The sequence below is a fragment of the Podarcis gaigeae genome, assembly GCF_964106915.1.
Source record: "Podarcis gaigeae genome assembly, chromosome: 5".
NCBI lineage: Eukaryota > Metazoa > Chordata > Lepidosauria > Squamata > Lacertidae > Podarcis > Podarcis gaigeae.
This window is the reverse complement of record NC_139681.1, coordinates 97225770-97365580: the sequence shown is the minus strand read 5'-3', so window position 1 is coordinate 97365580 and position 139811 is coordinate 97225770. Positions and strand designations below refer to the sequence as shown.

At 45.4% G+C, this 139811-nt stretch overlaps 1 protein-coding gene across 10 annotated transcripts; it reads left to right on the top strand.

Moving 5' to 3' along the window:
• The first annotated feature begins 22116 nt into the window (after positions 1-22116).
• ARMC9 (armadillo repeat containing 9) lies at positions 22117-120447 on the top strand. 10 transcript variants are annotated; one of them, XM_083739384.1, is made up of 26 exons: positions 22117-22250; positions 23467-23551; positions 24543-24668; positions 25408-25563; positions 27724-27879; positions 28623-28715; positions 32253-32277; positions 41656-41813; positions 45037-45135; positions 52932-52967; positions 60992-61026; positions 62654-62765; positions 66102-66194; positions 66900-66990; positions 70216-70339; positions 73141-73280; positions 74988-75064; positions 77662-77736; positions 83138-83228; positions 85748-85806; positions 92621-92725; positions 93211-93326; positions 103272-103396; positions 103740-103872; positions 114627-114799; positions 117846-120447. In XM_083739384.1, the coding sequence occupies exons 2-26, from the start codon at positions 23498-23500 to the stop codon at positions 117866-117868; spliced, it is 2475 nt and encodes an 824-aa protein (XP_083595510.1). In that variant the 5' UTR covers positions 22117-22250; positions 23467-23497; the 3' UTR covers positions 117869-120447. The 10 variants fall into 10 exon arrangements, with proteins under 10 accessions (XP_083595510.1, XP_083595506.1, XP_083595511.1 ...); XM_083739380.1 differs by having other exon boundaries at positions 25408-25575; XM_083739385.1 differs by having other exon boundaries at positions 25408-25575; positions 103302-103396; positions 117846-118411.
• The last annotated feature ends 19364 nt before the right edge of the window (positions 120448-139811 follow it).

Below are 139811 nucleotides of genomic sequence, written 5' to 3'. Positions count from 1 at the left end.
AGCCTACGTACCAGATGGAGCTGGTAAACAGCTGCCCTGGACACAGATTTGACCTGTGCCTCCATGGACAGCTGTGAGTCCAAAATGACTCCCAGGCTGCGCACCTGGTCCTTCAGGGGCACAGTTACCCCATTCAGGACCAGGGAATCCTCCACACCTGCCCGCCTCCTGTCCCCCAGAAACAGTACTTCTGTCTTGTCAGGATTCAACCTCAATCTGTTAGCCGCCATCCATCCTCCAACTGCCTCCAGACACTCACACAGGACCTTCACTGCCCTCACTGGTTCTGATTTAAAAGAGAGGTAGAGCTGGGTATCATCTGCATACTGATGAACACCCAGCCCAAACCTCCTGATGATCTCTCCCAGCGGCTGCATGTAGATGTTGAAAAGCATGGGGGAGAGGACAGAACCCTGAGGCACCCCACAAGTGAGAGCCCAGGGGTCTGAACACTCATCCCCCACCACCACTTTCTGAACACGGCCTAGGAGGAAGGAGCGGAACCACTGTAGGACAGTGCCCCCAGCTCCCAGCCCCTCAAGACGGTCCAGAAGGATGTTATGGTCGATGGTATCAAACGCCGCTGAGAGATCCAGCAGAACTAGGAAACAGCTCTCACCTTTGTCCCTAGCCCGCCGGAGATCATCAACCAGTGCGACCAAGGCAGTTTCAGTCCCATGATGAGGCCTGAATCCCGACTGGAAGGGATCCAAATGGTCCGCTTCTTCCAGGCGTGCCTGGAGTTGTTCGGCAACCGCTCGCTCTATCACCTTGCCCAAGAATGGAAGATTTGAGACTGGGCGATAGTTGGCCATCGTGGCCGCATCTAAAGATGGTTTTTTAAGAAGCGGTTTAATAACCGCCTCTTTCAGCGGGTCTGGGAAGGCTCCCTCACGGAGGGAAGCATTCACCACCCCACGAAGCCCATCGCCCAGTCCTTCCCGGCTAGCTTTTATAAGCCAGGATGGGCAAGGATCCAGGAGACAGGTGGTTGGTTTCACTCGTCCAAGCAGCCTGTCCACATCCTCGGAGGTAACAGATTGGAATTGCTTTCCTCCCAAGAAGCAGGCATCTCTTAATTTTGTGGCTGCTGTCACCATCTGCAGTGATCATGGAGCCCAAGAAAGTAAAATTTCTCACTGCCTCCATTTCTTCTCCTTCTATTTGCCAGGAGGTGATGGGACCAGTGGCCATGATCTTTGTTTTTTTGATGTTGAGCTTCAGACCATATTTTGCGCTCTCCTCTTTCACCCTCAATAAAAGGTTCTTTAATTCCTCCTCGCTTTCTGCCATCAAGGTTGTGTCATCTGCATATCTGAGGTTGTTGATATTTCTTCCGGCAATCTTAATTCTGGCTTCGGATTCATCCAGCCCAGCCTTTCGCATGATGAAATCTGCATATAAGTTAAATAAGCAGGGAAACAATATACAGCCTTGTCGTACTCCTTTCCCAATTTTGAACCAATCAGTTGTTCCATATCCAGTTCTAACTGTAGCTTCTTGTCCCACATAGAGATTTCTCAGGAGACAGATGAGGTGATCAGGCACTCCCATTTCTTTAAGAACTTGCCATAGTTTGCCGTGGTCGACACAGTCAAAGGCTTTTGCATAGTCAATGAAGCAGAAGTAGATGTCTTTCTGGAACTCTCTAGCTTTCTCCATAATCCAGTGCATGTTTGCAATTTGGTCTCTGGTTCCTCTGCCTCTTCTAAATCCAGCTTGCACTTCTGGGAGTTCTCGGTCCACATACTGCTTGAGCCTTCCTTGTAGAATTTTAAGCATAACCTTGCTAGCGTGTGAAATGAGTGAAATTGTGCGGTAGTTGGAGCATTCTTTGGCACTGCCCTTCTTTGGGATTGGGATGTAGACTGATCTTCTCCAATCCTCTGGCCACTGCTGAGTTTTCCAAACTTGCTGGCATATTGAGTGTAGCACCTTAACAGCATCATCTTTTAAAATTTTAAATAGTTCAGCTGGAATACCATCACTTCCACTGGCCTTGTTATTAGCAGTGCTTTCTAAGGCCCATTTGACTTCACTCTCCAAAATGTCTGGCTCAAGGTCAGCAACCCCACTACCTGGGGTTTGCGAGACATCCATATCTTTCTGGTATAATTCCTCTGTGTATTCCTGCCACCTCTTCTTGATGTCTTCTGCTTCTGTTAGGTCCTTACCACTTTTGTCCTTTATTATGTCTTTTATTATGGTAATCTTTATTATGGTAATCTATATAGATTATATAGATATATAATGTTCCTAACTGCATATATAATCCAAATGTCTGAAACCCCACAGAAAAAGCAGGAAACACCATCAGAGCACTCCTGACATATGGAGCTCTGCTTAAAGACCTCCAAAGAAGGAGACTCCACCACACTCCTTGGCAGCAAATTCCACTGTCAAACAGCTCTTACTGTCAGGAAGTTCTTCCTAATGTTTAGGTGGAATCTTCTTTCTTGTAGTTTGGATCCATTGCTCCGTGTCCGCTTCTCTGGAGCAGCAGAAAACAACCTTTCTCCCTCCTCTATGTGACATCCTTTTATATATTGGAACATGGCTATCATATCACCCCTTAACCTCCTCTTCTCCAGGCTAAACATGCCCAGCTCCCTTAGCCGTTCCTCATAGGGCATCGTTTCCAGGCCTTTGACCATTTTGGTTGCCCTCCTCTGGACACGTTCCAGTTTGTCAGTGTCCTTCTTGAACTGTGGTGCCCAGAACTGGACACAGTACTCCAGGTGAGGTCTGACCAGAGCAGAATACAGTGGCACTATTACTTCCCTTGATCTAGATGCTATACTCCTATTGATGCAGCCCAGAATTGCATTGGCTTTTTTAGCTGCCGCGTCACACTGTTGGCTCGTGTAAAGTTTGTGGTCAACCAAGACTCCTAGATCCTTTTCACATGTACTGCTCTCAAGCCAGGTGTCAGCCATCTTATATTTGTGCCTCTCCTTTTTTTTGCCCAAGTGCAATACTTTACATTTCTCCCTGTTAAAATTCATCTTGTTTGTTTTGGCTCAGTTCTCTAATCTGTCAAGTTCGTTTTGAAGTGTGATCCTGTCCTCTGGGGTGTTAGTGTCGGAGATAAGCAGTGTCCAGTGCACAGCGGAATGATGAAAAGTACGTGCCAACGTGCTCTATATTACTTTATTTACACTTCAAAGCTGGTAATTTACAGAAAAACATCTTCCCTCTGCCGGAGCAGAGAAAAGCATCCTCTCTCCTCTAAAGCATGGAGAGAACAACACACTGAACTGCAAAGAACAGTGAAAAACAGGAAACCAGTGTACGTCACATCCAGTCTCCTTTCCCGTGAGAAAACCCAACAGCACTTGACTGTGGAATGTAAACATTGTCTTGTGACAAGCACTTCGCTGCTCAGTGAAGGAAGCAGAAACCAACATCCTCCCCCTTTCTGTGAACATCACTGGGCAGCGTGTTCGTACAATATCAGTACAAACCCAACTTCTGCACATAGGTACAGTGTTGATCCCTTGATACAATCTTGGACAATACATCAGCAGGAATTTCATTACCTGGCATATAGGACACCGTTACGAGTCCCTTTTGAATACGTTCCCTAGCATGTTGCAACTTTAATTGCAAGTGCTTCGTGCTTTGCTTACAACCTTCAGAATTCAGCAAAGCCAAACATGCTTTGTTGTCCTGGTAAACCTGGATTGGACATTTGACAGGAATTTTTATGTCTTTGCACAATTGTAACAACCATTCACAATCCTTAAGTGAATAAGACAGTGCATTCAGTTCAGCTTCACAAGTACTTAAGCTAACTGTTGTTTGCTTCTTGCATGACCAATCAAATAGACCCTGATTGTACTTATAGCAAACTCCAGACGTACTTTTCCTGTCTGTAGTGTCACTTCCAAAACTTGCATCTGCAAATATCTCAAGACCACCAGACTTCTGATTGTTAAATCTCAGTCTGTAATGCATAGTGCCTTTCAAATACCGCGCTATGCGTTTCAGAGCTTTCCAATCCTTAACAGTAGGATTGTTGACTTGTCTGCTTAGCAAATTACAGCTAACAGCAATGTCTGGTCTTGAACATCTGGCAATGAAGTTTAGCTTGCCTAGCACACTTCTGTACAGTGTAGTGTCAGAAAATGCTTCTCCAGTGTCATCTACCTGATAACCTGTTGTCATCGGTGTGTCTACAGGGTTAGCATCCATCAGGTTTAGTTTGCTTAACACATCAGCAATTTTACGTGACTGGTGTACTAGAATGTTACCATCTTGATCTCTCTCTATTTCCAGAGATAGGTAGTTGTTTACCTCACCAAGATCTTTCATGTCAAAGTGCTCTTTCAATTGAGCTAGGGCATTATTGTACATTGTGACATCCTTCCAAAAGAATAAAAGATCATCAACATAAAACAAACAATACAGTTTCTTTTGCCCCTCCTCTTTGACAAATACACATGGATCAGCTTTCCCTTGCTTAAAACCTAGAGAAAACAATACTTCAGTGAGTTTTGTGTGCCAACACCGTGCACTTTGTTTGAGACCATAAAGGGACTTCTTCAGAGCACAAACAAATCCCTGTTTTACCTGTACGCCATCAGGTGGAAGCATATAAAGTGATTCATCTAGAGATCCGTATAGAAAAGCTGTATTCACATCATGGTGACTAATGTGTAGATTCTCTTCTGCAGCTAGCTTGAGCATAAGCCTAATGCTCTCATACCTCACGGTGGGTGAGTAGGTCTCGTGATAGTCTTCACCTGGTACCTGTGCAAAACCTCTGGCTACCAATCTGGCTTTGTGTCTGACTATCTTGCCATTTTGATCAGTCTTCGCTTTGAAGACCCATTTGCTTCCAAGCAGTTTCATTCCTGGAACTACTGGAACAAGGTCCCATGTTTTGTTCCTTTCCAAGGAATCAAGCTCAGCCTTCATGGCATTTAACCATGGCTCAGCTTCCTTTGAATCCAAATCCTGGATTTCTTGGAAACTTGAAGGTTCAAACACCTTCTTGGTGCTTTTAACAGCTGTTACTGCTATCTTAGCAAACTCATCAGCAAATCTCTTTGGAGGTCTGCCTTTTGTTGCTCTCTGTGACCTGCGAATTAGCCTTAAGTCTTCAACACTCTCCTCTTCCTTCTTAGGAGAAAAGTGACCTATTGTGAACAATGGTTCCTCCAATTCTTGATCAGAGCTTTCAGAGGGTCGCATAGAGGCTTTCGCACTCTTGAAATCCTCTGAATCACCCGATTCAGTTTCAGACTCAGAATCAGAACCTTCATCAGTGGGTGTGGGTTGTTGCGGTTGCTTTTGACTATCCTCAGTTTCATCACTGTCATCAGGATAACATTGGAAAATTCCCACATTCCCCCCCCACTTGGCATTGTACTCAACACTTCTTGTGAGCTTAATTGTCTTAGAGTCAGTCATCATTATTCTGTAAGACCCTTTCTGATAACCTAGAAAGATACCATGCAATCCACGCTTGTCTAACTTGGAGTTTTGTGGTGAGTGAACCCACATGTCAGAACCAAAAATTTTCATGTGTTTGATGTATGGCTTCTTGCCAAACATCTTCTCATAGGGGGTACAACCAATCGCTGAAGATAACCTGCGATTATAACTGTAAGTGAAACATGAGAGAGCTTCGGCCCAATAACTCTCTGGAAGATTGGCATCATGCAGCAAGGTTTTTAACCCTTGAAGCAATGTCTGATTTGCTCGTTCCGCAAGCCCATTCTGCCATGGCGAGCGAGGACTAGACAAATCGTGTTGAATTCCTTTCTCAGTCAGAAAAGCTTCAAACTGCTGAGAAGTGAATTCTCCCCCGCGATCACTGAAAAGAGTCTTTACCTTCTTACCATGCACATTTTCCAACCAAGCACAGAATTCCTTGAACCTTGGAAAAGCCTCTGATTTCTGCTTGAGATTGTACACATAAATATACCTGGAAAATGCATCAATGAGAACCATGAAGTACCTGTTTCCACCCAAAGAGGGCGCTAGTGGTCCAACCAAATCAGCATGAACAACCTGGTATGGTTCTGTAGCTTGCCTACTAGACACCTTACCTTTCGCAGCCATTTTTACCTTGTTTGCTGCGCATGCCTTGCACTTCATGTGGTACCTGCAGGGTTTAATAGTCATACCTTCAACCAAGGCAGGCATTTTAGATACTGCCTCAAAATGCAAATGACCAAATTTTCGATGAAAATCGTGAATACATTCTGCATGCAAACTTTTGTTAGAACCTGCAATGCAACAAGTGTCATCCTGCACAACATCATCAAAATACAAAACATACAAACGATCAACATATTCAGCATGCAATACATAATCATTTTTCTTTGTGATGATGCACCTTTTGTTCTTAAAGGAAACGTCAATTTTCCGCTCATTCAGCTGTCCAACGCTGAGCAGATTATGCTTGGCATCTGGCACATAAAGCACATCCTGTATCGATAAGTCCAAACTGTGAAGAACAACAGTTCCGTAGCCTTTACTGGGAATTGTGTGGTCATCCGCCTGGTGAATCGCACCTTCCTGCGGTGTAAAAGACACGAACAGTCGCTTATCATTGCACATGTGATGCGTTGCAGCCGAATCAACAACGAAGAAAGATCTAGATGTCTTCTGGACCTCTGCAACCTTTGGAGTGAAGCGTGAGACCATTGCCTTGTGCTGCGTTGTCCTGGACACCGGACCTTTGCCTTTGCCTCGGCCTTTTCCACGCGATGAGCTTTCGCTGCGCTGCTCTGTCTTGGCCCTGGGATATCTGCATTCCCTCTTCATATGGCCTAGACATCCACACGTGTAGCATTTCACTGCCTTCAAAGCTTTGGCGCCATCTGGTGGTTCCACTGCACTATGGGATGACGTCTGTGAAGTCTCCCCCTTGTTGATGCAGCTAGCACCCCGGCGATCCGCTTCATTCAATATCACGGCAGTAACATAGTCCACTGTTAGCTGAGCAGTTGGCTGTACAGCAATCTGAGTCGCAACAGACTCCCAACCTGAACCCAAAGATTGTAGTATCATAAAGGAATACACTTCCTCTGGAAAGTTGAGTCCTCTCTGTTGCAGCTCATGTCTCAGATTCTGCATCTCCATCAGATGTATACGCACATCTCCACCTTCAGCAAGAGCCATATTATGCAGCTTGTTAAAATAAAACATTGTGGACCCAGCTTCTGTCCTCAAGTGAGCCTCTCTCAAAGCGTCCCAAATTTCTCTGGCTGAGGTCTTATCACGCAACAGACAGAGCTCTTCTGGGGATACTATCAACGTAAGAGTTCCCCTTGCCTTGGAATCCATAGCTTTCCATTCATCTGTAACTGGAGCTGGGGGGGTCTCTGTAATAACTTTAAACAGACCCTCTTTCCGCAGAATAGCCTCTGCATAGAGAACCCAGTCCGCATAGTTCTTCCTATTGAGCTTAGGAATCCCACAAGCATCCTGAAGGGCCATCATGACTTTGGCATTAGCCTATAGCGTCATCTTTGCTGCTTTAAATCAGATCCTTCTAGCCTTTTGCCTGTGCCACGGCAAAACCGGCTATAAAAGTTCAAAGTCCAGCCATAAAGCCATTAATTAGAAGCTGGCAGGCTGCCCGGAGCAGTAGCACATACCTCATCAAATCATCTTGACGCGCAGAGATATCGTCCGATCCGGCCCTCTGCATTCCGATCCTTTGCCGGCACTCCAATTCTTTGCTCCTTTGTTCCTTTGCCAGGAGCCCGACTTCTGGAGTCCATTCTCAAAACACTGCGTTTATCTGGGCCCATAACCAAATGTCGGAGATAAGCAGTGTCCAGTGCACAGCGGAATGATGAAAAGTACGTGCCAACGTGCTCTATATTACTTTATTTACACTTCAAAGCTGGTAATTTACAGAAAAACATCTTCCCTCTGCCGGAGCAGAGAAAAGCATCCTCTCTCCTCTAAAGCATGGAGAGAACAACACACTGAACTGCAAAGAACAGTGAAAAACAGGAAACCAGTGTACGTCACATCCAGTCTCCTTTCCCGTGAGAAAACCCAACAGCACTTGACTGTGGAATGTAAACATTGTCTTGTGACAAGCACTTCGCTGCTCAGTGAAGGAAGCAGAAACCAACAGTTAGCCACCCCTCCCAGTTTGGTGTCATCTGCAAATTTGATCAGGATGCCCTTGAGTCCATCATCCAAGTCGTTGATAAAGATGTTGAATAAGACCGGGCCCAAGACAGAACCCTGTGGCACCCCACTAGTCCCTCTTCTCCAGGATGAAGAGGAACCATTGATGAGCACCCTTTGGGTTCGGTCAGTCAGCCAGTTACAAATCCACTGAGTGGTAGCATAGTCAAGACCGCATTTTACCAGCTTCTTTACAAGAATATCATGGAGCACCTTGTCAAATGCCTTGCTGAAATCAAGGTAGGCTACATCCACTGCATTCCCTTTGTTGTGACGTGGGGTTTGTGATTTCAGCTCTCTTGACATAATATGCTGGAGACAGTTCTCTAGTAACACTTCTTTATTAAAGCAAACAAGACTGAGACTTGAGGAGGGGAGAGCTACATTTATAGGGACAGGGAACTAGCTAGAAAGGATACATTTTGGAGGGAACAATATCAGGCAATCGCAGTCCTGCCTTTTGGAGGAAACCAATAAGACAGAGGATCCAAATACAGCAGCTTAAATGAACCAATAGTAGCTGTACCCTCTGGAACCAAAAGGCAGTTACTTTACCCTAATGCAATACAGACAATAATAATACAGATATAAAATCCTTTGACTCAATACACAACACCCTTCATCTACCAGGCTTGTAATTCTGTCAAAAAATGAGATCAGGTTAGTCTGACATGACTTATTTTTCAGAAATCCATGCTGACTATTGGTGATCACAGCATTCCTTTCTAGGTACTCACAGACTGTTTGCTTAATGATCTGCTCCAGAATCTTCCCTGGTATTGATGTCAGACTGAAACCATTTTGTCCCTCCCAAATAGACCTCAAATATTTCTCTGCAAGGTCGAAGGAAAATGGAAAAGCTTCCCCATTGACTTTTCAGTCATAAATCCTGTCTTAAGGGTATATCTGTGTATGAATAGGGTCAGCCTGTGACCTGGCTCAGGAACTAAGTATTTCTCACTACAAAAGACTGGCCAGGCTCCCCAGGGTATCCAATCAAGTGACCGTTAACAGGTAACCTGCCAGACAGGAGATAAACAACGCACTCAGATTTCTGTTGTAGACCGCCCTTTCTGTGATGTAGGTTTGATGTATCTGGGGGGTGGTCTTGAGCTACATCCCTTCTGTGATGTATGTATGATGTTTCTGGGGGTGGTTTTGGACTCCAGGGCAGGCAATTTAAAATGTCTATATAAGGGCAGACACACCTTTGTTCTGGGTCCTCCTCCTTTCCTGCGTGTGAGGGGAGCACCCTGTTGCAACAGAATCAATAAAGATCAGGCTTATGAGCTGCTTTGCTTCTCAATATTCTCTGGTTGTCCTCTGTTATTTTCTCTGACCGATGGAGAATCTACAAATGATTCTATAAGGGCTCTTGGGTTCCCCAAAAGGGAATAATTTTTGTTTATTACACCTGGGACTCTTGTGAGCTTGGAGGGTCTTCTCTTTCCTTTATAGACCCGCCAGCCTCCAATACAAGCCAAGCTGCATCCCAAGACTTTCAGTATAGTGCTCGCCTGAAGTCTGTCTCTTACTCGACATTGATTTAATCCTGGCGTTTTTTGAATTGAACGCAGATAACAGCAGCTTCTGCCGCTGACTAACCCTGTCTCTCTTTTCCTGCCCGCTGCCTCGTTGGATGAGTTTGCAACGACCTCCTAGAACCACAAAGCCAGAGATAAGCTTTGCCAGCAGCAAAAACGAGTAGACAGAGCCCATCCTGTCTACGGGTAGCTCCTCATCATCTTGCAAGTTAAATAAACTCTACAAAGAGAAAACACAGGTCGTTATGGCAAAATCTCGTGACGATACCAGCAGCTCTTCGTGTCTAAAAACCTTTGAGCCTCTAGCTAAAAAGAGGCATTTGTTTCATATTGGCTTTCAGAGCGGTTTTTATTTTTTGAGCTCCTAATAAATTGGGGAGGAAAGATAAATACAAATAAGAGAGCTTGCAGATTTGTAGTTTTTTTTTCTCTTTTAAAAAAGGTACCCAAAACCAGTCGTTTGACATATAGGGCTACTTCTTGTCTCACGAGAGTCTGGTGGAGCCACTGAGATTATTAAAAACTGCAGTGCTGAGATGTTTATGAGATGGCGGGGCCTGAGTTAAATGCTTTTTTTATTCTCCTCGCTGGCAGGAGAGCTGGAACCTGTGGCCTGAGACACAGAAAGCCACCTTTAGCCTCACAGCCCACAAATTGGGGTGCCCATCTGAGGTTCACCTTTGCCTTAGCCTAGTTTCTTTTTTGTGGAAGCTTAAACTCTGTAATTAATAGTTCCTGGGCTGATCCTAAACTGGCACGGAAAAAGTTGTGCTTTTTTGGAACGCCTTCTTCCTTATTCTAGAGGTTTAGGAGCTGATCTATTTACTCGTTTTATTGCATTTATATCCCAACATTTCCTCCAAGGAGCTCAAAGTGGTGGACATAGCTCTCAGTCTCCTTATTAAATCCCTGTGAGGTACGTTAGGCTGAAAGAAAGTGACCGGCACCCAAAGTCACCCCTTGAGCTTCTTGTCCAAGTGGGGATTCGAACCCTGGTCTCCCAGTTCCTAGTCCGACCATAGTTGTGGTGCGGTGAAGGAAAGGGCACTCTGTTCATGTTCAGGGGCACTTCATTCTTCTCCTCATGCTACACTTCTGAAATAAAAAAAATTAAGGTCTTCTCTATATATAATAAATGTTCATAAATGTACCAAGGAAACACGTACATAAATATATAAACCAAATGTCTGAAGCAGCACAGGAAAACAGCCGTGAAGCCATTTTGATTCCCAAACTGGCCAAATGATTTCTCTGCAAGGTGAAGGAAAATGGAAAAGCCTCCCCATTGTCTTTTCCTTCACAAATCCTGTCTTAAGGGTATGTCTGTGTATGAATAGGGTGAGCCTGTGACCTGGCTCAGGAACTAAGTATTTGTCATTACAAAAGACTGGCCAGGCTCCCCAGGGTATCCAATCAAGTGAGCATTAACAGGTAAACTGCCATACAGGAGATAAACAACGCACTCAGATTTCTGCTGTAGACCGCCTATTCTGTGATGTAGGTATGATGTTTCTGGGGGGTGGTCTTGGGTTGCACCCCTTCTGTGATGTATGTATGATGTATGGAGGGGTGGTCTGGAGCTCCAGGGCAGGGAATTTAAAATGTCTATATAAGGGCGGACACACCTTGGTTCTGGATCCTCCTCCATTCCTGCGTGTGAGGGGAGCACCTTGTTGCAACAGTTCAATAAAGATCAGGCTTACTAGCTGCTTTGTTTCTCAATATTCTCTGGTTGGCCTCTGATATTTTCTCCTACCAATGGAGAACCTACAAAGGACTCTATAAGAGCTCTTGTGTCCCCCAGAAGGGAATAAGGGCAGATTTTCATTTATTACACTTCCTAGACAAGAAAACAGGTCCTAGGAATGCAGGGAGGTCTTTATCAGGAGCATTCTCCCAGCCCCAACTTCGGATGCCACCGGGACTGGAACCCGAGACCTCCTTGTGTAAAATAGATGCTCCACCAGCGAGCTGAATCCCTTTCCTGAGAGAGACAAAGCACAGAGTCTGGGTTGGTGGTGGAGTTGGACAGGATACCCGCCATGCAAACATCTTTCCCTCATGTGGTCGATTCTAAAAACATCTCCCTCGGCCTCCTCACTTCAGCTAGCTTTGCATTTCACAGCTTGACAATTTGCTTCACAGTTGGCCGCAGTTTCTCTGGCGTGTGGCTGCCCTTGGGCCGGGCTGCCAAATGCCGCTGATAATTTATATTGCAACTCCAAAGCCTTTTCGGGAGCCTCCTGCAATAAGGAACCTGCATGGATATATGCATTTTCCTTTAAATAATAATAATATTTTTTGTTAATAATTTCAATATAACAAATTACCATAACATATCATCTTCATCACTCCACCCACCCAATTTCCCCCCTCAGTTCCTCTCTCTGATTTTTCAGCACATGTTGTTCTCTGCATATTGTAAAATTGTAAAGATCCTTAAATTGTCTATTATATTAACAATCAATAAATTTGTGTATGTTTATTTAAAACCTGCCAAGGAGTCCAGTTCAATTTGTCGTTTTTTTAAGTAGTTGGTAAAAAGTTCCCATTCTTCTTTAAAGTCACAGTTGTCCTTGTCTCGCAGTTTGTATGTCAATTCCGCCAGTTCTGCATAATCCATCAATTTCTCTTGCTACTGTTCTTTTGTCGGGGTTTCCTCATTCTTCCATCCTTGTGCTATTAAGACTCTTGCCGCTGTTGTCGCATACATAAATAAATTCTTTCTTTTCCTTGGCAGGTCTTTTCCTACAATCCCTAACAAAAATGTCTCTCTTTTTTTTACAAATGTTAATTTAAACATTTTATTCGACTCATTATATATCATTTCACAGAATTTTTTAATTTCTCCACATTCCCACCACATATGGCAAGATGTCCCTTCTTTTTCTTTACACTTCCAACATAGATTTGACCCAGTTTTATACATTATTGCAATCTGTACTGGAGTTACATACCATCTGTACATCACTTTCATATAGTTTTCTTTCAAAAGGGAACAGTCTGTAATTTTAAATCCGTTCTCCAGTTTTTCCCAATCTTCAAATTGTATAATTACCATATTTTTCGCTTTATAAGACGCACCAGACCACAAGACGCACTTCATTTTTGGAGGAGGAAAACAAGAAAAGAAAAAATTCTGAATCTCAGAAGCCAGAACAGCAAGAGGGATCGCTGCGCAGTGAAAGCAGCAATCCCTCCTGCTGTTCTGGCTTCTGGGATAGCGGTGCAGCCTGCATTCGCTCCATAAGACGCACACACATTCCCCCTTACTTTTTAGGAGGGAAAAAGTGAGTCTTATAGAGCAAAAAATACAGTATGTCCTATATCTTGTGCCCATTTGATCATGACCAATTTCACCTCCTTGTCTTTTGTTTCCCATTCCAGTAAAATACTGCATGCACCTTTCAGCAGCTTCACTTTCCCTTTTAGGATATATGCATTTTCCAATTCATCCCCAAGGCTAGGGCCAGGTGACTTGCTGACTGGGCCACTTTTCCACTGTAGTGGAAAGTCTCTAGCCAAGGCCAGCCCAATACATTTTGACACCTGAGACGAACCACAAAATGGAGCTGCCCCTCCCCGCCCGGGAAGAAGGGGGGAGTGAAGATCTCCATCAGGAACAAGGGGGGAAATAAAGATCCACAAGGGTGGGAGGAGACCAGGAACACTGGGGTGGGGAGTGGGGAGGTTGCCAAAGAGGTGGCAGAGGAGCGCACCACTGCCATTGCTGCCATGTGCCAACAATTACATGCAGCTGTGTTTGTGGACTTTAATTTGTGAGCCCTACCCATGTTTCCTAAGGAGGTTTGGGATAAGTACTCTTTGGTGACGAAACCCAAGCAGATTGAAAATTTTGGGGAAATAGGCAGTAAAGCATGGAAATACAGTGGACGCTCAGGTTGCAAGCGTGATCCGTGCAGGATACATGTTTGCAACCCGCAGTGGCGCGTCTACGCACGCGAGGGTTGTGATTTGGCGCTTCTGCGCATGCACGACTGCCGAAACCCAGAAGTAACCCATTCTGGTACGTCCGGGTTTCAGCGGTCTGTAACCTGAAAAAACGCAACCTGAAGCGTCTGTAATCCGAGGTATGACTGTATAGGCTATTAGACCTTTAAAATATAATCTTCTAAGTTCATTCGAAAGTTTCCCACTTGCGCTAGCATAGAAATGACCCTAAATTTATGAAAGTTAAAAATGGTTTACTTATAAACACTTCAAAGGTCAGGTTCATGTGCTTTACCATACAGCATTCAGAAAACACAGGCAGCAAAACTTAGGTTAGTTCCAAAGTGGTGAAAGGTCCTAAATTATTTCATATAGGAACACAAGAATGGCTTTGTAGAAAAGCCATGCAGTTTAAGCTTGGAGTAACCAGCTCAGACCTCTTTGCACATGGACAGACGGAGGGAAACAATAGACTTTCTTTCCTTCCTCCCAAGGTGAGGAAGAGTGACCTAGCCAAGCCTGGCAGGACAGCTTACTCTATGGCATTAACCCCTTCATGCATTAGTTGGACTTAAGCATTTTGGTTATATGAGGCTGGTTATCCTACCACCAGAATATTTATTGTTGGGGACTAACGATGGGGAAGATAATTTCCTATTCATTTTCCTGCTTTTAAGTCATTTGGCTGCCATATGAAAGAAAAGCTGTACCAGATGCGAAGATTTGTCCAAGTCTGCTTCTTCATCTTACTTTAAAGATAACCTTGTGCTGTAATTCTTCTCTGCGCTGCAGCTTGAGGACACAAATGGATCACTGCCATCCAGGACAGCGGCTTCTTTTTCTAAAAATAATTTTCCCAGAAGTCTTTACAATTTATCACACGCTTCTGTGAGAAAATGTCTTCGTACCACTGCTTCTCTTTAAAGTCTCCGCCAATGTCGGCTACATAAAACAAAGCCTCTGGCTTTGTGACTCTCCAAGAAACCAAAAGGTTAGGCAGATTTCTGTGTCTTCAAGAAAAAAGAACCCTGATTTCGAATAAACAGAAGAGGACAAAGGCTAACGCCCTGTTTGAACAGTCACGCTGTGGCAGAGGTCACAAAGCCCCAAAGCACCATTCAGTCTTTTGTGGCATAGCCAAGGGGAGCCATGACGCTATGTGAAATCAGTATTTTAAAAAATCCTGTATATACGTACGCAGGATGTTGCTGATTCCCCTAAAATGAGGACGTATGAGAAGAGAGCACAGTGCAATGATAAGAACATAAGAAGAGCCTGCCGAATCAGGTCAGAGGCCCATCTATTCCAGCATCCTGTTTTCACAGTGTCCAAACGCCTGTGGAAATCCCCAAAACACTCTCCCCTCTTGTGATTCCCAGGAACTGGAGGCCCAGAGATTTCCCTGGCTACTGTAATAAACATAAATCTGCCCTTATTCCCTTATGGGGGACACAAGAGCCCTTATAGAGTCCTTCGTAGGTTCTCCATCGGTCGGAGAAAATAACAGAGGCCAACCAGAGAATATTGAGAAGCAAAGCAGCTAGTAAGCCTGATCTTTATTGATCTGTTGCAACAGGGTGTTCCCCTCACATGCAGGAAAGGAAGAGGACCCCAAACAAAGGTGTGCCCGCCCTTATATAGACATTTTATATTGCCCGCCTTGGAGTCCAAAACCACCCCCAGAAACATAATACATACATCACAGAAGGGGTGTGGCTCAAGACCACCCCCCCGATACATCATACCTACATCACAGAAAAGGTGGTCTACAACAGAAATCTGAGTGCGTTGTTTATCTCCTGTCGTTGTTTACCTCCTGTCTGGCAGGTTACCTGTTAATGCTTACTTGATTGGATACCCTGGGGAGCCTGGCCAGTCTTTTGTAATGACAAGTACTTAGTTCCTGAGCCAGGTCACAGGCTCACCCTATTCAAACACAGGTATACCCTTAAGACAGGATTTGTGAACAAAAAGACAATGGGGAGGCTCCCCCACCTCCAGTTTGGGAGTCAAAATGGTTTCAGAGCGGTCCTCCTGTACTGCTCCAGACAAACCTGGTGGGATAAGTCCCACGACTGGAATGTAATAATGGAGGGATACAATCTATTTCAGAGAAACTGACCAGACAAGAAAGGAGGAGGAGTGGCGTTATATGTCAGGGATGTGTACACCTGTGAAGAGATCCAAGATTTAGAACCTCAAAGCCAAAGTGAGAGCATTTGGGTCAAAATTAAGGGAGAGAAGAATAACAGTGACCTCATTGTGGGAGTTTACTGTAGATTCCCAAGCCAAACGGAGGACATAGATGATGCCTTCCTGGAACAGATGGCCAAGCATGCAAAAGGAAGGGAGATAGTAGTAATGGGGGACTTCAATTACCCGGATATTTGCTGGATGTCAAACTCAGCCAAGAGCATAAGGTCAAACAGATTCCTCACTGGCCTTGCAGAAAACTTCATTGTCCAGAAAGTGGGAGAAGCAACAAGAGGAACAGCCATTTTAGATCTGGTCCTAACCAATGTTGATGACCTGGTTAGTGGGGTAGAAGTGGAAGGATCATTAGGCGCGAGTGATCATGCTCTTCTGAAGTTTACTATACAGCGGAAAGGAGCAGCCAAGCATACTAGGACTCAATTTCTTGACTTTAAGAAAGCCGACTTCATAAAACTTAGGGAAGTGCTGGGTGAGATCCCATGGACAGTAATACTAAAAGGAAAGGGAGTTCATGATGGCTGGGAGTTTGTTAAGAGGGAGATAGTAAAAGCACAACTTCAGGCAATACCAATGAGACGGAAACATGGAAGGTGCCTAAAGAAGCCAGGGTGGCTATCTAAAGAACTTTTAACTGAGTTAAGATTAAAAAGGATGTGTACAAAAAATGGAAAAGGGGGGAAAGCACCAAAGAAGAATTCAAACAAATAGCCAGCACGTGTAGACACAAAGTCAGAAAAGCTAAAGCACAGAATGAACTCAGGCTTGCTAGAGAGGTTAAAAGCAACAAAAAAGGCTTTTATGGGTATGTTCGTAGCAAAAGGAAGAACAAAGAAACAATGGGGTCACTCAGAGGAGAAGATGGTAAAATGCAAACAGGGGACACAGAAAGGGCTGAACTCCTCAATGCCTTCTTTGCCTCAGTCTTCTCCGATAAAGAAAACAATGCCCGACCTGAAGAATTTGGAGCAAATGATTCAGCAGAGGAAACACAGCCCAGAATAACTAAGGAGATAGTACAAGAATACTTGGCTAGTTTAGATGTATTCAAGTCTCCAGGGCCAGATGCACTGCATCCAAGAGTATTAAAAGAACTGGCAGATGTGATCTCAGAACCACTGGCAGTCATCTTTGAGAATTCCTGGAGAACAGGCGAAGTCATGGCAGACTGGAGGAGGGCAAATGTTGTCCCTATTTTCAAAAAGGGGAAAAGAGAGGACCCAAATAATTACCGCCCAGTCAGTCTGACATCAATACCAGGGAAGATTCTGGAGCAGATCATTAAGCAAACAGTCTGTGAGCACCTAGAAAGGAATGCTGTGATCACCAATAGTCAGCATGGATTTCTGAAAAAGAAGTCATGTCAGACTAACCTGATCTCGTTTTTTGACAGAATTACAAGCCTGGTAGATGAAGGGAACGCAGTGGATGTAGCCTACCTTGATTTCAGCAAGGCATTTGACAAGGTGCCCCATGATATTATTGTAAAGAAGCTGGTAAAATGCGGTCTTGACTATGCTACCACTCAGTGGATTTGTAACTGGCTGACTGACCGAACCCAAAGGGTGCTCATCAATGGTTCCTCTTCATCCTGGAGAAGAGGGACTAGTGGGGTGCCACAGGGTTCTGTCTTGGGCCCGGTCTTATTCAACATCTTTATCAACCACTTGGATGATGGACTCAAGGGCATCCTGATCAAATTTGCAGATGACACCAAACTGGGAGGGGTGGCTAACACCCCAGAGGACAGGATCACACTTCAAAACGACCTTGACAGATTAGAGAACTGGGCCAAAACAAACAAGATGAATTTTAACAGGGAGAAATGTAAAGTATTGCACTTGGGCAAAACAAATGAGAGGCACAAATACAAGATGGGTGACACCTGGCTTGAGAGCAGAACATGTGAAAAGGATCTAGGAGTCTTGGTTGACCACAAACTTGACATGAGCCAACAGTGTGACGCGGCAGCTAAAAAAGCCAATGCAATTCTGGGCTGCATCAATAGGAGTATAGCATCTAGATCAAGGGAAGTAATAGTGCCACTGTATTCTGCTCTGGTCAGACCTCTCCTGGAGTACTGTGTCCAGTTCTGGGCACCACAGTTCAAGAAGGACACTGACAAACTGGAACGTGTCCAGAGGAGGGCAACCAAAATGGTCAAAGGCCTGGAAACGAGGAACGGCTTATGAGGAACGGCTAAGGGAGCTGGGCATGTTTAGCCTGGAGAAGAGGAGGTTAAGGGGTGATATGATAGCCATGTTCAATTATATAAAAGGATGTCACGTATAGGAGGGAGAAAGGTTGTTTTCTGCTGCTCCAGAGAAGCGGACACGGAGCAATGGTTCCAAACTACAAGAAAGAAGATTCCACCTAAACATTAGGAAGAACATCCTGACAGTAAGAGCTGTTCGACAGTGGAATTTGCTGCCAAGGAGTGTGGTGGAGTCTCCTTCTTTGGAGGTCTTTAAGCAGAGGCTTGACAACCATATGTCAGGAGTGCTCTGATGGTGTTTCCTGCTTGGCAGGGGGTTGGACTCGATGGCCCTTGTGGTCTCTTCCAACTCTATAATTCTATGATTCTATGTGGTCCACACATCTATGTATGCGCTTGGTTGGTAGATTTATGAACATTTAATATATTTTTTATTTCACTACTTTCCTTTAATCACCCAATAAAATAGTTTAAATTGGTCCCAGCCAAGCACGGCTTTAAACAGCTTAATCCTTGGAACTGGTGAGATACTCATATTTTAAGGCTGTCAAGCCAGGTTTGTTGAAATGCTCTTTTCCTGCAGATACTGCATTCAAACGCACTTCATAATGGGCATAAATTAACAATGGCATCACACCTAGCAATACTGCATGGCAATCAAGTTTATTACAAAAAAATGCAACTAACTAAAAGCTATAAAATAATGGAACAAAGGGAGGAATAATAGAATCATGGAATTGTAGGGTTGGAAATTGTTATTAGAATTTTAAGGTCATATATATATATATATATATATATGCAGGTTTTGGTGTCCTCGGGTGTCTTCCCGTGTAAAAGTTGGGGTGTCTAGGCGACGTTTCGACGAGGTCTCACTCGTCATCTTCAGGCTGGTGCTTTCGGCTTCTTGTTACTGGAACAGAGCGGGATCTCAATGTTTGAGTTCCTATAAATACTGTAGAGGGGGTGTGGTGTCTAGCCTCCAATGTTCTGGGCAGAGAGGAAGTTCCCAGGCTAGTGTGCCTTTTCTTCTTTTGTTCCTTAATTACTTGAGAGATACCTTGAGTGATTTCTTGAGTGATATCCTGAGTACCACTTAGGTGGGTCATTAGGTGTGGATTAGTTGCTAAAGTCTTTGTGTCTTGACCTCTTGAACTTTGTGAAGAGTTTTCCTGAGAAGATGGCTGTATTGCACTTAGTTGTGCTTTGGCTTGGCTTCGTGTATAGGGGCGAGCTGTGGTTTTGTGGCTTGTGTCAGCCAGATCTGTGTAGGGATTGCAGGGGGGTGCAGCATCCGGAGGTGCCACCATGGATTGGCTACTGGATGGTGTCAGTAAGTCGAAACGTCGCCTAGACACCCCAACTTTTACACGGGAAGACACCCGAGGACACCAAAACCTGCATTCCTGTACCCGTGAAAATCTACGAAAGCAAATATATATATATATATATATATATATATATATATGCAGGTTTTGGTGTCCTCGGGTGTCTTCCCGTGTAAAAGTTGGGGTGTCTAGGCGACGTTTCGACGAGGTCTCACTCGTCATCTTCAGGCTGGTGCTTTCGGCTTCTTGTTACTGGAACAGAGCGGGATCTCAATGTTTGAGTTCCTATAAATACTGTAGAGGGGGTGTGGTGTCTAGCCTCCAATGTTCTGGGCCGAGAGGAACATTGGAGGCTAGACACCACACCCCCTCTACAGTATTTATAGGAACTCAAACATTGAGATCCCGCTCTGTTCCAGTAACAAGAAGCCGAAAGCACCAGCCTGAAGATGACGAGTGAGACCTCGTCGAAACGTCGCCTAGACACCCCAACTTTTACACGGGAAGACACCCGAGGACACCAAAACCTGCATTCCTGTACCCGTGAAAATCTACGAAAGCAAATATATATATATATATATATATATATATATTGTTCATAACTGTATATATAAACCACATGTCTGAAACCCCACGGGAATTAAGTAGTTATAATAACAAAAGAGTGGCCAAAACCCAGATAATGCAATCAGGTACCGGTAACTTGCCAGACAGGAGACACTCAGATTTCTGTTGTAGACCACCTTTTCTGTGATGTATTTATGATGTTTCTGGGGGTGGTCTTGGACTCCAGGGTGGGCAATTTAAAATATCTATACAGTCATACCTCATGTTATGTTGTTGTTAGCCGCCCTGAGCCCGGCTTCGGCTGGGGAGGGCGGGATATAAAAAATTATTATTATTATTATTATTATTATTATTATTATTATTATTATTATGTTACGTTTGCTTCAGGTTGTGCGTTTTCAGGTTGCGTCCCGCGGCAACCCGGAAGTACCGGAAAGGGTTACTTCCGGGTTTTGCCCAGATGCGTAGATGCGCAAAATGACGTCACGTGCATGTGCAGAAGTGGTGAATCGTGACCCACGTGAGTGCAGACGTAGCTTGCATTCTTTTCAGGTTGCGATGGGCCTCCGGAACAGATCTCGTTTGCAGCCAAAGGTATCACTGTATAAGGGCTTGCACGCATGGCTCTGGGTCCTTCTCCTCTCCTGCGGGTGAGGGGAGCACCCTGTTGCAACAGATCAATAAAGATCAGGCTTACTAGCTGCTTTGCTTCTCAATATTCTCTGGTTGGCCTCTGTTCTTTTCCCCTACCGATAGAGAACCTACAAAAGGACTCTATATGGGCTCTTGGGTTCCCCATAAGGGAAAAGGAGCAGTTTTTTTTACTTATATCAGAAAGGATCCCTAGTCCAGCCCCCAACAATGTCACACTATGATAGTTCCATCACAGCAAGCATTTCTCTTCCCTTGCATGCTCTTCTGGGGTTTTTATAGACCCCCTCAGGGCTTCTTGGTGGGGAGGAACATTGACACATGGGGCAGGAGAGCGGGGAATTGTGTTAGTGAAACCTGGGCTGGCTCCATCTAGTGCAACTGTTTATATATTATTATTATTATTTATTACTGTTTATTAACTGCATTTATATCCCACCTTTTCCTCCAAGGAGCTCAAGGTGATGTACATGCGTCCGCTCCCCTCATTTAATCCCCAGGAGAACCTAGGGGAGGAGGCTGTGTGCCTTTCCAATGGTGTGGGGACCAAATACAGCGGGTGCCCTGTGAGTGCCCATTGAGAAGCAAGCGCCACCGAGTTCAGCAAGGCATTTGCTCTCAAGTATTTATTCATTTTATTAATTATTTCATAAAACGTGTATTTTTAAAAAATGTATACAATTTTTTAAACTGTTAGAATACACAGAGTTAGCAGGGATGACCACTAGAAGAAGAAATCAAAATGATGAAAAATATAAGGACTGGATATTTTTTTAATGAATATATGAAAATGCATTATAAACAAACAATTAACCTAGCAGGATGGTAAGATTTTCAGCAGGGTAAGAAAAAAACTAATGTGTATTATAAGCAGTTGCAATAGATGGTGTGAAGCAAGAAACGTGAGGAAAAGAGGAGGCAAAAGGAACCCTGGAAGGAGAGGAAGAGAAATCAGAGGAGGAAAGCTTTCTGGTTTTCAGTTTATTTTTCAATATCTTAAAATTGTTTTTTTTCCCCTATTTCAGAGTTTTCTTCTTTGTGGTCTTTGTATTTTTTCGTTCGTTTCCTAGATATGGAATTGTATTAGAAACGCAAATAAAATAATAATAGTAGTAGTAATAATAATAATAATAATAATATTTATATAGCGGTTTACAAAAAGATAAAACATTAAAATCAAGGAAAGCCAACAGCCACACTCTTAAAACACTCTAAAGTTAAAAGTATCTGTGCCCAAGTGAGAAAATGGCCGCCCCTTCACTGCCCCATCTTCCCCAGAACCTTTTGAGAGGGAATTTCCCATCATGCCCTTCTTCCCCAGCATCCTTGGGAAGAGGCAATTTCCCAGCATCCCTCTGGGGCTTCTGCCTTCGCAGCCTTCTCTTCCCTCCTCCCCCTGAGCCAGCCCGTTGCTAGGACGCTTCTTCCTCCACCTTCTTCCCGAGCTCTGTTTGGCTGACAGGCCCACGTGACGGCAGCGCTCCCTTGCCATTGGTTCCGAGAAGCCGCGTGGCTTTCAACCCGCTGGAAGCCCGAAGGGCGGGGCCGGAGCTGGACTGCCGTTGCTAGGCGACGGGGAGAGGGAGCGCGGCCTACTCCTCTCCGAAGCCTCGGGAAGCGGAGCGGGTAAGCCGGGTTGGTGGGTTCCCCTTACCCCGAAGCCCGAGGGAATTGGGAGCAAGAGCAGGAGAGGGTTTCCCGAAAGAAAGCTGCGTCTTGCGGGCTGCAGACCCCGGTGGCTGTGATGTGGGGGGGGGGGGGAAGGGAAAGGCACTCTGCACATGCTCAGAGGGGGGTGGGTTTTCCTCCAGGCACCTTTCCCAACCCCCTTCCTCTCGCCTCAAGACTGACTGCTCCACGACGGGCAAGAAATTCAACCGGTGAGGTATAGCCTCTCTTTTTGCGGAGCAGAGCTTCACCTGTTGGGTTTCTGCCTGTGCAGAAATGGTGCTGCAGCAGCCAAGCTTGGAAAGTCGCAGAGAACCTCCTCGGGAAGCTGCAGCCTGGGAGCAGCTTGCACCCCCTGCAACAGGCAAGGGTGGTGGGTTTTTGAGCTCCACTGAAGATCCCTGCATTGCAGGGGGTTGGACTAGATGACCCTCGGGGTCCCTTCCAACTCTGCAGCTGGTTCTACGAAACCCGGCCACGGAGGAGTGTGCTGACAGGTGGAGGGAAGAGCTTGTGAACCCGAAGCACATTCTGATACTCCAAACAGTAGCTGGGAGGGTCAGAATGGGTCAGAATGTAATGGCCAGCTCAAGCCGCAATATCAGTCCCCTGGCTATGGTTATGGGACTAGGCTTTAGTCAGGGAGAACATGCTCACCCATTGGCACGCATGGTTGGAGGAGGGTCAGCCTGACAGCATGAATTGTCAGCCTGACAACATGAATTGTCAGGAGGATTTTCATAAGGAATGGGGGAATTTATAATCTATCTTAAAAACCATTGTAAAAAGCTAAAATCGTTAGTGGGATCGGAATAATACTTGTAGTTTAATGGTGAATTATGGACAGAATGGAGATGCAAAAGATTTGGATTGTTATAAAAGATGCAGGAGGAAAGGACTAACAATAGGAGCCACAAAGGGGAGGAGGGAAGTCCAGGAGCTTCTGTGGAATCTTGTTTCTAACATGTGGATAGGTTATTGTAAAATTTTAATTTGAAAAACCCAAATAAATAGATTTACAAAAATAAAAATAAAGAATTGTCAGGAGCTGCCAGCAGGATGCTGGATTCTGAACCGAGATCATTTTTTATGATTTGGAAAACTAATTTTGATTGAAAGCAATGCTTTATTTCTTACGTGCTGTTTTTTATAGCCCTTCACATTGTAATTGCAGGTTGCGCTACGACAAGAGTCGTCCGACATTTATGATGGGAGACGTCCTCGCTTATGAAGCGGAGCTACTTGGAATGGTGAAGGAGGTGTGTTTTTCTCATCGAAGGGACTGCTTGTTTAACATTTGCTGAACTTGTGCAGGGTGGTCCAGAATTGCTGAGATGATGATGATGATGATAATTTTATCATTTGTACACTGCTCACCTGGCTGGGTTGCCAGTCAAAAGCATATTAAAACATCAAACTTTAAAAAGTAAACAGCACAATTTTTGTTTTGTTTTTTTTTAAAGAAAAAAAAAGTGATTTTAATTTAAATCATCTACAATATTGTCTTATTTATTTTGTAGTACAGTACATTGGTTATTGCTTTCATTTTATGAATCAATGGTCTCATTAGATAGTAAAATTCACATTAAATCAGCACAATTTTTGTTGATGTGAAATCGTCCAACAACGTCTCTTGAAAAGATAATCAAGATACAAATAACAGAAAATACAGAACTGAACCTCAAAAAGTAGATTTAAGGCAGAAAATTGGGTATGTGGGGGGGGGGGGATGCAGACCACTACTGCAATATATATAAATATGGAATTTTAATCATTCCCAAAATAGGGACATATATGAGGCCTATAACATATAAATGAAGTCTGAAATGCAGTCATCAAATTCAAAGAACCACAGTAATCCTGAAAACCAAAGCTCTTATAACCAGCAATAATACTGAGAACCAGACGCATTTCAACCCGCTAGAGGTCTTCCTCAGTGGTCAATATACAAACCTCAATGCAGTCACTGGAAGTGAATCATTAGACTGGTTTGTATAGACATCATGCTCTGAACTTAACTTATCCATATAATTTTTGTGCACATACAGAAGTCTGAAAATGTATAGGTTGAAATGGAGGTCATGTTTTCCCAGTGCCCAGGCATGTGTATTGCTAGGGCTTTCTCCAGTTTTCTAATTATCAAAGGTCAGGCATCCAAACAGGTTTCTGTTCTGTTGCCTTAATCTGTTGTTGCTTATGTGTTTTAATGGGAATTGTTGCAGATTTTCTTATAACTTCTTGTGTTTGCAGTATTTGGAGTTTGCAGAATTTGAAGATACAGTGAAAACATTTACAAAGGAATGCAAAATAAAAGGGAAACCATTACCTAAAACTGGGGGTAGTTCAATGAAGGACTCCAAGGCTCTGATAATTCAGGTAACCTTTCTCTTTTTTGTGAAATTAATGCTTCATCTATATGGGAGCCCTATTGCCGTTGAAATCCAAGTTTTTTCCTGCTCAGGTTTGTCTGTGGTAGTCCACACTTCACCACATTGGTGATCCCTTGGTTCAAAATTGCTTTCCCCTGTCCATGCTGGAAGGGATTCCCATTTGGGATGTCCTCGCTCATCACTTAAAGCCCACTCCTTAGTTCTGCCAAGTAGTGAACTGCCCTTCAGGTGGTTTACAGATTTAATTAATTAATTAATAATAGTAGTAATAGTAATGGTGAGCATGTACTGTAGGGGTGAGGAACATTTTTGTTAGGTGGTTGACAGGTGGGAGGATCCTGCCCACCTGTCAAGGTTGGCCTTTCTGGGTTGGGTGGGGGAGATACCCAGCAAGATGAGCTCAGGGAAGGGGTTGGCACACCTGAACCAAGCAGAATTGAACTCTGTGCCCATCAGGTGGAGAGCAGTGAGGTCAGCTCTGCTTTGCCCAGGGGTTTCTTAAGTGCCTGTACCACATTGTGCTACCTGTACTATTTGGATTTGGCACAGAAAAGGTGCCCTGACTTAGGTGCTCTTGATCAGCCTTTACGCTGTTGAGCAGATTGGTCCATGAAGAATCTCGGAAGGGGATTTTCTGGAATTGAACAGTTTCAGTATAAGTGATTTCATCTTTAACATTGCGTAGGAAGTGAGATATTAAATACGTCTTTTCTTCTCTTTGGAAGGATCTACTAACGTCCTTCACTGATGGAGACCAGGATGTTTTCTTTGAACTGTGGGAAGAAAATATTCCCTCCTCAATCCGAGACAATGAAGCTGTCGCTCAGAAGCTAGAGTTCTATCTTCACATCCATTTTGCCATCTATCTGTTAAATCACAGTGTAGGAAAACCTGTATGTTTCTTTTTTTAATAAATTTGTCCTTATAGATTTTTACTCTTATCTTTTCTTAAGTGAGTGGAGAAGGCTGTGATTCAGTCAACAGCTGAGATAAATAACCCAACAGCTGAGATAAATAACCCAACAGCTGAGATAAATAACCCATTGGTTTCACCCCTTTTCCAGTTTCAGCTAGGCTTGTGGCTTTCGCCTAGTTCTCACTAAGATGGTTAGAGTGTCCAAGCTAGGTCTTCTGACTATGTGCTCCTCTATACAAACAATCAAATTAAAAACCCCTCTGTAGAGAAAATTAGATGTCAAGGAGAAGGGTTCTAGCTAACCCTGACAGCTTGGCTTTCTTTGTTGAGGGATTTTTAATTTTTTTTAGGATCATTCTGTTGGGAGCTCTCACCTGCACTTCATAATGGTTCAGTCCAGATTTAGACTGCATTCAGGAATGAACAACTCCTAGCCACAGGCTTATGGGCTTACTCCTCCCCTTCTTGTGAGGAGATTAGAAGCTTCTGCTTCTGGCTACCAACAAATCGTAGATAGCCATTAATGTCTAGATGCAACAGATTTCCCAGACTATGGTTTGGTCCTGGTGGGGCATCTTGGTTTGTGGATAAGGAGAGAAGCGAGTTCATAGACCTTCGTCTGCATGGTGCCCATTCCTGATCCTCAAAACTATGGGTTTACCATGTGAGTAACAAACAAATCCTGCCAACCTAGCAGTTCGAAAGCACGTTAAAGTGCAAGTAGATAAATAGGTACCACTCCGGCGGGAAGGTAAACGACGTTTCGGTGCGCTGCTCTGGTTCGCCAGAAGCGGCTTAGTCATGCTGGCCACATGACCTGGAAGCTGTACGCCGGCTCCCTCGGCCAGTAAAGTGAGATAAGCGCTGCAACCCCAGAGTCAGCCACGACTGGACCTAATGGTCAGGGGTCCCTTTACCTTTACCTAACAAACCTTACGATGCACTCTTAAGCACACTAGGGAATAAGCCACACTGAACACAGTTAGCATGCAAAGGATTTCACCGAGTCCTGTCGCCCGTTATGCAAGTGTAAAGGACTTTTGGGTGAGTTGCATTCCCAAATTCTTGCTCCTTCATGCCCTCCCAGATGGCGAGATGGTTAGGTAACTGTGTCTCCACACGAGTCACTGTTTGCTCAGCAGTGACCAATGGACAGATAAAGTTTTTACCTACTGTTTATGATTAGTTTGAAAGGAAGCAATATAAGCTTAATAGTACTTGTGTAGCACACAGTAAAAAAAATTAGGGCAGTCTGTTTTGGCAATAAAGCACCAAAATATCCCAGTGGCTCTGAAGAGTCAGTTTGGATGGCTCAATAAGATCACCTGCAGGCTGCCTGCAGTATTTAATAGGTGAGAATTGATGTCTTCTAGAAATAGAGAGTCTTGCTGTGTGATCTTTTGCTTTCTCTTTGTTTGGGTCCCTGCTCAATTTAAACTGCTGGACAGGTGTTATAGTGCTACTGGCTACTCAAAATTGCAGGTATTTAAAGATACTTTGTCAAAAAGCTGGAGAACAAAATACTCACTGCATCTCTACTGCTCCCAGTAGATCTGAAATAATACTAAAAAAATCCCATTGTTGGTTTCTCTGGAAGACTGCTGTGTCATTTCTGAAACCAGAAAAACGTCAGAGAGTAGAAACTTGATAATAGGCGAAATGCAAGTTGCAGAAGAAAACACAGTAGTTGCGTTTAATAATACTTAGGATTTACATAGTCCTTTAGATTTGTTGAAAAGTACTTAAGCATTAAACAACCCAGAATTTTTGATTAACACTGCATTTGTAGTTGAGGGGACTGAGGCTAAGAGAGGGAGGCTTACTTAAGTCCACCTAGTGAATTTGTGGTAGATGAGAGAGATTGGCATGGGGGACTTACTGAATGGTGGCTATGCAGCCACTGTGCTTTAGTAGTGCAATCTGCTTCCTCCATTTCTGCCATCCTGGTTCCATGCACATTGCTTATGGGAAAGGGTGACTGACATAGAACTCAAGCATCTGGTGTTGTGTTTGAGGATAAAATAAGTTTGGAGGCACCAATTGATCTATAAAAACCAAGATTCCCACTGCAAGTTCTGTCATGCTGCTTTCCAGGTTGCTGACTTGTGTTTCCTCGTTTTTTTAGAACAAAGCAGCTTTGGATGAAAGGGTTACACGTTTTAAAACCTATTTGGAGACCAAAGGGGCAGCACTGAGCCAAACTACAGAATTCCTTCCATTCTATGCCCTACCTTTTGTTCCCAACCCTATGATCCACCCATCTTTCAAAGAACTTTTCCAGGTATGTACTAAGAGGCTTCTAGTCAAGGTGAAAACTTCTCTGACCCGTGTTTTCTAGGCTTAGGAACATGGACAAGAACTTAAAATTACTGATCTGATTAGCTGGCTAGGTACATATGAGTCCATCTCCTGATTCCAGACTGATAGGGTTTGACAGGTTAAAATTGGCACTTTTTGGACTTGCGAACAAATTGGTAACCAGATAAGATTTTTTAATATTGGAGGAATATGTTCAGTATGCTTTTTCCCAATTCAAACTCTGACGGGTCTGTTTTGAACCAGTTTCCAAGTATTTTTCAAGGGCAGCCTCACAGAGACCACAGTACCCTATCCAAGTTAGCTGTTACTAAGACCTTTAAAGACTGTGACTCATTAGGACACAATCTGCTTAGATTTCGATATACACTATTGTCAACAAGGTTTTCCTGTGCAAGGGCTTCTGTGCAGCTCTTATCATTTCAACAAAGTTTGCAAAAGAGAACTTCATGGTGGTTTCTGCTCCTACAAAATTGCCCTACTGTAGCTTAAGTGGCCCATCCACATTTGCAATCCTCTTAATAAAACTACCATGGCTTCTTCTACATAAAACTACCCCAAATTCTCTGCTATTCTTTGCATTTCACCAGGAGCCATGTTTTAAGTGATATATTCCTCGCTTTTTGGCTTGCAAAATGCTGGTATGTGTTGTAGGAAATTGCTGTACATATTTGATAAACAGTTCTGATTTGTGTGTTGCTTTTCTAGGATTCTTGGGAGTCTGATCTAAAAATGAGGTTGGAAGAATTCCTGTCTGCCTCTCTAAAAGCCAGCAATACCCCAAGACTTCTGACTCTCTATGTATCCTTTGCAAAATGCTCTAAAGATAATTCACTGCAATTTAATCCCTTTCAGGGGAGCAGTGAAATTAGTGGAGCTGTCAGCCAGTGAATGATACTCTGCAGCCTGTGTATATTTACTTGGGGAAAAGTTCTGCTGGGATCAGCATTATACTACAGTGGTGCCTCGCAAGACGAAATTAATCCGTTCTGCGAGTCTCTTCGTCTTGCGGTTTTTTCATCTTACGAAGCACGGCTATTAGCGGCTTAGCGGCTATTAACGGCTTAGCGGCTCTTAGCGGCTATTAACGGCTTAGCGGCTTTAAGAAAAAGGAAACAAACTCGCAAGAACTTGCAAGACGTTTCGTCTTGCGAAGCAAGCCCATAGGGAAATTCGTCTTGCGGAACGACTCAAAAAACTGAAAACTCTTTCGTCTTGCGTGTTTTTCGTCTTACGAGGCATTCATCTTGCGAGGTACCACTGTACTTTCAAGTAGGCTGCAATCTGGCGTATTTTTAGATGATTAATTAGATATATTTGTATTGATTAATCATTGCATAAGCTGTTCAGAATCTGGGCCTCATCCATACCTTGACTGCTTTATGAAACACCTGAGGGCAACTTACAGAAGGGGTGGGGAAACTTTTTGGCCCAGTGGGTCAGATATTTTATCTCCTCCTGTGGACCAGTGTTGGCAGGTGTGCAGGACCACTTACTGGTCAACCATCTGATGCCATAATGATGTAAGAAAGCTGAGATTTGTAAAAGCTTTGCACAGCGCTTCCCAAACACCTAAGCACCAGCTGGTTTCAGGCTTTTGGGAAGCACTGAGCACAGCATTTGCAAAACGCCCTGCACGGAGCACCCGACATACCTGACAATCAGCTGGCTGCCAAGTGCTTGGGAGGCATTGTGCAAGGTGCTTTGCAGGTACTCGCAGTCAGCAGTGCCTGCAAAACCCCTTTTGGCCAAGCTGAAATATGATGTCTGGTGTAGGGCAGGTGAGCGTGGCTTGACTGAAATGGCCACGCAGTCCAAATCTGGCTCACAGACTGGAGGTTCTCCATCCCTGGTTTAGAGTCAAGCATAGTTCATTTGGAAGGGATTCCATAACCATGGGGCCACCACTGAGAAGGCCTCCTTTTTGTAAAGAAAACGTTGACCATTCTCTGTCCACCGAAAACCTCTCTGCTATAAATTGTGCCTACTTATCCCTGATCTGCACAAGAGGACTGGCAGGTGGCCTTTCAAAGATACGGTGCTGAGGTGGCTTACGTAGTTCCATCCTCAACGACTGCTTAAACTGGCAGAGCTGAATTAAAAGCCTCTGGCACTGCACTGGTGTATGTCTTCCCTCTCTTTCACCCTCCAAAGAGAAACATGCAGTTAAGGTATATACTTCTGAATGTTTGGCACGTACTTATATGCTTGTTTATAGTGGGTTGCCATGATTTAGAATCAAGTGGCTTTTGCCTGAGACAAGTGTCCCTGCATGAACCTTCTGTTGGCTGCTCAGATCCCAGCCATTGTCTGGTGGAATTTTATGAGACAGTTCCCAAGCCTTCAGGCTTGTTTACATACCTAGGAAGAACCAAGGATCCCAATGCATTCCTCATTTTATTATGCAAAATTTGCTGCGTCCTTAGGGAGAGGTTGTCACTCAGCAGTGAACCGTATGGAAGGTCCCAATTTGTTCTTTGTTTTAATTTTTTTATTAGGTACTTCAACCAAGCATATTAAAACATATAATCCTTAATTTCCCCCCTTATTTCCCCCCTCCCCCTCCCTCCCATAAACAACCCCCCCCCGACTTCCCTCAATTCCAATCTCTGGTTTCTCTATAAATACTATTCTCTGCACGTTACAGAATTGTATAAGTCCTTAATTTATCTAACTAATTATTATCAATAAAAAAAATTGTGAGTGTTTATTCAAAGCCTGCCAAGGAGTCCAGTTCACTTTGTTGCATCTTTAGGTACTTTGTAAAAGGTTCCCATTCCTCTTTAAAGTCACAGTTATCCTTGTCCCGTAGTTTGTGTGTCAATTTTGCCAGTTCTGCATAGTCCATCAGTTTCTCTTGCCAGAATTCTTGAGTCAGGATTTCCTCAGTCTTCTATTCCATCCTTGTGCTATTAAGACTCTGGCCGCTATTGTCGCATACATGAAGATGTTTTTCAGCTTCTTTGGCAGGTCTTTCCCTACAATTCCTAACAAAAATGCTTCAGGCTTTTTAACAAATGTTAGATGGAACATTTTCTTCAATTCATTGTATATAATTTCCCAAAAATTCTTAATTTCATTACAATCCCACCACATATGGTAAAATGTCCCCTCCTTTTTCTTACACTTCCAACATAAATTTGAACTGGTTTTCATTTTTCCTAACTGCACTGGTGTCATATACCATCTATATATCATTTTCATATTTTAATTCAATTTTCCATAACCTTTCCCAATCTTCCATCATAATGTTATGACCTATATCTTGTCCCCATTTGATCATGACTGATTTTACTTCTTCATCTTTCGTCTCCCATTCTAGCAGTATGCAGTATGCGGCCTTCAGTAGTTTCACTTTCCCTTCGATCACTTCTGTTTGAAACCTAGATCTTGTATAGCTGAACCCGGAAGGTCCCAATTTGAATCCCCATTGGAAGAAGGTCTCTAGTGGCAGGGCTGACTGAGATCAGGGAGAACAGCTGCCAGTCAGAGCAGAGTCTGCCAGGCTAGGTGAACCAGTCAGTGGCCTGGCACAGTGTAAGGCTCCTTGCATTTGTCTGAGTTGTTATTTCTCACACTTAAAAGCAAATTTCTAGCATGTCTTCCAGCTGTGTTGTGCCTCAGTTACAAGAGCTTGTGCCCTTCATGCTTTGTTCTCTGATTTATCTTAATTATCACTTCATTCATGGGGGCCAATACTGTCAGGTGGAGATATCATAGCTTACGCTTTGCATGCAGTAGTGGATTCCACTTTCAGTCCCTGGCATCTGTCATTACAAGGTGGTGAGAAGGCCTTCCTCTTCCTGGAACTCTGGTGACTTGCCTTCACCAACGTGGTGCCCTCCAGATGTTTTGGACTACAGCTCTTGTCAACCCTGGCCAGCATGACCATTGCTGACCAGACTAAAACATCTGGAGAGCAGCAGATTGGCAAAGTTTGACTTCATGCAAAGGTCCATTAAACTTGCTTGGGTCGACAACATCCACCTCTTATTCCCTGCAAGTTTTTCCAGAAGCAGACATCAGACGCTTACAAAAGAATAAGAATGACAAGAGAGTCTGGGGAGACAGATAATTTGAAACTGAGTTGAGCTATAGTGCATCACCTTTCACTTAACACCAGATGTGGAAAATGTGTGAAGGAGCTGGTGTGGACCAGCGTTCTCGCAGGGCTTTGAACTAACCGTAGTCTTGCTGAGTCTTGGTTCTCCATCTGTAGGATTTACAGGAGTTTTTTGTCCTTAAAAAGTGCTACGAGATCAACGAGGCACCAGTCCATTTTCTCTCACTGTTCACTGAGCGCTTCTTTTCCTTAGCTCTCATTCTCTCCCACGGCAGAAGGAGAACGCACAGTGCAGCCAAGGTAAATAAGCAGGCTTTCTGGAGATGACATGTATATTCTCTTTTGGAATCAGAATGCCTGTCATATGGCATTAAAATGGTGATTATATTTAGGCTCCGAGCATTTGTACACATGAGGCTAAAATGTTTGGGCGGTATCCAGTTAAAGTGCTCCATCAGCACAAGAATGTACACTTGTGCAATGGACCCCCTCCCCCATTTGCACACCCTGCACCTTGCCCAGATCTGCTCCAGACGGCAAAACCCTGCCTGCCTGCCTGCCTGCCTGCCTGCCTGCCTGCCTGCCTGCCTGCCTGCAGGACCCCACCACCCAGCAAATAATGCATTCCCTCCTACTGAGCTTCCAAAAAGAGCACTTACAAAAACATTGCAACTGGGAATTGGTGGGTGAGTTTGCTTTTTCCTCCTCCCTCCCAATCCATTTTTCTTTTGCGTTGCACCTTTTACATTAATAAGCCTTAGAACAAAATTTGGCTGATGAGCAAAATAAAAATACTATATAAAGCAGTCAAACACAACACTGGACTAAATGGTGGACTCATAATCTAATGCAGCAGGGAAATCCTTCCATTAATATTTATTAATGTCTGGAGCTGCCCCAACTAAGCCTTTAAACATGTTCAGAATTGCATTTAATTATTGATGTGTATATGTAAATTTTAATTCTTTGATAACTACTATATAGTGTGACTTTTTCCACGGATAATGTCCCTTCTCATCCAATCTACTATTAAAATCACATTTTAGTTTTTGTCAATAGTTATAAAAGCCCGAGACACAAAAGAAATCTGGTTTAGAAAGCAGTAGGTTCTTCCGAGCTTCGCCAAGACTAGGGGAGCATGGAAAAATCAAGTTTCTCAGTTGTGTAGGACAAAATACCTGGTAGGCAATTGATGGCTGCGGTTGCATGGTTCATTTTGTTGTCGGAACAAAATCAAAATGAAATGCTTTTCAACTGGGGGGAAAATTTGACTGAAATGTCCTTGGAAATCCTCTTAATTTTTCTGGTCTGCTGAAGCTGATGACACTAAAACAGCAGAGCTGGGAGTGGAAAGCTGTTTTTGACCCTACTTTAGAGTTTCTTCAATAGATTTGGAGCTTTAGGAGCTCTCCAGTACTGTCTCTTATCATTGTCAACAGAAGCAAGATTGAAAACCAGCCTAGTACTGTAATGATTTCATTTTTGCTTGCCTCCTTTTGCAGCATCTTGAACAGCTGAGAAAGTTTCAGGTTCAGTAATGGTGGGGAAGGCGGAGGTTGAAATTCAGATTGGTCACAGTGGTTTTGTAAGTGGTCAGTGAGCTACCTCTAAGGAAGGGGGTCTGTACATTTTCTGGGAAGAAATGCAAGTGTGATGTAGTGGTCCGACTTTGGGGAGAAATGTTTAAGGCACCTTGTATATTCTTGAAATTAAAAGCTCAATTGGTGCCATATATAAGTCATGCTTTTGAATTCTGGTGCTGGAGGAGACTCTTGAGAGTCTCATGGACTGCAAGAAGATCCAACCTCTCCATTCTGAAGGAAATCAGCCCTGAGTGCTCCCTGGAAGGACAGATCCTGAAGCTGAAGCTCCAAGACTTTGGCCACCTCATAAGAAGAGAAGACTCCCTGGAAAAGACCCTGATGCTAGGAAAGATGGAGGGTGCCAGAGGACGAGATGGTTAGATAGTGTTCTCGAAGCTACCAGCATGAGTGTGACTAAACTGCAGGAGGCAGTGGAAGACAGGCATGCCTGGCGTGCTCTGGTCCATGGGGTCACAACTAAACGACTAAACAACAACAAATAAGTGAAATGCAGCTCAAGACCTTCCTCAGGGACCACCTCTCCCCATATAAACCAATGCAGACCCTGCAGTCATCCTCTGGGACCCTTGTTTGTGTGCGACCTCCGCAAGAGGTCTGGAGGGTGGCGACATGAGAATGGGCCTTTTCAGTGTTGGCTCCCTGTTTGTGGAATGCTCTCCCCAGGGAGGCTTGCCAGGTGCCATCATTAAATCTCTTGAGGCACCAGTCAAAACTTTTCTTTGCAACCAGGCCCTTCGATGCTTAGCTATCTGGGGCCTTTTAGAAGTGGGTGGGATGTTTTTAATGTGTTTCCGTTCCCCTACTTGGTTTTCATGTATCTCTGTTTTTTGGGTTGGTTGTAAGTCGCTTTGAGTTTCTTTGGGCAAGATAAAATAACTTAACAAATTTAGTAAAAGTAGAAGAAAAGAAGAAGCACCTCAGAGGGTAGGGATGTTAGTGGATTTGTGATGGTGCAGCTGCCAGACATCTGTGCTGTGCTGTACAATGCTGACTTCTGCTCTCAAATAGCAGAACCCGTGGGGAGGATTGTCCATTTGGTAAGGAACAGTGAGTGCTTCCATCAATCAAGTTGCATATGTCTGTATGGACCCTAAAGCAGGTTGCAATTCCTCTCTCCCCATTGCACCCCCCCCCCATAGAGGTTAGAACTGCTGGGCGTTTGTTGGAAGAGGCAAACACACGTCACTTTTTGGTACTGGGATGGTGATTCCTGATAATATATACGGCTTCAAATGCACTTTCTTTTTTTTTAAATAATATTTATTGAACATTTTCAAATATAACAGAAAAAAGGAAATAAATAAAACATCCATTTTATAACCTTATTTTCATTAGCATCTTTCTAGGACTTCCCCACCCCCTCTTGTATTCCAATTCCTTCAAATAGATTCAGCAAGTTCTTACCCCAAATTTTAAACTTATTATAATTAACCCAATGTTAAAAATGTTTTTCCATCCCCTAAAATCAACCCCGCTCCCTTCCACGAGTTCCCCTCTTTAACATGCAGAACAGATTAAAATAAAAGAAAATAGAAAAAAGAATAAAGTATAATTTAACACCCTTTGGATTCCAAATTTCCCTCCCCCCTTTCCCGGTTGCGTTCCCCAATGTCCATCAGTGCCTGTTGTCATCCTGGAGATCCCACATCTAGGCCAAAATCCTTCACAAGTCCACTTTGCCGTCTTTTTAATAGTCTTTGCCGTCTTTTTGATCATCTTTAGTTTCGAGCGTCCAAGCTTAGAAAAACTCTATCTCAAAAAGGTCCATTTTTTCCATCCAGATCTCTCTATTTAAGAGTAAAAACTCCAATTTTGTTTCTTTAGACCTTTCAAATCTGGATGTCCCAAATGTTCCCACTTCCAACTTTGTCCAATTCTTGTTGTTCATGTTGTTCTTATTATTCTCTCTCCTCACTTTCCTCTAGTTGCTTTTCCTTCTCTCCTGCAAAAATGTTCCAATTCCAAAAGCTTCTAAATCCCCTACAGAGGCTTTGTTATTCAGGAACAAAACTTTACGTCAAGTCCCTTCCATTCTTCAATAGATAAGTCTATTGTCTCCTTTAGTGTAGAGACCTCTGTAGACAAAATAGTGTTCCATTTCTGCAGTTTCCCAGGAGATAAAAAGTCCAATTCAAATTCCATGCCAGCAATACTTGTAGTGTCCCACAGCCCCTCTAGAGGGATTATAGTAACTCAATTTCCTTCCAGATCGCACCCAACAGTCAAAGTAACTTGTTATTCCTTGTTTTAAACAATTTATATCTAATTTGTAACAAATGTAACCGGCAAAGTCCTCATAACAAAGTTCTCTTTTTATTCTTCAGCTTTGACAGCTCCTTTGACAGCTGTCAAAGCCTCTGTTTCTCCTCTCCCGGCGCTCTCGCGGATCACTCCCGGTTCCCGGGGGGGGGGGGGGGGGTTGCATTTTAGCTCACGTTCTACTTTTCTCCTCCAGCCCAGTCTTATAATTTTCCATCGTGAAATTAGTAACTTTATCAAACTTAGGTAGCACTCGATCTTGGTTGTTAAATCCTTTGCTTTAAATCCTCTACGACAGGGGGGAGACTGACTTCCTTTTTTTTCCCAAATACATTTTTATTAAGGTTATACACATAACAAACATACAACCAAATACAAAAGAAAAAATTGTAACAAAAAAGAGAGTCAAGATATACAAGCCAACTTTTTCCTCTCTCTAACTATACAAAGATAGATTAATCTGGCTATTTCACAAAACAGTAAAAGATAAAAAAAAACAAAACACACCCACAGAAACCGCCTCCTGGACTTCCTTCCATCCTTTTGGTAAGTATCGAATATCTGCTTCCAATTACGTATTTGATTTTTAATCTATAGGCCTAAATTCACACGCTGGTAGTATTTGTTCTGACCCCGCCAATCACATTAAGCATTTATACCAATATAGTTCCAGTATTTACTCCAATTTTTCAGAGATTTCTGTTCATCGTGGTCTCTTAATTTACCTGTTAATTTATCAAGCTCAGCATATTTTATCATTTTAATTTGCCAATCATTTATATTGGGGATAGTTTCCACTTTCCAATATTGTGCCAATAAAATTCTCGCTGCTGTGGTGGCATAGAGGAATATCGTTCTATCTTCTTTCTTAATATCTTTACCCGTCATTCCCAGCAAAAAGGCTTCGGGTCTTTTGGGAAAAGTGTATTTAAATATTCTTTTAAGCTCATTGTAAACCGATTCCCAAAACCTTTCACCTTTTTGCATGTCCACCATAGATGATATAGGTCACCCTCCACCTCCCCACATTTCCAGCATTTCTTATCTTTTAGTCTATACATTTTGGCTAACTTCACAGGGGTGTGGTACCACCTATATAGCATCTTCCAAACATTTTCTCTCAGAGACATACATGCTGTAAACTTTATGTTACAATTCCACACTTCCAGCCACCTTTCAAAATCGATGTTATAACCAAAGTCAATTGCCCATTTAATCATTGCCTCCTTCACCTCCTCGTCCTTTGTATACCACTCTAAAAGTATGTCATAGATTCTAGATAGGGTTTTGTTTTTACCTTCTATTACTTCTACATTAAATTTTGATTTTTTGTCATCAAAACCCAACTTCTTCTTGTCCTCTTTTAGCAAATCATTCACCTGGTGGTATTGCAACCACCCAGTGAATAGATTTTTTATCTCTTCATAAGGTCTAAGTCTTGGCCCTTGGTCTGTTTTTCTTAACATTTCTTCATAGGTGGCGTTTTTTCCCTCCATGTTTGTTTTCTTCACCGTTAAAGCCTCAATTGGTGAGATCCACCATGGGGTCTTTCTTTCAAGGAGATTTTTATTCCTTTCCCATAATTGGTATAAAGGTCCTCTAAAAATATGATTTAGAAAGCTCTTGGTATGGGAAAGGACCTTCACTTTCCCATACCAAAGGTACGAATGCCATCCGTACCAATTATTAAAGCCTTCTAAATCCAGTAGATCTCTATTCTCCAGTTTTATCCAATCTTTTAACCAAAGTATGCAGGCCGCTTCATAGTATAGACTTAGATCCGGGAGAGAAAAGCCCCCTCTTTCTTTTTTATCTATCAAAATTTTCATTTTTATCCGTGGCCTTTCCCCCTGCCAGATATACTTTGCCAAGACTCTCTGCCACTCTTTGCATTGTTTTAGGTCTTTAAGTATGGGGATGGTCTGGAATAGAAATAGCATTCTAGGCAGAATATTCATTTTGACAACAGCTATCCTCCCCAAAAAGGAGAGTTTCATCCTCCCCCAAAATTCCATGTCTTTCTTTATACTCCTCCAGGTGACATCATAGTTATCCTTATATAAATTTATGTTCTTAGCTGTGACCCATATCCCAAGATACTTCACTTTCTTAGCTACTGCAATTTCCGTCCTTCTCTCTAGATCTATTATTTCTTCCTTTGTTAAATTTTTAACCAACATTTTGGTTTTATTTTTATTTATCTTAAGTCCTGCCACAGCTCCAAATTCGTCAATCTTTAGTAAAGCTTCTTTTACACTCTTTTTTGGGTCTTCTAAAGTTAGTACGATGTCATCTGCAAAGGCCTTGATTTTATATTCCCTCTTTCCTACCTGCACTCCTTTTATTTCTGTTGCCCCCCTCAGTCTCTCATTCAATATTTCTAGTACCGTTATAAACAGTAAAGGAGACAGGGGGCAACCCTGTCTAGTTCCTTTATATATACCAAAATATTCTGTTGTGGTGTTGTTTATTACCAATTTTGCCTTCTGTTCCTTATATATTGCTTCTATCCCTCTTCTAAATTTCTCTCCCATTCCCATCGTTTCCAGACTTTTCTTCAAGAACTCCCATGAGATGTTATCAAACGCCTTTTCAGCGTCTATAAATACCAAGGCCGCTTGTCTGTCTATATTCATATCCAAATATTCAATAATATCTATCAGATTCCTTACATTTTCCCTTAATTGCCTCCCTGGAAGGAAACCCGTTTGATCTTTATGTATTTTGTTGTTCAAAACCTTTTTTAGTCTTTCTGCCATTATGTCTGTGAATAGTTTATAATCATTATTTAATAATGAAATTGGCCTATAGTTTTTCGCTTCCAGGGTATCTGCATCTTTTTTAGGAATCAAGGTAATATATGCTTCCTTCCAGGTGTTCGGGATCCTTCCTTCCTTTAATATATTATTCATCACTTCTCCTAGCACTGGGGATATTTGGTTACTTAGTGTTTTATAGTATTTGGCCGAAAGGCCATCTGGCCCTGGGACTTTCCCACTTTTCATCCTTTTAATAGCCTTTTTTATCTCTTCTTGAGTAATTGTCTGGTCTAATATCTCATTTTCTTCTTTTGAAATTCGTTTTAGGTGATGCATTTGCAAAAAGTGGTCTATTTCTTGCTTTGTTTCCTTTCCTCTTTTATATAAATCCTTGTAATATTTTTGAAATATCTTTCTTATCTCTTTTGGCTCTTCCACAATCCTTTCTCCTTCCCTTATCCTACTAATCGTATTTTGTTTTCTTCTTTCTCTTATTTGCCACGCTAGGTATTTTCCTATCTTATTTGCTGACTCAAACGTTCTCTGATTCATCATTTTAATTTTCCATTCTACCTCTTGGTCGATTATTGTAGAAAATTTAGCTTGTAATATCTTTATATTCTGTTTTGCGATCTCCTCATTGGGGTTGATAGTCAACTTTCTTTCATTTTCCATAATCTGTGTTAGGATCTGTTCCTTCTTTGTCTCTTTTTCTTTTCTTACTTGACTATTTTTCTGTATTAAGAAGCCCCTCATAACTGCCTTTCCTGCGTCCCACACAGTCACTATAGCAGTTTCCCCATTTAAATTCCATTTAAAATAGTCTTCTATTGTCTCTATTGCCTTATTTACAATCTTCTGATCATTAAATAAAAATTCATTCATTCTCCATCTAACCGTTCGGATATCCCTACCTTTTAACTCAATGGAGACCGCATTATGATCAGATATAGTTCTTGGAAGAATTTCCGATTTAGTTAGATTTTGAGTTAGTTCCTTCGAAATCCAAATGCTGTCTATTCTCCCCCAACTCTGATTTGGGTTTGAGAAGAAAGTATATTGTTTTGTAGTGGGGTTTTTAAGTCTCCACGCATCAATCAGTCCCAGATTGTTTACCATATCAAAGAAGGATCTTGGTAATTTACCTTCCTTCTTCTCATGTTTTTTTGTTGACTTATCTAGGTTTGGGGACACCACCCCGTTAAAGTCACCCATCAATATCATTTTTTGGTCCGTCCATTCCATCAATTTGTCTCCTAATTCCAAATAAAAGGCTGATTTTTTATCATTTGGAGCATATATTCCCACAACAATTATTTTTTCTCCCTGAAACACCATTTGAACAATGACTACTCTCCCTTGGTCATCTTTGTATAATAATTGTGGATCATATTTTTCCTTTATGTATATTACCACCCCTCTTTTCTTCACTCTATCTGATGTCACAAAATCTATTCCCAATTTCTTATTGCTTAGTAATCTCTTATGCTTATTTATTATGTGTGTCTCTTGGAGACATATTAAATCACAGTTCTTTTTCAGTAATATGTGTGTAATCTGATTCCTTTTATTTTTATTGTTCAATCCATTCACATTCCACTTCCTTTTTGACTTCCTTTTTGCACCTCCCCCGCTCGCTCCGAATTTAAAATTTAAAGTTTTTTCCCTTTTTAAGCCCAGTTTCCAATTACTCACGGGTTGTTCTTTTAATCCAAATTTTCAATGGAAGAAGTCAGCGCTCTCCGCCAAATGGCATGCGGCTTCGCTCGGTAGGGGAAGCGGAGGACTCATAGCACCACACCCCCCCCGGCACCTGCTCCGTAGCCTTTAAAAAGGCTCCTTCGCGGGTCGGGGGGCGCAAACGGTGCCCACCGAGTCACCATGCCCATGGGTTTCAGCGCCCATGGTTTTTGAGGGTCCCCGCGACGCCGACGTGGTAGAACCCAGCCCCTGCTGAGCAGGCTCCCTCCGGAGCTCGGAGGGAGTCCGCCATTCGGCGATGGCGCCAACCCGGAAGTCTTCAAATGCACTTTCTAAAAGCTGTTCTATATCCTAGCAGAGGAGTTTTCAAGTATTTCCTCATGAAGGGATTCCATCTGGGAAATGAAAACACCGGTTCTGTTTTAATGCTTTGTTGTAAAGTTGATTTCTGTGATTTTCTTTTTCATTTGAATGTTCCCCAGTAAATACTCAGCTCTGTTTACAAGTGCCACCTTAACTGTCCTGAGCAATAGTTGCTGAGACAGAATGTTCTAGCAAGACCGTTAAATTGTCTAGTTTTAGAGGCAAATATTCTCTGTCCGCTCTCCCATGTTTTGTTTCAGTGTTAGGGTAGTGATGTAATCTAGAGGTGACAGAGGACATTCTCCCTCTCCTGGTCTATGTCTTATGACGGTGAGGATATTGTCTGACAATTATACTTGGTGCTGCAAAACTGAGTAAGGGCTCCCTCCTGCTCTTTTGTCACCACGCTGGATTGTTAGCCAAAGTAGGCGCCAACAGCATATTCTGTGTGTCCATGTAAATGTTATATATAGATTGTTCACTATGCATTTGGAATCTTCGTCAGATACTGTGACCAAATTTTGCATGATGGTTGATGAGATCATGGAGCAAGTCTCTGACTGTGCTTGGCTACAAATAGGCACCATTTTGGATCGAGATGATGATGATGATGATAATAATAATAATACATTTTATTTATACCCCTGCCCTTCCCGGCCAGAGTCGGGCTCAGGGTGGCTAACACCAGTAAAATTGCAGTAAAAACATAATAGGGGAAAAAACCAATTTAAAATACAGGTTAAAATGCAATTTAAAATGCAGAGATGGCACACTGAACCATTCAAAACAGCACTTATTTTAATCACAGATTTCAAAACTGCACGTTTTTGTTACTTAGAATTCCTGAGCAACACCATGTGGATGGCATTGTGCGTGTGTGTTTTGCATTAGCCGGAGTGCTATGTAGGAAACAGGACTGTGTCATTCCTCAGTATGTCAGTGCGGTTGGTAAGGGGGAAAGGCTCGTAATTTCCCTTTCTTCCCTTTCACAGAAATGCTGCAGCAGCTACATCAGCAGCTGGTGGAGTCTGAACGCAAAACCATGACCTACCTCAAGCGGTTCAACAAAATCCAAGCTGACTACCACAACCTCATTGGGGTGACAGCCGAGCTGGTGGATTCCCTTGAGGCCACAGTCAGTGGCAAAATGGTAAGGGGAAACTTGAGAGCATCCACATTTGGCGGTTGGGATAAACCGCATTTGCATATTGCCAAATACCGTATTTTTCGCTCTATAACACGCACCCAACCATAACACGCACGTAGTTTTTAGAGAAGGAAAACAAGAAAAAAAATATTCTAAATGAAACAGCGGATGTATGATTTTTGTGGTTCATGCTGTGGCCACAGACATGTGATCTGATGGTGAGTTTGGGGTAGCCCAATGCAAAAATCCTGAGGATCCATGTGGATCTGTGCTTTGTAACCACGTTTTAAGTGGGGAGGGAAGGAAAAGCACTCAAGGGACAAGGAACACGCGTGGGGTGGGTGGAGAAGGATGCTGTTAATAATGCAGAAGAGGGGTATAAGAGGAGAAGGCTCCTCTCCTCTCCCACTTTGCTCCTTTAAAGCAAGCAGGCTCTCTGTCCCGCTCTCCTCCCCACTCAGTGGCTCTTCTCCCACTTTGCTGTTTCAAAGCAAGCCACGGAGGAGGGAAGGAAGGGGAACCATGGATCCTCTGCTCACGACTGCAGCAGATCCCCCCGCCATCCGTAGGCATTCACTCCATAACACGCACAGACATTTCCCCTTACTTTCTAGGAGGAAAAAAGTGAGTGTTATGGTGCAAAAAATACGGTACTTCTTATTCAGATCGGACTGATGAAGGAGGCTCTTGCCTGTGAAGTGCCATGCCTACATAAATTGGAATTAATGCAATTGAGGCCTTAACTGGCAGTGAATGACCAAGAAAGAGACCATGGAGGTTGCAGTGAATAGGTAGATGAGGATGTCGTTCCAGTGAGTGGCAGCTGTGAAAAAGACAAATTCCATTTTAGGGATTTAGGAATGAGATTGAAAATCAAACTCCCAGTATTGTGATGACAAATCTGCGCTGTTACTGCACTTGGAATGCTGCGTATGGGTTTGCTCAAAAATGTTCAGAAAAAGGCAGCCAGAATGTTCACGGGGCAGGAAAAACTTCCCTACGAAGAAAGGTTTTGTAGTTTTAACGATACACTGTAAGATGCAGTGGTTCCTTTTTGCCTGTCCTGAATCTCCCTCTACTCAGTTTCAGTGGCTAATAATAATAATAACAATAATTTATTATTTATACCCCTCCCATCTGGCTGAGTTTCCGCAGCCACTCTGGGCGGCTCCCAATTGAGTGTTAAAAACAATACAGCATTAAATATTAAAAAACTTCCCTAAACAGGATAACCACAAGCTCTAGAGAAAGGGAGAAAATCTTCTCCCTATACACTTTCTCCACACCCTAACTACCGTATTTTTTGTCCTATAGGGCGCACCGGCCCATAGGACACACCTCGGTTTTTTTTGGGGGGGGGAAATGAATTTTTAAAAAGTATTCCTCCCCCAGCTGCGGCTGCCGCCCCAAGCCTTGCGCACACCTGCCCGAAGCACGGGGAGCCCTCCGGAGGGCTCCGTGTGCTTCCGGTGGCAGGCTGCCGCCCCAAGCCTCACACGCTTGGCAGGACCTCCCGCCGGGCGCGCAAGGCTTGCGGACACTCGCCGGGGCTGCAGGCTTCTGCCCGCAAGCCTTGTGAGCCCGCGGGAACTCCCGCCGGGCTTGCAAGGCTTGCGGATAGCTTCCTGAAGCCTGGAGAGCGAGAGGGGTTGGTGCGCACTGATGCCTCTCGCTCTCCAGGCTTCAGCGAAAGCCTGCATTCGCTCCATAGGACGCACACACATTTCCCCTTCATTTTTGGAGGGGAAAAAGTGCGTCCTATGGGGCGAAAAATACGGTAATTTTAGTTCCTCTCAATTTCTCTTTTTCTAGGCTAAAAAGCCTCGTCTCAAGGGGCTCCAAGAAAATTGAACACCCATTCTTTGCGAATCTGTTTACGGTTTTGTTCTAGTTCTACCAGGTGGTGGCGCTGTTTAGCTGAGCGTTGCATTCAAAGGAGTTTTGGAAACGAGCTGTGAGCTCATCTACTTTGCATTTTATGATCTTGGATTTCATACACTTATTTCATACAATGATGCAATCACAGTGGCAGAAAAGGCTAAATGAAGACCAGCCCTTCTCCCCTCTTCCCCCACATCCCAAGGTGAGGAAGCCACAGAATTTTATCTTTTGATGCAGGGTGGTATATATAAATCTAATAATAAATAGAATCTGCATCACACAGAATCCCACTGACAAGAGAACAGGAGCCAACAGGAATATGCTGCACCAGCGCAGTTGGCTCCCAATGACTCACGCAAGCATATAAATCCCCATTTGCGAGGCAAAGAGCTGTCTCCTCACTTCCAAAATGCCAAGGGGTTACTAAGACAGTCAAGTGAGGGAGGAAAATATTTTCTGGTCCCAGGTATTATCACTGTTCAATGAGCATAAAGAAAAAACTCATCCATTGATGTGAACCTTCCTAAACAAACAAACAAAAATGTACAGTATTAGAGTCCAGAGTGATTATGGGTTAGATCCAGACTTAGTTAGGTCACACTGCAAACCTTGCCCCATTGATTCCAGTACAACTTAGGATTTGAGTCTTACGTTAAAACTCATTCAAGCTTTACATGGTCTTTACGGTAATACCTCTGTGAACGTCCGCCTTGTCTAGCGTCTATTCTGGCGAACATCGGCGGCAAACCCGGAAGTACCGGAACAGGTTACTTCCGGGTTTTCCACATGCGCAGAAGCGCAAACCGCTCCATGTTGCAGATGCGTCGCTTTGTCCGGTGTCCTTTTTGGCTAGCGGCCGGGGCTCCGGAACGGATCCTGGTTGCAAAACAAGGTATGACTGTATAGCTATTGACTTTTTCCAGCCCACCCATGTCAGCAATCAGCCAAATGAAATTGGAGGCAGTTGTGACCAGACTGCTTAATGCAGGGGCGAGAAACCTTGGCCCACACAGGCCTGATTTGGCCTGCCAGACTATTTTGCCTGAGCTACACCCCCCTGCCCCACGCATGACATAGATGGTGTCTGGTGTGGGGGCAGTCAAGGTGTGGCTTGCACAGAAGGGGCTTTGCAGGGATCTTGCACAGCACAGAATGGCTGTTCTACCGTACTTTTACTGACATGACTCAAGCATTCCTAGCCTCTCCTCCCCCGTTTTTTGGCCCTCACACCTATAAGAGCAGGGTGGCATTCGGTCCGTTTTGGCACCTCCTTGTGCAAATAAGTAGCCGAGGTCAAAAGAAAATGTAATTTCCCACTGACTTGATGTGTTACCTTTTTTGGTAGATCACCCCAGAAGATCTGCAGAGCGTCTGTGTTCGTTTATTTAGCAACCAGATGAGGCAGAGCGTAGCGCATAGCATAGACTTCACAAGGCCTGGAACTGTGAGTATAACCTTTGGCGCTTGTCTTTGTTAAAAGATAAAACCACGACTCTGTGGCCGTACAATGATGTACCACCTAACCAGTACACTTCCCCATCAATGCTTTTACATGTGCAAAACACTCTCTAAAGCAACAGTTCCCAAAGACTGTCAGTGGCCCATGAGCTTCACCGAAGTGGTCTGCAGTGGCAGCTCTTCAAAGTGATGTAGCTACATGGAGGTGGGGGCCCCACAGTGGCCCCTCTGTTGATCTTCGAACCTTGGTGGGTAGGACAGGCCAGTTGTGATGGGAGGGTGCTCTGCCTTCCCCCGAGGAACAAAGCCATGGCTGGTGTCATAGGAGAATGCTGCAATCACATAGACCAGTAAACACATAGTTCAAAGAGGGAGTTAACTCTTTATGAGCAAAAACATGACCTTCACAGACTTGGTTGAGTGCCAGGCCTTATGAGCAGAGCAGAGCATTCCTGGTTGTCTTCCTCCATGAAAATTGGTTGCTGAGACTAAAAGTCCCTGCCTCCTCACCAGAGCTTTTTCCAAGCAGTCAGAGATTGCACCTGCATGCAGTCAACCGCTGCTCCGCCCTTTTTATGCCTCTTCTGGTTCTGGAAGACCAGACAGGAGGGGAGCTTGTCGCAGCAGCAGGCGGAAACACTGACGAGTCTTCACCATACTGACTCATTTCTGCCTCTTGGCCTCTCCTGAGAGCCAGTGTGGTGTAGTGGTTAAGAGCGGTAGTCTCGTAATCTGGGGAACCGGGTTCGAGTCTCCGCTCCTCCACATGCAGCTGCTGGGTGACCTTGGGCCAGTCACACTTCTCTGAAGTCTCTCAGCCCCACTCACCTCACAGAGTGTTTGTTGTGGGGGAGGAAGGGAAAGGAGAATGTTAGCCGCTTTGAGACTCCTTAGAGTAGTGATAAAGCGGGATATCAAATCCAAACTCTTCTTCTTCTTCTCCTGCTTCAGCTTCTGCCTCTGATTCGGGACTTATCTCTGCCACAGACTCCCCCTGCTCACTGAACCCTGTTACCTCTTCACCTTCCAACACCTCTTCTTCCCAGACTTCTCCTTCTGACTACTCATTGTTGTTCTACCACCACACCCCGGACTCTGAGCCTTTTCTTTGGTGGTTTCCCAGCTGGTTCCTCCACCATACTTGTGTATTCAACCAGTTTATGACATCTGGGGAAGTTCCTGAGTGGGGGGGGGGGAATAGGAAAGGAGTGGAAAAGTCAGAGGGAAGGAGCCAAGCTAATGCATGAGCAAGAGAGTGACTCTGAGTGGGAGATCTCCATTAATAAATGAAAAGGATAGCACCCTGTTCCTAAAAATATTCATATTGATTTTTAATGGTATATTATTATTATATTATTATTATTCCTAATTTTTTTGAAGAAAAATATTTAATATTTAGCACAGCGCTTTGCAGTGGCTAAACAACAGGCAGAAAAATCATTAAGTGGTCTGCCAAGACCCTTGGCAATTTTCAGGTTGTCCAGGCGCAAGAAGTTTGAGAGCCACTGTAAAGCTTCTAATTTGCTTGCTTATAAAACATGAATGGGAGGTAGGGCACTATTTGTTCTCATTTTTACAAACAGGAAACTGAAGTTGCAAGTGAGTGCTTTAGCAAGGCCATCTGTTGAGTGAGTTTGTGACTCTTTGAACCAGGTCTTCCAAATCCAGCCGGCCCTATCTGGTGGAAATACGGACTGGGTTCTGTGTGCAGTTTGTGATTCTCAGCAAGTACAGAAAACCTGGAGACTGTAATAATGGGATCAGATTTAAACTTGTCAAGAATTTTGGTTCTAATCCCTTGACCCTGCCTTCCTCCCCCAACTGCCACCCAATTTTCTTTCTGTCCTTTTCCTCAAAGCTCATGGAGCATGCCGCTTACTCCTGCTGTTCCATTTTTATCTCCTCCAACTCTGTTTTGACCCTTTACAATCTGGCTTCCGCCCCTTGCACTCCACAGAAACTGCTCTCACAGAAGCCACTAGCGACCTTCTCACTGCTAAACCTATGGGCCTTTCCTTAGTCCTCCTTGTCTGGGACCTTTCTGCTGCCTCCGGTACAGTTGATCTCTCTCTCTCTCCCCTGCTTGATTCCCTTTATAATAATTGCTCTTTCAAGGTCTCTGTAGGGGGACAACTCCTGCCTGGAAACCAATCTCCCCACTGTGGGAGGACATGTGGATCCAGAATTGGCCTCCACAGCAGTGGCGTAGCGTGGGGGGTGCAGGGGGGGCCAGCCGCACCGGGCGCAACATCTGGGGGTTAGGGTTAGGGGGCGCAAATCCACGGGATAGGGGGCACAAATCCATGAGTTAGGGGGCACAAATTACTTGCCTTGCCCCGGGTGCTGACAACCCATGCTACGCCACTGCTCCACAGTCACTTGCGGACTCATTGTTAAATGCGTGTTTTTGGAAGACAATCTTACTCGGCTACGAGGGATCGCCAAAGAAGAAGAGGGGGACACTCTCTTCCTTTGCTCTCCCTGTCTCCATTGGGCTCTGTGGGTGGCCCTCTCCTATCCTCTGAATATCAGGGGAAGGAAACCTTTGGCCTTTCAGAGATTCACAGCTCCCATCGGCTCCAGCCAGGACTACCAATGATGAGGAATAAAAGGAGTTGGAGCCCACATAATCTGGAGAGCCACAAGTCAGTCTCTCTCTCTCTCTCCACACACACACACTATATAGACTTTGTCCCTGTATAGCCTCATATTTTCCAGGGGTTTCCAGTACCACTCAAACACTGATTGCACCCAGCTGCATCTCACATCTTCTGTCCAATGCTTTATCCAGCTGCCGCTCAGATGCTTCTGCTGGGATGCTTCCTCATCCTTTTGGGTGCCACCTGTCAGCGGGAGCTGGGGCCAGAGGGCAAAGCAGTCTGCAGTGAGCTGCTTCAGAGCAGCATCCTAAGAGGATGAGGAGATCAGCCACTGTCCAAAGTGGCGAGACAAGCAACAGGTTGGTTGGGGGGCTGCACCTTCTGCAGCCTCACAGCTGCTGCCGCTGCCACTGCCATAATAATAATAATAATAATAATAATTGTCAGAGCTGCCCGAGGTCCCAGCTCACAAAGGACCAACACCAGTTCTCGTTATATACAAAAGTCTTTATTGTAGTTCAGTTTCGATTTCAAAGCCGCGGCGCGCAGCTCTACGTCTTGAACTCTAGACCGCCAAAGCTCCGTCTGAATCTCCTCCCCCCAGGCACCAGTTTAAGACTCTAGCCCTGCTCCACCTCTTCCTCTGCTCCTTCCTCCTCTGGGTCCGCCTGTCCGCTGGGGTCTTGTCCTTTCTGGACTCTTCTGACGCTGACTCCCCTGAGTCTTCCCCCTGCCTCCGGCGGGCTTTAGGACCTGGTTCCCAATCCGGGTTCTCTGCCATCCCGCGCGCCTGTACATTTGAACTTGGCGCCCGCGCCCAGCCGGCAACCTTCCTCCTGACCGTTACACTGCTCCTGTCACTGCTTCCCCCTTCGGGGGGGCTAGCTGGGCCTGACCTCCCCTCCGTTCCCTCACTCTCCAACAGAGGCGTGGTCAGCCCTGACTCATCTTCTCCCCCCACTGGAGGAGACGCTGGCCCTGAAGCATGAGACTCTTCCCCCCCACTACGCTCTGGTGGGGGAGCTGGCCCTGATCTCTCGCTGCTGCTTTGGGAGTCCCCGCTGGCCCCTTGTTTCTGGTGCGTCCCCCCTGGGACCCCCCTTGCCCTGGCCATTGGCGCCCCCTTCTGGGAATCTTCTGATTCGCTGGAGAAACTCATGGAATCTCTCGGGCCACTGTCATATTCCCCTACGCTGCCTTCCGATTCTTCCCCATTTCCTCTCTCCCCTGTGCCTCTGCTCCTGAGCCCCTAATAATAATAATAATAATAATAATACGCTGCCCTCCTGAGTGGGTTGTCCCAAACACTCTGGGCAGCTTCCAGCATAATAAAATAATAATAATAAATAATAATAAATTTTATTTATACCCCGCCCTCCCCAGCCAAGACTGGGCTCAGGGCGGCTAACACCAGATATAAAACAATTGATTAAGATACAACTTAAAAACAAGATTAAAATACAACATTAAAATGCAGCCTCATTTCAATAAAAGCTCAAATCAGAAACTTTTTGGGGATGAAAACATCAAATCTTCACCAAGGCCAACTATTCAGACTGGTCCTACGTGGGCCAGAAAAAGCCAGGGAAGTCCCAAATAGGAGTTCCATCACAGAAGGAAAAAGAAAGAGGAGGAGGGGATCAAGCCAAAAGGTTCCAAGCCAAAGGCCAGGCGGAATAACACTGTCTTACAGGTCCTGCAGAAAGAAATCAGATCCTGCAGGGCCCTGGTCTCTTGAGACAGAGCGTTCCACCAGGCTGGGGCCAGTGTTGAAAAGGCCCTGGCTCTGGTTGAAGCTAATCTAACTTCCTTAGGGCCCGGGACCACTAGGGTGTTGCTATTTATGGACCTTAAGTTCTTCAGCGGTGCATACCGGGAGAGGCGGTCCCGTAGGTACAGCAAAAACACCAAACATTAGAAACTTCCTTATACAGGGCTCCTTTCAGATGTCTTCAGGAAGTTGTATAGTTCTTTATCTCTTTGGCATCTGACAGGAGGGCGTTCCACAGGGCGGGCCCCCTGCCGCATAAATATAGGTTTTATTATCAATAATAATATTATTTTACACCCCCTCGGCTTGGTGCCATGGGCCGGGGGGAACTGCATGTACAGCCCTAAATCCGACACTGGGGAGGGGGAGTCCTGATCTTGAGGGGCAAAGAGAGAAGCCACATTCAGCCCTGCATCTTAGTCCCCCCCATCGCTGCTTGCTGCTGCTATAGAGGGTGCGGCACCCAATGAAAGCAAAGACAGCCAGTGATGTAAAGACGCTTGCACTGGATGAGTCTTTGACATTCCTAAGTTCCAGTGAAGTGATGAGATTGTTGGGCCCTGGGAGCTTAAAAGGTGTGACACTCATACTGTCATATGTTGCTTTTGCAATTAAAGGTGCCGGCAGGTGAAACTCGTGTTGATCTCATATTATTGTATAAACCTCTTAATCTTTTGTTCAAAGGAGCAGGACGCATTCTTGCGTTGTTTATTTTTTTGTACCTTCTGTTTACTGCAAATGGTTAGAATTCCAATTGTGTGGTAGCCATCCACTTGGCAAACAGTAAGTTTGTCTTTGCTTTGCAATTTAATAAGGAAACTCCCTTATTTTTACTTTTCACAGAGACATTTTTATAAGACATTTTAATAAGCAGATGGAAATCACCACCTAGTATTTTAGAAACTTCCAGTCTCTCCCCCTCCCTCCCCCAAATGCAAAGTTCTGAGTTTTTATGTATTGATGCAGGAGAGTGTAAATTTTCAAGTTACACAGAACTCTTCATTAGACAAAACACAGCAGCTTGCCTTGCTCACAGTACATATTGCATCTTTTCAGAAAGCAATATAGCCTTCTCTACATATCAGAATGAGATGAAAAAGCGATAATAGAATGAATGGGGAAACTTGAGGCTTCAGATGTGAGGTTCCATTTTTAAAAACTGCCTCCAGGTAGAAAACTTAACACAGCAGGGAGTGAGTTGAGCTAGAAATTTCTCCCTGTTCTGCTAGTTTTTTATGTGCATGGAGGTTTTTCACAAGGGGGAAGACTAGGGACTGGCAAATCTACTCAATGATCTCAGGATTCTACTGCTTCATTCTGCTGGAGCTTGTCACATATGTCCTGGCTAGCAAAAACCAGCCCACCAGGTTCTCATAAGAACATAAGAAGAGGTTGCTGGATCAGGCCAATGGCCCACCTAGTCCAGCATCCTGTTCTCACAGTGGCTGAACAGATGCATCTTGTGGGAAACTTGCAAGCAGGATTTAAGCACAAGAGCAGCACTCTGCCCTCCTCTGGTTTCCAGCAGCTGGCATTCAGACGCTTTACTGCCTTGGGCCGTGGAGGCAGAGCATAGCCATCCTGGCTAGTAGATCTCCCATTCTTGTCATCTCCTTGAGAAGCACTCCGCTGTCAAGTTCCCAGCATACCATAATATACAGCTGCATTTGCCTTGGTGGTGCAGGGCTGCTCAGAAGCTGGAGGTGGTTGTCCAAGATGTTCAGTGGGCAGGGTGCTCTGCGCAGTTCCTTGTCCCTCCCTGTCATGATCACAGCCAGAATGAGCTGTGCAGGAAGATTCATTTTTTAGAAATAAGGGGATTCATGTTCACTTTGCATGATTTTTACTGGTTGTAGAATTCAGTGGTTTTGGTGAAGAATTTGCATTGCCTGGCGCAGAGCTCCAATATTTATTTTAGCGCAGATTGTGGACAGACTTGCTGTGGTGCTGTCTCTGGAACTAAGCAGGTCTGGATGCGGCCATTTCCAGGATCCTTCTTGGACTTCCCCATGATCTTCTCCTTGGATGAAGGATGAGAAGGAAGTGCCATAGAATCAGTGACAATTGCTTTAACAGAAATACCCTCTGCTTTTTTGCTTTCATGACTGACTAAGCCCACGGGGCGTCCCACATTTTGGGCGTTTAATCCTTTTATTGTGGTGCACTTTCAAAGACCTTTTAATTCTAATCAAACCATGTCATCTTAAGACATGTTTGTTTGTTTTTTAAATAGCAATAATCAAACTTTTTATAAATGCATGCATAGGCCCGAGCCTACCTAAAACATAAAACAGTAGGATTATTATTTGTGGATTTCTAGAGCATGTTGATATTCTCCCTTGGCATTTATGAAACAACATGAAGTTATGAAGATATTATTTCAAGGAGCGGGGAACGAAACTGAGAGACAGTTGCATTGAGTTCAATGAGACTTGCATCTCAGTAAGTGGGTATAGAAGTGCAGCCTAACTTGTTTTAAACTAAGAGTGGCATTGAACTGCCTGCCTGCCAAAGGAAGCCTCCAGGAACCAGGAACTTTCCTTGTTAACTGGAGGTGCCACAAGATATTTGCTCACTGGCTGGCGAGAGGCAGATCCTTTCCCAGTTTTTCACTCGGCAGTTTGAGTGAGGTCAGGCTGTTTGCAAGCGTAAGGTCTGTTTCAATAGCTCCCTTGGTTGCAGCATCTTGCTTCAAATCAAGATAAGTAGTGGCAGAGTTGGCCCAAGACATTTTGCCGCTTGAGGCAGAACAGAAAATGGCACCCCCCCGCCTCCCCATCCTCCTCTACTGCCTGAGGTGACTGGAGGTTGTCTGGGGAAGCCTGGCATGATGAAGGCAAGTGAAGGAGACAGCAAGCAGCACACTCCTCAGGGACCTGGAACTCTTTTCCCTCCCAGCTGTCCTCAGCCTGCCGCCCGAGGCTACTGCCTTACCAAGGCTAATGGATGGGCCGGCCTTGAATAGTTGGTAACTCACGGATATCTCTTTCTCTCTATCTTTCCCACTACCAATTTCAATTTGGCATTTAAGCATCGCTGTCAACTTTTCCCTTTTCTTGCGAGGAATCTACTTGGAATAAGGGAATTTCCCTTTAAAAAAGGGAAATGTTGACAGCTATGAATTTAAGGCGTCTGTTACACCCTCTTTTCCAGACCTTCCCTGGTCTTTTGTGGATGCACACAAGAATATTGGTGGAAATAGCACAGGTTTTAAGATGGTCGAAGCTCAGGTGCCTGTCCCTTTCCAAAATCTGTTTTCTCTTACTCCTTAACAAACTTTAATTTTATTGTTATTTTTGTGTGTTGTATTTTTCTTTAAACTGCTGATCATCTCTGTGTGATTTCTGTTAACTTTTCCTCTTCTTTTTCTTCGTCTCTTTTATTTTAATGTGTGCCTGTTTACCCCTAAAGGGATATTGCTGTATGAGCCCCTGTGATGATGAATATGTAAGTTCCTGCATTTTCTTTTATTATCTTTTCCACATTGCCTTATGCATCCTTTTCCTGTCCTCTCTCCCCTTCGCGGGCTCTTTAGCCCACACTCTTTGCTCTGCTTGTGAACCGGTGACATTTTTGAATGGCAAAAGGTATTGGAATGCTTGCATGGAAATCTGTCGGAATGCTTGCATGGGAAAGTGCAGTACAACTACAAGTCAAATTAAGCCTGTGCCTTATAATAGGCAGATTAAGAAGTAAACCCTACACAAATCTAGAGTGGAGTCCCTAAGGCGGTTGAATGGCGCCCTGTACACCTCCTTCCTGCAACTTCTGTAGCCAAGCTGGTGCCAAAGGCCGCGAGGAGGGTCTTGTCATCTCCATACACGCTGCCCAGACCTCCATACATGCTGCCCAGCCTTGCGCCCCAGGGAGGTCACTTTGGTGCTGCTAACACAGCAAAAGCAACCTGGGAGGCAGCAGTTACAAGATACTGCAGCCACAGCAGGCGCTGTGATTCTCCACTGGTTTGACTTCACCCCTGGTTTGACTTCACCCCTGCTGAGTTAAGCAAAACTGGTGCAAAGTGTGCCAGATCCACACTCTGTTCAGCAGTGGGGCTACCTCTGGCTGAATTGGACTAAGTCTGATTGAGGGAAAACAAGCCTTTAGAATAGAGTTACATCACCCTTCTGCTGACTATAGTCCATTTCAGCACTGCATGATGTTAACTTGAGTTCGGAGATACAGTAGTACCTTGGGTTAAGAACTTAATTAGTTCTGGAGGTCCGGTCTTAACTTGAAGCTCCACTTTAGCTAATGGGGCCTCCCGCTGCCACCGCACTGCTGTTGCGCAATTTCTGTTCTCATTCTTAAGCAAAGTTCTTAACCCAAGGTACTATTTCTGGGTTAGCGGAGTCTGTAACCTGAAGCGTATGTAACCCGAGGTACCATTGTACATATTTGTGGCAGATGTAAATGGAGGGATTGAATGGAAAGGAAATGCAGATAAGTACAGGCATTGGTTACATTATTACCACTTGTAGATGGCACAGACATCTGCAACCACCAAAGCATTTTCATATTTACCTGCAACTCTGGACAGTGCTTCATGCATCTATCTGAGTCAGTGAACTGTGGCCCATGAAAGCTCATGCCATAATAAATGTGTTAGTCTTTCAGGTGCCACAAGACTGTTTGTTTTTGCTGCCACTGACTAACAAGGCTACCTCTCTGGAAATGATTACAATAATGGCTATGAGCTCAGGAGTCCATCTTTGCCTGTGCATGATGAGCCAGATGGCATTTTTTTTGGAAGAAGCAGATTGTCTTAAAGCACATCTTGTTGAGAGCCAGGTTCTGGCCTGCACCTTCTGCAGCCCAGATGGCCATTTGCAGGCAGGCCTCCTAGCCAAGAGACCTTTATGACCATTCCAGATTGCCCACAGCCAGTGCATTCTTTGCAGGGAGAGAGGATATTGGCTTTCTAGGCTTCAGACATAAGCGGAGTTAGGGAATAGGAAAAAACAACAACTGCAGCCCAGTTTAGAATGATTCCAGTCTCCTCCTGAAATGGTCTCTTAAGGCTGTTTCTAGCGGAGACGCTTCATACATTAGCCACAAGCTTTTCCCTATGCTATGAGGCCTAGAGGAGCTTGTGCAAAGCAAAGGGGGGAGGGAAACCACAGAATGTGGTATTCATGGTGCAGAATTCAGTTTCCTGAGGGTCTCCATTTGCACCGCTGCCCCAAGGAAACCCAAGACCAGCTGATCTCCTCCCTTGTGTATAGAGGAAGTGGATCCCCATGCAATATCCCTTCATCTTTCCCTTCCCAGGGAGAGCCAGCGTGGTGTAGTGGTTAAGAGCGGTAGTCTCGTAATCTGGGGAACCGGGTTCGTTTCCCCGCTCCTCCACATGCAGCTGCTGGGTGACCTTGGGCCAGTCACACTTCTCTGGAGTCTCTCAGCCCCACTCACCTCACAGAGTGTTGGTTGTGGGGGAGGAAGGGAAAGGAGAATGTTAGCCGCTTTGAGACTCCTTCGGGTAGTGATAAAGTGGGATATCAAATCCAAACTCTTTTATTCTTCTTCTTCTTCCCATTCACTGACAGGCTTGCATAGCGCCCAGCTGCACCCCAGTGTGCGCAGACATAATCTCAGGCAGAGACCTGTTCCTCCTGCATGTGCATCCAGAAAAATGGGAAGAGCCATTTCCTCTGTGTTCTCTATGCCGAGTGGCAGTGAGGCTTCAGGATTTCCGGTTAATCCAGGCATCCCCAAACTTAGCCCTCCAGCTGTTTTGGGACTACAGTTCCCATCATCCCTGACCACTTGTCCTGTTAGCTAGGGATGATGGGAGTTGTAGTCCCCAAACAGCTGGAGGGCCGAGTTTGGGGGTGTCTGGGTTAATCCTTTCAACTAGTGAAACCAGAGATTGAAGCTGGGACTGTGTTCGTGTGAAACATGCCTTTTGCCATTCCCAAGGATGGGAGCTACTCTGTGTACGTAGGGTACTCTTGCTTTTGAGCACAAATAACATGATTCCATTATTCCCTCCAATAGCGGTGCTGAGTGCCGATGGCTATCCAAAGTGGGCCGCATCCACATGTTTATGGGGACCCACAAGGTTGCTGTAATAAAAAAATATATATTTAGTGGGGGAAATGAGGAGAAGCCCCCTCCAAACCATCCAATGAGGACTGAGTATGCCCTATGACCACAGTATGCTGATAGACTGTGTCTTTTATACTGTGTCTTTATATACAGATGCGCAAATCTGGGGAAGGGAATGAAAGAAAGTGGCTAGAATCCTGAACAAGAAGCACTCCACACTGCCACATTTTGTTGCAGATCCTACCTGTTATAATTAATCGTATCTTCCAGATGCTTAATCCAGTCTTAAAAAATAGAAACCCACTGATTGGACCAGAATGGTTCTCAGCAATGTCCACAGGCTGCCACATTTGCACTTTATCCTTCACATCTCTCTTTTTGGGTTTTTTAAAGGCTTCAAGCATATATTTTTCAGGATAGGTAACTGCCTAGGATGGAACAAATCAGCATGATTTCATTGAGTTAGATAGCTTTTGATGCGGGGGGCGGCGATGTCTCATCGAAACAAAAAGACTGCCACCATGAATCAAGAGTACCTAGGAAGATGAATAAAAATGAGTGCAAGGCAAGTGGATTTAGGCAGAACACAATGCGTCTGGATGCCACTCTTGCTGTGAAAGGAAGCCCCTGTACTGTAAGAGAAATGTTTAGTTTTAAGGCTTTTAATTGGCTATTATGTATCATCACTCATTGATTTAAGCATAATATGAAATGACATCCTATGCAGGTATACACTTATTCGTTTGTGGCAGAGATGCTCCTTGTGTTACATAGGGCAGCTTTGCAAAATTCCCAAGCACTCGGAAGGTATGTCAAATGGAGTAATACAATCTTCCCCGACATTTCGTACCCTTTGTCTTCTAAAACTCCCCAGCTCAAACACCTAACAATAGGCGCTGATTATAGAGTCTGCCATGAAAGAAGCCGCAGTTATGAAAGAAGGCCAGTCTTTAAAGGTATTAGTAGGCCTGAAAATGATTTTGCAAAGCGAGGAGTCTTAATTCCAACCAAAAAAAGATGGTGATGAATATTCTGGGAATAAATGGTGCCCATTGACATAGTTGAAATGGGTAATGGGAAGATCTGCGCAGAATATTTTTCCTTCACTTTTGACCACCTCCAAGTAATCTCAGTGCAGTCCCTACATTGAAACAGATGCATCTTATTATAACGTGACAAGACATTACTGCTTTTGATGGGCTAAACGGTGTTCGATTTAATGAAGCCTCTTGTCAGTAGAAAAAAGTACTGTATCAGTTTGGTTTGGAGGTCAAACGTACCCCAAGAAAGCTGTAAGAATAAACTACAGTCGTACCTTGGTTGACGAACGCCTTGCCAGTTGAACATTTTGGCTCCCGAACGCCGCAAACCCGGAAGTGAGTGTTCTGGTTTGTGAACGTTCTTTGGAACCCGAACATCCGGTGCGGCCTCCGGAGCTTCCTGCAGCCAATCGGAAGCCACGCCTTGGTTTCCAAATGTTTTGGAAGTTGAATGGACTTCTGGAACAGATTCCGTTCGGCTTCCACGGTACAATAGTACCTGGGAAATGTGTTATGCGTAGCACCATTTGCAAGTGAGAAAAATGCCTTTATTGGGAACTTTCTTTTCCCAATAAAACAGTATAGTCTCAAAGAAGAAACTATATTGAGGTCAGCAACACCCATGATGTAAAAGTCCATAATTGTACACGGGCAGCATGTTGGGTGTAACTGCATAACAGGGCAGTAATTGTGCCCTATAACAGCAACTTGAAACTTTATAGACCTTGCAACCATTATGCTGTTTGATCAACCTGTGCACAATCATCACATTTCACAATTGCATGAATAGAAGAGATAAAATGATTGCACAAAGCATATAGTTCGCTGTGACTTTCTGACTTTGCATTGACTTCAGAGGTTTTAATCAACTCCAGAGCCAGGTCTACTAGGAAGGGGCATCTTTTGGGATATTCACTCTGTTATGGATTGTTCGATTTCAGCAAATTGTTCTACATTTTTTAAAAAACCTACCACTGGCCACTATTTGATCATGCATTGGGATGTGTATGTGGCGATTGTCTGGTCACCAGTGCCCATACCACTTTTAATTTTATTCTAATAAAAATGATCTGTAATGGCTTTTAGTCAAACACAGTAAGTGATTGATTGATTGATTGATTGATTGAATAAAGAATGATATTGGGCTTGGTGATCCGGAAACTACAGCTAATCCAGAATGCAGCAGCTAAACTGGTGACTGGGAGCAGCCACTGAGACCATATAACACTGGTCCTGAAGGACCTATATTGGCTCCCAGTACGTTTCCAAGCACAATTCAAAAGTGTTGGTGCTGACCTTTAAAGCCCTAAACTGCCCCGGCCCAGTAGACCTGAAGGAGCGTCTCCACCCCCATCGTTCTGCCCAGACACTGAGGTCCAGATCCGAGGGCCTTCTAGCGGTTCCCTCCCTGCGAGAAGTGAGGTTACAGGGAACCAGGCAAAGGGCCTTCTCAGTAGTGGTGCCCACCCTGTGGAACGCCCTCCCACCAGATGTCAAAGAGATAAACAACTACCTGACATTTAGAAGACAACTGAAGGCAGCCCTGTTTAGGGAAGCTTTTAATGTATTTTAAATCTTAGTTAAAGCCACCCAGAGTGGCTGGGGAGACCCAGCCAGGTGGGCGGGTTACAAATAATAAATTATTATTATTATTATTATTATTATTATTATTATTATTATTATTAATTTGTAGTTTGGGATCGTTGCATGTTATGCATTGAAGAAAGGTCCTCCCTTTCTCAGGCACCTAACTTTACAGTCCCAAGTCATCTTGAAAACCAGTAATGCTTCTGTTGTCAGTTACGGATTTGTGGACAAGGTACTCTGGGAGAATTTCTGGTTTGTTTGTGCCAATTGAAATCGTAAGCTTTTCTTTAGCCTAAGCCTTGGGCTCCTTCCATCTTGAATCTCCATCCGTTCTGTTTGGATGCTCAGTTTATCCCAAACTCTTCCCCTTCCTGCTTCCAACACTTACACCCCTCTCTCCTCCTTGCAAGTATTTAACCCCCATCTGGAAAAGCTTATCTTTTCTCCTGGACCTTTCTTAACTCTGTTTCCAACCTCTCGTTCCTCAAAATTGTCCTGTTTGATAGATGTTTGTTAAGCCTGTGAGTAGAGTTTGTTCCCTTAATAACCACACAGGACCTTCAGGATGATCTAGAAGCTTATTCTGTTCAAGCTGTTCCCCAGAACAAGCTTCTGGGATTGTATTACACTTGAGTTCCCAGGGCTTAACAGTTCTCAGTAGAAGTGGTGTCTTTGGCCTTCAGAGTCCTCCTTATGATAGAGCAATGAACATGCATGTGTGGCCTGAGTCTTGTGTGGTCTGCTTATTATTATTATTTTTCACTTTTTCATAATCGTTTTATTTGAGAATAAACATACCGTACTTTTCCGTGTATAAGATGCCCCCATGTATAAGACGCTTCCTATTTTGGGGGACTCAAATTTGCCGCAGTATCAACCAATCAACACCACCCATTGACGCAGCAACCAATAACACACACAATAGCCTCTAACAGCCGCAGCAGCGACCAATCAAATGCCCACCCCATGCACTACCCATGTATAAGACGACCCCCATTTTTTAGCATGATTTTTAAAGAAAAAACCCTAGTCTTATACACGGAAAAGTACGGTACCTCAAAAAACAGTACAAAATCCAAATATCGAGATGACTCTGAATCTCCTGACTTCCCCCATCCCTTCCATGTGTCCTTTTGATTCTGTTTCCAACTGCATATCAATACTTCTCCAATTTTTCATCTTCCTAAATTATCTATACATCCTGTTACATTACAAGTGTATTTAAAATCCTGCTAATGTTTTGACCTTTTACAGTGATTTTGTATATACATTATAAACATTTCCCATTCTTTAAAAAAATTTCTTGTCTTCTTGATTCCTGAGCTTCCCAGTTAATTTTGCCATTTTGGATAGTCCATCAACTTGGTTTGCCATTTTTCTCTGGTCGGGGCTGTCTCTTCCTTGCATACCTGGTCTGCTTTTTTAAAATATATATAGCATCCCTTTGTCCTTAAATTCATAAAACAAGATTGCATACTCAGGATCTCTTAGCAGACCGTATAATTAATCTGCAGTAAGTAATCTTGAGTGAAATCTTTCTGAGGCCAGATTTGTGGGCAGTGGTGGTGCTAGCCTGATGGAATTCGCTCTCCAGACTTTTAGAAACCTCAGGTAGGCTTCTTCAGGTCTTTAAAATACCTCCCCCTCAAAACTTTTGGATTATGCTGAGGGTGCCCTCCTCCCTCTCCCATAGCTGTCAACTTACAGATTTGAAAATAAGGGACCAGCGGCCTTGAAAATAAGGGACCAGCAGCCAAAATAAGGGACCTGCAGCCTCACCTGTTCCAGGCACTCTAGTCTTCCTGTCCTCCTGCAGTCTGGTCAAACTCATGCTGGGTAGCTTCGAGAACACTGTCCAACCAACTTTGTAACCAGAGGTTCAGCTGAATAGAATCTGAATCACATGCACCACAAGGCCTATGCAGCCTCAGCTTAAGATGGCTCCACGGCCTGGCTTTGCACTGCAAAGTTTGCAGCAGCACGTGCAACAAAATGGCATCCAGCATTCAAAAAACCCCTCAGCTTGCATTAACTAGCCACACACAAGGCATGCAAGCTCCACCCCCCAGTCGTTCTTAGACTTCTTATTGGGTGACCAACACAGCCAAGCAACACAGTTGGAGCATCCCTCCTCCCTGGCCGGCAGGGAGGGAGGGAGGGAGGGAGAGGAGCTGCTTCCTTTGAAATTTAAGGGACATCATTTAAGGGACATCCATCAATAAGGGACAGCAGTGGGGCATGGAGCTGGAATAAGGGACTGTCCCTTCAAATAAGGGACACTTGACAGCTATGCCCTCTCCATTTCATGATAATGATCAATGGTGATTTTTATTTTTTTGCTTATTTCACTGATTAGCAGTACTTTTTGCAGTGCCTTTATCATCCTAGATCTTTTATGGTGTTTTAAAATTTATCACAACTGCCTTGGATGCAAGCCACATTTTTAATAAAGGTTTCCAAACTGTATTTTGGAAGAGTATTGGTAGCCACGAGAAAAACCCAAGGTTTGGTTTTGCCTTAGTGTCTCTCTCTCTCTCTCCCCTACCAAAGTGATGCAGACACAAAACCCCAGACATACACTAAATAAAAGAATGTAAGTTTTACCAACCCATCCCCCTCTTTTCTTCCCCAACCTTATATTGCATACAGCACTAATGTCTTACAGCAAATGTAATTGATCTGTAGAAAACACAACCTGAAAAAGAGACAATGCACTTACTTTGGTAAACCAAGAAAATCTTGATTTTATTTTTTTTAATCTCCCTTTCTCTCTGTCTCTCTGTTTTTTAACTACAGGCCTCAACAATGTTAAGAGCATCATTAGTTCCCGTGTAAGTAATTTTCTTTTAAATTTGTTATTCCTTTTTAAAAAGCATAATTTGGGCAGTAACCTGAAATGCACTGAGAAGTCAAAGCTGAAATGGAGACTCCTTTCATTCACCTGACCCTCTTGGAAGTGAGCAGGGCTGTCTTTTAAGCATATGTGGTGCCAGGGTGCAAAGATCCGCCAAGTGGCGCGTGCGCCCCCCCCCCAGGTTGCCCAGTCCCAGGTGCGCAAGAGGGTGAAGCCGGCCAGCCAGCTGCCTCAGCGTCTCGCTGGCTCGGTTGCCCCCAACTTTCAGTGCAGAACTGCCAACAGCAGAAGAGCCCGCCACAGCGCTCCGACCGACGGGTGGGCTCTTCCCCGGCCTCAACTCTCAGGCCTTAGACTCTCGGCCTGGTGCCCCTGAGAACCCGGCGCCTGGGTGCCCCGTACCCCTAGTGCCTATGGGTAAGACGGCCCTGGAAGTGAGTGTACTCCACAACTGCCTGCCCTTCTAATCCCACTTGAGTGGAAACCAATTTAGGTAACCTGAAAAACTAGTGTCAGTGGTGGTCATAGGGGATATGACACACGGCCTTGCAGCATTCTTGCCAAGGTGCTTGAAACAACCAAAACCTTTCAAACACAGTGGGTCGCAGGGCAGAGGATCACGGGACTGTGCTTATCTGTAAAGGAGCAGAGTCTGCATCTTGGGATGGAGCTAACCCTAATGAAAAGATGGGTCTGGGGACATACTGTGCACTAATTCAGACAAAAGTGGTAAGCCTCTGTGGACTGTACCACTTCAAAAGGCAGGTGGGCATTCACATGATGGAATGTTCCTCCTTGGGGGAAAAAGTAAATCCCTGCACACAGAAAGCTAGCAGGTCATGGAGATGGGTTTTTAGCCCTGCCTTACAAAAAGAAGAAGAAGAAGAAGAGTTTGGATTTGATATCCCGCTTTATCACTACCCTAAGGAGTCACAAGGCGGCTAGCATTCTCCTTTCCCTTCCACCCCCACAACAAACACTCTGCGAGGTGAGTGGGGCTGAGAGACTTCAAAGAAGTGTGACTGGCCCAAGGTCACCCAGCAGCTGCATGTGGAGGAGCAGGGAAGCGAACCCGGTTCACCAGATTACGAGTCCACTGCTCTTAACCACTACACCACACTAGCTTCAGTGGTGCCTCGCAAGACGAAATTAATTCGTTCCGCGAGTCTTTTTGTCTTGGGTGGTTTTTCGTCTTGTGAAGCACGGTCAGCCACAACTGCACCTCTTCAAGCGGTTTTAAGAAAAAAGGAAACAAACTCGCAAGACGTTTTCGTCTTGCGAAGCAAGCCCATAGGGAAAATCGTCTTGCGAAGCAACTCAAAAAACGAAAAACCCTTTCGTCTTGCGCGTTTTTCGTCTTGCGAGGCATTCGTCTTGTGAGGTACCACTGTACCTTTCTCCTTCCTTTTTCTATGTGCAAGAATTCATTTTTTAATATGGAGGTATATTCAGTCACATGAAGCCCCACCTTCGGTCTGAAGTGGTACATTCCTTGCACAGGTTTTTCCATCTCCAAAGGTCTCACTTGGCTGGGATCAACATGCACCTTTGAAAGGAGTCACTATGCTTTTCATGAGTGCATCTTTTCTCATTTTGCCATGCAGGAAAATGCAGGAAGTGCCGCTCTTGCCATCTTTGGATTACGAGAAGCTAAAGAAAGACCTGGTTGAAGGGAGCGACCGCCTGAAAACCTTCTTGCTGCAGGCATTGCGCTGGGTGGGTGAGCTAGAGAACAGAGAGGTGCATCTCGTGTAAGGAATATGACCTCACCCCATCCTCACCAAAGGATGTTGCAGCATTCCAAGTCCTGGATATTAATTGGTCTCTCTTGCCAAATTTGACTGTTCCAAATTTTGCTTGCTGTTGTCTTTGCCCTCTCTGGGCTGCACCGCCTCACCCTGTTTGACTTTCAGGGTTGAGAATTCACTCTGGCCCCTTTCCAGTCTTTGAACATGCAGAGGGGAAATTTGACTTCCATGTCGCGGAAAACCATTTGAGGAGCTGAAAAGGGAGGTTGGTTAAGGGGGGAAACAGAGAGGCTTCATGTGACATAGCACCCACTGAAATTAAGTTTGGGCAGCAGAGATTGCTGGCTGGTACAGTGGAAGTGGGAGGGCAGAAGGCGGAGAGACCGGGAGGAGGGGGAGCCAGAGACACGGACAGGCAGAGCCAACTAATTTGAGTTTTGCCCAATCCTGCTCCCTGCTCATTTTCACAAGGGCAGCACGGAGACTAAGGAAGGGGAGGAAGCTGACAGGCAGGGCCACCCCCTGAACTGGTTACAAATAAGAAGGCAGGCAGGTGTGAACAGGGGCGGAGGAAGGGGGTGCAGTGGGTGCAGGCCGCCCTGGGTATCACCACTTTGGGGGGGGGCGACAAAATGCTGGGTGGCACTCACCACAGGACCTGCAGCGCGCCTGAGCCACATGTGTCTCCTGGGAGAGACGCAGTGACTTGGGAGTGTGCAGGCTCTGCGCTGCCCAAACAGTCTGCCTGCTGCCTCCCCCCCAGCTGTAGGGCGGCTGAGTGGGAGGAGGCAGGCAGGCTCTGGAGGCCCCACGGTGCGCCCGGCCCCTATGGGTGACTTGCGCCGCCCCAGGCACACTGCCCCAGGTGCCCAAGAGCCAGTGTGGTGTAGTGGTTAAGAGCGGTGGACTCGTAATCTGGTGAACCGGGTTCGCGTCTCCGCTCCTCCACCTGCAGCTGCTGGGTGACCTTGGGCCAGTCACCCTTCTCTGAAGTCTCTCAGCCCCACTCACCTCACAGAGTGTTTGTTGTGGGGGAGGAAGGGAAAGGAGGTTGTGAGCCACTTTGAGACTCCTTTGGGTAGTGATAAAGCGGGATATCAAATCCAAACTCCTCCTCTTCTTCTTCTTTCTCTGCCGCTGGGTGTGAACTGGGTAAGGGCAGACGGACATCAGTGGCGCAGGGAGCCCTAACAAACCAGCCTCCAGTTGATGCAGGGCTGGTGCTGCTTCCTAGAGCATCCATCTTTCCCTTGTGGTTGTTCGACCCAATTGGCAAGGAACAGAGCAATCAAGTTGATGACCTTGGAGGGAAGGTGGACCTTCTCTCAAAATGTTCCTAAGTTGTTGCTGCCTTGACCGTCTCACAAATCTCTCATTTTAGTGTAATTCTGAGTGAGGAGGGCTTGATCTTTTTTAACCAAAATAAGAAGAAAAATCTGTGTTTCTCTTGATGCTGAATTCTCAGCCCAGTACCAGTTTATGTATTTCTGGTGTAAATGCAGGAGGTCCACACCTTTGGCAAGCTGCATAACTCCTGCTGTTTAAAATAATATTAATCATCATCATCATCATTATCATCATCATCAATTTTATTTATATCCTGCCCTCCCCAGCCGAAGCCGGGCTCAGAGCGGCTAACAATAGTAAAATGATACAACATTCTAAAATGATTTCATTATAAAATAAGTTCAAATTAGATTAATGGCAACCATTGGGCTAGAGTTCTGTGAAGAATTGCCAAAGGAGGGGGTCAGACTGTGCCTTGGCCAAAGTCCAGGCGGAACAGCTCTGTCTTGCAGGCCCTGTGGAAAGATGTCAAATCCCACAGGGCCCTAATTTCTTGTGACAGAGCGTTCCACCAGATTGGAGCCACAGCTGAAAAAGCCCTGGCTCTAGTTGAGGCCAGCCTAACCTCCTTGTGGCCCGGGACCTCCAAGGTGTTTTTGTTTGAAGACCGTAAGGGCCTCCGTGGGGCATGCCAAGAGAGGCGGTCCCATAGGTATGAGGGTCCTAGGCTGTATAGGGCTTTAAAGGTTAAAACCAGCTTCTTAAACCTGATCCTGTACTCCACCGGGAGCCAGTGCAGCTGGTATAGTACTGGGTGAATGTGATCCCGTGGCAAGGAGCCCGTAAGGAGTCTCACCACGGCATTCTGCATCCGCTGGAGTTTCTGGGTCAGCCTCAAGGGCAGCCCCACGTAGAGTGAGTTACAATAATCCAGTCTGGAGGTGACCGTCGTGTGGATCACGGTGGCTAGGTCAGGGCAAGAGAGGTAAGGAGCCAACTGCTTAGCTGAGATGAAAAAGAGTGAGGCAGCTGCCCAGGTGGCAGTAGTTGTGGGTAGGGGCCGAGAGTGGTGGTGAGATGTTGGAGGATAGAGCTGTACGTACCATGCATGGCCTGGCCTGCAGCCCACAAGCTAGCCTTCTTCCATAAGATGAAAGGAATGAGGATGCTGCCCTGTTGCCAGCATCAATGTAGGACCAAACTGCAAGCCTGGTTGGCTTCTGTAGGATTTGGGAGTGGGTGCCGTCTTGACTTCGGCCTCAGCTAACAAAATGTCTTGAGCCGGCCCTGGAGGATGGTTGTTTAGCAGAGAAGGATGATGAGGAGGTGCTGCCTTAGAATCATAGAATCCTAGAGTTGGAAGAGACCACAAGGGCCATCGAGTCCAACCCCCTGCCAAGCACGAAACACCATCAGAGCACTCCTGACATATGGTTGTCAAGCCTCTGCTTAAAGACCTCCAAAGAAGGAGACTCCACCACACTCCTTGGCAGCAAATTCCACTGTCAAACAGCTCTTACTGTCAGGAAGTTCTTCCTAATGTTTAGGTGGAATCTTCTTTCTTGTAGTTTGGATCCATTGCTCCATGTCCGCTTCTCTGGAGCAGCAGAAAACAACCTTTCTCCCTCCTCTATGTGACATCCTTTTATATATTTGAACATGGCTATCATATCACCCCTTAACCTCCTCTTCTCCAGGCTAAACATGCCCAGCTCCCTTAGCCGTTCCTCATAAGGCATCGTTTCCAGGCCTTTGACCATTTTGGTTGCCCTCCTCTGGACACGTTCCAATTTGTCAGTGTCCTTCTTGAACTGTGGTGCCCAGAACTGGACACAGTACTCCAGGTGAGGTCTGACCAGAGCAGAATACAGTGGCACTATTACTTCCCTTGATCTAGATGCTATACTCCTATTGATGCAGCCCAGAATTGCATTGGCCTTCTTGTGCCTAAATAATTTCTCTAACTATAGATGATAGCTGTGCGCTTGATGCTTGTTCCTCCATGCTTCTTTTATAGCGCCTGACAACATCCCATCCTGGTGAGCAGAGAGACACCGTTCTCCAGGCTTATATCAACAACGACCTTCTGGACTGCTACAGCAATGTCCAGGTGAGCATTGGCAATCAGTGGGAGAGCCCACAGCTAGCTTTCTGGGAATGCCAGTGTCAGAAGGTGCTGGCACAGGAAGCCACCCATCGAAGGCACATCAGAACTGGCTTTCTTGGGAAGAAGAGGGTCTGCTTAGAAGCAGAGAAACTTGGTGGCTGGGCTAAATATTGTTACTCTGTCTGGAAGATCAGGCTACACAAGTTCCCACTTGAAAACTGCTTGTTGTTGGAATAACAACACAGGCCTTAGCTCAGTGCGGCCCAGTTTCTTGTTCCTGCTTCCTGCCCTTTCCTCCTGATCCCCGCTCACGCCCTGCCCTTGGAAAAACCCACACACCTTTGGATTGCTCTCCTGTGTCCTTGGATTTGCCTCACAGATATGGGAACCACCCTCTTTTAGATTGCCTCACTGGGCCTCACCCCAGCTTCTTCGTTTCTAGGGTGCCCTGATATCTGACTGCTATCTTAGCCCTCCTGAGTTTAGTTAGCCCCCTGTCCTAGGAATCTAGCTCCCCGCAAGCCAGCATCAGACCAGGGCATGGCACCCATTTGCCTAATAATCAGCAGAGATGCCTCTCTTTGTGTATTGTACAACTCAGCTACTTGTGACACAGTCTTTGCCGAGATATATATCTCATTGAGATATATCTATAGATAGATATAATTTCAAGACTCAAGCACTGAATTGTCTTTTTGTCTCCTGCAGAGAAGCGTGTTAATGCTGATACAATCAAAGAGCGAGGTTGTCCGTCAATATACAGCCAGGCTTATCAATGCATTTGCTTCACTGGCTGAAGGTAAGAAGAGAACGGCTACCAAGCTAGCTGCTTTTCAAATCTGTTGGCTCGTAGTATTTACAGTGGTACCTTGGGTTAAATACTTAATTCGTTCCAGAGGTCCGTTCTTAACCTGAAACTGTTCTTAACCTGAAGCACCACTTTAGCCAATGGGGCCTCCGGCTGCTGCCGCACCACCAGATCACAATTTATGTTCTCATCCTGAAGCAAACTTCTTAACCTGAAGCACTATTTCTGGGTTAGCAGAGTCTGTAACCTGAAGCATCTGTAACCTGAAGCATATGTAACCTGAGGTACCACTGTATATGTAAATGTGCTAATGGGTCGTGTCAGTGCTTAAGGTAAGGTAAATGACCCCTGGACGGTTAAGTCCCGTCAAAGGCGACTGTGGGGCGTGACACTCATTTCGCTTCAGGCCGAGGGAGCCAGTGCTTAAGACCCAGTGCTGGCAAGGAAGTGGAACACACCAGTCAGTCGGAAGCTATCATAGAAACCCACCATATATTGAATCTGAGCATCAGCCCACCAAGCTCAGTATTGTCTACACCAGAGGTGGCTATCCTGCAGGCCTCTAGCTGTTGCTTGACTCTTACCCCAGCCAGCCAATAGGCAATGGTCAGGGGCGATGGGAGTTGCAGTCCATCAACATGTGGAGGGGCCACAGGTTAGCCATCCGTGTCTACACTGACAAGCAGCAGTGTTCCGGGATCAGAGATGAGGACTTTCACAGACCTGGAATGGCATAGCACCCTCTGCATGCAGAGTATGCATACTTCCACCAAGGTGCAATGAAGAGGTGGTCCCTGTTGGGGATTAATTGCCCAGATAGCAGGTCTTGGGAGCTAAACAGGCAGGGGAGGGGATTAGCTTTCTTAAGCTCACGTGGTTTCCAGCCCAGGAGGAGACTTGGCTGTAATGCAGGCTCTCTCCTCTAATAAGTACCTGACTTGCAGGCCTGTTGGATGAGGCCTTTTATTACGTGGCAAACTCAGAGCGATTTTAGTATCGATAGAATTGTCACATTCACAATTATTTTCAGCATCCCGAAATTAATACTACAATTACTAATGATAAGGGACGTGGGTGGCGCTGTGGGTAAAACCTCAGTGCCTAGGACTTGCTGATCGTAAGGTTGGCGGTTCAAATCCCCGCGGCGGGGTGAGCTCCCGTCATTCGGTCCCATCTCCTGCCCACCTAGCAGTTCGAAAGCACCCCTAGGTGCAAGTAGATAAATAGGTACCGCTTTATAGCAGGAAGGTAAACGGCATTTCCGTGTGCGGCGCTCGTGCTGGCTCGCCAGATGCAGCTTCGTCACGCTGGCCACGTGACCCGGATGTGTCTCCGGACAGCGCTGGCCCCCGGCCTCTTAAGTGAGATGGGCGCACAACCCTAGAGTCGGACACGACTGGCCCGTACGGGCAGGGGTACCTTTACCTTTTTTACTAATGATAATAGGTGGCTTCCAGCACAAACATAATAAAACGCCAGACATTAAGAACTTGCCTTCAGATGTCTTCTAAAAAGTTGTGTAGTTCTTTATCTCCTTGACATCTGATGGCTTCCCTTTGTGCCCTTTATGCCTTTTTGTGGGAAACTGGCATAAAGCAGCGAAGGCAGTCTGAGATGGCAGGACATAAGGACGGGCAGCCTGGTGTGGCGCAGTGTCATGCAGAGATATGTGGCATCAAGGTCTGTGGCTGGGCTGCTCTGTAGATCCTGCAGTTTGACAGAATGCCATTGCACGGGGCATCCGTCAGCCAGCATCTTGGATGAAACCGTATACAGTGGTACCTCGTGTTACGTACCATCCTCCTTACGAATGCTTCGGTTTACATGCTCTGCTAACCCGTAAATAGATGCCCCTTGTGGCGAACTTTGCTCCGGGATGCGAGTGGAAGTCGCATTCCGGCGGCGTGGCAGCAGCGGGAGGCACCATTAGTGAAAGCGCGCCTCGTGTTCTGAGCAGTTTCCGGTTACGAACAGACCTCCGGAACTGATTAAGTACGTAACACGAGGTACCACTGTATGTGCAGCACGGCTACTCTGCCTGCTCAGGCACGCTGTCTCAGTGGCACAGCCGAAAGCAATCCAGGGTTCTGCGGTGCCTGTGCTTACACGCATGCAGATCTTGGCTTGAGATCGGAGGAGAAGCTTAGGATTATGGGGCAGGGTGCTTGTGGGGAAAGAGTCAAAACAACGTTCATTGTTCTTGTGCCTGGAAGTTCATTGTGTGGAAGTTCATCATCTTTTGTCCCTATTGAGGGCTTGTTTAAAGTCCAGCTCCTTGGTGGGTACCCTAGAGGTGTATTGACTGCAGAAGAAGAACTGCAAAGCACGTGAAGCAATGCTTTTATTGGGTCAAAGGACACCCAGAAGTGTTGGAAGCAGGCTTTTAAATGGCACAAAACTTGTTTTCATCAGCTGTAGGGTTTCCCATAAAACAGAGGGCAGGGAGGTGACGTTGAATGGAGGCGGCCGTAAGGCCAATAGAAAGAGAATAAATGTTTAAAGAGAGACTCTTACGTTTGCCCAGGTACAGCTGATTTGCCGTTCTAAATTTTTTATTGCCTTTATATATGGGCTTTCTGTCAATTCAGCCAAGGTGGCTCACAGTTTTAAAATGATGGTTTACCATTTAATATAGATCTTACGAAAGGGAAAGGGGGCAGTGAGGTTAGAGGAAAGTAATTAAATCTAAGCTCTGTGACCAATGAATGAAACAGTCCTGGGAGGGAAGGATCACATGGCAGCTGGCCTAGCCAGGTGGGTGAAGTGGGGGCTCACTCTCCCAGCTCTCCCTCTGATGCCACCTGGTGGGAATGGCTCCTAGTGGGGATGGTTATTAGACAGAAGGAGACGGATGACACGGTTCTAGCCAAGCCAGTGGAAGAGGCCTTGTAGCCTCACCTCTTCAATGCAACCAAGTGGAATGGCCAAGTGGAGGAGGGGGAAGTTCGTGGAGAAGACTTGGTCCTAGCCAGGCTGTTCCACTTTTCCCTCTCATGCAGCCAAGGTTATCCTTAAGTTCTGGTTGTAGAAAGGTTCATCCACCCTCAGCAACGGACAAGAAAGAGAAACAAGATCTAAGGGGGGGAAACCCCAGCAAGGGTAATATAAACAATTTGGGATGAATCTTGCAAGAATCGTTTAGAAACTGTATCTCAGGGGCCTGTTCCTTCCCCGAGATGCTCTCCTCTGTCTCATTCTTTGCCCTGTTTTATCCAGGCCGAATCTACCTTTCCCAGAATCCCCGGTTGCTCCGAATGCTGGAAGAAAGGCTGAAAGCCGAAGACAAGTATTCCCTTACCCGAGAGAACGTCCTGGGGGCTTTGCAGAAACTCAGCCTCAGGTGATGAAAGCAGAGGGGCCCTTCTGGCGGCAGGAAAGGAAATGCAGGCTTGTTAGGTTGCATTCAGGGACGAAAGAAGGCCTGATTTTCATATAACTGTCATCAGAGCACTCCAGAGCTGATGACAGGAGCATCGCTTAGAGCTAGAGGAGGGAGAGAGCTCAGAGGGAGCTTGGTTGGCAAAGTGATTTGCCTTTTCCTGCATAATCATACTCAACTTACGCATCCCTTTATCTCATTTTAGTGATCATTGCCCATACTTTTTGATATTCATACAGACAGAACATTAAAACAAACCATATTGGGGAGAAATACGTAAGTGAACCATTCATCCTCATTACACACTTTGGGAAAAATGTATCTATAGATTCCAAACAATAGAGGATTGATTAAAGCAGTAGACTTGTGAAATTAACCTTTTTTAAGCCTTAGAACAGACTTCCTCAAACTCGGCCCTCCAGATGTTTTTAGCCTACAACTCCCATGATCCCTAGCTAGCAGGACTAGTGGTCAGGGATGATGGGAATTGTAGTCTCAAAAGATCTGGAGGGCCAGGTTTGAGGAAGCCTGCCTTAGAGAGAATCAGTGACATGATATCTAACAAAGAAATAAACATACTTGACTGAACTATTATCTGTTATTCTTAAATATAAAGTGATTATATGATGCAAATCTTATAATCCAGGGAGGGGCTGGATTTGTTGTCTTTTGCACTGAAATGCAGTCCCTTCCACTGTTGAACGTATGTTACTGTCAGAAAGTTATTTCTGATGTTTAGTCGGAATCTCCTTTCTCGTAACTTGAATCCAACAGTTTGGGTCCCAGCCTCTGGAGCGGCAGAAAAAAAGCTTCTACATCTTTCATGTGACGGCCCTTTAGATCAGTTCCTCCTTGTTGGTGAGGCCCAGGTCCAAGATAGAGGATCCCCTTGTTACTTCTTCCACCTTCTGGGAAATGAGCTAGACATGCAGGCCTTTTTGCAAGGGGCCTTCCGCAGCCTAGGACTGGCCACGGAGAAGGCCCTGCTGTGTATAGTTGAGACAGTGGGAGGCGGCGGAGGAGACCCAGCAGGGCCTTCATTCATTTATTGACTCCAAGAGCAGCCTCACACAGAAAGAGGTGGTCCTTAAGGTATCCTGGCAGTAGCAGAGGAAGGAGTGGGGCACACCTTGGGGGCGACACATCAGACCCAAAGGTGCAGCACCTTCCAGTCCCACACCTATTGCCTCCCCCTCAGCTGTCCCAAAGAGGCAGCACGGGGCTGGCATCTGCCCTCTAGGTGGAGGACTCCTGGGAGGGACGCAGCTTCGGTGGCACACCCCGCCCCCAGAATGTCCCACTCTATGGAGTGGCGCTTGTGGGCGCCCATCCCTGGCCACTGGGACTCCCTGCGCCACTGTATCCTGGTCCCGGACTGTTTGGGGCACTGTGAATCGGATTTGAAAGCCAGTTCTGAGCCAGCGTAGCTGGAACAGCACTAGGGTGACAATTGTCAAGGGAGGGGGCCGCTTTCCCGAGTCCTCCCTCCAAGCTACTAATCAGTCACACGCAGGCACCAAACGGGTTACCAGGCTTTATTGGCTGGCGCCAGCCACAGAACATCAAACAGCAAGTCTAAAACACGGTGTTTTCTCTCCCTTCCTTGGCAGGTAATAATAATAATAATAATAATAATAATTATTATTATTATTATTATTATTATTATTTATTTATACCCCGCCCATCTGGCTGAGTCTCCCTAGCCACTCTGGGCGGCTCCCAATCAAATGTTAAAAACAGTACAGCAAAGATTTATAGGGGCTGGGGAATGCTGGCAACCAGCCACCCCGATCGCATATTCCCACTTTGGGGAGTAATTGTTACCACCTGCCTGACCCTTCCCCACCCCAGCGATACTTGCTCACAGGATCACTACTTCATGACAGTAACGATCCGACTGCCTTCCTCCTTGGCTGCTATGTCTGTGGCAGCTGAAGCTTCCAATCTTTTTGAAAAGCAGCCGGGGCACAAATGTTTGTATCCAACTTTGGAATCATTGTGTTTGAATGTTTCTCAGCTGCCTCCTTCATTTGTTGGGGGGAATATGTTAGGTCAGGTGCATACTGATTACATTGAGTTTTGAGTAATTGGCAAGTGTCCAAGCAGAGTAAGCTGGGTGAGGAAAGAGTTAAATAAGCCAAGGGTCTGTCTGGAGAAAGGAGAATATAGGCCCCAGCAGTATCAGCTGCTGCAATAACCATAAATACATCCCTTCATTAGCTCTTTTTATGGGTTATGGTTTATTTTAGCATTTGAAGAAAGCGGTGAGAGCGACAGAGGCATAAAGAAGGGAGTGAAACATTAACTGCCTTGCTATCGGGACTGTTTATGGCTTCGCAGCTTAAAAACAGAAAAAAAGCTCCATCTTTCCTTCTGGGTTCCTTCTTCTCACCCTGATAACTGATTTAGGGCTATTTCATGGGACCACTTTGTACGCAGTTTAAGACATCATGAGCTGGCTTTTCCTGCAGTTAGTACGCTGAGCAGTCTTGTGAAATGCTTCACTGTGCAATGGGATCACAATGTGCCACAAATTAGTTATCCCAGGAGATTGTATCTTGCAAATTTTCTCATTGGATGTAAGCTAAGTGGAGGTGATGGATTTCAAGTGGCAGATTTTTGAATGTTAAGAGGAGCCCCGCAGGATCGGGTCAGAGGTCCATCTACCTCAGCATCCTGTTCTCACAGAGATTATTAATTGATTATTAATAATAATCAACAAACAAACAAACAAACGCTTGTCGCTGTCTTTGAATTTCCAGGCGGGCTCTGCAGTCGACTATGATCAAAGATGGGCTTATCCTGTGGTTGGTGGATGCACTAAAAGATACAGACAGCATGTCAGATTATACTTTGGCCTACTCCGTAGCATTGCTCATGAACCTCTGCCTTCGGAGCTCAGGTATCTTTCAGTTCGTGTAAGGAAATATTATGTGCAGTGGGGATGGGAGACCTTTTTTTAGCCTGGGGACTGCATTTCCCCATGGTGAGCTTTCTGGGGTGGGGTGGGGCACATCCCAGTGGTAAGGAAGCCCAGAGGCAGGAATCTGTGGGGCAAAGGCCTTTCAATCACACCCATGTCAAAGGTATCCTAATAGGACTTGGGTTAGTTTGCTCAGATGTCTGTTGTGAATTGGTTTGGAAACACAGTGCGGATAAAATGGCTTGTATATTATCCAAATTGGATCAGGTAAGCAGAGAGTGGGGAACATTCCACCCTAGACAATGCTGACCTAGTGCCAGCACAATAGATTTTGCTGCCTGAAGCAAATTGCAGTCCTGCTCCCAGTTCCTAATAGCAGCCAACCTCTTTGGCACCTGAGACAGAAAACCCCACAAGCATCTCCACCCTCCCTGGTGCCTTCTACTGAGGCAGACCATTAGCACATCCAACTCAGTAGCATTTACTTCTGTGGTAGCCAAAATGATGTCTTCCAGCTCTTTCTGCAGGTATCTGGTAGACCACTGTGAGAGCAGGATGCTAGGCTAGATGGGTAATAATAATAATAATAATAATAATAATAATAATAATAATGATGTATTATTTATACCCCACCCATCTGGCTGGGCTTCCCCAGCCACTCTGGGCGGCTTCCAACAAAATATTAAAATACAGTAATGCATCAAACATTAAAAGCTTCCCTAAACAGGGCTGCCTTCAGATGTCTTCTAGAAGTCTGGTAGTTATTCTCTTTGACATCTGCTGGGAGGGCGTTCCACAGGGCTGGTGCCACCACCGAGAAGGCCCTCTGCCTGGTTCCCTGTAACTTGGCCTGATCCATCAGGCTCTTCCTGGTCTAAAGCTCAAAAAACCCAAAGGTTGTGCCGTTAATTCTTCTTCTTTGTCTTCTTCTTCTTATATATTTATTTATTTATACAGTGGTGCCTCGCAAGACGAAATTAATTCATTCCGCAAGTTTTTTCTTCTTGCGAGTTTTTCGTCTTGCGAAGCACGGTTTCCCATAGGAATGCATTGAAAATCAATTAATGCGTTCCTATGGAGACCGCTTGCCAGGCTGGGGGTGCGGAGAAGGGCTTTTCTCCCCAGCGCAAGCCTTCAGGACAGGTATGTGAACAGAGGGGAAGGCGCGCAGCGCTTCTCCTCTGTTCCCGGGGCTTGCGGTGGGAGGAGGGTTTTTCCTCCCCACGCCAACATTTAGAACAGCATTCTGAAAGTTGGCGGTGGGAAGGAAAACCCTCCTCCCACCGCAAGTCTTCAGGACAGCCATCCGAAGGCTGGCGCGGGGAGAAGGTCTCTCCGCCCCACCGCCAGCCTTCGGAGACGCGCTGCGCTTCCCCGCTGTCCCGGAGATTTCCCTATGGGCTTTCGTCTTGCGAAGGAAGCCCATAGGGAAATTCGTTTTGCGAAGCGCCTCCAAAACGGAAAACCCTTTTGTCTAGCGGGTTTTCCGTCTTGCGAGGCGTTCGTCTTGCGGGGCACCACTGTACCTCCCATTTTTCCCTGACAGAGACTCAAGGCAGTTCAGATCTAGAACGGTAGCCCAGGTCATATTAATGGGTCTGGGGAAAATCAAAATGCCAACTTCTCCTTCTAAGGAATGCATTTGACTCGATGGAATTTTGTCTCTTGTGTTTTGAACCTCCACAGGGAAGAAAATGTGTGTGAACATTGCAAACGAGGTCCTCAAAGTTCTCTCAGATCTCCTTGGCCACGAGAACCATGAGGTAATTTTATAGCTAATACTTGCAGGTATAAAGAAGGAAGGAGGCAAAGATAAAACACTTTTAGAAATCAAAACAGAACATCTTCTATTTACTGCAAATAAAAACCTGGGTGTGTGACTGTTTCTGAAAATACCTTAGTGGCGAATTGAAGTTCTTCATCTTGGGAAATTACCGGGTTTTTTGCTCTGTAAGACTCACTTTTTCCCTCCTAAAAAATAAGGGGAAATGTGTGTGCGTCTTATGGAGCGAATGCAGGCTGCGCAGCTATCCCAGAAGCCAGAACAACAAGAGGGATTGCTGCTTTCACTGCGCAGCGATCCCTCTTGCTGTTCTGGCTTCTGAGATTCAGAATTTTTTTTTTCTTGCTTTCCTCCTCCAAAAACTAGGTGTGTCTTGTGGTCTGGTGCGTCTTATAGAGCGAAAAATACGGTATCTGGACTCTGCAAAGGCACTCTTCTTCCCTCCACCCTCTTTTTAGAATTCTCAAAGGGTAACAGAAAAAGTAAGAAATGTCAGACAGCTGTATCATTCTTACCAAGCCCATTTGGATTCCAGACTGCCAGTTCCTGGAATTATCTTCAAAGTATCTCTCTGACCCTGAGTCACAACACTCTGTGTCATGCAGTCCTTCTGCATAAACCCACATGTTGCTCTCACGATTCCAGATCTCAGCTTCTGGAGATGTCAGGACACAGAGCCACCGGCTTCTGTGCCTTTGGAGGGCAATTTGCAAACTGAAAGTATTGCATTAATAGCAGCAGCGCCTTGGTGGCAGCGGCTGATGGGAACTGCAGTCCAAAACAGCTGGTGGGCTCCGGTTTGGAGAAGGTTGCCTTTGTACCTAGAACTGTATGACTGGAGAACTCTTGTGGAGCAAAGAATTCCACAGCCTGGGTTTTGTGGTGGAAAACTGTATCCTTCCTTCCCGTCAGCCACACTTTAGACCAATGGTGGCCAAACTTGGCCCTCCAGCTGTTTTGGGACTACAGTTCCCATCATCCCTGACCACTGGTCCTGTTAGCTAGGGATGATGGGAATTGTAGTCCAACAACTGCTGGAAGGCCAAGTTTGTCCACCACTGCTTTAGATGGCGGCAGGCCATGCAGAAGGGCCTCCCCACCTAACTTTAGTCCAGTGGTTCTCAAAGGGTGTGCCGCACCACACGGTTTGGCAGGAGAAGATGGCGGGAAGATTCAAGGGCAATCAAAGAAAAAATTGATCATTTCAATGACATATAGTATAGTATCCACGCCATTGGCTATTCTTTTGCACTTTTCCAGGACATACTATTATGAACAGGTACTTTCAACTTTGACAAATGTGAAAGATCACAAAAAAGAGCTCTCTGTGTTGATGAGGAGATGAGAGTTTGTTTGTCTCAAATTAGACCTGATATATAAATGAGATTTCCCAGCAAAATCAAGCTCACACCTTTCATTGCGTTTGTGTACATACTTAAGGTGCATACTGTATGTAAAATGCTCGTTTATAATTATACTTTGAGAATGATCCCTGTTCTTATGTAGCTGCATTGTTTTAAACTTTCTGGATGTCCTGTGATCATATTATAAAATAGTTGTGTTCTGTGTTATAAAGGAAGCACTGCTAGCGGGTGTTTCTTTTTGTTTCCCAATATATTTCTTTATCAATAAAAAACTGGGTGTAGCACAAGCATTCCCCCCCCCCCGAAAGTGTGGCCCAGACCAGAGAAGAACCACCGCCTTAGTGAATGACAAGGGTCAGGTAGTAGTGACAGTCTTTTAAGCATCCTGGTCACAAGCCATTTAGGACTTTGTAGATAAATCAGTTCAATTGTGACAGGAAACATGATTATTTTTTATTGGTGTGTTTTTATGGTGTGTTCACTTTTTATTTAAACGGCTTTAGAACACTTGTGTGGAACATCTCATGACCAAAATGGATAGTGTTTCGTATTCAAAGGGTTTCATATTCTTATCTTATTCTTTGTATTCTGATCTTATACACCTTTGCAAAATAGGTCAGGCTTAATCCCTCCAAATTGCACCCTGCGGATAGAGACTCAGAGAGGTTGGCTTGCCTAAGGTCTCCAATTGAGTTAATGGTGGAAGTGAAATGCCGTATTTTTCACTCTATAAGACGTACCCGACCATAAGACGTACCTAGTTTTTAGAGGAGGAAAACAAGGAAAAAAAACATTCTGAATCAAATGTTGTTGAAGAGGCTTTGCGCGGCTATCCCTGAAGCCAGAACAGCAAGAGGGATTGCTGCACAGCAATCCCTCTTGCAGTTCTGGCTTCAGCGAAAGCAACGCAGCCTGCACTCGCTCCATAAGACGCGCACACATTTCCCCTTACGTTTTAGGAGGGGGAAAAGTGTGTCTTATAGAGCGAAAAATACGGTATGACCTGGGGATTTCCTGGCTTGTACATTGCACTTTTAGCCATAATACTACATGGTGAGTTAAGGAGGAACAAGTGAAGGTCCAGGGCAGCTTGGAAAGGCATTGCTGAAGATGTGGTTCTTGAGGGGAGGTGGGACAGAAGAGGGAGAGGATGAGCATTAGACAGTGTCTCAGATGGTGGGAAATGGGCTTATACATTGCTTTTCATTTGCAGATTCATCCTTATGTGAATGGGGCACTTTACAGCATCCTCGCTATTCCATCCATACGAGAAGAAGCTCGAGCAATGGTGAGAGAGCCCGGGCCTCTGTTTATTTGCTGTAAACAAAGCAAGGGGCTAAGTCAGCAGCAGTGAATGAGAGAAAGCTAGGATTTCCTAATAATTGCCTCACTTTCGATTGCAATAATTCGCTTTTAAGTTGTATTTTTTCCTTTCTTGAAAAGGCCTCATGCCTCAGTGGGATATTTGGTTTCTGAAGGAGATCTCAACCCCCTCCTTCGTGGGTGTGCTGACAAAATGATACTATGCCCCCAGTAGGAGGGGTGCTGTTTCCCCCTGATGTGACCCCATGCTACTTTTTAAGGGAAATTCAATTTACCTCCATGGTAATTTCCAGAGCAACTATTTGGTTAATCCACACATTCTGTCTCCCTTAATGGGTACCCATTACCAGTGAGTTAGCTATGCTTACTACGAATCTGTCCTTTCACTTACTCCAAATCCCAGAGCTCTCCACCTTGTCCCTTTAACATTCAGAATATCTCTGATGGATAAGATCGAAGGCCCATCCAGTCCAGCAATCTTTTCTCATGCTGGACATCAAGATGCCTGTGGGAATTTGTTTCCTTCATTGCTCAGAACTGCAAGTGTTAACAGCTTTGTTTGAAGTATATTTACCCAGCAGGGAGTACCTTTGACTTCATTGTCACTGGGTTTTTCTTCTAAGTATGTGCGGGACGCAGGTGGCGCGGGACGCAGGTGGCGCTGTGGGTTAAAGCCTCAGCGCCTAGGACTTGCTGATCGAAAGGTCGGCGGTTCGAATCCCTGCGGCGGGGTGCGCTCCCGCTGCTCGGTCCCAGCGCCTGCCAACCTAGCAGTTCGAAAGCACCCCTGGGTGCAAGTAGATAAATAGGGACCGCTTACCAGCGGGAAGGTAAACGGCGTTTCCGTGTGCGGCTCTGGCTCGCCAGAGCAGCGATGTCACGCTGGCTACGTGACCCGGAAGTGTCTCCGGACAGCGCTGGCCCCTGGCCTCTTGAGTGAGATGGGCGCACAACCCCAGAGTCTGTCAAGACTGGCCCGTACGGGCAGGGGTACCTTTACCTTTACCTTTATGTGCACATCAGATTGCAACCAAAATAAAGCACATCTTCAGGGAGGGAATGGTCCCACCCTCCAGGTATATGGGCCTTCCCAGGGATGGTAGTTCTTTCAGTAAATGCATGGCAAAATGACAACGCAAGCACACCTGAGTTGGCATTCTGTTTCTCTCTCGCCTTTTTCTGAACACAAGCCATGACCTCAAAGCCTGAGGCCCATCAGCAGTGTTGATCTTCCATGTTCTGGTGCTCTGTCCACTTAGGATCTGAGCGTGTTGCCAGCAGCTGCAGTGCTGCTGAGGACAATGGAGAAAGACCAGTGGGCTTGGGCCAAGGCTGAGTTTTGCCAGCTGCTTCGTAAGTAACATTTGCAAGGTCACAGAATGGTGTAGGCTGAATCAGTTCCATCCCTTGCAAGAAGTTATCTGTGTTAAATTAGGGCTTTAATGGAACCGCAGGGCATTGTGAAAGAGGCAGTACGCTATCCTTGTAAGTTGGTCTTGCTGAATGGGAAGAGGTGATGAATTGCCTTCTGCAGAAATGTTTTGGTGGGAGATAACAATACACCACAACTAAACAGCCCAACAAAAGCTGGTATCTGTTCTGATTTGCGCTAGCTCTCACTCTGGGTCTGTGCCATTATGCGAAATCCGTTTTAAGTGTAAGCCTGATGGATGTTTGTGTTCTTGCCTGTGATTCTTATCTTATCTCCCCATGCCTATTCTAAAAAGCTATCTGTTAACACACTGCAGCAGGGTTTTTAAATTGGTGGATCAAACGGCTTTGTTTTTAAATTGCTACTCACCATCAACTCATCCTGTATCACTTGAGAAGGAAAGATGGAAGAATCTCCCCAGGAGAAGCTTTGACGTTCTTAACTTAGAATCTTATTATTGGCTTGGCAACTTCTAACAGGCAAAAAATGCAAGCAGACATGTTTGAATTTTTCCACCCTAATGGACAAATGGGATGTTGTTGTTGTTTAGTTGTTTAGTTGTGTCCGACTCATATTATTCCTCAGAGTCACTTCTTTCAGATACCTTCTGAGCTCTGCTTCTCCGTGACCAGCCACCCTCAAAATGGCGAAGGCGCCCTTCCCTTCGCTTTCCCGCTCTTTTTCCTACCCTCCTGGCTAGAGACATCCAGCACCATAATTCAAAAGCATCAATTTTTCGGCGATCGGCCTTCTTTATGGTCCAGCTCTCACTTCCATACATCACTACTGGGAAAACCATAGCTTTAACTATACGGACCTTTATTGGCAATGCGATGTCTCTGATTTTTAAGATGCTGTCTAGGTTTGTCATTGCTTTTCTCCCAAGAAGCAGGCGTCTTTTAATTTTGTGACTGCTGTCACCATCTGCAGTGATCATGGAGCCCAGCCTTTTGCATGATGAATTCTGCATATAAGTTTAATAAACAGGGAGACAACATACAGCCTTGTCGTACTCGTTTCCCAATTTTGAACCAACCAGTTGTTCCATATCCAGTTCTAACTGTAGCTTCTTGTCCCGCATAGAGATTTCTCAGGAGACAGATGAGGTGATCAGGCACTCCCATTTCTTTAAGAACTTGCCATAGTTTGCTGTGGTCAACACAGTCAAAGGCTTTTGCATAGTCAATGAAGCAGAAGTAGATGTTTTTCTGGAACTCTCTAGCTTTCTCCATAATCCAGCACATGTTTGCAATTTGGTCTCTGGTTCCTCTGCCCCTTCGAAATCCAGCTTGCACTTCTGGGAGTTCTCGGTCCACATACTGCTTCAGCCTGCCTTGTAGAATTTTAAGTATAACCTTGCTAGCGTGTGAAATGAGTGCAATTGTGCGGTAGTTGGAACATTTTTTGGCACTGCCCTTCTTTGGGATTGGGATGTAGACTGATCTCCAGTCCTCTGGCCACTGCTGAATTTTCCAAACTTGCTGGCATATTGAGTGTAGCACCTTAACAGCATCATCTTTTAAAATTTTAAATAGTTCAGCTAGAATATCATCACTTCCACTGGCCTTGTTATTAGCAGTGCTTTCTAAGGCCCATTTGACTTCATTCTCCAGGATGTCTGGCTCAAGGTCAGCAACCACACTACCTGGGGTGTACGAGACATCCATATCTTTCTGGTATTATTCCTCTGTGTATTCTTGCCACCTCTTCTTGATGTCTTCTGCTTCTGTTAGGTCCTTTCCACTTTTGTCTTTTATTATGGTAATCTTTGTAAGAAATGTTCCTTTCATAACTCCAATTTTCTTGAACAGATCTCTGGTTTTTCCCATTCTATTGTTTTCCTCTATTTCTTTGTATTGCTCGTTTAAGAAGGCCCTCTTTCTTCTTGCTATTTTTTGGAAATCTGCATTCAATTTTCTGTATCTTTCGCTATCTCCCTTGCATTTTGCTTGCCTTCTCTCCCCCACTATTTGTAAGGCCTCGTTGGACAGCCACTTTGCTTTCTTGCATTTCCTTTTCATTGGGATGGTTTTCGTTGCTGCCTCCAGTATAATGTTACGAGCCTCCATCCATAGTTCTTCAGGCACTCTGTCCACCAAATCTAAATCCTTAAACTTGTTCCTCACTTCCACTGTGTATTCATAAGGGATTTGATTTTGATTGTATCTTACCAGCCCAGTGGTTTTTCCTACTTTCTTCAGTTTCAGCTTGAATTTTGCTATGAGAAGCGGATGATCTGAGCCACAGTCAGCTCCAGGTCTTGTTTTTGCTGACTGTATAGAGCTTCGCCATCTTTGGCTGCAGAGAATATAATCAATCTGATTTCGATGCTGCCCATCTGGTGATGTCCATGTGTAGAGTCGTCTCTTGTGTTGTTGGAAAAGCGTGTTTGTGATGACCAGCTTGTTCTCTTGACAGAACTCTATTAGCCTTTGCCCTGCTTCGTTTTGATCTCCAAGGCCAAACTTGCCAGTTGTTCCTTTTATCTCTTGACTCCCTACTTTAGCATTCCAATCCCCTATAATGAGAAGAACATCCTTCTTTGGTGTCACTTCCATAAGGTGTTGTAAGTCTTCATAGAATTGGTCAATTTCAGTTTCTTCAGCACCGGTAGTTGGTGCATAAACTTGGATTACTGTGATGTTAAAAGGTCTGCCTTGGATTCGTATCAAGATCATTCTATCATTTTTGGGATTGCATCCCAGTACAGCCTTCGCCACTCTTTTGTTGACTATGAGGGCCACTCCATTTCTTTTACGGGATTCTTGCCCACAGTAGTAGATATGATGGTCATCCGAACTGAATTCGCCCATTCCCGTCCATTTTAGTTCACTGATGCCCAGGATGTCAATATTTATTCTTGCCATCTCATTTTTGACCACATCCCAGCTTACCAAGGTTCATGGTTCTTACATTCCAGGTTACTATGCAATATTTTTCTTTACAGCATTGGACTTTCCTTTCGCTTCCAGGCATATCCGAAACTGAGCGACCTTTTGGCTTTGGTCCAGCCGCTTCCTCAGCTCGGAATCTATTTGTACTTGTCCTCCACTCTTCCTCAGTAGCATGTTGGACGCCTTCCGACCTGAGGGGCTCATCTTCCAGCGTCATAACTTTTATATGCCTGTTGTCTTTGTCCATGGAGTTTTATTGGCAGGGATACTGGAGTGGCTTGCCGGTTCCTGCTCCAGGTGGATCACGTTTGGTCAAAATTCTCCACTATCACCTGTCCATCTTGGGTGGCCCTGCACAGCATAGCTCATAGCTTCTCTGAGTTATTCAAGCCCCTTCACCACGACAAGGCAGTGAGGACAAATGGGATACAATACCTAATTCTATACTTGTATTAGGAGCAGCTAAAGGCTAACTTGCTACTTGGTGACTTTTAATAAGTTCCTGTACGCAGTGCTATTTTTCTAGAAAAAGAGGTGCCAGAACTCACCATGAACACCTCCCTTGTTCTCTTAGAATGGCAGTGGCACCCACCTGAGAGGTGCTGGAACTGAGTTCTGGTGAGTTCCGGCTGGAAAAAAGCCCTACCCAAAGTGCTATTTGGGTACTGTTCTGGTTTGGCCTCTGCGATATATGGAAGACTTTGAGAAGCTGTGAACCACATTTGTTTGAGAGTTTTCACTGTTACACATTATGCAGTCGAGTTTCCCGCATTTGGAGAAATTGCAGGGGTCAGCACACCCAGTCTTAAATCATTCTGTGTTTGACTTAGGTGTCAGAAATATGTCTGCTTTTTCCCTCCCATGGCCAGGCACTGCTCTGGTGGATGGAGAGAACAGAATGTCTGCAGTTGGGCACAGCTCTCCCACCGCAACGTTCTTTTCTGAAGCTAAACAAACCATGTGCGCTGCCAGTGAAACGACCCTTTGCTGAGGTCACCCATATGATCCACTGACACTGCTCTGTTTTCCAACCCGTCCAGGAAATGGAAGACATTCTGCGCTGCTACATCGAGGAAGGAAACGCTGATATGATCCAGCAGATTGAGTTTATTATCAAGCAGCTTAAATCAGGTCAGAGGGACACACAGTCGCATCTGGGCTGAAAATCTTTATTAAAAAGCTTTTGTTGCTCTCAGGCAAAGGACCAGAAGACGTGAAGGCAGGCTGGGGGTTTCAGACCGAGAGCATCAATGTTTATATACCACTATTCATTTTTTAAAAATCATAAGTCTTTATAATTTTATGCAAAATCATGCAATAAAAAACATTTAAAATGTTAAGATCAGAAATCAGCTAGCTATTATGGAAATATTATGGAACTTCCCCAGGGAAGTTTGCCAGACAAAAAGGTTCCTTTTTAACCAGGCCTTTGCCTGACCTGATCTACATCCTATAACCTTTTTGAAATGTTGGCTCTTTTTAGGGTTTGTTTGTATTTTGATTTTATGTATGTGGTCCTTTATGTGAACCGTCCTGAGACCTTCGGGTATAGAAATAAAATAAAATACGTGCTTTTAATTCCTTGCATAGGCCTAATGGAAATAGACTTAAAACAAATGGGTTGTTGGCAACATGTTTCTTAAACTTACCTGATCTTCCCTGGAATAGAAACTTTTTCAGCAGATGTTTTAAAGCTGAAACAGAAGGTGCGTCTTCTAGGATCAATTCACACAACACTTGCAGTGATAACCACGTATACATAGAAGTAAACCCCACTGATTTCATTTGGAAAGACTTCCAGAGGGTTGCAGCCTGGCAGCATTTTCCTAAACCTGTTCAATTGCAGGTAAACGCCACTGAGTTCATTGGCGCTTACTTCCAAGTAATTGTGCTTATGATTGCAGCCTTACAGCATCGCAGTAATTGTGTTTACTCATGAATAAGGCCCACTTATTTCAGCCAGACTTACTTCTTGGTAAGTGAACTGGGATTGCAGCTTTTAGCATGGCAATTTCATCTCTGTCGCCTTTCAGCCCATCATGAGGCAGTCACGCGATTGTTCTGTGTGGTCAGCTGCAGAGCACGATTCATTTAACATATCAGTGGAAATTTTGCAGCAATGTGCTTGAATACTATAGTTTGGCCACGAGCTAAATAGCCACTAGCTGTGAGCTGAACTGTATTGTGACTCAGCTAGTCATTTCTCAGCTTGCAAATACATTTAGATTACAAATTATGGAGGAGTTAGGTGTCTTAGAGTACTTCCAGGCAGGATCTTACTGCAATAAACAGGTTGTTGTGTTCATATAAATGTGGTTTTTTTTTTAAACTTAACTGGTCTTCCCTGGAAAGTTTACATGCATGTGGAGCACCCTTCCCACAATAAACACTCATCTAGAAGCACACATATATTAGGAACATTAAATAGTAGGAAGAGCTTTCTGATGGCATGGGCTGTTTTACAGTGGAATGGACTTTCTTGGAAGGCAGTTGTCAGGGAACTGCCATCAGCTCAGAGACGAGAGGTGGAAGGGCAGTTGTGTTACAGGGAGCCTCTGAAGGTCTTGCAAAGTAGTTCTTCCTCTGGTGAAGAGGGAAGCCACACCTCCAGTGGGGAAGGGGCGCAGGGATCAAAAGATGCTAGGGAGAGCCTCAACACCGCGCCTGAGCAAAGCGGAGGGGAGGCGAGTGCCCCTTTGCCAGCGCCCGTTCTGCGCAGTAGTCTTTGGCGCAGAGAGGGGAGGAGAAGGTTGAGGCCACACGGCTGTTATGCTGGGGAAAGTATAAGGACTGCCCACTCCCAGATTCTACTAGAGACTGAGCAGACATGGACTTGTGACGCTCTGCATTGTAAATAGTTTGTACAGATAATAAAGCCTGGAAAAGACAGGTTGGAGTCTTGCCTGTTTGCTCCCGAACAACCACATCAGCACCTGATAGAAGTGGACTCTCTCCTTCATTGGAGGTTTTTAAGCAGAGGTTGGATGGTCATCTGGTTGGCCACTCTGAGAACAGGATGCTGGGCTGGACAGGCCATTGGCTCTTCTTATGTTCTTATAAGAAGGCAGCAGAGGGTCAGTCTTTCTCTTACCTGAAAAACTTTGGACAAGAAGCAGCAGCTTGGCAGCATTCCTCCGTGCAAATGCCAGTGTCCCAAAGGGAGCGATGCTTATCATGATTTCAAGTTTTATGTGGCCGTTCTTGGGTGTTGTTGTTGTTTTAAACCCTGGAGGTTTGCCAGGAGGAATGTCACCAAGCTGCTACTCACCGCAGTTCCGCTGTTGCCCCAAGCACTATTCTGCAAGAGAAAGGTTGCGTCTGTCTGCTACCTCACCTCTCCCAACACAAAATGTTACAGCTTTGCCCGCCCCCCCCAGCCCAATTGCCAAGAACCTCCGAGCCCATTTTAAGGCCACCCTTCTATAAAGTGATGGAAAATGGTTGGGCCAAATGTCTTAACACAGCACTGCTTTCATTATGGCTTGTGCAGGGAAATGTCCCCTTTGGAACATGCCCAAAGAGAGTAAAAATATCAGTCAGTGTTGAAAATGAGGGTAGTGGTGGGGGGACAGGGACCCGCTAAATGAAACTTCTGCTGAAGCAAACTGCTGTGCTCATTTTCTCTTACGTTTCATCTTGTTTCCTTCTAGAAGATCCATTGGATGATAGCGCTGAGTCTGATGATGAGGAGAAGGAAGATAATGACGAGGTAAGTTTTATAAGCTGGATTGCCTGAAAGTCTTAAGAGCTCACTATGCCTTATGTGAGGCTGGAATACTTGACTGTCATAATATCTCTGTGCCCCGTAACATTTCTGGGTCGCTCAATTTTGGCTAGCCGTGCTGCCAGGTCCTGCCTCCCAGAAGGGCAGGTTCCTTCCTTGGCCTCTTCCTCTACCTGTGGGACACAGCATGACATTAGGCAGGGGGATTTACTGCCCCTCTGTCCACCTGTTGGCTTGAAGTTGCCAAGAGTGGGAGGGGTTTTGCAAGCTGGAGGTGGAAAGTGGAGGCAGGTCCATTTGCTCTACCAAGCAAGTCCTGGGGCACCTACATCCTCCAGTTTGGAGCTAGAGATGATGGGAGCTAGAGTTGCATCTATTTTCTCTCTCTCTACACCTGATGGCTGCTCAGAGGAATGAATCTCTGTCTCCTGCTTTCAACTCTGAGCTGCTGACAGTTGCAGAGGTGAAAGAAACCCGAGGCTTCAGCTGACTTGGTGGCTGGGTTTATTTATTTATAAAAATATTTCTGTACCACTGTGTCACACATCACAGTGGTTTTACAGCAATAAAACCAAAACCATACAATATAAGCAGTATAAAAAAAGACTTAACACTTAACCATTGGAGCTGGATATATTCTTAATTGCCTGCAAAGGCCTGGCAGACTAGAAAACTTCTCAGCAGATGTTTAAAAGTTGGCACAGAAGGCAGAGTATTCCACAGGACTGGGCTCCATTTATGGGCACAATAAATACGAACTACAAAAGTTGGGATCATCTGCAAACCTGTGCCAAAGTTTTGCAGGTTTTTTTTTCCAGTGAAAACCCTGTCTTTTGCCACTCACCACAAATGGAGCAATTGCTTCTTAAACCTAGGGTTGGTAGCTATGACCCCAGGTTTGAGAAGCAATTGATGAATTGGTGGGGCGCTGCAAAATGGGGTTTTTTTGCTGCAAAACGCTGCAAACGTTTGGCACAGATTTGGAGGGGATCCCAAATTTGGGGGTTCATAGTGGAGCAAGGGACACGGGTGGCGCTGTGGGTTAAACCACAGAGCCTAGGACTTGCTGATCAGAAGGTCGGCGGTTCGAATCCCCGCGACGGGGTGAGCTCCCGTTGCTCGGTCCCTGCTCCCGCCAACCTAGCAGTTTGACAAAGTGCATGACAAAGTGCAAGTAGATAAATAGGTACCGCTCCGGCGGGAAGGTAAACGGTGTTTCCATGCACTGCTCTGGTTTGCCAGAAGCGGCTTAGTCCTGCTGGCCACATGACCTGGAAGCTGTACGCCTGCTCCCTCAGCCAATAAAGTGAGATGAGCGCCGCAACCCCAGAGTCGGTCATGACTGGACCTAATAGTCAGGGGTCCCTTTACCTTTTACTAGTGGAGCTTCATCAACTCAGGGAATGACCAGTGATGCTTCTGCGGATTATCTGAGTGTTTGAGCTGCGGTACAAGGGTTTGAGCGGTCCCTGAGGTACCCTGGAACTCCAGAAATGGGCTCATCTCACTCTCCAGAACAAGATGGACAAAACTCTGTCCTTTTGCACCTGAGATGCTGAGGGGTGGGGTGAAGAGAAACTTCCCTGAAGCCACAGAGTCAGGATTTGTTTCCCTGTCACACTGTTCCTCTTCATCCCCTCCCCAAGTCTTCTTCCTGAATATAGTCACATGGCTCATTCCATCCAGTTAGGAATCCTATATTGAGTGGGATGGCATAGTTTATATCAGTTCTGGTGAGGTCACAGCATGAAGTGAAATCACAAAGCATTTTATTAGCCTTGGATGGGTCACCGAAGGCAATTTGGCGAGGGCACGTGAGGGGCAATTCAAATGAATAAATGAGCATGTTGGCAAGGAGTGTTGAAAAACCATCAGAAAGGGGAGGTGTTTTTTGACACAGCCAAAGCATGCACAAAAAAGTGAAACAGTTTTAGCTTGGTCCTAATCCTTGGGCTTGTTATGTGGACGTGCTGACCTGTCGTAATTACCAGGCCAACCTGTGGAGCACGTTTTAAAGAAGATGCTCTGATAATAAGCCTCCACCCGCCCTGCTTGCATTCCTCCACTGCAGCAATATCTGGTGCATCTGTGCCAGCACGATTACAACTGGTGAGAAATTCCTGGAAAAATACTGGGATATAAATAGTGTGAAATTTGTGGGCTTGAAAAGATCATTTGCCAAAGCAAATGTCTCTGTCTCATGTTCAGCAAGCCAAAAAGGACAAGCTCTGTGGGCTATTTAAAGGGAAGATGAGGCTGTAGTTTGGGAATACCTGGAAATACCCGAAAGACCTGGGGCAGAGCCCACTGAGAAGGTCTCCTGTTTAGAGCCCACTGCGTCTGATGGGAGGATTGTAAAATATTCCTAAGAGCGCATTCCCATTTCACCTTCCAAGTTACAGAGCACCTTTCATTCACCAGAGTGGAAAGACAAGCAATTCTAAGCTTTACAGTTTACTTATTTGTGTAACAGAAGTCACCCACACCCCAATTGCTGTGGTTCTGTCTCTTTGGCTGTGTAGCAATGGTTGTTGTTCACAGGACTGAAGATAGTATGAATGAAGCATTATTGACTGATGCATGTCAATTTTTTCTTGATCTTTCTGATCTCTAGTCAAGCAGGTTTTCCAGGTTTTTGAAACACTGTGAAGATATGCAGAACATGTCTGATTAGCAAACATAGTTGGGGGGGCACGGGAACCCCAAACCCGAATGTGTGAAGTATGACTTGCAGACTGCTACAGTGACCCAGGATCCTGGTTCTCTTTGCTTGCGTTCAGCTAGGCTGTGAGTTTCAGTTCCCTGGTACATCTTTTAACAGTACTGGACAGGTTGCCTTTTTTGTAGAATGAGGACTAAGATCTTTTTCTGGTGGGGGGGAAATGTTTGCCCACAGCTGACCAGTTCTTCGGCACATGGGCTGTTTGGCCTTGACTTATGGGTATGACCTGATTCAGGTCCACAGCTCATGTCTAGCATACGTAGACCACTGAATCTCTTGCACCTTAATCTCCTCTTGCCTACACAATAGGTCCATGGTGCAACTTGGCTCCTGACAGAGAGATAGTAACTTCATATCTGATAAGTGGTTTGAATCCAGATAGAGCTCACTGCCCACACTGACTCTTTCCCCTTTGCATGTGTGAAGAGATGCATGTGTTTGACCTTTGCCCTGTGGGCAATCTGCTTTTGTTGATCAAGACTAGAGAGTTATTCCTTTTTTTGGAGGGGCAGGGGAGAAGTGGGAATGCTTGAGTGGATAGACTTTTGATTGAACCAGCAAGGCTGCCGCTGTCGTCTTCTGTAGTTGAATTATCCATCGGACTATAGCATGCTTGTACACTTCTGCCACTTCTGTGGAGGGCACAAGGAGAAGGGGACGACAGAGGATGAGATGGTGGGACAGTGTTCTTGAAGTGACAAACATGAGTCTGACCAAGCTGCGGGAGGCAGTGGAAGACAGAAGTGCCTGGCGTGCTCTCGTCCATGGGGTCACGAAGAGTTGGACACGACTAAACGACTAAACAACAACAACAACACACTTCTGCCACCACACCCTGATAGCCAGGACCCTCCCAAAGACCCTCCCACCATGGAGCCACCTCCAGCACTTCCTCCTATCAGTGATGTCCCTGGTGACAGTCTGGATGCCAATTGGACACTGGAACTATCTCCGCCTCCTAGGTCACAGAGCACCCAATTGCTTGCCCAGTCTCAGGACCCCTGTCATTGGCTGCACCAAAGGTTGTGCCCACCCCACACTTCAAAAGGAAGTGGCAGGGTGGTGTGTGGCTTGTTGGATCAACTTCTTAGCTTGCCTCTGGCCATGCAATTCACCTAATGTGCCTTTTAAGCCTTGCCTCTGCACTGTAATGATTTAAGCATTAACGGTTTTGGCAGAGACTGAAATCCGAGTTCTCTCCGTCCAGTTGAGAGCCAGGCCTTTTCTGTTCTTACTCTTGTAATTCTATTCCTCCGCTTGGGCAGGTTTAATCCTTGGATTGCAAAATGGGTTTGCAGGCCGTGACCTCCTGAATGTCACCAGGGATACTTACCAGCTTCTTGCAGGATATTGTTCCTGGTTTTTGAGCAAATAGTCGTTTGTTGACACACGGCAAGCGGTTGGACCCCTTCTCCTTTCAGAATGCAGGAAGGAATAAATTGCTGTTGTGAGGTGGTGAAATTGTGTAATGGGCCAACCTGTGTCTACCAAGGTCTTAGCCCGCAAGAGGAAGAGTTGAAGGATGTAGAAGCATCCTGAAACCACAAACCTACTCCCTTTGTCAGTGTCAAGAAAGGTGTGAGTTTATGTCAACACATTATTTCCGTAACCCAGGAAACAAAATGCCATTCTCCCAAACTGTGCCAAGGAGGAGGCTTTCTGTTCCTGCGATTATTTTTAATTGACGTAACATTTTCTACCCCTTTCTTCTAGTGCCTGCGCACTACTTACAGGTGCCTTGGAACAGTTTAAAATCACAATATCCTATCAAAAGATCTATTATTAAAATGCAGTAAAACACAACAGTGGCATGGATCAGCTGGGGGAGTCTGCATCAGAGGAAGACCAGGAGAACCTACACCAAGCCCTAGGTCAGGCTTCACCTTTAGGGTGAGGAGCCAGGATCCTGCAACAAGCCCATTTGCACCCCGAGTGAGTTTAGCCTCTGATACTGAGGCTGGACGAGTCCCAGGCCTGTGGGAAAGGCGGCGCCTTAAATGCCAGGTGGTTTGTTTCTGATTCTACTTTGGAGAGCAAGCACTACCTATGGTGTGCCATTTTGGAATTCATGAAAAACTATGGTTTGTGCTGAGCAGGAAATGGAGAAAGAAGACAGGAGAGAGATAGGAAGGAAGGGAGGGAGGGAGGGAGGGAGGGAGGGAGGAAAGAAGGAAGGAAGGAAGGAAGGAAGGAAGGAAGGAAGGAAGGAAGGAAGGAAGGAAGGAAGGGTGAGCTCACAACATTTTCGTGATCTTCCAAATCACATTTGAGCTGATAGCCTGAATTAAGTTATAATTTTCTTCTTTTTCTTCACATGATCACCCTTGGTTATGGTTGCCTCCTCCATCTGTCTGTGTCATCTTGCCCTCCCCGCAGTAATTGAACTTAAAATTGTAAGCGTCCTGGGGCAGAGACCTGGCAGGTTTTTGCTTATGTAACTCTCTAAAGTGCCACCACATAAATAATAATTGTTATGAATTTTAAAAATTGGTGGAATTCAGCATTACGTCATGACGAACATTCTGTCTACAAAAGTGTTTCAGCTTTTCAGACAGAATTACCCCCTTTCCTCTGCTGAGCCAATTTTGGGGCGCAACAGTGGGAAGAGCCCCTTTCCTCAAGTGGGAGCCCTTGTGCAGAGCTTCCACTCCTGGGGCACATTAATCCTACCCATTGTTTTAATCGCTGCAGCAGTTCGTGAGTTTAATTCCTCCCATCCCCTGCACAGAGGGAGACTCACAAGGATGCTGTGTAGTATTTGGTGTAAATCAGGGAATGAACATCATGGGCTTTGCATGTCTGCTCAATGCCTTCATTGTACAAATAGCCTGCAAACTCTGGTGGCAATTTATTTGGCTAATTTCATTTAACTGTTTAGAAAGAACATTTTGTCAGAGCTGCAGCGGAATTGAGTTAGCTTCAGTGGGGATTTGTTTGGCCGGTTTCCCTTGTATGGATCTCCTGTTCCTATTTCCTGCAAAGCTCACCTTCGCAAACAGCCTCTATTTTCGAAGCCTATGCAGAGTTTGGCCTCTGCAGCCCGAAGGGCAGATTTCAGCCCCCCTCCTTGCATCAGCGACGGTTTACTCCCAGTGAACAGTGATACCAGTGTTCTGGGTTTATTTCTTCTGGCCTTTGTCACTCTGGAGATGACACTACAGTTTTATTACTTTCTGCTTCCTTTCAGCACGGATTTGGGCAATTCGTGTAAAAGGCACAGTAAAATCCAAGCATTCCATACTCAAAAGTCTGCGGCTGCCTTGATCATTTACAGCGGTGGTTCCCAAAGTGGTCACATTGCCCCCTGGGGGGGGGGATCACATAGAGGGGTGCTAAGAGACAAGCGAGCAGCAAGGGACCTCTGAAGGGGTCAATGACTATCAGACATTGAAAAACTTGTATCACTAGATCAGGTTCACCCATTTTGTTGAATAGATTAAACTAAATAGTTCTAATTGGATTTTGAATGAATGTGCAATTGTTGCTGAATTTTATTAAGTCATAAGCTTCCTTAGTGGGCCATGCAAACTGCTACAGTCATACTTCGGGTTAAATATACTTCAGGTTGAGTGTTTTCAGGTTACATTCCGCGGCAACCCGGAAGTAACCTTCTTCGGATCCAGTTTCACTTTATTGATCCTAATCAGACACCAGTCCAAAATCTGCACAGCATCTCCCAACTCAGACAATACAGAGAAACAGAGCTGGGTCCCATCAGTGAGCTGATGGCTCTTTGCCTCAAATCTCCTAATGGCTGTCACAGAATGAAACCCTATGGAACACCATAACTTAACTGTTGTGGACTGAAGAGTGGCCACCTGCTTCTGTGTTCTGGAGATGACCCTCTAGGTAGGAGCAGAACCACAGTGACCCTTTGCCCGACTCTCAGCTGACAGAGCTGTAGTTTTGTGTCTGCCTTAATTGCTGAGCAGCTTTTGCCTAAGGAAGACACTGCACGGCGCTGGGAGCCATTCACTGCATCTCATTGGCTTTGCCTGTCACATGGTTTATTCCCGTGACCTGAAAACTGTCCCGGCTCTTGGGGTTCCCTGACTCTCTGCTTTCATGTCATGGCAGGAAGACCACAACAGCATGGAGGCCGACCTGGACAAAGACGAAGTGTTGCAGCCTCAACAGGGGGAGTTGTCGGGCGAAAAGCTCCTGACCACGGAATACTTGGGAGTAAGTAGTGGCTTTAGAGACAAGTGTTGGGTATTATATTCACACAAAAATTGTATTTTGAGTTCTGTATCAAAAAGAGAAAAATGACAAACTGAGCATCCCTCCCTCCCTTTTACCCAACCTGAAGACATAGTTCAGATTTTAGTAACAACAATAATAATAATAATAATAATTTATTATTTGTACCCCGCCCATCTGCCTGGGTTTCCCCAGCCACTCTGGGCGGCTTCCATAGAAACCAGAAAACACTAAAATATCATACATTAAAAACTTCCCTGAACAATAGCCTAATAAGCCTTAGAACGTTGCCTTCTTTTTCTCTTTTTAAAAAAAGCCTCTGATTTGCCTAATAAGCCTTAGAACATTGCCTCCATGTGTTCCTCCCCACTGCACCTGGCCTTTGGACAACCACTAGCACGGACTCAGGATGCGTCCCCCTCCTGAGGTCTCTGTTTAGTGCAGCTGTTCTCTCCTCCTCATTTCAGATCATGACCAACACCCCGAAAGCGAAGAAGAAGCCGATCCCCAGCATCCCGCAAAGCATTGACGAGCCCCTCCAGAGACCCGTGACACCGGGCCATCACAGGGCTGCCTACCCAACGTAAGTCTGGGCAAACAAGCCAAAGGCTGGGAGGCCTTTTGCCTTTGACCTTGGTTCAAAGAAAATGCAGTTCAGATTGATGGAAAGATTCTGACGAAATAAAACAGCATTAGACAGGACATTGCCCTTGCTTTGTTTTTTAAAAGGAGTTTTCACTTAGAACAACATATGCCCTTTGTTGGGGCGGGTGGGATAGCTCCTTGCATCTTGCACCCCAGAGGACAGGATCAGACTTCAAAACGACCTTGACAGATTAGAGAACTGGGCCAAAACAAACAAGATGAATTTTAACAGGGAGAAATGTAAAGTATTGCACTTGGGCAAAAAAAAAGGAGAGGCACAAATACAAGATGGGTGACACCTGGCTTGAGAGCAGTACATGTGAAAAGGATCTAGGAGTCTTGGTTGACCACAAACTTGACATGAGCCAACAGTGTGACGCAGCAGCTAAAGAATCAAATGCAATTCTGGGCTGCATCAATAGGAGTATAGCATCTAGGTCAAGGGAAGTAATAGTGCCACTGTATTCTGCTCTGGTCAGACCTCACCTGGAGTACTGTGTCCAGTTCTGGGCACCACAGTTCAAGAAGGACACTGACAAACTGGAACGTGTCCAAAGGAGGGCAACCAAAATGGTCAAAGGCCTGGAAACGATGCCTTATGAGGAACGGCTAAGGGAGCTGGGCATGTTTAGCCTGGAGAAGAGGAGGTTAAGGGTTGATATGTTAGCCATGTTCAAATATATAAAAGGATGTCACATAGAGGAGGGAGAAAGGTTGTTTTCTGCTGCTCCAGAGAAGCGGACACGGAGCAATGGTTCCAAACTACAAGAAAGAAGATTCCACCTAAACATTAGGAAGAACTTTCTGACAGTAAGAGCTGTTCGACAGTGGAATTTGCTGCCAAGGAGTGTGGTGGAGTCTCCTTCTTTGGAGGTCTTTAAGCAGAGGCTTGACAACCATATGTCAGGAGTGCTCTGATGGTGTTTCCTGCTTGGCAGGGGGTTGGATTCGATGGCCCTTGTGGTCTCTTCCAACTCTATGATTCTATGATTCTATCTCCCCATAACTAGCAAAAACATAGTAAATCCATGCGAAGTTATGCAGAAATAGTTGCAAGTTTTTTGCTGTAATATTTGGATTGCTTCTAGATGCAGATTTTTTGAAACAGAGTGGAATAGGCAAAGCCCTGCCTTTGGTGTTGACCTCCATCTTTGCTGTGCATGTTCCTATAAAGACCGTGGGCTAGCCAGGCCCTTCTACGCCCTCCCTGGAGGCGCTTCGTCAAGCTACAGCTCTTAAGAGCCAGTGACTCAAGGAAAGGAGCTGGGGAAATAACAATGCCTCTCCCCTCCTGTCCTGTGTTCCTTGCCAGATGTTAGCGGCTCTCTCCTGCCGTCGTCACCTAGCAGCATCTGAAAGGCCACAGGTTCACTTCCATGCTGTGTCAATGTTTGTACAAATCTGTATGGAGAAAGAGGCAGAACATCCAACCAAAAGAAACACTTGGAGACAATGAGTAAAGGTCAGGAGGAAGCAGGAAGAGTGCAGAGGGCAAAAGCACAGAGAGGCTTGCTGTTCTGTGAATGCTCCAGTCTTCAGAAAGGTGGTGTAAGGCTGACAAGATGATGCAGATAAGCTTTGGGCGCTCAAAAATATGATATGGTATCATCATCGTCATCTCAGAAGCATAGAATTGTAGAGCTGGAACAGACCCAAAGGGTCAGCTGGTTCAGTCCCTTGCAATGCAGGAATTGCAGCTAAATCCGACCAATATGAACATAGTTGTTCAAAGAAGCCGGTTTTGTTTCTCAGGCTCAACAGCCCTTTTTGCATTATTACCCAAATTAGGGAGCCAGCATGGGAGCCAGCCAGAACCGTTGGGAAGAGCGGCCTGGTTTGCAGGAATGGCTGTCATCTGCTTAGCTTTTTAAGCGCCCTTGCTGGTTTTCTTGTGACATTTCCAGCCACGGTTGGTGCTTCATCTCAGCGTGCATGGCAGGAAGCTTTTAAACTGCGTAAATGTGAAGAAGAGGCATTTGCAAAATAGCAGGCTTCTCGTTGCCCTTCCTAGCAGGTGGGGCTTTCTTCGTTTTCTAGGTGTTTTCGGGTACGATAAAATGAGAAGTCCTCCTTATTACAATATGGTGGATTATGCTTCTAAAAATATAGTGATATCTAAAGCTTTCCACCTGCTGTCACTCCCTCCCTCCCTTTACTTTTTGAACAGCACACAACCACTGCAGAGAGGTAATAGCTTTCACAAACTCTCTGCCGCTTCTCTTTCTTTTCTGCCTATTCCCCCCCCCCCGCTGTCACCATTTGCAAGACCTAACAGAACTTAGCAACAGAAAGAGCCAGCGTGGAAATAGTGAAGTGGTTAGATTTAAACAATGCGCTGGATAAGTGCCATGAAATTACCCCTCTTTGCTCCTTTTTCTCTCCCCTCTCAACTTCCACTCACAAGCCTGTGAAAACTTAGGGTGGGGGAGAGATGAGATGCAAAGCGCTCTCAGACCCAGGCTGTTGGGAAATGAATAGATGATGAAAGCATTTCCCCCAGCACAGTACTGTAATGTAGTCTTTCCCAACCTGGTGCCCTCCAGATATTGCAGGAGTACCACTCTGGTCATCCCTAACCATTGAGCTGGCTGCTGGGAGTCTAAAACAACTCGAAGGCTCCAGCTTACTAAAGGTTGCTATAGTAGTAGTAGTAGTAGTAATAATAATAATAATAATGATGATGATGATGATGATGTAATATTCTATGCCAGAGACAGGCTCCCTTGGAGTACACCACGTCACACGCAAACTGGGAAATGGTCAATAATAGCCTAAGGTAGGAACCTGTGCCCATGCTTAAGTCATTGGGCTCCAGCTCCCATCAGCCTCAGCATGGCAGGGATGATGAGAGATGTAGTCCAGCAACATCTGAAGGGTTTCAGCCCCCCCCCCCAAACCCTGCTCTAAGGAACAGGAGTGTTGGTGTGCTTCTGTTCCTGCAAGCCATCTGCAGTGTGAAACATGACTTCCTAGAAGTACCTTATTGGAAGGCTGTTGCCTAAATCATGTCAGCCTTTGTTCTGATCAGGCAGGTCTCTTCCTTGAAGCCATTCCAGTGCACTGGTATCAGCCAAGATAGCCAAATGGAACCTCCATGTTTGAGCATGGTTGCCGAGGGAGCAGTGCCAGCCCGCTGGTTGGACAAAATGAGACACTGACCTCAGGTGGCTGATGAGCAAAGACACTCTGTTTCCTGTGCCCTGTTGCTCCTGCCATCTCTGGATTCCTTTGAGCCAGTTACACCCGATGGCAGGTGGCTCAGAGTCACCTGTTGCCAGCTGTGACACTTGGCACTCGCCTGATGCTGCTTCTTCAGATTGGACAGGTGGGCTGCCTCTCCTCATATGAACTGTCCCGGACCCTGCGGTCATCCTCTGAGGCCCTTCTTGATGTGCCACATGAGGACTGAGTGGCAACACAAGAGCGAGCCTTGTCTGCAGTAGCTCCTCATTTCTGGAATTCTATTCCAAGGGAGGCTCACCTGACACCTTCATTATACACCTTTAGGCGCCAGGTGAAAATGTTCCTCTTCAACCGGGCCTTTAGCTAATTAAACAATCTGTGGCCTTTAAGACAGTGTACGGGGCGCTATAGTTTGGTTTGTTATTACGTCGTGTGTTTTTATACCCTAAACCACCCTGTCATCCTTGGATGAAGGGCGGCATATAAATTTAAATAAAGAAATAAATTTGTGCGGCTTGCTGTGCTCTTGCCACTTGGCAAGCGGAGCCAGCCTAGCAAGCCCTGCACCTCCTTTCCCATGGCGCCTGGGCCAAACACCCACAAAAGGCGAGGGGAGGGGGCCAGTTTGATTGGTTTGATTAATTGGTTGTGTGCCAGCCCGAGAGTCGGCTGAGGGAATCCCCAGCACAGAGGCCCATCACAAGCTGACCCTCACAGCGGTAGCTACAGCAGATACAACACAAAACTACCCATTGTTCCCACTGTACTGCTCAGCTGGGGAAGAGCAGAGCGGGAGGAGCAGGTCGTGAAGTGGGCACGAGCCACTTTCCATCCACGCTGTGAGCCAGCCAGCCGTTTTTTGAGTCGTTCCGCAAGGCGAATTTCCCTATGGGCTTGCTTCGCAAGACGTTTCGTCTTGCGAGTTCTTGCGAGTTTGTTTCCTTTTTCTTAAAGCGGCTAAGCCGTTAATAACCGCTAAGCCGCTAATAGCCGTGCTTCGCAAGACGAAAAAACCGCAAGACGAAGAGACTCGTGGAACGGATTACTTTCGTCTTGCGAGGCACCACTGTAACAACACTTTGGTGGTCCCGAGCCTCAAGGAGGTTAGATTGGTTTCAGCTAGGGCCTTTTCAGCACTGGCCCCAACGTGGTGGAATGCTCTGTCACAAGAGACCAGGGCCCTGCGGGACTTGACATCTTTTCGCGGGGCCTGCAAGACAGAGCTGTTCTGCCTGGCCTTTGGTTGGGACTCGGTCTGACTCTTATATTTCCCTCCCCTTATGGTCTTGATTTATCAGCTATTTTAAAATGAGGCTGCATTTTAAATTGCATTTTAACCTGTATTTTAAATTGGGGTTTTTTCCCTCCCTCTCTTTTCCCCCTATTATGCTTTTGCTGTGATTTTATTTTATTGTTGTTAGCCGCCCTGAGCCCGGCTCTGGCTGGGGAGGGCGGGGTATAAATACAATTTATTATTATTTATTATTATTATTACTAAAGGGGCAGCGAAGTACTGGTGTTAACGTGGATTGGAGGGAAAGAGATTTACACCGTGGCAACTCTGTACTGGTTTACTCAGAGTCTGATTCATGGCTCATTTTGCAATGGGCAATGGAAAACACCCTAAGCTTACTAAGTCCTCTTGTATTCAGTGAAGCGTTATGTGTGCATAAGATGGTGCTTCAAAGAGAAGCATAGAATCATGAATCGTAGAATAGAACAGTTGGAAGGAACCACCGGGGTCATCTAGTCTAACCTCCTGCCACACAGGAATCGCCAGTGTGGGGTAGTGGTTAAGAGTGGTGGACTTGTAATCTGGTGAACCGGGTTCGCTTCCCCACTCCTCCACATGCAGCTGCTGGGTGACCTTGGGCCAGTCACACTTCTCTGAAGTCTCTCAGCCCCACTCACCTCACAGAGTGTTTGTTGTGGGGGAGGAAGGGAAAGGAGAATGTGAGCCGCTTTGAGACTCCTGAAGGGGAGTGAAAGGCGGGATATCAAATCCAAACTCTTTTACCCAACGTGGGGATCGAACCCTTGGCCCTGAGATAAAGAGTCTCATGCTCTGCCGACTGAGCATGAGTGGAATGGAAGGGGAGAGAAAAGAAAGAGATTATTATTATTATTATTATTATTATTATTAATTTATACCCCACCCATCTGGCTGAGTTTCCCCAACCACCCTGGGCAGCTCCCAATCAAATGTTAAAAACAGTACAGCATTCAATATTAAAAACTTCCCTGAACAGGGCTGCCTTTTAAAGATAGGATAGCTGCTTATGTCCTTCACATCTGAAGGGAGGGTGTTCCACAGGGTGGGTGCCACCACCGAGAAGGCCCGCTGTCTGGTTCCCTGTAACCTCACTTCTCGCAGGGAGGAAACTGCCAGAAGGCCCTCGGAGCTGGACCTCAGTGTCCGGGCTGAACGATGGGGGTGGAGACACTCCTTCGGGTATACTGGACCGAGGCCGTTTAGGGCTTTAAAGGTCAGCACCAGCACTTTGAATTGTGCTCGGAAACGTACTGGGAGCCAATGCAGATCTCTCAGGACCGGTGTTATGTTGTCCCAGCGGCCGGTCCCAGTCCCCAGTCTAGCTGCTGCATTCTGGATTAATTGCAGTTTCCGGGTCACCTTCAAAGGTAGCCCCACGTAGAGCGCATTGCAGTAGTCCAAGAGAAGAACGATGACAGGGAGGTGCAGGTGGCGGCGGTTTGAATGGAGCCAAGAAAAAGAAAGTAGGTAAATGAGGGTTGCTACTGTCAGGGGTACTATTCACCTTGATTTTAAAAAAGAAATTATTAAATTATTATGTCTGGGAAGAGACGGACAGGGAGCATTTGCTGCTCTGCCACAGGCTGCAAAATGCCTTGAACCAACCTTGCAAAGTCCTGGAGCAGGAATAGCCAAACAGCAGCTGCTCCAAGCCAGACGGAAGGAGTGGCCATAGTGGATCACCTCTGCCGCAGCTGCTGCAACCGTAGATAACATCACAAGGATTGCGATAATCCCTTGCACAGGCCTTTTGATGCGTCATGTGGGCACCAGCCCCAGGTGCCACTCCTGGGAGCCTCAGATTTCACCTGCCGCTTCCTGCAAGGCACATTTCAGACCTAGCAATTTAATTTGGCGTTCTCCAGACCAGGGGGAATCGTGATTTCTTTCTCAGCTGGATTAGAGGAAAGCCTTTGCCATTTGCCGGATCAGGCCCTGTCATCAGAATGTGGCATCTCTGCCATTTACATTGATTTCTCAGTCGCACTTTAACAGCGTGGTAAAAGCAAAGTTCTAGGCGCAAGTGCATTTAAACAGCAGCATCCAAATGTGGAAAAGGTGGAAATCTCAAAAAAACAACAACCAAGTCTCGCGCTTCTTTCACTGTCACCCTCAGGGATTGGAACTGGCAGCCCAGAGACTGTAGCTCAGGAGTAGATCATATGATTTGGGTGCGGAAGGACCCATGGTCAGTTTCCCACACCTCTGAAATATTGGTGCTGGAAGATTCCTATCCAAATAACAGAGCTGTTACCCATCAGATTGGAGTTCAGTCTGGTGCCAACCAGAAACGTAGATACATAGATAGATAGATAGATAGATAGATAGATAGATAGATAGATAGATAGTTAAACTTTATTTACATTAGCCAACGGCCTTAGCAACATAAAACAAGCAATGTATACAATTAAAAAGACAACATTGGGTAAAAAGGGCAATCAAATGGCCAAGATTATTGTTCAGATAGTGGCCCTTAATCTCATTGCACCCTCGATAAACCTAGCAACCTTTGCTGTTGTCTGATCATTTTGATCTGATAAAAGAAAGACCAATGTGGCCGCAGATGGGCGGCCTGGGATGGTAAGTAAGTAAGAGTGGGGTGATGATCTCATTCCTCAGATCTTATAAAGGGAACAGGAGAGGAGAACATGAGCCGCTGTTTCCAGATTGCCATCTCCACAGGGGCAGAGTCGTTTCTCTTTTTTTTAAAATGATATTTATTAGAAGTTTCAAAAATTACAGAGAAAGAAAAAAGAAAACAACAACAACAAACAATTTTTTTACAAAACATATATAACAATACTTAAAAAAGAGGAAAAAAAACATAGAAATCAATACAACAATAACAATAAAAACACACATCCAATATTCCATATCTTTATCTTTCATTTACTTATTTCATCGACCTCCTCACACCTCCCTTTTTGTATTCTAGTTTAGTTATTTATTTCAGCAAATTCTTTCCATCTTTCTCAATTTTTATTGAGTAGTTTGTATTAATTAACTCAGCAAATCCTTTCCATCTTTCACTATATTCTGTCATTCAGTTTACCTTAGTTTATTTTAACCTTATCTTCCCATAAAATACCTTAAAGCTTAAAACTTAATATTTGTTTGTACATAATTCCTTATAACATTTCTACTAAAGCCAAATATTTTCATTCCAACATTTTTCCTAATATTCATTAATTTTACACTAATTCCCCAAATAAATTTTTAAAAGTTTTCTTCCAATCTTCCTCCAGCGTCTCTTCTTCCTGGTCTCGGGTTATGTCAGTCCTTACTGTCCATTCCATCTAGTCCATCAACCTGGTAGTCTTATGTCCGAGGCTCTTAAGTCTTTTCCATGTCCCTTCTGCAGGTCTTCTTCTTGTTTGTATTTGCACTTTACCTTGTCTTTTGTTGATCAGGGGCAGAGTCGTTTCTCAGTTGGAATCTTTGGGTATCTGCCCTCAAGTATGGCAGAGGGCATCACATCCAATCTGGCCAGTGTGAAGAAGGCACGTCTGTATTTTGGAATAGTTAATTTATACAAATATGGTGCCAGGGAATCAAACTGAGAAGGGAAAAAAAGGCATACCAAGGACAGAAACGTATTTTTTTCCTGAAATTTATACACTGGTTGATTTTTGTACAAAAAACAAAATATCAAAAAATACCCATCAATGTGGTTTACGAGTTTTGGTTATGTATTTTGTGGTTTTATATTTTGATTTTATTCTGTGAACCGCCCAGAGACGTCTGGGCATAGGGTGGTATATAAATTCTAATAATAATAATAATAATAATAATAATAATAATAATAATAATTTATTTATATCCCACCCATCTGGCTGGGTTTCTCCAGCCGCTCTATCAATTTATTTTACTTACAAAATAAATACATAAAAACAACTTTTATTATTATTATTTTTTAAGTTTTTATTGTTAAAATAATTCAGCATTAATACACACATATTGCGAATATACAAACATACATTTCATACAATCCTTAAAAATGTTCAAACATACCTACACTCAATCCCACAGATAATTCCTTTTCCCATCACCATAAAAACAACTTTTAAATAATCAAAAGATAAAGTCAACAATGGACTAAAAACAGATCGAAACATACGTTCACATTCTTCATTTCTGGGCAGGCTTTTGTCTATAAACAACAATGTTTTTAGCAGGCACCCAAAAGAGTACAGGGAATGTGTCTGCTTGGGGTCAGTAGTCAGGAAGTGCTGTCACACTTAAAGATTTCTTACAAAGGCGGAATGGGTATTGTGTGCTACCGAAAACTGTGCTAGTTCCTTACATGGAAGTGGTCAGGTGAATGTATATGGGGTAAGACAATCTTGCAGGTAAACTGGTCCCAAGTTGATGAAGGTTTTGTATACTAATAGCAACACCTTGAACCTGGCCCAGTAGCAAATCGGCAACCGGGGCAGATCTCTGGGCATATTGTTGGACTACAATTCCCATTAGCCCAGCCAGCATGACCAGTGGTCAGGAATTGTTTGGAGCTGCAGTCCGAAAACCTATGGGAGGGAGCCACCAGATTAGGGAAGCCTAGAGCAGACCGTAATGAGCTAATGGGCCAATGGAAGACTTCCTATAAGGCAGGTGCAGGCATTCAGCTTACTATAAAAGGGACAGAATCAAACGGAAATATAAATCTTGCCCACCTTGGAAGAATGGCAGATGAAGGTGAAGGGACTGGCAGAAATGACCAGCAGAATCCGAGACCAGGGAAGAGAGACGGCGGAAGAAGATTGGAAGAAATTTAAGGACTATCTTGGGAAATATTGCAAAATTAATGAATGTTAGAATGATGTTGGTTTAGAAATTAAGTGGTTTTCAGCTGTAATGATTAAGTAAAAAGAAAAGAAAGGTTGAAAATTAAACGAAAATTAAGGGAGAGGATTTGTTGAATTAATAATTAGAAATTGGAATACAGAAAGGGGAGGTATGAGGAGGTCGGGGAAGTAAGTTATAAGAAAATAAGGGATTGAAATTTTACTTGTTTTTAAATGGTTTTTAGTTTTGTATTTTGTTTTTTATGTTTGTTATTTTTGTGTTTGTGTTTTGTTTTTATTACTTTTTTTTGTATAACTTTTGAAACTTCAATAAATATCTTTTTTTTAAAAAAAGGAAATGTAAATCTTGATCTGACACAGTGGAATGAGCTGAGCGGAGGCTTTTGCCCAGCTTTGCTAAGGAGCTACGTACATAATCCCAGAGTTCTCCTCCGCAAAAATGTCCTGACTTCGGTAAACAAGGGGAAAACTGCACCACAAGGCTGCTTTGGTGCTGGCAAGCCAGCTTGCGATGCAAAATGCCTCTCTATCACAGGAAATGCAGGAGGCAATAATTCTTGCAGGGTAATAGTTTTCAGTTACAAGCATTCACTCTTCTTTGACTTTTCGTTTTCCTTGCCAGGCCAGAAAACGATGCGCTTTCTTCCTGTAGCAGGGACAGCCATCTCCAGTCTGAGCAGAACTCCCGTCCCCCCACCCGCAGCGGCAAGAGACCCAGCCACTCCGAGCTCTGCTTCTCTTCATCGTGTAAGGATTGGATGGAAGTCCGCGAATTTTAGGTTTAAGTCGGCCATTCCGAGCCATATCAATGAACATGCTGCTCTGGTCTAGATATTACGCTGCTAGCACTCCCCCAATCTGGTGTCATCTAGATTTTTGGACTACAACTCCCATCAGCACCAGACAGCATGATGGGATTTGTAGTCCAAACCCACTGCAGGGCATCAATTTTGGGGAACGTTATTGCCACAAGAGGGTTTGAAAGATGGGTGGACCAGCAGGCGGGGCACGGGACACGAGATGTGGGCCCAAACATTTGGCAGAAAAAGCACCACCTCCCCAATCTTGAAGCCTTTCTTTTCTAAAACAGCAGTTGAAACTGAAACCTCTGAGGGGTCCCTGGGGCGTCTTGGAATGGTTGGTTCTCCCCCATCAGCTGCTGAGATCCTGACTCTCCAGTCCTTCAGTGTTGCCCAGGACAGCGTAGACCGACTGTCAGACAGGTATGTAAGTGTATGGTCTATTGAAAGAGTGGCCTGTAAATTCTTAAGTAGTGTGTGTATCATAGAATTGCAGAATCATAAAGTCAGAAGGGACCCCAAGGGTCACCCGAGCTCAGCCCCCTATTTCTTCTTTATTTTTCTTTGGCGATCACTTATAGCCAAGTAATATTGTCTTCCATGAATACAGTTTTAACAGTGAGTCTGTAAGTGACTGTGGAGGCCAATTCTGGATCCACATGTCCTTCCCCAGTGGGGACATTGGTTTCCGGGCGGGAGCTGATCATGGTGAGGGTTTGCCAAGCGTGCCTTCCTCTTAGCACGTTTCTCCCTTTCATCCTGAATTTGAGCATCTTCAAAGCCCATAACACCTTTGGTAAAGGCTGTTCTCCAATTGGAGTGCTTGCAGACCTGTGTGTTTCCCAATTGTCAGTGTTTATACTACATTTTTAAAGATTTGCCTTGAGACAGTCTTTAAACCTCTTTTGTTGACCACCAGCATTACGCTTTCCATTTTTAAGTTTGGAATAGAGTAACCCCTTAAATGCGAGATTCATAGATAAAGAATCCTTGACAGGTGGCCATCTAACCTCTGTTTAGAAAACTCCAATGAAGGGGAGTCCACCACTTTCTGAGGTTGTCTCTTCCACTGCCAAATTACTCATACCATCAGAAATTTGTTCCTAAATGTTCCTCTCAATGTTCACATTCCACTGTAGCTTTTGTCCATCAATTGCAATTAGCCTTCGGGGCCAAATAATAATTCATAGCGTTTTTCTTTGAATGTGTTTCTGGCAAATGGGGAAGCTCCGAGGCAAATGGGCAGAAGTGACATTTCACGGGTGTGAATCAGTGCCATGGACGTCAGCAGGGCTCTCGACTGGTCCAGCATCATGTTCTCACAGGGCCTAGTCAGTTGCCTAAGGGAACCCACAAGCCTGGACCCGAGTGTGACAGGACTCTCCCTGCGTGTGAGTCCCAGTGATTGGTATTCAGAGTCATACCTCCTCTGGCAAGGAAGGTAGAACACAGTGATGGGGACTAGTAGCCGTTGGCAGCTTTTTGCTGCATGAATTTGTCTAACAATCTTTTAAAGTTGGCCAAAGGGACGCGGGTGGCCCTGTGGGTTAAACCACAGTCTAGGACTTGCCGATCAGAAGGTTGGCGGTTCGAATCCCCACGACGGGGTGAGCTCATGTTACTTAGTCCCTGCTCCTGCCAACCTAGCAGTTCGAAAGCACATCAAAGTGCAAGTACCGTATTTTTTGCTCTATAAGACTCACCTTTTCCCTCCTAAAAAGTAAGGAGAAATGTGTGTGCGTCTTATGGAGCAAATGCAGGCTGCGCAGCTATCCCAGAAGCCAGAACAGCAAGAGGGATCGCTGCTCTTGCTGCGCACCGATCCCTCTTGCTGTTCTGGCTTCTGAGATTCAGAATATATTTTTTCTTGAATTGGACTTTGAGTAAATGTGCCATGAATTGTTACTGTTCTGAATTATATTGCGTTAATTACTTTCCTTAGGGACGCGGGTGGCGCTGTGGATTAAACCACAGCCTCTTGGACTTGCCAATCAAAAGGTCGGCGGTTCGAATCCCTGTGATAGGGTGAGCTCCCGTTGCTCGGTCCCTGGTCCTGCCCACCTAGCAGTTCGAAAGCACGTCAAAGTGCAAGTAGATAAATAGGTACCGCTCCAGTGGGAAGGTAAATGGTGTTTCCGTGCGCTGCTCTGGTTCGCCAGAAGCGGCTTAGTCATGCTGGCCACATGACCCACAAGCTGTACGCCGGCTCCCTCGGCCAGTAAAGTGAGATGAGCGCCGCAATCCCAGAGTCGTCTGTGACTGGACCTAATGGTCAGGGGTCCCTTTTCCTTTAAGTTGGCCAAGCTGTTATTTCACCCATATCTTTTTGTGTGTGATTACAGAGTCTTTAGTTGCAAAATGTGGTTTGAAACTTGTAGGAGCTGCAGTGTACCAAAGCAAGCCAAGTCTCATAAAGAATCATGACATTAATGGCCCAAATGATTTGGTGTAAGATAGATTGACTTGCTCATAAGTCTTCCAGACGTCTCCCAGTTCTGGGGCAGCAACCGCAGATGTCCTTGACTTGTCCTGGCTGCTGGAACCAAGCAGCCAGTCTGGACTTCTGCGCTAAAGAAACAGAAGCCTGTGTTTTGCAGCCCAAAGGCAGAAATCTGTAGCCGCAGTTAATCATTCCATTGCACAATTGTGTTTTCACCTTTCGAAGTGGAAGACTAAGAACGTAAGAAAAGCCGGCTGGATCAGGCCAACGGCCCATCTAGGCCAACACCCTGTTCTCACAGTGGCCAACCAGGTGAAATCTGCGGGAAATCTGCAAGCAGGATCCGAGCACAAGAGCACATTCTCTCCCGCTGCCTCCAGCTGTGGATGCAGAGCAGAGGCAATAATCTTGTGTTCATTTTTTTTATTGCTATTTTTGGGCCACTAATTATGCTTGGTGTGAACGGAGGGTCCCCAAAGAGCAAGCAGCCCTCCGCAATGGTGGAGGGGAGAGAAGGTTCCTCACCCCCTTTTTGCAAGGGGGCAAATGTGTTTTAGAAGGTGCCACGTAAATCCAACCTGCGTGTATATAGTTCTGGTTGCCTCTCTGTATAGCATGACGTTCACTTTAGGAGGGCTATAAAAGTGTCAGGGTGCCCAAGTGTTGCCCAGAGAGGAGGTTGAGGTGGGAATTGACTTCCCTGAAGTTACGCCTCTTCTGTTAAACAGCTGTTGTCTTGAAATGGTGCAGATAAACTGCATCAGGAACAAAGAGAGGTCTGTGTGTTCGTGTGTGTCTTCATTCCCGGTTTGCAAGCTTCTTGGAAGCTGGCTGCTGTTGCAAACAGGATGATGAACTATATAGATCCATGGTCCCTTCCTTGAGGAAGTCTATCATCAGCAGGTGTTAGCCATGGTAGAGAAATGGAACTTCCATGTTTAGTCACAGTCTAACTCCCGAGTCCCACCTGCTGGAGTCAGAACTCCACGGGACGGCATCACCCTTGTGATGCCTACTTATAAGATTCTTAGAAGCAACTGGCTGGCTGAAAAAAGAAGCAAGGCATTGGGCTAGATCAGGGTTGAGGAGCCAAGGGCCACATTCCCTTGTGGGCAACTTTCCAGGGGCCGCATGCAAATGGTGCGTAGGGACAGAGACAACAAGCAGGTGGGGGCAACGGGGGCAATTCACGCTTTTGCTCTGTAGGCTGCATTCTAGCCCAAACTCAGGTTTTTGCACAAACACCCCTCCAGGCATTTTAAAACACAATGCAGTGCAAGGGTACATTCTAGCCGACCAAAAGCACTTGAAAGAGGGCACGGATCAGGGCCACTGAGGTGGGTGCCCAGACAGAGAGGCCTGGAGAGCTGCATTTGGCCCCTGGGTTCTGGTGAAGAGGGGATTTATTTATATTACTTACCTTTCACTGTTCATTTTTGGCAGTTTCCAAGCAGTTTCAGCAGGGCTCCCACTGGGTTCCTGTTCAGGCACAGCTTAGCATCAGCCCCAACTCTTTGTGTTGCCATCCACTGATGCCCTTTTGTGCAGCCGCAGCCCACAAAAATGCTCACAGTGGCTAAGGGAGGAAATGGCAAGAAAATGTGTGGATGCTCTGAAAACATGGTAGCTCCATAAATGAAGCTCCACGCTGGGCAAATAGTTTTCAGTCTTGCACGACAGCGGAGTTAACAGCTGCACGGTTCTTGAGCAGGGAAGAAAGTGATCTGGAGAAACCATAAGAACTCAGGCCAAGGTCCCATGGTTCTATTTGTGCAGTGTTACTTGGATAGGGAAATCCTTGAAGAACACTCTTTTCCAGGACAGTAAGATACCCGAGTGCCTTGCCTTTGTCCCACAGTCACTTGTAGGAGATGAGTTCAGATAAAAGATAGATAGATAGATAGATAGATAGATAGATAGATAGATAGATGATAGATAGATAGATATGGACTGCTTGATCCCGCTGTGCCTCATGAGCAAAGATGGTAGATGTTCTCTTAAGCTTTTATGCGCTGGTGCATCTTTAGAGCCATGAGGATTACCTGTTTACACTTCGTAGAAATGAAGCTGATCATTTAACAAACTTTTACTCACTGTAGACCCCCAGAGATTAATGGAACTAAGTTACTCCTGGCCATTAATTCCAGAGGGTCTACTCTGAGTAAAAGTTAGTTGAATACAGCCCTGAGGTTCTTGGGTCCCTGGCATGCTATGAGATTCTCTGGTAGGCTGCATTTTGATCCCAGCTAAGTAGGGGTGTGTCCGTCCCCCCTGTATATGCCATGCTATACCTGAATGATTCCCTGGTTGTAATATTAGAAAGATAACTAAATGTTTCCTGGCGTGGGTGGGAAGTTGAGAGAACATTGTTCTACTTGCGTTTTATTCTCTCCCCCAACTATTTGTGGCTTATGAGTCACCAGAGCAGAATTTCTTTTCTTTCGCTTGCATGCCTTCAAGGTGGTTTCTCCCAAGAAAGCGAGAGAACACAGAGAGCCAGCAGATAAAGATTTATGTCTCTGTGGCGGATGTCTCACATGCCCCCCTTTCTTCTTCCTGCCAGAGTAGCACCTAGCCGCCGTCATATTGCGGAAGCCCTGCTCATTCCCACCGCCAGCTTGACTGATTTGCCCTCCGGTTGTGGTTGGGTCATGATGTTGCGGTTGGTTAATGCTGACTTGCTTCACATACGGAGATCGAGGGAGATTCTGCAATGGCCTTGTCAGGTGCTTCATATCTGGATGTGATTTGAGGCACTGGTTTGTGTATCCCCAATAAAAACTGTTTTCCCTGAAGGCAAATTCCACGGAGCGTATGTCACATGCATTCCTTGTGTGAGGCTCAAAGATTCAACGCCTGGCATCTGCCGTTGGAGGGCACCAGGCAGGCCGGGGAAGACCAGAGCAGGCAGCACTCGTCAAGGCAGACCAAGATGTAGCGTTCAGAGTGTCAGACTAGCCCCTGGGAGAGACCAGGGTTCAAATCCCTGCTCGGCTGCGAAGCTCGTTGGGTGACCTTGGGCAAATGGCTCCCTCTTTCTCCGCCTAATCGTCCTTGCAGGGTTGTTGTGAGGGTAAAATGGGGGAAAGGGAGTACAGTGTCTTGAGCTCCTTGGAGGAAAGGTGTAATAAATAAATAAGACAGCCCCCTGTATTCTCCCTCTACTTTGTGAGTTTTGAAATAAAAAAATTAAGGTCTTATATATATAATAAATGTACTAAGCAAACACGTACATAAACACATACATACACCACATGTCTGAAGCAGCACAGGACGGCAGTCCTGGAGCCATTTTGGCTCCCAAACTGATCAAATGCTTTCTCAGCAAGGTCAAAGGGAAATGGAAAAGCCTCCCCATTGTCTTTTCGTTCACAAATCCTGTCTTAAGGGTATGTCTGTGTATGAATAGGGTGAGCCTGTGACCTGGCTCAGGAACTAAGTATTTATCATTACAAAAGACTGGCCAGGCTCCCCAGGATATCCAATCAAGTGACCGTTAACAGGTAACCTGCCAGGCAGGAGGTAAACAATGCACTCAGATTTCCGTTGCAGACCGCCCTTTCTGTGATGTTGGTATGATGTATCTGGGGGTAGTGGTCTTGAGCTACACCCCTTCTGTGATGTAGGTATGATGTTTCTGGGGGTAGTCTTAGACTCCAAGGTGGGCAATTTAAAATGTCTATATAAGGGTGGACACACTTTGGTTCTGGGTCCTCCTCCCGCTCCTGCGGGTGAGGGGAGCACCCTGTTGCAACAGATCAATAAAGATCAGGCTTACTAGCTGCTTTGCTTCTCAATATTCTCTGGTTGGCTCTGTTATTTTCTCTTGACTGATGGAGAACCTACAAAGGACTCTATAAGGGCTCTTGTGCCCACCCTAAGGGAATTAGGGCAGGTTTTCATTTATTACAGTTTGAAGAAAGGAGAGAGGGAAGAGCCACAAGGGCTCGCTGATGGAGCATGTTTTGGCCAGACCAGACGTGATGCAGGATGTCTGAACAGGTTGTGATCTGAGCTTAAAAGGATCCATGAAAGCCCCTGAATGGAATTGGGGCTGGGGGCTGAACGAGCCGGCTGGCTGGCTGGCTTGAAACCCTTTCCCCCTTCTGCCATTTCCACCAGCAACTCCCCCCACCCCCACCCAAGCTGCTAGAGGCAGTTCCCAAAATAAGGAACCAGGGAATTTAGATGTACCAAGGCTGCTCCATGGCTGATGCTCCCATGGGTTGGGCAAAAGGCCTATCTCATCTCAAACTGAAATTTAAATAAAGGTAAAGGTAAAGGTACCCCTGCCCATACGGGCCAGTCGTGTCCGACTCTAGGGTTGTGCGCCCATCTCACTTAAGAGACCGGGGGCCAGCGCTGTCCGGAGACACTTCCGGGTCATGTGGCCAGCGTGACAAGCTGCATCTGCCGAGCCAGCGCAGCACACGGAAACACCGTTTACCTTCCCGCTAGTAAGCGGTCCCTATTTATCTACTTGCACCCGGGGGTGCTTTCGAACTGCTAGGTTGGCAGGCGCTGGGACTGAACGACTGGAGCGCACCCCGCCACGGGGAGTCGAACCGCCGACCATGCGATCGGCAAGTCCTAGGCGCTGAGGTTTTACCCACAGCGCCACCCGTGTCCCTTGAAAAAATTTAAATAGGAGCCGTCAGTTCTTTAGCAAGTGTCCATGTCTGTATACATTCCAGATGCCATCAATAATACCTGTCAGATACCAGTAGATCATTGCACAAGAAGTGAGCATCATGAAAGTAGCTGCAGGGGGGGCCATGTGTTTAGAAACGGCCCACAAGCCATTACAGCCTGTTTTGCTAAGCGAAATGTTTAGAATCCGCTCCATTTGGTTCTGGACCCCTCTGAGTTCATAGTTTCTAACTATGAGGATTGAGATTCTACCAGATAATGATCTCTGTATTTTTATTATTTATTATTTTTTACCAGAGGCTTCCTGCTGGACTGGAAAAGGGGGTTGGCAAGATCTTCTGAAAAGATAACAGAGAGGGCTGTAAAAAAATAAAAAGCAAGCAAACAGGGCAGCCGAAAGGCAGTTCAAAGAGAGATTTATTGCCTTATTAGCAGGCCTGAGCCATCAATGGCAACAGTTTGCAAAAGCAAAGTCTCAAACAATGGGAGCAATTTGAGGAAATGGAGAAGCAGGGAGGTTGTTAACTCTTATGGCCACCTCTCTGGCAGGTGGCCGTGGAGGAAGCTCTGCAAACTCATCCACATTCCTTTTAAGAGGGAAGAGTCCTGCTTTTTTCAACCCCCCCCCCCCCCCGCTTCCCCTCACAGTGACTTTCTTTGATGGGGCATCTGTGTTGGCCTGTTTGTGAGAGACCCTTTGAGGTCCCATTTTAATTACTTCTCTATAACTGAGACATCTCAGGAATCTATCACTTTTCACTCTTTTCCTGCACCTGAGCTGCTCCTTGCCTGTCGGGTCACAACCTGGCTATTAAGAGGAAAATTAACCTGTGCCAAAGTTTTGCAGTGTTTTTGGTTTTTTTGCAGCGAAACCCCTATGTTTTTCAGCACCCCACAAACTGAGAAGTCGATACGAAACACAGGGTCTGTACTTAACATTAAGTATGAATCCCAAAATTTGGAATCCCCTGCAAACTGTTGAAGTTGTTTTGCAGCGTTGGTTCGTAGTTAATGGGGCTGCTGCTGGGGCAGCCAGAGAACCCCCTTAAGAATGGAGTGTTCTGTGCTTAGTTTTAAAAAACCAAACAAACCAAGAAGAGGGGAGGAAAGGCATGAGCACTTCCTTTGCCCAGAAATCGGTTTTTCCTAAGCCCCAAGTCGCAGACAGGCAGTATTGGGTGGGTGGGTGGGTGGGTGTGGGTGTGTTCACTTTGTCCATGCTCAGAGGCATGTTTTCACATGGCCTGAGGCTGCATGTAAACCCAGCCTGACTCTGAGCTTTCCCCAGCAATTAAACTAGTTAAACTGTGGATCCCTTCCAGTCAGGATTCAGGCCTCATCACGGGACTGAAACTGCCTTGGTCGCACTGGTTGATGATCTCCAGTGGGCTAGGGACAAAGGTGAGAGCTGTTTCCTAGTTCTGCTGGATCTCTCAGCGGCGTTTGATACCATCGACCATAACATCCTTCTGGACCGTCTTGAGGGGCTGGGAGCTGGGGGCACTGTCATACAGTGGTTCCACTCCTTCCTCCTGGGCCGTGTTCAGAGAGTGGTAGTGGGGGATGAGTGTTCAGACCCCTGGGCTCTCACTTGTGGGGTGCCTCAGCTTTCTGTCCTCTCCCCCATGCTTTTCAACATCTACATGCAGCCGCTGGGAGAGATCATCAGGGGGTTTGGGCTGGGTGTTCATCTGTATGCGGATGATACCCAGCTCTACCTCTCTTTCAGATCAGAACCAGTGAAGGCGGTGATGGTCCTGTGTGTGTCTGGAGGCGGTTGGAGGATGGATGGCGGCTAACAGATTGAGATTGAATCCTGACAAGACAGAAGTATTGTTTCTGGGGGACAGGAGGTGGGCAGGTGTGGAGGACACCCTGGTCCTGAATGGGGTAACTGTGCCCCTGAAGGACCAGGTGTGCAGCCTGGGAGTCATTCTGGACTCGCAGCTGTCCATGGAGGCACAGGTTAAATCTGTGTCCAGGGCAGCTGTGTACCAGCTTGAACTGGTACGCAGGCTGAGACCCTATCTGCCTGTGGACTGCCTCGCCAGAGTGGTGCATGCTCTGGTTATCTCCCGCTTGGACTACTGCAATGCGCTGTATGTGGTGCTACCTTTGAAGGTGACCCAGAAACTACAACTAATCCAGAACGCAGCAACCAGACTGGTGACTGGGAGCAGCTGCCGAGACCATATAACACCGGTCTTGAAAGACCTACATTGGCTCCTAGTACGTTTCCGAGCACAATTCAAAGTGTTGGTGCTGACCTTTAAATCCCTAAACGGCCTCGGTCCAGTATATCTGAAGGAGCGTCTCCACCCTCATTGTTCTGCCCGGACACTGAGGTCCAGTACCAAGGGCCTTCTGGCGGTTCCCTCACTGCGAGAAGCCAAGTTACAGGGAACCAGGCAGAGGGCCTTCTCGGTAGTGGCACCCACCCTGTGGAACGCCCTCCCACCAGATGTCCAAGAGAACAACTACTACCAGACTTTTAGAAGACATCTGAAGGCAGCCCTGTTTAGGGAAGCTTTTAATGTTTGATGTATCACAGTATTTTAATATTATTTTGGAAGCCGCCCAGAGTGGCTGGGGAAGCCCAGCCAGATGGGCGGGGTATAAATAATAAATTGTTGTTGTTGTTGTTGTTGTTGTTGTTGTTGTTGTTGTTGTTGTTGTTGTTGTTGTTGTTGTTGTTATAACTCGCTTCTGCAGGAGGCATTGATGGCGACCAGCTGGGATGACTTTAAAACAGAATTAGACAAATTCAAGTAAGAGAGGGCTATCAATGGCTACTGGCCCTGACGGCCACATTTGGAGGCAGCCATGTTTCTGAATCCCAGTTGCTGGAAACCACAGGAGGTGGGCAGAGGGCTCTTGTGCTCGGATCCCGCTTGCCGGTTTCCCACAGGAATCTGATTGGCCACTGGGAGAACAGGAGGAAGGATTAGATGGGACATGGGCCTGATGCAGCCGCCTCTTCCTCCTTCCTTATGAAAGGAAGTTCTGGGACTCAGCCCTGAGACAAATGGAAGACCCGGGCTTCCTTTCTGCAGCTTCTCCATAGCTATTAACACCTGCTGTTATATGATGCATCTACTTGAACCATACGTGGAACGAGTCTGCCCCTGCAGCTTGATGGAAGTAGAAACTGTCTCTCATGTCTTGTTATGCTGCCGTTTCTACAGGGATATACACTCTGTATTTATCACTCCTGTTATACAAAAAATCTCCAAATGGGTCTGAACTTCAATGTCTAAAACTCCTGGAAGAGGACAAGGATCTAGAGATCACGCTAAGGGCGGCCAAATTCTGTGCGACTGCCATAAAACTTAGGGAACAAGCTGTACTACCAAAATGATTAAGGTTTTAAATGACAATTTTAGGTTACATTTTAGTGATCAAGATTTAATATATATATTTTAACTGCTGCTATATCTGAATTGTCTCTGTTATACCCAATTGCAATTCAATGTATTCCTATTGTGTCTTATTATTTTCCTGATACTGTAAGTGAGCCGGGACTGATCTGTGACCGTAGTAATAAAATTCAGTTCAATTCATCTACTGCTTTACATAGTGCAAGAGGACAGGTCCCTGCCCTGAGGAGGTTACAAACTAGCACTGGACAGCCCCAGAGGAAGGTGAAGAATGTGCATTCACTTCAGTGGCTGCTTACTTAGGCAGCTGTTGTAGGGTCAAACTGAGGAAGGTTAAGCTAAAGTATTTAATGGGAAATGTGAATTTTGAGGAGGAATTTATGTGAGACGGACTGCCTGAATAAATGGTATGAATGCTGTTCTTTGCCAGCGAATCCGTTGTTTAACAGGTACTTAACAATTTCGTTACAAGGCTGATGTCAGCCAAAACAAAGTCTGCCATATCAACTGATGCTAATCTGATACGTTTTCAAAATGTTGCAGGATTCCGAGTTTTTTGCTGCAGAATTCCAGAACTCCTTGCAAACTTCTGCCTTGTCTTGTGGTGCTCAGTTGACTTCGTTAATTCAGCAGATTAATATCTCATCTTTCTCCAAGTTGCAAAGGCTGCTCTGTCCCCCCCTTTTTAATTCCTTTTCTCCCTCTTGCAGCGACTTCCTTCCTGGCCTCCCCAGCAAACCCAGGCTCCCTTGCTCCCCGGACTACCCGAGTGCCAGGCCTGGAAGGGGCAAAATCCCAACCATCGCTCCCCAGTTCTCCCAGTCTGGGCCCCAGCAGACCAGCCGCCCCGGCTCTTCTGGATCCTCATCAAGGAGCAGGCAGAGTAAGAGCAAAATCGCCTTACTTGCATGGTCTGGGCTGGTTCCAGGAAACATCTTTGACCCTGAAGGAGGTGTATGTTTTTGGGGCGCACCTTCTTTTTATGGTGTTATGGTAAATTGTTTTTAATGCTGTGCTTTGCTGCTGTAACCTGCTCTGGGGTATCAGGGTGGATAACAGATAAATAATACCTCGTTGCTTGATGGCACACAGCCAGATGGGTTAAGAAAAGGATTGTGTTGGAGAAGTGTGCATGCTTCTCTAGGATAGTTCCTTCCTGGGGCTTCAGCAATAGCTGCACTGGTGCCAACTCTAGGGACCCTGGGCACCCACACAAAAAAATTGTGGGGGCTCTGACACAACTTCCAGTTTGGTACCGGAAGCTGTGTTGGAGGCCCGAGGCCCTGCGAAATTGGAAGTTGTAACGGAGGTCTTGTGAGGCCTCGGACGTGACCTCTGGGGACCCGCACAGCCTTGGAAGTGCTGCTGCAGCACACCTACGCAATGTGACGTCATGACATCATGTTATGTCACGGGTACCATTGAGCAAATTGGGGCCCAAGTCAGCAACTTGAATAGCAGCTGGCATCTTCCTTCGCCATGCAGCAGATGGAAGGACAGGAAAGGGGAAGGATTTTTTTTAGTGTTCTCATCCTCATTTAAAGCCCTAACCGGCCTTGGTCCAGTATATCTGAAGGAGCGTCTCCACCCCCATCATTCTGCCTGGACACTGAGGTCCAGTGCCAAGGGCCTTCTGGCGGTTCCCTCACTGTGAGAGGCCAAGTTACAGGGAACCAGGCAGAGGACCTTTTCGGTAGTGGCGCCCTCCCCGTGGAATGCCCTCCCACCAGATGTCAAAGAGAACAACAACTACCAGACTTTTAGAAGACATCTGAAGGCAGCCCTGTTTAGGGAAGCTTTTAATGTTTGATGTATTACAGTATTTTTATATATTTTTGGAAGCCGCCCAGAGTGGCTGGGGAAGCCCAGCCAGATGGGCAGGTTATAAATAATAAATTATTATTAAAATTATTATCATCATGTCCACACAATGAGAAGGTTAGCACAGCTGGTACTAGGGATGAGGAGCTGCTTTCCAGGCAGGTTCGATGCTTTTTTCTTCTGGCCTCGCGCTCTGTCAAGCATTCCTTGCAGCCTCCCTGCAGCCCCCCGCCCCTGCCCCCCATCCTCTGTTTACTCCTGTTGCCTCTGCATTCTGTTTCCTGCGATAGGAGCTCTGTCCAGGCTGGATCAAGAGGGCTCTGCGATCACGCACACGAGTCGTCCTGCTCTTCCTGCTTCGCTCCTGCCGCTGGCTCATTGTCACGCTGAAAAGGAAGTGTGGCTGAAATGCGGAAAGTGCAGACTCGCCAAGAAAGCAGGCCCTGAAGCCCACACGCTCCCCGCTTTCCAGGGAAAGTGGAACTGAACTTCTGGGCAATGAGTGGAATAGGAAGCCCAAGTCCTCCATACAGTGTCAGCTTGAGAGTTTGTGGCGCTCTCATACGCAAACCCACGCCATTATAGCTTTTTTAAAAAGCTCTGAGGCTTACAAGAAAATAGCAGCTGGAGTTTCTTCCTTCCCCCTTCCTTTGCCCGTTTGTGGCATGACTTGGTTTTTGTGGTTGCCCTTCCCAATTTGGGCCACCATTGTCTTAAAGATAACACATTTCTAACCCTTCCATACATTTTAAGCAGTAAGATTTCTTACCTGACGAAGCAAGTCTTGTGCTGGTCAAAGGAGAAAGGCCTGAGCACAGCTTCCTCAAAGCTTTTTGGCTTGCTAGCCCTAAAGAGGGAAATTTCGCTCCAGGGTAGAAATTGAATCAGGTGGAAGTGGCCCGGGGATCTCATGGGGCTTTGTGTGGTGTAGTGGTTAAGAGCGGTGGACTCGTAATCTGGGGAACCGGGTTCACTTCCCCGCTCCTCCACCTGCAGCTGCTGGGTGACCTTGGGCCAGTCACACTTCTCTGAAGTCTCTCAGCCCCACTCACCTCTCAGAGTGTTTGTTGTGGGGGAGGAAGGGAAAGGAGAACGTTAGCCGCTTTGAGACTCCTTAAAGGGAGTGAAAGGCGGGATATCAAATCCAAACTCCTCCTCCTCCGCTGCTGCTGCTGCTGCTGCTGCTGCTGCTGCTGCTTCTTCTTCTTCTTCTTCTTCTTCTTCTTCTTCTTCTTCTTCTTCTTCTTCTTCTTCTTCTCCCTCCTCTTTTTCTTCTTCTTCTTTGAAGGCAGCCCTACTCCAAATTTTTGCCTGGTTTTTAAAAATAAGCGGCTCCTGTAGTCATCGTTCATCTGCTGAAGGCTTCACGGACATTGATTAATTCTCAAATTGAGGAGGGCACAGCCCCATTTTGAAGGCAGGAAACTGAGCAAACAATGCAAAGGGGCTAATTTGTTTTCGGGGGGGGGGGAGGTCCCAGTCTTGAGACATCAAGGAGCCAGGCAGGGTGGGGGTGGGGGCTATGAACTAGAGGAAGGGCAAAGAAGCAGCGGGACCCTTCCCCAACCACAGGCGTCTGCAGCTGCTGTTGAGGATCACATGCACAGAGGCAAATTTGGGAAGCAGTTTGCAACCCTGCTGCTCCCAGAGAGTTTACCATAGTGATGGGCAAAGATGTGTTCTTACGTAGACAGCCCTTCCCTTTGAGCATCCAGGATGTCCTTAGCTGGTGAAGAAACTAAGCCATGAATGAGGAAGCAGTAACGTGTAATAAGTAAATAACAAAGTGACTGTGACTCTGTCTTACAGTAAACGGTCCACATTCTCTGGCACCACAGACTCCCTGTTAATCCCCTAGAGCAGTGTTTCCCAACCTTGTGCCTCCAGCTGTTTTTGAACTACAACTCCCATCATCCCTGACTAGCAAGACCAGTGGCAAGGGATGATGGGAATTGTAGTCCAAAAACAGCTGGAGGCACAAGGTTGGGAAACACTGCCCTAGAGGACATGGCCATTGTGGTCATAGCCTCACCCCCAATGCTGAGGCACTCAGTCCTGAATTCTGCTTTAGCTGATAGCTTCCCTCCCTCCCTCTCTCTCCTCTGCAGGCAGCCAGTCTTCCAGGAAGTGAGGACAGATCCTTTCCTCAGGAATCACCTGTCTGAGTGAGCGCTTAAGGACAGACTCGACCAGCTTCCTGTAACAGGGATCCTCGCTTCTGCAGCAGCCAGCAGAGCCAAGGGGGAGGTTATTAGCAGAAGGGCCGTGGATGCACTGAGATTCAGCCGCTATCTGATGGGACGCACCTTACCTTGGACCTTGGCCGAAGGATTCTGCCTGGAGGAACGTTTTATTCCTTGGACATCACTGCTTCCACGCACAAATGCACAATCCAGGAGTCCCTTGCTTTTTGCCAGAAAACACAGACTGGAAGCCCACCCCGGTGTCCTGAGGGACTTGAGCTTACAGCAAGTAGCTGGTTTGCTATTGTTTGCGTCCTTGGTAGAGACCCTGCAGTCTTACGTCAGTCGTGCATTTACCCAACCTCCTGCCCTCATAGCTTTCTGCCTGTGACGCAGATCCACCTTCAGCCTTTCTCATGATTTTATTTGGGTTTATTGCTTTCCATTCAAACGAATCCCAGCTTACAAACAATAAATGACAAAAACATAAACAACATCACAGCATACATCATATAATGCCATTAACAAATCGGCAAAGCCATTACTATCCATAAAACACCATTAGCAAAACAGCAACTACAGTGAGGGGGGAAAGTATTTGATCCCCTGCTAAGTTAGCCTCGAAATCTTACTGACTTAGAGAGGATCTGCAAAGAGGAGTGGGACAAAATACCTCCTGAGATGTGTGCAAACCCGGTGGCCGCCTACAAGAAACCTCTGTAACTGCCAACAAGGGTTTTGCCACCAACTACTAAGTCATCTTTTGCAAAGGTGTTAGATACTTATTTCACTCACTATAATGCACATCCATCTCTGACTTTTGTCTTCTGGGTTTCTGGGAGTTTTCCTGTTGTTATTGTGTCTCTCGCAGCTACAATAAATAAGTTAAGCATCACAGTTACAGGATGTTGTACGATAAACAAATCAAAAAGGCATTTATAATCTGGAAAGCTATTAACAAAATAGCAGCTAAAAAATAAGCCAAACGCTATTAAGTTCACACACACACACAAACTTCTCTCACTCTCCCCAAGCCCTCATCATCTTTCAGTATGTTCAGTTCATTAAAAGACATGTGCAGCTGCATCAGATGGGAGGACCCTGGTCTAATAGAAATATCTGCTGCAACAGAGCTATACTTTAACCTATTATTAGTCTCTACCCCTAAATCAAGACCAGAGACTGTTTGGAATGACCTTGCATGAAACTATAGGGCAGCCTTCCCCAACTACAATTCCTACCCCCCCCCCCCAGCCAGGGCGGTCCAGAACCAAGGGCAGATTTTGGACTGTGATTGGTGCCCAAACACTGTGCCCTGAGCCAAACAGAGTTGTAAGCAAGGCGCTGGCCTTTGGGAAAGTGGCGTGAGGCTCTGACGGGGTCCTTGAGTCCTCACACTTCCTCCCCAAAGCCGGGCACCCGTTTTTGGGAAGGCAGGGTGAGGACGGGCCACTGCCAGAACATTTGGAGGGCTGAGGATAGGGAAAGCTGGTGGGCAGCCTCCACTAGTGGAGAGAGCTGGCCTGACTCACCTTTTAACTGCTGAGTGACATATGATTGGCCTGTTCCTGACACCTGGAGTGCGGCTGATCCATCTGGCGAGGCGGGAGAGGGGTATAAAGGAGTGTAAAGACTGAGTGGGGGTGGAAGAGAGAGAGAGTAGGTGAGCAAGCTAATGCTTGCATTTTGGGCAAGGGAGGAAAGTTGAGTAGGGAGGGAGAAAGGTGATGGGGTGGCTGTTGTTGTTTTAATCCAGAGATGTTAGAAATAGTCTCTGGAGCATCTTGAAAGCAAGGCACCGCTTTGTGCAGCCTTCAGAAGTCTCCTCCTCCCTTGCCCTTACGTCCCTTTGTAGTCCTCTTCCTGTTTTTAAGAACCCCTCTGGTGACTCCGGTGCTTTCCCATGAGTGGGCCATAGACCTGCGTTTCCTCCTCACAAGGAGAAGCCAGGAAGCCCATAGATGCTGCCAGGATCGCTTTGCCCCTGGCACACGACCTCTGAAGCCCGGTTCTTTGATCCACGGTGTCCCCGGCCCCCTCACTCCCTTTCCCTTCTCCTCATACAGTGAGCAGATCCATCTCCCTGGGGAATTTCAGGATGTTCTGAAACCAGAAGTTGTGATTCTCTTCCAAGGATGGGAAAACAGATGGAGCTCTTTTGCCAGGTCTACCCTTTCCATGAGGCCATGGGGGAAAATACAGGTTGAGGTGCCTTTTAGGGAGCAGCAAATGGACTGTTATTTCACTTTCCTTTATATTTTACACACAATGTGGATAAACATATTAATATTGTAGATTCAGGTAGGTAGCTGTGTTGGTCTGACGCAGTCGAAATAAATAAAAAAAAATCAAGAAGCTTGGAAAGAGGTCTAGGTGGCTGTGAGAATTCAACGTGTCTGAGGGAAATACATCTAAAGGAGGTTTTTAATGTTTGATTATCTTTTTGTATATGCTGGAAGCCTCCCAGGACAGCTGGGGCAACCCAGTCAGATGGGCAGGGTACAAATAAAATTATTATTATTATTATTATTATTATTATTATTATTATTATTATTATTATTAACCCTATGTGGACTGGGGCACGGTGGAGGCTAAAACCAGATTAGCCAGTTGAGAGCTGGAAAAAACAGTAAAACAAACAAATATTGGGATTGCTGGAATGGGAGTCTTGGTTGCCACCAGCCCAGTTCCCCTACTGCTGCTCCCTGATCATCTAGCTCGCCTTTCCCCTAACCTGCTGCCCTCCAGCTGCTGTGCCACAGCCAGATCTAGCCCCAGTGAGCAGCTTTATAATAATAATAATAATAATTTATTATTTGTACCCCGCCCATCTGGCTGGGTTTCCCCAGCCACTCTGGGCGGCTTCCAACAGAGATGAAAAATACACTAAAATGTCACATATTAAAAACTTCCCTGAACAGGGCTGCCTTCAGATGTCTTCTGAATGTCAGGTAGTTGTTTATCGCTTTGACATCTGATGGGAGGGCATTCCACAGGGCGGGCGCCACTACCGAGAAGGCCCTCTGCCTGGTTCCCTGTAACTTGGCCTCTCGCAGTGAGGGAACCGCCAGAAGGCCCTCGGCACTGGACCTCAGTGTCCGGGCAGAACGATGGGGGAGGAGACGCTCCTTCAGATATACTGGACCGAGGCCATTTAGGGCTTTAAATGTCAGCACCAACAGCTTTGGAGGATTTGAAAGCTTTTTGGTTGACCTGATACAGCAGTCACAAAATTAAAAGACGCCTGCTTCTTGGGAGAAAAGCAGTGACAAACCTAGACAGCATCTTAAAAAGTAGAGACATCACCTTGCCAACAAAGGTCTACATAGTTAAAGCCATGGTTTTCCCAGGAGTGATGTATGGAAGTGAGAGCTGGACCATCAAGAAGGCTGATTGCCGAAGAATGGATGCTTTTGAATTCTGGTGCTGGAGGAGACTCTTGAGAGTCCCATGGACTGCAAGAAGATCCAACCTCTCCATTCTGAAGGAAATCAGCCCTGAGTGCTCACTGGAAGGACAGATCCTGAAGCTGAGGCTCCAAGACTTTGGCCACCTCATGAGAAGAGAAGACTCCCTGGAAAAGACCCTGATGTTGGGAAAGATGGAGGGAACAAGGAGAAGGGGACGACAGAGGACGAGATGGTGGGACAGTGTTCTCGAAGCTACCAGCATGAGTTTGACCAAACTGCAGGAGGCAGTGGAAGACAGGAGTGCCTGGCATGCTCTGGTCCAGGGGGTCACAAAGAGTCGGACATGACTAAACAACTAAACAACAACAACAACAATAAAGGAATTGCCCCCCAAAGAACTCGGGAGCCCCTTGTGTTATCCAAGGCAGGAGCTGTTGGGAACAGGGAGCAGCTAAGATAACGGCGGATGGCACGAGCACCCGGGTGGCGCTGCCCTGTGCCGACAGATGTGGCACGGCACAAGCTAGACTTTATCTGGGGTCTGGCAGGCGCTCTGACCTTGGCAGAGCCTGGGAGCTCCTGGGGAACAAACCTGTGCATTGTGGAGCTTCCTTGGTGTGTTTCACTGGCTTTCAGCATTGCTGTTCTCGATAGCAGGAAGCAGCACACTTCAGTGGTGATGAAAGGGGGACCCTCGCACTGCCAAATGCCTTTGCTGGCCTCTCTTCCTGCCTCCTCCTCCTCCCTTTGCAGCAACTTGTTGCCTGTCCCAGCTCATCTTTTTCCAGAGCGTTCATGATGAAAGGGTTTTCTTATTCCCAAGACATCCGTTCGTTCCCGGAGAATTTGCGGAGCTTGGGAGGTCAGCTGGCTTTAGGCTTTTCATAGCTGCTTCTTATTTTAAAAAAGAAGGCAGGTATAGCAAATAATAATAATAATAATAATAATAATAATAATAATAATAATAATAATAATAGTTTTATTTATACACTGTACTGTTTTTAACACTTGATTGGGAGCTGCCCAGAGTGGCTGGGGAAACTCAGCCAGATGGGATGGGCGGGGTATAAATAAATTATTATTATTATTATTATTATTATTATTATTATTATTATTATTATTATTTATATGCCTCCCATCTGACTTGACTGTCCCAGCCACTCTGGGAGGCTTCCAACCCAAAACAGTAAAAACACAATACAGCACCAAACACTAAAAACTTCCCTGTTTAATTAATGCCATAATAGCTCGTGGCCCAAGATCAGTTTGCATTGGTTGAGAGCACACTCTGGGGACTTTGGGCATCTCTGTAATACTTGCTTTTATTTACAAGCCGAGCATAGCTGTGCCAAGGTGCTTTTATCCATCTCCCTGCTTTCCTTTTGCCCCTTTGCTCCTTCCTCTTTTAAACTCCCAGCATTGGAATGAAGGTGGCTAAAGAACGTCCTACCAGGTCACTTTAGGGTCTGGGGTTTCAGGTGTGGACGCGCTGCAAACCATGGGTAAACGAAGGCCTGGGGGCCAGATCCAGCCCAATCGCCTTCTAGATCCAGCCCGTGGACAGTCCAGGAATCGGCATGTTTTTACATGTCCTTTTATTTAAAATGCATCTCTGAGTTATTTGTGGGGCATAGGAATTCGTTCATTCCCTCACCCCCCAAAAATATAGTCCAACCCCCCAGAAGGTCTGAGGGACGGTGGACCGGCCCCCTGCTGAAAAAGTTTGCTGGACCCCTGCTGCAAACCCTCTTTTCCCATCGCAAAGTGATTTTCTGGGGAAAGAGTTGCTCACCAGCTGCTCTGATTTCCTTCTCTCCGTAAAGAAAGAAGAACAGGGCGGACACTTGACAAGACTGCAACTTGTAATCTTGTGGGGTGTGGGGAGCAGGTAGATTGGCACCCAACCACCCTGGGCAAGCCCTTGGCAAACATGCTTCAAGATGCCCCAATGCTAACCCGGAATTTAAAGTGTATATAATTCGTCTTGTTTTTCTTTTAAAGAGAGATGGGGGAATCGTGGAACTGAATCTTTCTTTGACCCTAGGGGAAATGTTTTTAGAATAAGTATAGGTAATATATTAATGGAAATAAGATTAAATGAACTAAAAGTGGATGGTTATTTAGTGAAAGAGAGAATGGGAAATTACAGTATATTAAGACAAGATATAAGGATAAAGTTTAAGATGAAGGATTTGTTGAAATATTTATATGAATTAGAATATAAAGAGGGGAATTATAGTAAGTTAAGATAAATTAGCAGGATAAAAACCAAGTTGCAAGGATTTGCTGGAATATCTAATTGAATTAGAATACAAGAATGGGAGGCGTGAGGAAGTCAAGGAAATAAGTGAATGCAAGTAAGTGAGTTAAAGATTTGATATGTTTTTTTTTCTTTTATTTTTTCTCTTTTTCTGTTTTTTGATGATTTTTTTTATATGTATTGTTTTTTCCTCTTTTTTCTTTGATTGTCTTTTTTATTCTCTTTTGTAACCTTTAAAATCTTAATAAAAATTTATTTTTTTAAAAAAAAAGATGCCCCAATGCTTACGCACTTGGGACCAACCTCACCCTCTGCCCCGATTCCTGCTGCCTTTGCCCTGAATGGCTTGTTGCAATCGTTCTGCTTTATAATCTCCAATATGTGTGTGTAAAGGGGGCGGGGAGAGCTGGTTGGCTCCAGAGTAGGCTCTTTTTGCCAAGCAAGGAGGAAATGCATTAGTAGGCAATAAATTTCCACCGCTGGCGAGAAGGGAGTGTAGATTATTTGTCCTGTGACCATCTAGGAAGACAATAAATGGAGATCAGGTGTTTCCGCTCTCTGGCCACGGAATGTGAATTTGCCTTTTGCCCTTCGAGAGATGCTGCTCATTTAGTGAGCGAAACTGACTCTAAGAAGCTGCCCTAAAGTTGAAATTAACCGGGGCAGGAAAGTCTATGGGGCTGCCCAGGTCCAAGGCAAAATTTTTGCTGTCGAAGAACTCCCTCACCCCACCCAGGGCCCATATAAAAGTGCATAGTAAAATTTCCAAAGATGGCTGGATTAAACCTCCCTGGGGTTAAACCAGCAGCAATCTCAAATTGAATGAGTAACAATACGTTGCTCTATCCCGACACTTGAGGCACTTGGTGGTAGAACACAGGGAAATACAGAGACCTGACTTAAACATTTCAGGGATAAGAACCAGCCTCGAAGCCACCCTTTGAGACAAAGAGTACTTGCATTCTGTGAGGCTGTGATCTGGCAATAAGAGGTTATTAGAAAGGAAGCACATGTCATAGTCACTAGCAAAATACTTACAATCCATAAAGCAATGGATATGAAACATAATTTACTCATCTCAAGCAAAAAAAGAAGACCCCTTGTTGTTTCATTGTTTGATAGGTAGGTTGACGACGATTAGCTGTCGGGTAACTGTCCTGGCCAATGGAGTTTCTCCATCTACTAGATTTCCGCAGTGACCCTTGAATTCATCCCAGAAAAGGCCAATTTCTGTGAAGCTTGGTTGGTACATTTATGAACATTTATTATACATATAAGACCTTAAATTTTTTATTACACTTGGTAGCATTTGCAGCTGTTTTAAAGGCGTTCCAAGCCAAACTGCTTTCCTCTATCCTTACAAGCTTAGTCTTTCTCCTCTGAATAAAGCTTTGAGACTGAGCTGTTTCCTTCCTAGACCCTGAATCTCTCTGGAGTCACACTGGGGCATTTATAGCATCGGGCATATTTATTTTCCCATTTGTAATTACCAAGGGGCAACTGGCTCACGGCAGTTGTGACAGGGTGGGGCGGAGGTTGTCTTTGCTTATGTGATAACACTTTTTGGAAACTCCTCCCAGATGCCAGTTTGTTCGCTTTTAGAAAACCAAGACCATTTTCTTGTTTCAGAGAATAGCGGAGCTGTGTCATCTGAAGCAGAGAAAATAGCCAAACCCTGTTTGAGGAGCTGGGATGCTTGGCAGAGAACGAAGAACTGGGAGAAGGCGGGATGGCGACAACAATGGGCTACTTTGGACTTGTACTGTCAAGGGTACAGTGGAACAGACAGGATGCGTGTCAGCATATTTCTGGATTTCGTTGGAAGGTGCTCAGATGCAGATGCTCCAAACCGGTTGGCTGGTTGTCCCAGCGCTGATTTCAAACAGAAAAAGGGGGACTGAGGGCTTTGAAGGATAAAGAGCAGCTGTTTGTGGAAGCGTCTGCCCCTCCCCTGCAAAGGGAAGCTACAACAAACACACACCCACACTATGCACTCCTTGTGATTTGCTTCAGGGGGGAAAAAGAACCTAGTGTTATCCGAGTGTGCCAGAGAGATCCCAGGGGCATCGAAGCTGTGAAAAGCGCAACAGTGTTTGGAGCCAAGCGCCGCTGAATGGAGGCAGTGTGTGGGGATGTTCAAGCAACTTCTGCAAGAGGACTCAAGCAGACGGGCAAAGGCTGCTGCAGGGCAGAGAGAACTGCTCTGCTGGGGTTTGCAGATGCAGGCACACCCAGAAGCCAGGGAGGGCGAGGAATTAAGGGCAGGGAAGCACGGGATTAAGAGCTCAAGCAAAGGAGGCACAGTTCTTAAATCACTGCCTGCAAGACAAGCGCAGCTTCCTTCTAAAGGGCGGTTCCACTGTTGTGAACAAAATCTGCCCTTCTTCCCTTATGGGGTATCCAAGAGCCCATATAGAGTCCTTACGTAGGTTCCCTATTGGCAGGAGAAAATAACAGAGGCCAACCAGAGCATATTGAGAAGCAAAGCTGCTAGTAAGCCTGATCTTTATTGATCAGTTGCAACAGGGTGCTCCCCTCACACGCAGGAAAGGAGGAGGACCTCGAACAATGGCCTACAAGGCCTTATCTAGACATTTTAAATTCCCTGCCCTGGAGCTCAAGACCACCCCCAGATACATCATACATACATCACAGAAAGGGCAGTCTACAACAGAAATCTGAGTGTGTTGTTTATCTCCTGTCTGGCAGGTTACCTGTTTAATGGTCACTTGATTGGATTGCCTGAGGAGCCTGGCCAGTCTTTTGTAATGATAAATACTTAGTTCCTGAGGCAGGTCACAGGCTCACACCCTATTCATATCTTAAATGTGTTCTTAAGACAGGATTTGTGAGGAAAGAGACAATGGAGAGGCTTTTCCATTTTCCTCTGACTTTGCATAGAAAATAATTTGGGCAGTTTGGGAGCCAAAATGGCATCATTTCTGTTTTCCTGTGCTGCTTCAGACATGTGGTACATTGGTACATTTATGAACATTTAATATATATCTAAGACCTTAAAATTCTCATCACACCACACAGTATGCAAAAGCTGGCCTTGGTTTGACTCAGCAGAGAGAGGCAGTTGATCACAGCTCCCCTGTATGAGCCACATCTGGCCACCAGAAGAACAGCGCTGCTGGATCAGACCCAGAGCATCCTCTCTCACAGCAGCCCATACAGATGGCGCAACAGAAAGGCCTCAAGCAGAATTTGAGCATGAGAACCCTCTCCTCTCCTGGGGTTTCCATTCAGAAGCATTATTGCCTTCGACTGTGGAGGCAGAGCAATAGCCGTCCTGGCTAGTAGACTTCGATAGCCCTCTCCTCCTCCGTGAATTTCTCTTATCTTTCAAAGCCATCCTGTGGACATGAGCTCCGCAGTTTAATTGTCTGCTGCATTGGTCATATTTGTTGTTGCTTTTTTTTTAACAGCACACTCTGAATAGCTTAGGTGTACAACTAAGACGCGGGTGGTGCTGTGGGTTAAACCACAGAGCCTAGGGCTTGCTGACCAGAAGGTTGGCGGTTCAGATCCCCATGACGGGGTGAGTTCCCGTTGCTCTGTCCCTGGCTCCTGCCAACTTAGCAGTTCAAAAGCACATCAAGGTGCAAGTAGATAAATAGGTACCGCTCTGGCGGGAAGGTAAACGGCGTTTCCGTGCGCTGCTCTGGTTCGCCAGAAGCGGCTTAGTCCTGCTGGCCACATGACCCGGAAGCTGTACGCCGGCTCCCTCAGCCTGTAAAGTGAGGTGAGCGCTGCAACCCCAGAGTCGGTCACGACTGGACCTAATGGTCAGGGGTCCCTTTACCTTTACAACTAAGACGGGGTCACGGGTGGCACTGTCGTGTGCCGATCTGAAGGTCGGCGGTTCGAATCCCGTGACGGAATGAGCTGGCGTTGCTCTGTCCCTGCTCCTGCCAAACTAGCAGTTCAAAAGCATGTCAAAGTGCAAATAGATAAATAGGTACCGCTCTGGCGGGAAGGTAAATGGTGTTTCCCTGCGCTGTTCTTGCTTTGCCAGAAGCGGCTTAGTCATGCTGGCCACATGACCCGGAAAAAACTGTCTGGGGAAATGGACAAACGCTGGCTCCCTCAGCCTGTGAAGTGAGATGAGCTCTGCGACTGGACCTAACTGTCAGGGCTACCTTTACCTTTACCTTTTTACAACTAAGACAAGCAGGGAAGCTGTGGCAGTCAAGATGTTGTTGCTATCATCTCCCATCATCCAGCCAGAACAAGAACATCTGGAGGGACAGCATCTTCCAAGACCTGATCTAAATGCCATGTTTTAAATTTCTGCTCGTAATAATTTTTGCAGGAAGGTTTTCTGTGGGTGAGAATTGTTGAGGGTCTGGAAAGCATAACCAAACACGGCTGCCATCTTTCATTCACACAAAAATTGGCACCCTGAGCTTAGTTTCTCTGAGCGTGGGCAGAGTTCCTTTCCATGAGGTCCGGCAGAAAATACATTTTCCTGGCCTGTGAGCACAGAAAGCTGTGAGGCCAGCGCTGCGCATAAGCCAGTATTGTCTGTTCTGCGTGGAAGTTGCTCTCCAGGGCGATACGCAAAGGACTCCTCCAGATTCTTTACTGATGACGCTGAGGATTAAAACTGAGACCTTACGAATGCAAAGCATGCTTATGCTACGGTCAGTGGAAATAAGAGAAATGCAATAAGTTAAGAGGATTAGCATGAGCACGGATATATGAATGCTTTGAAGAGAACTTACACTGAGCACCTGCTTCATGCGCGTATGAACTGGCCATGTTGAGAATCGAACCCAGTACATTCTGCATACCTGTCCCAGTCACAGGCCTTTCCCTACAGACCCTCTTGTAGATCAGCAGAGGTAGCGGGGCACTTGGCAGTTCCACCACCCACAGGAACTTGGCTAATCTGGGGGACTCTCTTCCCCAGGACGTGTGTCTGGCTCCTTCGCTGCGCAGTTTTCTTCGTAAGAATTTGCCATGGCCCTTGACCCTTGATTATTTTTCATACATAAACATAATAAAAAAAGAAAAAGTTGACAATAATAAAGGAAAAAGAATGAAACAGAGAAAAAAGAAAAAGAATATGAAACATACAATACAACAGATCATCACTTGACTATCACTTAATTAATTAATTAAAATCCATCTTCATAAACATATTATTTGGCTTCCTCAAATCTCTTCCATCTGAATTTCTTAGTAATTATATATAGCAGTTTCCAATATCATTATTTCATAAACCATATCACAGTCATAATCATATTTCCTTACTTTTCTTTTTGTACATTTTCTTATTTATATATTTAATCCCAATTTAATCCTAGGCCTAATTGATTACTTCAAGTGATTACATATCTTTTAAGATTGCAATATTTATTCAAATAGTCCTTAAATTTCTTCTGGTCTTCTTGGTGTTCCTCTTCTTACTGGTCGCGGATTCTCCCGGTGAGATCAGCCAGCTCCATAAACTCCATCATCTTCATCTGCCATTCTACCGTTGGCTCCAAGACTTTGGCCACTTCATGAGAAGAGGAGACTCCCTGGAAAAGACCCTGATGTTGGGAAAGATGGAGGGCACAAGGAGAAGGGCACGACAGAGGACGAGATGGTTGGACGGTGTTCTTGAAACTACCAGCATGAGTTTGACCAAACTGCGGGAGGCAGTGGAAGACAGGAGTGCCTGGTGTGCTCTGGTCCAGGGGGTCATGAAGAGGCAGACAGGACTAAACGACTAAACAACAACAATACATGCAGAGCAGCTGCTGCACCCACTGAGCTGTGTCCCTTCACTATTAGCCTTCTAGAGAGCACCCTTTTAATCATCTTGTTAAAAGAAATATTGCCCCCCAAGGTGAAAGACTTCTGGGAAAAGATTTATAATGCATTGAAAAAAATGTTGAAATATACATTTATAAAGAAACCAGAGGCCTTTCTTCTTGGAATAACAGGTTTGGAATTGCCCGAGAAAGATGTCAAATTATTTTTGCATGCCACAACTGCTGCTCAAATTTTACTAGCTAAGAACTGGAAGACCCAGGAAATACCAACAGTGGAAGAATGGCAGATGAAAATGATGGATTTTTCGGAGCTAGCCGACCTGACCGGAAGAGTCCGCGACCAGAAGGAGGAGGAGTTCCAGAAAGAATGAAAGAAATTTAATGACTATTTAGTTAAATATGTTAAGTTAAATTAGTTGGGAAAACCTTGCAAATACCGGACAGGCTTAGGACTACAATATGTATTATGTGATGGATTAATATGTTTAATATGGAATTGGGAAGAAAGAAAGATGTCAAGAAAGATGTCAAGTGATAAAGTTAATTTTATAAGAACACTGATTTGGAAAACCGTTAAAATGATATATATTAAAATCCAACCAGGAGGATACGAGGAAGTCACCTATGTTAATTAAATCAAGGTTTATAAAGACTATGATCTATGTTTGTTTGTTTATATGTGTGTATTTGTTTGCTTAATTTTTTGTGGAAAAAAAAAATAAAATATTGCCTTATCGGCTTGATGTGAGCAAAGAATTTTTTTAAAAAATATATTTTTATTAAGATTTTTAAACATAAATGCAAATATAATGAACAATATAACATATATCATAACATATTTTCTTCACTTCTTTAGACTTCCTCACGTCTCCCGCTCCCACTTGCATCATTGTCAGTTCTTGCCCGCAATTTACCATCTTGTTTACATTCTTATGTCCCATTCATTTAAAATATAATCTAATATTTCTCCCAAAGGTTTATGATTTTTCCTCAATCTCACTTAGCATCCTAATTGCATCTAATTTAGTGGTAGTCAATTATTTATGATCTAGCCTCCATCTTAACATTCAACCAAATTACAATGCTTTTTAAAATAAATCTTAAATTTCTTCCAATCTTCTTCAACCTTCTCTTCTCCCAGGTCTCGGATTCTGCCGGTCATCTCAGCTAATTCCATATAGTCTATCAGTTGCATCTGCCACTCTTCCAGTGTGGGTAGATCTTGAGTTTTCCAGTGCTTAGCGATGAGTATCCTTGCTGCCGTTGTTGCATACATAAAAAATGTTCGGTCCTTCTTTAACACCTTCTGGCCGACAATACCCAAAAGGAAGGCCTCTGGTTTCTTAGTAAAGGTATACCTAAATACCTTTTTCAGCTCATTATATATCATTTCCCAGAAGGCCTTTACTCTAGGGCAGGTCCACCAGAGGTGAAAGAATGTTCCATCATTTTCTTTACATTTCCAACATTTGTTATCAGGCAAATGGTATATTTTGGCAAGTTTAACTGGGGTCATGTACCATCTATATATCATTTTCATTACATTTTCCTTCAAAGCATTACATGCAGTGAAGTTCAGCCCGTTGGTCCACAACCTTTCCCAGTCCTCAAACATGATATTATGCCCAATGTCCTGTGCCCACTTTATCATAGCCGATTTAACCATTTCATCTTGTGTATTCCATTTTAACAGCAAGTTATACATTCTTGAAAGTACCTTAGTCTTAGGTTCTAACAGTTCTGTTTCCAATTTCGATTTCTCCACCTGGAACCCTAACTTTTTGTCATTTTTAAAAACTTCTTTAATCTGAGCGTAATGTAACCAGTCTCGCACTTTATCCTTCATTTTCTCCAAACTCTGCAGTTTCCAATTGTCTCCATCTTTTTCTAATATTTCCCAATATTTTGGCCATTTGGCCTCCATATTGGGTCTTTTTCGATGTGAGCAAAGAATTTTATGGACTGTATGCAATCACTCTTAAATTACTAAGTGCTTAAGCTGGTGGTAATTAATTCATGGTGCCTCCCAGCAGAGCCCTATGCATATATTTCCCAAGTGTCCTGCTTTCCTAAGGGGCAAACCCTGTTTCCTGGTTTCTCCCCCTGGCAAATCAATCTTATCCGACTTTCTTTTGTCTTTTAAATTTCCAAGCTCAAATGTATACATTGGGAGATTAGCTGGTGCCCATTCATTGCAGATTGAATTTCGGCCTCCCCAGGACATTGTGAAAGGCGCCATTCTCCAATAAAAGGTCTTCAAAAGGAGGTCAGTGGCGAAATTACCGAATGAGAATTAATTAGCAAATATGTTTAGGATTCAGTGGAGATCAAGTGCTTTTGCCCTCTCTTTCCCCCCACTGCAGGCTGCAAATGCTAAGATTTTTATCGCCAATATTTTGTTACCGGTTCCGTGTTTATCTTTTGTATATTTGAACTTTGCAGAAATTGTCTCAGAGGGCCTAACTCTTGTACTTCACGACTTTGAGCCCATGCATTATTTTAATAGACTGATTGATAAAATTTATATAGCATTATATGCTTTACAGAAAGAATCATCCAATCAATGTATCAGTAACAACAACAAAAAGTTAAAAGCAACTATCTAAAACATTAAGAAAATAATTAAAATTAGCTATAAGCTAAGACCAGATTAAAACACCTGCCATCGTTCTACATGTCTGGAGAGGCTTACCTAAACAAAAAATGTTGACAAGCATACAGTGAAGAAGTTTGCCTGGTGTCAAGAGGCAGGGAGTTCCACAGGATGGGTGCTGCCAAGCTAAAAATTTGAATTCTTACAAATACAAACGAGAATTGTGTGGCACCCGTTAGAGTGCTAGTTCCACCAATCAAAGCAGCTGATTGGGTGCGTATGGGGTGATAAACAGGTCCCAGGCCGTTGAAGGTTTTCCTGTACTAGTAGGGTAATACTGCTTTGTCCCTTCTTCATGTGAACATAAGAGAGCTAGTGTAGTGGTTAGGGTATCAGAGCAGGACCTGGGAGACCAGGGTTCGAATCCCCACTCAGCCAGGAAGCTCACTGGGTGACCTTGGGTGCCAGTCACTGCCTTTTCTCTGTTGTAAACAAAAATCTGCCCCCCTTCCCTTATGGGGTATCCAAGAGCCCATATAGAGTCCTTACATAGGTTCCCTATTGGTAGGAGAAAATAACAGAGGCCAACCAGAGAATATTGAGAAGCAAAGCAGCTAGTAAGACTGATCTTTATTGATCTGTTGCAATAGGGTCCTCACTCGCCACACGCAGGAGGGAGGAGGAACCCAGAACAATGGCGTGCAAGGCCTTATATAGACATTTTAAATTCCCTGCCCTGGAGCTCAAGACCCCCCCCCCCCCAGATACATCATACCTACATCACAGAAAGGGTGGTCTACAGCAGAAATCTGAGTGCTTTGTTTACCTCCTGTCTCCCAGGTTACCTGTTTAATGGTCACTTGATTGGATTGCCTGGGGAGCCTGGCCAGTCTTTTGTAATGATAAATACTTAGTTCCTGAATCATGTCACAGCCTCACACCCTATCATATCTTAAATGTGTCTTTAAGACAGGATTTGTGAAGGAAAAGACAATGGGGAGGCTTTTCCATTTTCCTTTGACCTTGCAGAGAAAACATTTTCTCAGTTTGGAAATCAAAATGGTTTCAGGTCGGTCTTCCTGTGCTGATCTATGTACATGCTTGGCTGCTACATTTATGAACATTTAAGATATATCTAAGACCTCAAAATTCCTATCACACTGCCTAACCTACTTCGCAGGGTTTTTGCCCTGGGGATAAAATGGTGAGGAGAACTACCTGAGCCTCCGTGAAGTGGGATAGGAAGAAGAAGAAGAAGAAGAAGAAGAAGAAGAAGAAGAAGAAGAAGAAGAAGAAGAAGAAGTTGTTTTGAAGCAGAGGTTGGGTGGTCAAAGGGATACGGGTGGAGCTGTGGTCTAAACTCTAAACCACTGAGCCTCTTGGGCTTACTGATCAGAAGGTTGGCGGTTCGAATCCTCGTGACGGGGTGAGCTCCCGTTGCTCTGTCCCAGCTCCTGCCAACCTGCCAGTTCAAAAGCACACCAGTGTGAGTAGATAAATAGGTACCACTGCAGCGGGAAGGTAAACAGCATTTCTGTGTGCTCTGGTTTATGTCACGGTGTCCCATTGCACCAGAAGCGGTTTAGTCCTGCTGGCCACATGACCTGGAAAGCTGTCTCTGAACAAACACCGGCTCCCTCAGTCTGAAAGCAAGATGAGTGCTGTAACCCCATAGTTGCCTTTGACTGGACTTAACCCGTCCAGGGGTCGTTTACCTTTACCTGGATGGTCACCTGTCAAGGATTTTTACCTGTGATTCCCTTGGGCATCCTTCCAACACGGCAAAACTCTGTTTGTAATAAGGTGGAAACCTTAAAAAACTATGAAAAATGTTACGGCAAAATCTGGGTGCGAGGCTGCTCTGCCACCCAGCTCGTCGGACTAAGTCCGCGGGTCCCTGTGGAGGAAAATGAGCTCAGCCGGAGACAGGAGCAAGCTGCAGAAGATCCAAGTTTATTGCGCAACAGGTTCAAGGCGAGATTGAACCGCGAGAAAGGGGTGACATGAACTTTTGAAACTTCCCTCCATGTCCCAGAATACAGTGCAAAACACATCCCAGTTACATCATGAATACATTAAGAAGAGGTTGGGTTACACAGATTACATCATGAATACATTAAAGAGAGGTTGGGTTACACTGGATTAACATACAGAGGAGGGAGGGGGAATATGCAGAGCTGGAGATATGCGCAGATAAGCACTTGCTGAGTACAGGATTAGGATCTTGACACCTTGCTTGAGGGATTATGGAGGACAGGGAAGGTGTCATGGAGTCCTGGAGAAATTGAGTAAATTGGCACGTTGATTTTCTATGAATTTTATAGATTCTAGTCCCTTTTGACATTGACAATTTGAAATAAATGGATATATTGTAGCAAAGAAGAAGGTGAAGAAGACATGCCCCCCCTTCCGTATCAAAAACAAACAAACAAACAGGATGTTGCAAAGCTCACCTCCCCTTTCCTGAAAAACAGCAACAGTGAACTGAAAGAGCATTGCAAAGGTAAAATAGATCACCTTGGGCAATATGTGGATCTGCATGACAGCTTTGCATCTCAGGCTTGTAAAAATAATTAGCATTATCTGAAGCTTCATTTAATCTTCCTTGAGAAGATGCATATTGTGGTCTTCACCCTCAGGAGAAAGGCTTTCAGATGTCCCAGGTCCTGGCCTCATCTGTATGCATGCCCTTCCTGGAAAAGGAATCTCTTTGTTCCTCTATATCAGAGACTGGCTTTAGCATCTGGGGGGGGGGGGGAATCCTGTGGAATTTCCCATCATCCCCTCCCCTCCCCCTTTATCTTGGGTGCAGCCCAGAATACCTAATTAGTCTTGGAGGAATATCTTACTTTTGGAAACTGATTTATCCCAGGTCGGAGCAGAGATGGAGAAAGAAAAGGGCGTTGGCCCATAATCAGAAAAGAACTGGGCTTTGTTCTACAGTTTCATCAGTCATTTGGCTTTCCCCAAAAATGTCCAACCCCCTTTTCAGTGTGGTTTTCCCCTGCCTCCGTCTCGGCTTCATAGCAACCCTAGGCTGAGAGGAAGGGGTTGGGGGGTCCAGGGTCACCCTCTGAGTGGAGAATTTAAAAGAAATCTGCCAGCATCATAACGCCATTAGACAAATCTATGGTGCAGCCAGGGACGGAGAGCTTTAAAGCGTTAAGATCAGAATGTGGAAAATATGAAAGCAACAAGAAGAGGCAGGAATACTGGAGATATTCTTCAGAGGTCCAGACTATGGCGCGCCCGGAAAAATTAGTAATTAACAATTTGGACTGTAATTTGGTTGTTTTTTAAATTTTTAGTTTATTGTTTTTAATTGGATTACGAAGTGGATATGTTGATGGGCTGTTTTTATTGGGAAATCAATAAAAAAATATTTTTTTAAATAAAAGACAAATCTATGGTACAACTGCAGTTTTGGGATATTGTGTGCCGTTCTGGCTGCCTCACCTGAAAAAGGATATTGTAGATTTGGAAGACGTTCAGAAAAAGGCAACTCAAAGGAGCAAGGAGCAATGAAGAAAAGTTGGAGAGTTGGGGACTTTTTAGAGAAAGGGCAAGGGAGAGACGACACGATAGACGTTTAGAAAGTTATCCGTGGCATAGAGAAAGAGGAGAGCAATTTTTTTTTTCTCCCTCTCTCCTATACAGTGGTACCTCGGGTTACATATGCTTCAGGTTACATACGCTTCAGGTTACTGACTCCGCTAACCCAGAAATAGTACCTCGGGTTAAGAACTTTGCTTCAGGATGAGAACAGAAATCGTGCTCTGGTGGCATGGCGGCAGCGGGAGGCCCCATTAGCTAAAGTGGTGCTTCAGGTTAAGAACAGTTTCAGGTTAAGAACAGACCTCCAGAATGAATTAAGTTCTTAACCCGAGGTACCACTGTAATGCTAGAACTAGTGAACATCCAATGAAAGGTTGGAAGGTTTAGGACAGATGAGAGAAAGTATAGGCAACTCCCGGTTCGCACGAGTCTTTTGTTTGGCTTCATTGCATGCGTCAATGGTTGTGTATAAGCCCCATTCTGCCCTCTTGTGTGGCTGAAATCGGCCCGGGCATTGGCAGTAGCACATCAATTGGCAGTTGTACAGCATGGTTGGCGCCTGTACTTCATGCAGCGCACAGTTAGACTGTGGAACTCCCTGCCACAGGAGGCCACCAACCTAAATGGCTTTTGAAGAGGATTAGACAAATTTGTGGAGGAGGAGAGGGTTATCGATGGTTGCTAGGCAGGATGGCTCTGGCAGCAGCACCTCTGAATCCCAGTTGATGGAAACCACAGGAGGGGAGGCCTGATCCTGCAACAGGCTCTTCTTCTGTCGGCATGAACGTGGGTCTCTCTCCGCCTGCCCCCTGCCCCATCCTGATCTGACACTTTTACTGCATCACCACTGTTGTAAACAAAAATCTGCCCTTTTCCCTTATGGGGAATCCAAGAGCCTATATAGAGTCCTTGCATGGGTTCCCTATTGGTGGGAGAAGATAACAGAGGCCAAGCAGAGAATATTGAGAAGCAAAGCAGCTAGTAAGCCTGATCTTTATATGCTGCTTGTGTGTAAAAACAAAACCATCGGCCTCGAAGGGATTTGCAAAAAGAATACAATGAATTAAAACCAGTTATAAAACTATTCAAAACATAAAAGGTGAAAATCAACAATGAGGTAAAAATCAGTATAAAAGACATTTAAACATTCTGAATGTATGCCTAAACAAAAATGTCTATAGCAGTGACGGACTCTGCCTGATGTCAATAGGCAGGAGTGCTGCCACACTGAAATAATTATTTATTAGAACTGTGGAACGTGTTACAGATAGGTAGCCGTGTTGGTCTGCCATAGTCAAAACAAAAAAAATTCCTTCCAGTAGCACCTTAAAGACCAACTAAGTTAGTTCTTGGTATGAGCTTTCGTGTGCATGCACACTTCTTCAGATACACTGAAACAGAAGTTATCAGACCCTTCTATATAGTGAGAAGGTGGGGAGGGGCATTACTCAGAAGGGTGGTGGGAATGGGTGATTGGCAGATAGCTGTGATGAGCCTGTTGACGACTCTTAACGACTGCAATAGGTCTTACAGGAAAAAGCAAGGGGTGAGAAGGTGAAAAATGGCTTTGTCATGTATAATGAGATAAGAATCCAATGTCTTTGTTCAGACCAGGTCTCTCCATGGTTTTAAGTTTGGTAATAAGTTGCAATTCAGCAGCTTCTCTTTCCAGTCTATTTCTGAAATTCCTTTGTAGTAAAACAGCTACTTTGAGATCTTGTATAGAATGTCCTGGGAGATTGAAGTGTTCTCCTACTGGTTTCTCTGTCTTGTGATTCCTGATGTCCGATTTATGTCCGTTTATTCTTTGGCGTAAAGTCTGGCCTGTTTGTCCAATATAGAGAGCTGAAGGACACTGTTGGCATTTGATGGCATACACAATGTTAGACGATGAGCAATTAAATAGTCCTGAGATGGTATGTGTGATGTTGTTGGGGCCAGTAATGGTGTTGTCCGGGTGTATGTGGCAGCAAAGTTGGCATCTGGGTTTATTATACGTGGAACGCGTATTATTGTGGTTCTAATTGTGGAGGTTTAAGCTGTAATGTTGTGTCATTGGTTTTTATATTTTGTGAGCTGCTTAGAAGCCTTTCTGCATAAAGCTCCCCCAGCGGTGCTGAACAGGGAGCAATAAAAGAGACAGAACTTGCAAGGAGAAAGCTATTAATTAACATTGCAGGGGACCTCCTCAGCAAATACCACATTCTCAGCAAATATTCTAATGTCGTTTTTGACCCAAAAGATCACCATGTTTGATCACCCCTCTCGCCGAAGAGATCCCAGGTATGTTTTAATTTTATCATGTTGAATCTCCAGTGGTTTGACCCAGAGAAGCCAACTAAAATTATCTTCTTTCACAAAAGGCCACCACCGTAACGCTTGCTTGGCTGCCACTAACCAGAATTCACGCCCGTGGCTCCCAAACTTTTCCGGGTCACCTCCCCCTTTGTTCCACATCTCTGGTGCCCCCTACCTGACCCTATAAGAAGCAGTATTCAGAAGAGCGGTTTGCACAACCCCCCCAAGGAAGATAAAATAAAATTCAAAACTGTAACCATTAATTGCACATTGGTTCAAAACCCAGTTAAAACTACAGTGGTACCTTGGGTTACATTCGCTTCAGGTTGCATACGTTTCAGGTTACAGACTCCGCTAACCCAGAAATAGTACCTCGGGTTAAGAATTTTGCTTCAGGATGAGGACAGAAATTGCACGGCGGCAGCAGGAGGCCCCATTAGCTAAAGTGCTTCAGGTTAAGAACAGTTTCAGGTTAAGAATGGACCTCCAGACATAGCTATCAACTTACAGATTTGAAAATAAGGGATCAGCAGCCTCAAAAATAAGGGATCAACAATTACTTTGATAAAATACATATTTTGTTGCGTGCAAATGGCTTTAGATACCTATTAGGTCCATAAATTACCATATTGCATATATTCAACACAAAAAAGCAACAATTTGTTGTTGACAAAGGACAGCTGGACATAGAAAGGGCCCCATTAACTTCAGTAGCTTATTTAAGGGACATCATCAATAAGGGAGAGCAGCGGAATAAGGGACTGTCCCGCCAAATAAGGGACGCTTGACAGCTATGCCTCCCAAACGAATTAAGTACTTAACCCGAGGTACCACTGTATTTAGTCCCATCAGTTCAGGAAAGCTGGTGGACTTCATCCAGGGAAATCAGATTTTCAAAGTCTGGTAGTCATTGATCCCGGCTCAACACCCCCTTGCTTCTTAGCGCCCCCCTAGGTCAACCCTGGGGGGTAGCACCACAAACCTTGCGAACCACTTCTTTAGACCTTTAATATTTTTGCTGCAGCTGTGTGTGCCTCTCCCGCTTGCCATTTTGCTGCAAATCATCCTCTATATTCCTCCTCATCTACGAGGGGCTGGCCGTGCTTGGACCCCCCCCTCCCCTCCCCAGCACCATCTCCTGAAGTAGCTGCATTCAGGACGCAGCTGTCATAAGCTCACAGAGCCTGGAAACCACTAGTACTCGTGGAAAGAATTTCTTAATAAGTGCAGGCCCTTTTATTTTTACTGCAATAGGAAATGATAACCACGATTTTTACTGCACCGCTGGGGCACTGAGTCTCCCGGACAGCTCTACTGTTCCCAGAGCCCCCAAAAGCAGCTCTGTTTGCAGATGTTGACAACGCCCGTCTTCCTAAGAGCATCGGGAGAGCCCAGCGGATCAGGCCAGTGGCCCCATCTAGCGCAGCACCCCCTTCTCACAGTGGAAAACCGATGCCCGTGGGACACACGCAAAGTGACTGGCATTCCAAAGCGTTGCTGCCTCTGTCTGGAAAAGCAGGGCAGAGCCATCTTGGCTAGGAGCCATCAAGAGTATTCTCCTCCGTGAATTTGTCTAATCCCTTTCTGAAGCCATCTAGGTTGGTGGCCATCGCATGTCATGTGGCAGTGAGTTCCATAGTTCAACAGTGCACTATGTCAAGAAGTATTTTTATTTTTAATTTTTTTACCATTTGAAGTTTATTATCCTTTGTTGTTGTTGTTTAGTCGTGTCTGACTCTTTGTGACCCCCTGGACCAGAGCACGCCAGGCACTCCTGTCTTCCACTGCCTCCCGCAGTTTGGCCAAACTCATGGTGGCAGCTTCGAGAACACTGTCCAACCATCTCGTCCTCCGTCGTCCCCTTCTCCTTGTCCCCTCCATCTTTCCCAACATCAGGGTCTTTTCCAGGGAGTCTTTTCTTCTCATGAGGTGGCCAAAGTCTTGGAGCCTCAGCTTCAGGATCTGTCCTTCCAATGAGCACTCAGGGCTGATTTCCTTCAGAATGGA

Bases quoted from the DNA above. Each gene is read 5' to 3' on its own strand.
- ARMC9 (XM_083739380.1), top strand. From the start codon at position 23,498: ATGATGGGAGACGTCCTCGCTTATGAAGCGGAGCTACTTGGAATGGTG. The intron at 52,968-60,991 runs GTAAGTTCCTGC...TTTTAACTACAG, and splicing joins GCCCCTGTGATGATGAATAT to GCCTCAACAATGTTAAGAGC. The intron at 66,991-70,215 runs GTAAGAAGAGAA...TGTTTTATCCAG, and splicing joins ATTTGCTTCACTGGCTGAAG to GCCGAATCTACCTTTCCCAG.